The 144,179-nt window shown below is 43.1% G+C and overlaps 3 protein-coding genes across 8 annotated transcripts in view; 2 read left to right on the plus strand and 1 right to left on the minus strand.

Moving 5' to 3' along the window:
* The first annotated feature begins 5,671 nt into the window (after positions 1–5,671).
* Positions 5,672–67,962, plus strand: LOC124031854 (tyrosine-protein phosphatase non-receptor type 11-like). 4 transcript variants are annotated; one of them, XM_046343619.1, is made up of 16 exons: positions 5,672–5,823; positions 33,358–33,480; positions 48,160–48,354; positions 48,763–48,955; positions 53,583–53,702; positions 53,956–54,069; positions 54,701–54,797; positions 54,887–54,966; positions 55,883–56,038; positions 57,986–58,117; positions 58,562–58,716; positions 59,820–59,887; positions 60,273–60,424; positions 60,749–60,852; positions 61,071–61,199; positions 64,728–67,962. In XM_046343619.1, the coding sequence occupies exons 1-15, from the start codon at positions 5,810–5,812 to the stop codon at positions 61,159–61,161; spliced, it is 1,794 nt and encodes a 597-aa protein (XP_046199575.1). In that variant the 5' UTR covers positions 5,672–5,809; the 3' UTR covers positions 61,162–61,199; positions 64,728–67,962. The 4 variants fall into 4 exon arrangements, with proteins under 4 accessions (XP_046199575.1, XP_046199576.1, XP_046199573.1 ...); XM_046343620.1 differs by lacking the exon at positions 5,672–5,823 and adding an exon at positions 18,825–18,847; XM_046343617.1 differs by lacking the exon at positions 5,672–5,823 and adding an exon at positions 25,111–25,262.
* Positions 67,963–72,050: 4,088 nt separating this feature from the next.
* Positions 72,051–80,367, minus strand: LOC124031855 (RING finger protein 223-like). The gene is made up of 2 exons (XM_046343622.1): positions 80,003–80,367; positions 72,051–72,933 (listed from the first exon to the last, which is right to left on the minus strand). The coding sequence occupies exon 2, from the start codon at positions 72,849–72,851 to the stop codon at positions 72,141–72,143; it is 711 nt and encodes a 236-aa protein (XP_046199578.1). The 5' UTR covers positions 72,852–72,933; positions 80,003–80,367; the 3' UTR covers positions 72,051–72,140.
* A 44,613-nt stretch (positions 80,368–124,980) lies between these two features.
* Positions 124,981–144,179, plus strand: part of LOC124031856 (ral GTPase-activating protein subunit beta-like) — a 40,566-nt gene continuing 21,367 nt past the window's right edge. For 2 of the 3 annotated variants that reach the window (XM_046343623.1, XM_046343624.1), the window contains exons 1-10: positions 124,981–125,169; positions 125,912–126,118; positions 126,676–126,878; positions 129,894–130,060; positions 132,764–132,950; positions 137,636–137,767; positions 138,276–138,454; positions 140,084–140,232; positions 140,535–140,760; positions 142,716–142,917. In XM_046343623.1, the coding sequence (XP_046199579.1) occupies positions 125,942–126,118; positions 126,676–126,878; positions 129,894–130,060; positions 132,764–132,950; positions 137,636–137,767; positions 138,276–138,454; positions 140,084–140,232; positions 140,535–140,760; positions 142,716–142,917 (1,622 nt within the window). In that variant the 5' untranslated portion in view covers positions 124,981–125,169; positions 125,912–125,941. The remainder of the gene's footprint in view (positions 125,170–125,911; positions 126,119–126,675; positions 126,879–129,893; positions 130,061–132,763; positions 132,951–137,635; positions 137,768–138,275; positions 138,455–140,083; positions 140,233–140,534; positions 140,761–142,715; positions 142,918–144,179) is intronic. The other variant, XM_046343625.1, reaches the window with a different exon arrangement.

The raw sequence follows: 144,179 nt of genomic DNA on the forward strand, positions 1-144,179 counted from the left end.
CCCGGCAGATGAACTTCTGCTGATAACCACACAGCCTGATGACGTCACTACTGCAGAAATGGAAGCACCTCTGTTCTGACCCATCGACCTTGATAGTGATTTGCGCTTTTGAATGCGAATTGAATGCAGCATCTGTGGGACATACAGTATAGACAGGTGTGTGCCTTTCCAAATCATGTCCAATCAATTGAATTGCCCACAGGCGGACTCCAACCATGTTATAGAAACATCTCAAGAATGATCAATGGAAACAGGATGCACCTGAGCTCAATTTCCAATCACATAGCAAAGGGTCTGAATAAATAAATACGTTTTTTCTGTTTATTTTTATTTTTTAATACATTTGCAAAAATGTCTAAAATCCGGTTTTCGCTTTGTCATTTTGTGGTATTGTGTGTAGATTGCTGAGGAAATATGTATATATATATATATATATATATATATATATATATATATATATATATATATATATATATATATATATATATATATACAATTTTAGAATATAGCTGTAACGTAACAACATGTGAAAAAAAGTCAAGGGGTCTGAATACTTTCCGAAGGCACCGTACATAAACACACAAACGACTACATTTAATCTGCCCAGACCCACATGCTCAAACCCATCCCTAGTGGCTGCATTATTGTTTGACACGTGGCCTTCATTTGTAGCCTACCAATTCGTTTTTCTCGGTCGCCCATGCTATTTCAATGTTTCAATAATAAATCATTAGATTCTCACATTGTGTTAATGATGGCAGATTGCTTGATTTGCAGATTTTTACTATACGTTTTTCAAGGCTACTCTCTCTCTCTGCAACCTACAATTTGCGTGCATGGAAAAGATGACGTGAACGGAGGCAAGAATAAATAGATTTGCCATTATCCTCCTTTGCGAGACAATAGCGGAGCAAAACATTTCATAATGACGTCCATTAATTGCATTGCTGCTATAAATAACAGGGAGTTCGCGGATGACTATTTTCTAATCAAGACATGTGTAATCATGTAGACCTATTTTAATACGAAAATTGGCAGTAGCCTATGTAGCATACCGAACGTTCGTTCAGTTACCCTCTCATGCACTGCACTTATATGATGTGTGATGGAGTTGTGATCTAGAACTGGACTCAACTTGCATTGCCCTCCCTTTTGGTTTTAGAGGCTGTGTAATAAAATTGAATTAAATTATATAACCTACTAGCAAATGTTTGATAGGCCTACAAGCATGCTCCTTTCCAGTCTACTCGTCATGGTTGTCTGCGATTCCACCTGTAAGCAATCTGACATGAACCAAGTTGCTATGGACACCGTACTAAAGAATAAGCCATGGGTGCAACTTTCACTGGGGGGGGGGCATTTTTGTCCCCCCAATTTTATTATTGCACTGTGATAGAAAATACAGCTCCAGTGTGCTTTTGGACAATGTGAAGGACCACACAGACACCACAGAGCATGCAGACAAGCCGTGTGAAGGCAAAGCTTCTGAAAGGCTGGCGTACAGGACCAGCACAGGAGAGATGAACAGAGCTGCTGTCTGTGTTGCGCTTTTTCTCTGGGTTGTAAAAAGCAAGTAGAGCAGAAACTGGCTACTCTTTAGTTGACTGATCTAGCTGGCAAGGTAACTGCTGTTTGACAGAAGAAGAAAACTATTACTCCCAGCTAGTAGTGTAACTAGCTAATGATTCATCCCCTCTCAACTGAAGGATCTACTAGCAACTACAGTAGTTAACTAGCTGCCAGCTTTGCTAGCCTCTAGCTGTTTTCATTTTTCTAGGCAAGTCAGTTAAGAATACATTCTTATTTACAATGACAACCTAAGAATAGTGGGTTAACTGCCTTGTTCATAGGCAGAACAACATATTTTTACCCTGTCAGCTCGAGGATTTGATCCAGCAAACTTTCGGTTACTGTCACAACGCTCTAACCACTAGGCTACCTTTTCATTGCAATGTGAGTTTTTATTAGTCAGTATAGCAATGTATTTATCTGTCATTTTCCGTAGCTAATGCCCTACTTTTCACACTGACACGGTATAAACAGCTCTACAGGCTTCACTGTCATGGTGCACAGTTAGTACACAACACTATGCTCATCATGTCTTAGCAGGATCAGATGGTGACAGGTGTCCCTGCAGGATCAGACAGCCAGGGAAGACCAGTATATGGAGCTCAGGTGAAATGTCCAGTGTAGTATAACAATCAGTGAATGGATACAAAGTTCCGTATTGAATTGATGGGTAGGCTACAGTCTGGGATCTGGGGGTCATTTGATTCATTGATTCAAACGTCAAGGCGTCTGAATACTTTCCGAAGGAACACAGCACATACGCACACAAACGACTACATTTAATCTGCCCAGGCCCACATGCTCAAACCCATCCCTAGTGGCTGCATTATTGTTTGACACATGGCCTTCATTTGTAGCCTACCAATGAGTTTTTCTCAGTCGCCCATGCTATTTCAACATTTCAATAATAAATCATTCAATTTTCACATTGTGTTAATGATGGCGGATTGCTTGATTTCCAGGATTTTACTATACGTTTTTCAAGGCTACACTCTCCTTCTCTCTCTCTGCAATAATGGGAATAATGGTCATTTCAATTATTGATCCATTGATTGTATTCTTGGATAATATAATGTATAAATGTAGACCAAGGTATTTCTTTGTCATGCCTCATCTGAGCAGGATCAGATGGTGACAGGGGTCTCATCAGGATCAGGCAGCCAGGGAAGACCAGTCTGTGATGGAGCTGAGGTGAATTTTTGCAGAAACAACACCATATTTTCTCTGTGCTGCAAACACTGGACAAGCAACAAGCTTCAAAGATTCAAACTATTTTAAGGCAGTCTGACAAACCTCTAAAGTTGATTTCCAAACGGTATCAAGGGTTGACAGAGACTTTTCCCGATGTCACACACCATGTAAAACAAAAATATAAGGTAGACCTAGGAAATGATGGTGAATGGATACGGACATAAATTACTGCAGCTGAATTCCATAAAATGTACTGTACTATATGCCAGTGAAAGTGAATATCATGCACACAGAAATGGAATTCCCCTGCTGGAGGTGTAAAACTGTCACACCCTGACATTAGTGTTCTTTGTGTTCCTTTGTGTTCTTTGTCTCTGATTGGGAACCATATTTAGGCAGCCATGTTCTTTGGGTATTTTGTGGGTGGTTGTTTCCTGTGTCAGTGTTTGTGCCACACGGGACTGTTTCGTCGCCAGTTCGGTTTGTTGTTTTGTATTTGTGTTCATGTTGAGTTTTCATATTAAATACCATGGACACTTACCACGCCGCATATTGGTCCGATCCTTGTTTCACCACCTACCAAAACAGGACCAAGCAGCGTGGTGACAGGCAGCGGCAGGAGGAGCAGCGCAATCAGGACTATTGGACTTGGGAGGAGATACTGGATGGAGATGGACCCTGGACGCAGCCAGGGGAATATCGCCACCTCAAGGCAGAGCTGGAGGCAGCCAAAGCGGAGAGGCGGCAGTTTGAAGAGGCAGCACGGAAGCAGGGCTGGAAGCACGAGAGGCAGCCCCAAAAATGTATTGGAGGTGGCACACGGGGAGTGTGGCTAAGGCATGTAGGAGACCTGCACCAGCTTCCCGTGCTTACCGGAGTGAGAGAGGGCGTTGTACTGGTCAGACACCGTGTTATGCGGTGGAGCGCACGGTGTCCCGAGTACGCGTGCTTAGCCTGGTGCGGTCCATCCCAGCTCCTCGTATCGGCCGGGCTAGGTTGAGCATCGAGCCAGGTGCCATGAGGCCGGCTTTATGCATCTGGTCTCCAGTGCGTCTCCTCGGGCCGGCGTACATGGCACCAGCCTTACGCATGGTGTCCCCGGTCCCCGGTTCGCTTGCAGCCTATTCCACCTCACCGCACTGGTCATGCTACGGGGAGCATTCAACCAGGTAAGGTTGGGCAGGCTCGGTGCTCGAGACCTCCAGTACGCCTTCTCGGGCTGGTCTATCCGGTTCCATCTCCACGCACCAGCCCTCCGGTGGCAGCCCCCCCGCACCAGGCTTCCTGTGCGTGTCCAGAGCCCAGTACTCCCTGTTCCTCCTCCTCGCACTCGCCCTGAGGTGCGTGTCCTCGGCCCAGTACCACCAGTGACGGCACCACGCACCAGGCCTACAGTGCGCCTCGTCTGTCCAACACTGCCAGAGCCTTCCTCCTGTCCTGAGCCGCCAGAGTCTCCCGTCTGTCCTGAGCCGCCAGAGTCTCCCGTCTGTCCTGAGCCGCCAGAGTCTCCCGTCTGCAAGGAGTCGCCAGAGTCGCCAGTCTACTAGGAACCGCCAGAGTCGCCAGTCTGCCAGGATCCGCCAGAGTCGTCAGCCAGTGGACAATTACCACGCCGCACATTGATCCGATCCTTGTTTCACCTCTTCAGAGGAAGAAATCTACAGTGACAAAAACACAAAAGGGGACGTATTTGCATTTGTTATGGTCTTGTGAAGGCTAGCTGAATTCTGGCAAAGAGTATGTTCTTTTATCTCAGCATGTCTACAGATTCTCTCTTCTCCCTGTTTTTGTTTTTTGAAAATGTTGATAGTGGAGACAGAAGAGTGTTATCAGAAGAAACTGTGCAACCTAGCATTTATAAATGCATTGCCATTAATTGAAAGTTTGGCTATCCTCCCACAATGGATGGAAGAAATGTCAAATTATATATCAATAGATTAAGGGTATACTGTGCAACTTCCGTAAGGTCTGTCTGCATTATATGGAATACAGTATGACAAACAGAGTCTGTATTGAAAACATGCCCACATCAGGGGAGATACCTATTTAGGCAATCCCTAGCTGCTGGGCTGCTCAGTCCTGGCCCTGGGGCTCTGCCGTACTGTTGGTTGACACTCTGGGCTTAGCCTAACACACCTGAAACCAATAATACATGTTTCACTAAGATCCTAAAGCTGAGTGGGGTGTGTCTGGTTGGGGTGCTGCAGGGCCGTGGACCCCTAGGGGCAGGACTCGGTGACCCAGCTAGATTGTGTACAAGTAAAAAGAGCTCTGCAGTACTATTAGGCCTATGATATGAATAATATGGAGGGTGTACTGTTTCTGTGTGTTAATGTGTTGGTATGTATGTATGTGTGTTTTTATAAAACTTTTGTTTTCCAAACCTTTCCTTGATATATAAAAAGATAGAGTTGAGTTATTGACTAGACTGGTGGGGGTTGGGCGTGCAGGTGACTCAGGCTGGCTAGGCTGTCTGGTTGAAATATGATATAGGTAGCCTTAATAAAATCAATGAAAAGTGTTTGTACTTCATTTGTAAGAGTTGTTCATTTGTTAGGCTATTGATTAAAGGTGCAACACAAGATAATATTTATTATTGAATTATCAATGATCTAGTTCAGTCTTATCAATCACTTAAACATATTTAATAATGATCTCTTACCTAGCTTGATGACTGGCCATTTTTGCTGACTTTATGTTGCTCTAAATAGAGAAGGCTAGAAGGGCCATGGATGCCCCCAAAAATGGGAGGAACCCCAGACCCAACATCAAGTTACCCCCCCACTTCTAAAACTAGAGTTGCGCCCCTGGAATAGACTGAAAGTGTGTAGTTTATGTTTAAGCTGCAGGGACCGCGTGGTACAATGAATATGACTGTGGGTTTTGGAGGCGGGGTGTGCAGCGATAATTTGTCTTTGGAGTTGAACATTGTTCAATAAACGCCCTCCTGAGTGCACGCTGTCCAACAGCGACACGGCGAAGACGTAGAGGGAACGTTCACTTTATTTGACTTTCCCTTCTCATTCGAAGACAGCTTTCTAAGACTGCTATGACGTCTCGCAGGTAAGACGGGTTTTATCGAAAACCATGGAACGAACCGGGAATAGTCCTTTCACCCATCATAAACAGCGTTTCATGACTTATCACAGGACATGTTTGGGACCTTCCGCTTACGAGCAAAAGTACTATGCATTTTCTCCGACTCTTTAAAACGCACGAAGCCCACAATGGTTGCTTCAGTTAGGGGTATTTTTCGCTTTTGTCGGCATCTTGTAGCCTATTTGTGTGACAAAAGTTATTTAATGTGAGTTCATAGTTGAAATAAAACTGTCATTGGCAATTAGGTGGAATATGCTATTACTTTCGTCTGATCATTTCACGCTTGTAAACTATGGGACATCGCTAAACTAATGTGACGTTGAATAATAGATTGATATAAAGGCGACTGTTCATTGGGTGGATGGGTCTTCTTTAAACGAGGGTCTTATTTGCTCTAGCCCCAGTGCACTCGCTCTCTCTCTCTCTCTCTGCTGTGTAGGAAATGGGCAGAAGTTGGCCTTTGATATCAAGGTGCATGGTTTGGCTTTTGCAGAGTGCTCTGTATTTGTCGTTGGAATGCAACAAAGTTGTTCAATTATTAACTGAAATGTGTCCCCTCATATCTGATTCATGTCAGTAAATAAGACATTTTTAAATGTACCCAGTGGGCACGCACTGGTTGATCAACGTTGGAATAGATGTTTAGTTGATTTCTGTGTCCAGTAGGTAGTGTCAGTCGCCTCATAAGAAAATGCAAAAATAATCTGAATGTAGCCACCACATATGTGATTCTCAGACTTGCTTTCAATGAGAATGATAGATCTATAACTCACATTTCTATGTTAATTTGGTCAGGTCGCCAGAGATCTGTATGATGATGAGATGCTCATGTCTCATGCCTTAACAATGGGAGTTGTTATCCCAAAGGCAGGAGGGCAGGCGACAAGCTTAGGTCCAAAATGAACTCATAGAAACGCATTGGGCAATTTTTTTTATTTTTTTTTACAGATTCTGGCAAGAGTGAAACCTCTTCTCTTCCTCTCAGGGGTCGCCCCAAAAAGCTGCCCACTGGGCCTTTAACTGTAGTACAACCACTTAAGTACCACAACTGTAGGATGTATTTGAGTTCAGCAAAGGCTGTTCGTTGCAATATCAATCAAGACACTTTTGTTACATTCTCTGTACAAGGTCAAACCATCATAACATATGTATATTGTGCTTTTTGAGGGAAGTGTGTAACTTTACTCATAAATCTACTTCTGTGTGGTTATGTTACGCTAGAGAGAGCCAAACCGAGAGCCCCATCTCTACCCAAAATCTGTCCACCCTAAGCAGATCCTTCATTATTAAGCAGGTGAGAATGTGTTTGTATGTGGAGCAATGAGAATTTAGTCAAGATAAACATGAATTGCTATTTTGATATTTGAGGCTTATTCTAATAGAAGTGAAATTCGAGACTGTATATGCATATTCATGAGGCTAGAATATCATCTCACTCTGCATTGAATACCCCTCGTCAAATATTCCCCAAATGATTCAATTAACGAGGTGTATCCACCAATCCAAAGGAGGGGAATAGGCAGAAGCTTGAAAGCCCGCCGTTCTGCTCTGTGGACAACAAATCCCATTGTTAGGGCGGAGACATTATATCGTCATTATATGCGTATCTCTGGTAATGCCTTTGTTGACATCTAGTCTACAGGTGGGCAGTTGCATATATACCTGCAAGCCGAATTGGCCCACAGTACACTAAATAACATTCATAAACATCAAACATTTGACAAAATACAAAACAAACCATGAGGTTTGTGTTTCTAACCAGTTGTACCGTAATATAATAACTGTAAAAAAGTAGAGGGGGGTATAGGGCTATTTTGGATTGATACAGATGAAGGCATCGGGAAGTTGATTTGAGATTTACCCACAAATGTTGTCCTGGGCAGTATTTTCCAATGTTCTGCTGAGTCTGTGGACGAAGAGATGTTTATTATGAAGAGTATGGACTCAAAATGCACCATGTCAGCAATCCTACGGGTTGACAGTGTACATAGACACCCCTATAAGAGTACGCTCTGAGTGAGAGAGATGCATCACAAAGTTTCCAAAAGCGGGATTGCCACGGTATGGTAGAAGTAAAGCTGTGCAAACAATTTCATGGATGTTCGATAACAACAATGTCATTTAGCAATGCAGTCATTGTGAGAAAATGCAAAGGCTTATGTTTCTGTTCTTTGAGAACAAAGTGCATCATTAATACTGCCTGGATGTGGCGTTAGATTCTGTGCATTTATTCTGGCAGTTGATATAGGCCGAGGGGCTTCCATCATTTAAGTAATGGTAGGGGAAACACTAGTAGTAGTGAATTGGAGTTAGTTGGTTATAGGTTGTCACGATACAGTATCATATTATTTTGATACTGGTATTTCCCATGGCAAAAATAGGAACACATTAGGCAGACCAACCTTCATAGTCCTTTATAGCTTGGAAAATAAGCAATGAGACTGAGTAACATTAGGACAGTTTTTCTCAAGAAATGGAAGTCTGCTTCATGTTTCGTTTTCCTTTCATATTTCTGGAAAACATAATGCTGCTATCTTGATAACCTAGTTGGTTAGTGGGTGTTTTTCCATCCTTTGTCATCAGTTCTGTTTAGTGTGAGGCTCAGTACTTCCTGCTCCTGTGAGCCACAGGATAACAGTTTGACACAGTCATCTGAACAATAGCCTGGGCGCCATCTTGGAAAGACCGAACTTACCATTTAGCAGTCAAAACTTTTGAGTCTCAGTTTTCACTTCAGATCAACCAATAGTTATCGTGTTCCTCCTCTATTACGTGTTGTTATGAAATGCAAAGTAGCTCGTGACATTGAGTTCAATGAACGGTATCATTTTCAGTAAGGCACATCCCAAACGTTCTAAAACCGGTGCTGTATATTTTATTTAACTTTTATTTCAACAGTGAATCATACTGAGACCAATGTCTTTTTTAAAATTATTATTTTTATTTTTTACAGATGAGCCCTTATCTATAGGAAATATACACAGAGTGTACAGAACATTAGGAACACATTCCTAATATTGCATTGCACCCACTTTTGCCCTAAAAACAGCCTCAATTCGTCAGGGCATGGACTCTATAAAGGTGTCAAAAGCATTCCACAGGGATGCTGGCCCATATTGACTCCAATGCTTCCCACAATTGTGTCAAGTTGGCTGGGTGTCCTTTGGGTGGTGGACCATTCTTGATACACACAGGAAACTGTTGAGCATGAAAAACCCAGCAGCGTTTCAGTTCCTGGTACCTACCATACCCTGTTCAAATGCACTTAAATATTTAGTCTTGCTCATTCACCCTCTAAATGGCACACATGCAAAATCCTTGTCTTGATTGTCTCAAGGCTTAAACATCCTTCTTTAACATGTCTCTCGCGTTCATCTACACTGATTGGAGTGGATTTAACAGGTGACATCCAATAAGGAATCATAGCATTCACCTGTATTCACCTGGTCAGTCTGTGTCATGGAAAGAGCAGGTGTTCATAATGTTTTGTCACACAGTATAAATACTCAATGCAAGCAGAAAGAAAAACAAACACATTAATCAGTAAGCTCAATCAGCTTTCTGAATTGCCCTAGAAGCACCAGAACATCAAATGTAAGTACATTTTGAAGATCGTTTCACAAATAAGGTGCAAGAAAGGTAAATCAGCGTTTAGTTAACACAGTAGAGACCGAAGGAATTTCCAGAGCCACCCATGAGACTGATTGTGGTAACTCATAAATCTAAAGTTTAGTAATGATAGGTACTGTGGGAGTTTTTGTAAAAGTTTTTTGTTCTGTTATAAATGAAAAATAGCCATGTATTAACCTACGTGACTTCAAAGAGGGCCAACCAACTTTCTGGTAGATGATGCAGTGATGAGTACTAAAACTGTCGCCTGTAATAAAGCACAGTGCGCTATGATGAACCGCATCTAATGGCTTTATTGAAGTGGTAGCTGTTTTGAACTGCATGGATCACCATTGCGGTTGAATACATACTCGCTTTATGGTGCACTCCAATTGTATTGTCCTTGAGAAGTCAGCCTAGGCTACTGCTCAAATGTTGCTGTAATAGACCTACATATTTGTCCTCTGTATGGTGTTTTGTTGCAGGTTTAGTTTTTTGGCTTCTCATTGTCAATCTTTAAAAACTGAAGCCAGACTGCAACATTTTAGTGGTCTAGCTTGGACTGTGGCATGTGTGTGTACACTTTCCCTCTGCTGCGCGCTGTAAATGGGAGACACGAAAGCGGCGCAATTGAATTCACCGATACGAGCGCATCAGGCTGTAATTTCAGAAAGTAGATTACTCAACTATTGACTCATTTATTCTTGTTTGTGTGTCCTATTAAGCCCGCGGGTCTTGTGTTTGATATGTGTGCTGGCCTATTAGCCACGTTATGACTGGATTTTGATTTGGTTTATTAGGATCCCCATTAGCTGACGCCAGTGGCGACAGCGGGTATTACTGGGGTCTGACATATAACGAGAAATGAATTACAGACAAAATACTTTACCATTTACATACATTTAAAAACATTAACATGTAGCGGGTGTGTGCATCTATCAGTTATACATACATGTCAGCACACACACATGTACATGTACTAATAGTTGATTTTATTGACATTTCCAGCCTTAGTTAAAATTGTCCGTGTTTTTTTTTGTTCAAAATGATTGAAACTCAAAACCGTGCATCGTGAATGGGTGGAGGCAGCAAACAATGTACCAGGTCAGCTGTGATTTACAACCTGGTAGCAATGTGTTTTGGACTACCAAGAAATGTATTGGTGAATTATATTAATCATGCATTGAACTGTATCCATCTATTATACCAACAAATGCCTTACTGTACGTCATGTCATTTTGAGTCAAATAGAACCTATTTTTAAAACCTATAAAGTTGGTTTTGAAGCATTAACTGGGAATTAGATTTTTTTTTAAACTGATATTACGATTGTCCGTTTGTTAAATATCTGCAGAGTAGTTAAAACGCTGTCAGTCCCACTTTTAAGGAAGGCATCTAGCTCACCACAGGAAGTAAATTGTTGAAATAAAAACAAAGATTCACTAGAACGTGACGGGTTAACCGTCGAGTCAGCTCGAGGCTGGCAGAGGGAAGAGCAGCCTATTGACTGACCAGGGTCAATTAAACCACTGTTTCTCTCAAATAAAAAGCCTGCCGAGATAAAATGCAGATTGGCATAAGTGATACGTTCATTATTCTCAGTTATGATGCCAGAGTCAGTCAGAACTTTCTTAGCCAGGGTAGAAGAGGAGTTTGTACGCTTCAGTGCATTTACTGTTTTTTAAGGATCACCAGGAGAGTCAGAGATGGAGTTTAAAAATAGCTTGATTTTGCTTTCTTAATCGAGATCGTATGGCTGCACGATTTGGACAAAATATCTAATTGCGACTATTTTGCCAGATATTGCAATAGCTATTATGAATTGAGATTTTCAAGCACTTGGGGAAAAACCTGGTTATTCCATCAGACAAGTGTCAGGTTAGATAACGTCGCTGCTGAAATGATATCATATGAATGAAGACATACTGTGCTAACTGAATACAAAACCAATTGAAACAACATTGTTATACATATGCTAATAGATAGGATTATTACACCTGCAAATTAACAAAACAAACATACATTTTTAAATTAACATGATCATCAAAATATCGTATGCTATAAGAGCAGCACTTAAGTAATAACCTAAGTTAATTATTTAGTCGGGCACCATAGGCTGCAGATGGAATAGGAAGCGTATGATTGTGTAATTATGTATAAGTAGTCTCAATCATTTATTATAATTAAAATGTAAGTCAAAGTGCCTTAACATGTAATACGTAGCCTACCAATTGCAAAGGTGCAGCCTGTGTCCAAAACATTGGAGTCTGGTCCAGTCTGGCCCAGGTTTGCGGCGTTATCGTTAATCACACTTGCTGTTCCGCATTCAGGCCCCAGGCAGCTAAAGCGTCTCTCAACCCCAGACTGTTGTTTTCTCCCATGTGATCTCCAGTGAAGTAGCCTATGGTGTTTGCAAGCACCAACAATTCGGTTGAATCTTCTCATCAATAAAGTGTACTTTCAAACTAATGTAGGGATTGGTTGTTCTACTAGACCGAAGGTAATAATCAACGTGTGAGTTTCAACTTCTCCCTTCATTTTGTTATACAGTGTTGGGATGACAATTTGGGTGAAATACAGAGCCTTTAGAAAGTATTCTCACCCCTTGACTTTTTCCACATTTTGTTGTGTTACAGCCTGAATTTTAGATTGATTAAAATTGAGGTTGTGTGTCACTGACCTACACACAATACTCAATGTCAAAGTGGAATAATCTTTACTTTTTATTTTTATTTTTACTAATTAATAAAAAATGAAAATCTGAAATGTCTTGAGTCAATAAGTATTCAACCCCTCTGTTATGGCAAGCCTAAATATGTTCAGGAGTAGAAATGTGCTTAACAAGTCACATAACAAATTGCATGGACTCACTCTGTGTGCAATAATAGTGGTTAACATGATTTCGTAGCCCACAAATAAAATTCTTTAAGCCCCTCAGTTGAGCAGTGAATTTCAAACACAGAGTTAACCTCAAAGACCAGGGAGGTTTTCCAATGCCTCGCAAAGAAGGGCACTTACTAGTAGATGGGTAAATAAAAGCAGACATTGAATATCCCTTTGAGCATGGTGAAGTTATTAATTACACTTGGGATGTTACACCCAGTCACAACAAAGAGACAGGCGTCATCCCTAACTCAGTTGCCGGAGAGGAAGGAAACCGCTCAGGGATTTCAACATGAGGCCAATGGTGACTTTAAAACAGTTACATAGTTTAATGGCTGTGATAGGAGAAAACTGAGGATGGATCAACAACATTGTATTTACCCCACAATACTAACCTAATTGACGACAATACTAACCTAACTGACGGAGTGAAAGAAGGAAGCCTGCACAGAATATAAATACTCCAAAACATGCACCCTGCAGTAAAACTGCAAAAAATATGGGAAAGAAATTAACTTTATGTCCTGAATACAAAGCGTTGTTGGAGTTGACCAAAACATAACACATTACTGAGTACACTCTTCATATTTTTAAGCATGGTGGTTGCTGTATCGTGTATGCTTGTCATTGGCAAGGACTATGAAGTTTTTGGGGTAAACAGAATAGAGCCAAGCACGGGTACAATCCTAGAGGAAAACCTGGTTCAGTCTGCTTTCCAACAGATACTGGGAGACAAATTCACAAATCCTTTCAGCAGGACAATAACCTAAAACAAGGCCAAATCTACGCTGGAGTTGCTTACCAAGACGACATTGTATGTTCCTGAGTGGCCGAGTTACAGGTTTGACTTAAATTGGCTCGAACATCAATGGCAAGACTTGACAATGGCTACATAGCAATGATCAACAACCAACTTAACAGAGCTTGAAGAATTTAAAGAATAATGTGCAAATATTGTACAAAACAGGTGCAAAGCTCTTAGAGACTTACCCAGAAAGACTTAAAGCTGTAATTGTTGCCAAATGTGCTTTTAACATTGACTCAGGAGGTTGAATGCTCTTTCCATGACATAGCAGTGTTTCCCAAACTCAGTCCTGGAGACCCACAGGGGTTCACATTTTGGTTTTTGCACTAGTGCTACACAGCTGATTATCAGCTATGTAGTGCAAGGGCAAGAAACTAAACGTGCACACATTGGGGTCCACAGGACCGAGTTTGGGAAACACTGAATAGACTGTCCAGGTGAATCCAGTTGAAAGCTACGATCCCTTATTGATGTCACCTGTTAAATCCTCTTCAATCAGTGTAGATGAAGGGGGGAGACAGGTTAAAGAAGGATTTTTAAGCCTTGAGACAATTGAGACATGGATTTTGTGTGTGCGCCATTGAGGGTGAATGGGCAAGACGGGGTATGGTAGTAGGTGCCAGGCGCACCAGTTTGTGTCAAGAATCAAATCAAGTTTTATTAGTCACATGCGCCGAATACAACACCTTACCGTGAAATACTTACTTATGAGCCCCTAACCGACAGTGCAGTTTAAAAAAAATACTGCAACGCTACTGCGTTTCAAATCAAATGTGACAGTTTCCCGTGTGTATCAAGAATGGTCCACAACCTAAAGGACATCCAGCCAACTTGACACAACTGTGGGAAGCATTGGAGCCAACACGGGCTAGCATCCTTCTGGAACGCTTTCGACACCGTGTAGAGTCCATGCCCCGATGAATCGAGGCTGTTCTGAGGGCATTTCAATCGCACCTTGTAACGCAATCAGATGTGGAAGAAGTCAAGGGGTGTGAATACTTTCTGAAAGCACTGTATGTGTGAGATGGTATCTTTAATCTGCTATGGCTGAGGGTGTTTGCTGCTGTCTTTTTTCACCATGTAATTGTTGTAAAGTAAGGGCTGGTTCTTCTTCAAATGGTTCAATAAATGTGTCAAGTTGCCTCTTGCTGTTGCCACAACTCTGAAGCTCTTTTTGCATAACTCTCGCATTTGGTTGACATCAGTTCTGCTGTAGCCAAAATACTGCCATACCGCCTAATATGCACCCTTCAGTACTCATGTTTCCGACACTCTGTGAAGCCCTTTTCTCTCGTCACCAGGAATTCACGACAAGAGCTGCTATAATTACCAATGGAATCAAATCCTCTAATCTCCCCTCCTGCTGTGTTTGAGTTAGGTTATCACATTTTGATATCATTTCCAGCACCTGTTTGATGCATGAACACAGCACTCTCACATGTATGTGCCAGTTTGTCATTTCGTTGGTTGGTTTGGTTGGAAATGTGTTTCTTCTGTTATTTGTAGCTGTATGATTCAAAGTCTATGCAGTTTTTGTGTGTGGTGAAAAAAAGGCAACAGGTTTAGGTCAGAGAAAGGAAGTCACTGTTACTGGCTAATGACTACCTAATACCATTTAAAGGGGCAGCTCACAACTACCAGAGACAAAGTTTTTGAAATATGAAAAACTATCCCTTTTAAACATGTACATTTCTGACTTCATAATATTGCTCCAATTAGAATTACAATAACATACATTTTAACAACCAGGGGCTTAAGTTGCATTTTTAAGAGAGCAGTCTAGCTGTTCTATGGTTATTTTTAACTGTCAGTTTTTCTTTCTGCTTTCTTGTAAATTATGACTGATCAACCTGTTTGCTTCAACAAATGTGCAATGGTGGTTATCAAGGCATGGGCCATGACAATGTACACTCTCAGACAATGTATAACGGTGCACACAATCAGGAAGATGAGTTAGCCATCCCCTGAAAACAGATGGGGTTAGTCCATAATATCCCTCAAATGCTTATATGGCTATCATGCGCAACATCAAAGCGCTACGTTAACTGCTAGCTTCTAGACGCTAGCTGGCTACATAGTGATGTGAGGCATCTATCCACTGAGGGTGGGTTTGCACTGCATGTACTGTAAATAACCCAAGATCATCAGCTGTTCTAAAAATACCAGCAGCATGACCAAAATCCACACCCCAGGGCTTGTCTGTGACCGATATAGCCCTAACGGGGCTTTCATGCAGCATTCGGGGCACTAAGTATATCACCTTTTTGTCACCAGGCCTAGCCAGGACTTTAAATAGCCACGGCTGTATTGAACTTGAGACATTATGTAAGAGGATAGAGAGCCTGGCGTGCTGGATGCACGTGGGGCCTCTGTTTCCCCTGTCTGTCTGAGCAAGCTAGCGCTCTGCTATGTTTGTCCGCTGAGCCATGGCTCTGACTGTGTTGCTCTCCCTTCCTCTCTTTCCCTCCCTTCCTCTCTTTCCCTTCTTCTACCCTTCTCCCTCGCTCTACCTCATGCTCTGTATGTCGAATTTTATGCAAGTCTCTCAATGACAGTTTTATTTCCCTCTCCTCTCTCGCTCTCTTTCTCTCTCCCTCCCAGTGCTCAATGCATAATACAAGGAAGTGAAGCGCCTGGTAGTTGTCAAGGAAAACCTATTCTTGGAAAGCCCTGAGTCACTCCTGCAGTCATGTTCTGTGGAGATAACTATGATACTTGTAGCATGAGGACACCACAGAAAGGGCATACTTCATGTATTTTTATATTTCTAATTGTATTTTTAACTTGTGTAATTTATAGTACAGTAAGTCAAGTTGTCTAAATGGGTAAACAAAACAAGAAACAAGATTTTCCACTTTTTTCCTGAAAGCGAGATAGGACAAGCATGGATACTACCAGTTAATCATTCAACTCTGCATACAGAAAAAGTGAAAGGGCAAACACATTTGCCCCAGACTTACACAACAACCAACCAAATCATAGTTTGACAAAAAAATCCCATTCTGGTTTTCAGCGAAAAGGTACACGGAAGGGCTGTCCACTCATACCACATCACATTGGTTTATTGTATGAATACCATTGTAACATTTGACCTAAAGCATTCAGGTATAATGCTTTATAACTTGTTATATACATGTATTAGCCTTTATAATTTCTTAGAACAATGCGTATAATGTCTCTTTATGCACCAATGCCAATGAAAGGCAATAGAGGAGCCTGCAGACTCTTGAGGGTGAACTTGTTAACCATTAGCATCTTCATAGCAGACTGAATAGGACCCCTGGGACTGGATCAAGCTTAAGCACGGGGTTTAAAATGGGAAACTCTTAATAAACTGGCCTGGCCTCAAGGTGTCATGTCTGGGCACAGGCTGCTAGTGACGTGAGCTTTCTGGGAAAAGTCAACTGGTTTCTTGACTAAAGTGTGACCTATAATTATAATGTATATTCTTTATTTATTGGCAAAGTAGATGGCATGGCTGAGCATTGAATGCTGCTCAAAATTCAAATGTTTGCTTTTGTCCTTGTCAGCGTCATGTCTACCTTTATTCATCCACAATGTCTTGCTTGACATGCAGTAGCAATTCTCCATAGGGATTATTCCTCTCAAATGTAAGTAATCATATACAGTTGCCTTCGGAAAGTCTTCAGACCCTTAGATTTTTTCCCACATTTTGTTACGTTACAGCCTTAATAACCTAAAATGGATTAAAAATAAATACAAAAATCAGCAACTCTACGCACAATGCCCCAAAGTGACATAGCAAAAGCAGGTTTTTAGAATTTTTGAAAATGTATTAAAATAAAAACAGAAATAACTTATTTACATAAGTATTCAGGCCCTTTGCTATGAGACTCGAAATTGACCACAGGTGCATCCTGTTTACATTGATCATTCTTGAGATGTTTCTACAACTTGATTTGGAGTCCACCTGTGGTAAATTCAATTGATTGAACATGATTTGGAAAGGCACACACCTGTGTATATAAGGGCCAACAGTTGACAGTGCATGTCAGAGCAAAAACCAAGCCATGAGGTCAAAGGAATTGTCCGTAGAGCTCCGAGATACGATTGTGTCGAGGCACAGATCTGGGGAAGGGTACCAAAAAATGTCTGCAGAATTGAAGGTCCCCAAGAACACAGGAGCCTCCATCATTCTTAAATGGAAGAAGTTTGGAACCACCAAGACTCTTCCTAGAGCTGGCCGCCCGGGCCAAATAGAGCAATCGGGAGAAGGGTCTTCGTCAGGGAGGTGACCAAGAACCGATGGTCACTCTGACAGAGCTCTGGAGTTCCTCTGTGGAGATGGGAGAACCTTCCAGAAGGACAACCATCTCTGCAGCTCTCAGCCAATCAGGCCATTATGGTAGAGTGGCCAGACGGAAGCCACTCCTCAGTAAAAGGCACATGACAGCCCGCTTGGAGTTTGCCAAAAGGCACCTAAAGACTCTCAGGCCATGAGAAACTAGATTCTGCTTCGGGACAAGTCTCAATGTCCTTGGGTAGCCCAGCCAGAGCCCGGACTTGAAGCCGATCGAATATCTCTGAAGAGACCTGAAAATAGCTGTGCAGCAACGCTCCCATCCAACATGGTAGAGCTTGAGAGGATCTGCAGAAAAGAATGGGATAAACTCCCCAGATACAGCTGTGCCGAGCTTGTAGCGCCATACCCAAGAAGACACGAGGCTGTAATCCTTACCAAAGGTGCTTCAACAAAGTACTGAGTAAAGGGTCTGAATACTGAATATTTTTATAAATTAGCCAACATTTCTTAACCTGTTTTTGCTTTCACATTATGGGGTATTATGTGTATATTTATGAGGAGAGAAAAAAACAATTTAATAATTTCTAGAATAAGGCTGTAACCTAACAGAATGTGGAAAGTCAAGGGGTCTGAATACTTTCCGAAAGCACTGCATCTTGCCATTCTTAAGAGTGCAATCATTGGCATGTCTAATTTCAGTGCTTTCATCTTCTATCCGATTTGATCGATTTGTAGATAATTTCAAGATATTCTCCATTTGTTTCACTGTTCCATTTTTTTCCTGAATGTTTAATTTGTGTTGAAAATGCATTTAATATTGTGTTGCAATGTAATTTAAGCATTGCATCAGCATCATTTGAAAATGCCAGAACTAACTCATGTAGGCCAGCTACTGTATCCACCAGTACTACTGTATGTCCACCAGTACTGTATGTCCACCAGTATCTCCCACATAACAGCAACATAGACTCCAATATGCCAGTAGAGAGCATATAGACTTTACATAGTTTTCTATGTTATACATCCTTACTAGGCAACGAGGTCAGTAATGTCCTACTGTGCATGTAGACTAGACCTTTCAATGTGCCTTGCTTGGGAACTGGCAACCACAAGGAAGGAAGTCTGAATTAGGAGTAGGGGTCTTCAGTTGGAGTGGAGACGGTGCCGTGTCATGTAGGTCCCCAGAGGGACAGCCTGATAGCCGCTCCGATGAGCCTATCAAGGCCCTTTGCACTCATCCAAATCCCAGATTAAATGCCCCCGCCTCTCTTGCTTAAACCCGCAGAGGCAGCACTCCTACAAGTCCTTGCCCTCCCCCCTCGTTCCTCCCTCCCTTCCCCTCCTTGTGTAACCGTGCCGGGCTGGATTACTAAACTCTGAGGCAACTGAACCGGGGGGCTCTGACAAGCTCTGACCAGAATGGTTAGGTAGGGGGAGAAAACTCTCATTCACTTCCTGACATTCATTAACAGCCTCTTTTTTTTCCCACCCACATGCATTGGGTCTTACCAGTAGATTGCTGTTGTTACGTTGCTAGTGCAACGCACTTGGTCAAGTTGGTCTCAGGCTTCAATGGTTGACAGTTTATAACCTTGTGTGCATTTTGGAGGGTTTGGCTGGAGTGGACTGAGTGGGTGTGCTTATTTGTGGACATGTGGTTCGTGTTAGAGCTTTCTGAGGGAAGTGAGCCTGCTAACTGTTAAGTGTTTGGGGATAGACCTGGGCAGTGTGGTCCCTCTCAGAGTAGCTTAGGCCAGGGAGAGAGAGGGGGGGAGGATTAGTGCAGTAATTGGTGAGAAGTGCTCTTTGTTCTATTGAGGGGTCAGTGGTCAAACAAGGGGTGACCTCCTGCCTGATCCCCCATTAGCAGGCAGGCGAGTGTGTGTTTAAGTGCATTGGGGTGGGGGTTGCAGACTAGATGGACTAAAGCCCAAAACAGAAAAGGATACTGACCACTCTCTCGCACGTTGACTTGCAATGGACACAAAGCATCGGCCACTTTGTCGGGCATTTGTTTCAATATCAAAACAAAACAAAGCTCTCTGAACATTGTTGCATGTGTTTTGGAATGGGTGGCCAGTGATAAACTGGTCCTGAACAACTCTAAGCATTGTATTTGGTACAAATCATTCCATATGTTCTATGGAAATGAATGGTGTAGTTGAGGCGACTAAATTACTTGACGTTGCCTTAGATTGTAAACTGTCATGGTCAAAACATATAGATTCAATGGTTGTAAATATGGGGAGAGTTCTGTCTGTAATAAAGAGATGCTCTGCTTTTTAAATGATTTTTTTTCTCCCCAATTTCGTGGTATCCAATTGTTAGTAGTTACTATCTTGTCTCATCGCTACAACTCCCGTACGGGCTCGGGAGAGAAGAAGGTTGATACACAACCCAACCAAGCCGCACTGCTTCTTAACACAGCGCCATCCAACCCGGAAGCCAGCCACACCAATGTGTCGGAAGAAACACCATGCACCTGGCAACCTGGTTAGCATGCACTGCGCCCGGCCCGCCACAGGAGTCGCTAGTGCACGATGAGACAAGGATATCCCTGCAGGCCAAAACCTCCCAAACCCGGACAACGCTAGGCCAATTGTGCGTCGCCCCACGGACCTCCCGGTCGCGGCCGGCTGCGATAGAGCCTGGGCGCAAACCTAGAGTCTCTGGTGGCACAGCTAGCACTGCGTTGCAGTTCCCTAGACCACTGCGCCACCCGGGAGGCCATGCTCTGCTTTTCTGACAGCACGCTCCAAAAAGCAACTTCTGCAGGCTCTAGTTTTGTCTTAACTTGATTATTGTCCAGTCGTGTGGTCCAGTGCTGCAAGGAAAGACCTATTTGAGCTGCAGGCGGCCCAGAACAGAGCAGCACATCTTGCTCTTCATTGTATTCAAAGGGCTGATATACATTCTATGCAGTCTCTCTTGGCTAAGAGTTGAGGAGAGACTGACTGCATCACTTCTTTTTATAAGAAGCAATGTGTTGAAAATCCCAAATTGTTTGCATAGTCAATTTACACAACTCTGACACACACACATATCCCACCTGACATGCCACCACATTTTCACATTTTCCAAATCCAGAACAAATTCAAGAAGCATACGGTATTATATAGAGCCATTTTTGCATGGAATTCCGTTCCATCTCATATTGCTCAAATAAACAGCAAACCTGGTTTAAAAAACATATATATATATAGCAACACCTCATGGCACAACCCCTATTTGACCTCGATAGTTTGTATGTATTTATATGTAGGCTACGTGTGTCTTTAAAACATTTTTTTTATGTAGTTCTGTACTTCAGCTGTTCTTGTCTATTAATGTTCTGTATTATTTCATGTTTTGTGTGGACCCCAGGAAGAGTAGCTGCTGCTTTTGCAACAGCTAAGGGGGGATCCTAATAAAATACAAAAAATGTGATTCACTCCAAAAACTGTTGTATAAATTGCGCAGAAAAGATAACAGTAATGTTGGTTGTTACATTTACATTTACATTTAAGTCATTAATTGTTATTACAGAGCAATGGTGATTTTCGCAGGGTCAACAAGTGTGTATCTTTTATGCTTTAACGGGTTCAGAGACTACATGGTCTGAGTGGGCTGCCATTGTTTTATCAGTAGAAACGAGTGACCGCAATGCTGGGCTTGACTTAAAAAGCTGCTTGTCTGGGATTACTATAGTAACACATGGCATTTTTTTCTGATTGGTAGACTTTTTTTCTTCCCATGACCCAGTAAAAAATGTCAGATTAATAACAAAATCAAGTCTAGTCTGGACCCCAGTCAACACAATACAACCCAAGTGGTGTACTCTACGGGACTGTGTATTCAAGATGGCAGCACCCCAGAATACCACATACTGTATGTCCCAGTGGTGGTCGGTGCCGTTTTTTTTTTATGAGCATGGCCTTATTTCTATTACAGCATATTGGATGGCTGTCATTCATATTCCATTCACCCAGTTCAATGTAACATTGATAGGTTTAGGCTACTACATGAAGCTCAAATGTTCCCTATACCCATCATGAAGTTGCTACAACCTAGCCTATGAATGAAAGTTTACAACGTAGGTGCACACAGGTCGAGAGAGAAATTTGAGGTGACGTCCTTGCACATTCTTGCCTGCATCTAGCAGATCTAGGGTGAAATCATTAGGCCAACAGTTGCAAACGAGAGTTTCCATTGGACAAATTCAGGTATGTTTATCCCCGTTTCGTTCCATTTGCTTCCGTTTAAGAAGTGTTTTGCAACGAAATCGGCGGAATGAATACACCCCTGATCACCAGTAAACACAGTTCACTTTCACAGCAGCCACATTGCATTTCTTCTCGCATCAACTTATTTATAAAACCCTTTTAGGCCTCACTCCTCCCTATCTGAGATATCTACTGCAGCCCTCATCCTCCACATAAAACACCCGTTCTGCCAGCCACATTCTGTTAAAGGTCTAGAAAGCACACACATCCCTGGGTCGCTCGTCTTTTCAGTTCGCTGCAGCTAACGACTGGAACAAGCTGCAACAAACACTCAAACTCTCTTCATTCAAAGACTCAATCATGGACACTCTTACTGAGAGTTGTGGCTGCTTTGTGTGATGTATTGTTGGCTCTACCTTCTTGCCCTTTGTGCTGTTATCTGTGCCCAATAGTGTTTGTTTCATGTTTTGTGCTGCTACCATGTTGTTACTACCATATTGTTGTCATGTTGTGTTGCTACCTTGCTACGTTGTTGTTTTTTAGGTCTCTCTTTTATGTAGTGTTGTCTCTCTTTTCGTGATGTGTGTTTTTTTTGTCCTATATTTATTTTTATTTTCTTATTTTTAATCTCAGGTCCCATCCCCGCAGGAGGCCTTTTGCCTTTTGGTAGGTCGTCATTGTAAATAAGAATTTGTTCTCAACTGACTTGCCTAGTTAACCTTCACTTGTGGACTTCAATGCACAACAGATCAGCTGTATGTGACCAGGCAAAACAAAACAAAACTTTTCAAACCATATTATAAACGCTAAACACGGCCTACATCGTTGTCACAATATTAGCTAAAGTAACGTCATAATCAGCATAGCTAATAGAACTAATGCGTTAGTAAACTCGCTACAATCATGCAGTAATGTTAGTGTCCCGTCAGTAAGTTACAGTTACACCGGTGTGCCCCAGTGGCAATACATTTGTAAAAACCAAAAGCTTATCTTGACTTTGAAGAGTTCCAGTGTTGTGTTGGATAGTCATTGCCAGTTAGCTAACCTAGTATCCCTCTGCTTGAGCAAGGTGTTTGAGTAGGCTAAAGTAGCTAGCTCCATTTGCTAGCTAAGAAAGTGAAAAATAAATAATGAAACCTCTGTCTTTCTCTTGCTTCTCCTTCATTTTGGAAGAAATTAATTTGCTCAAAACAATTCAACTATTGTCTTTCCTTCTCTTTGAGTCAACTACTCACCACACGTTATGCACTGCAGTGCTACCTAGCTGCAGCTTATGCTTTCAGTACTAGATTCATTATCTGATCCCTTGATTGGGTGGACAACATATCAGTTCATGATTCAAGAGCTCTGATAGATTGGAGGATGTCCTCCAGAAGATGTCATAATTACTGTGTAAGTCTATGGAAAGGGCTGAGAACTATGACCCTCCTAGGTTTTGTATTGAAGTCAATGTACCCAGAAGAGTAGAGAAGCTAGCTGTCCTCCGGCTACACCATGGTGCTATCCTACAGAGTGCTGTTGAGGCTACTGTAGACCTTCATTGCAAAACCGTGTGTTTTAATCCATTATTTGGTGAACATATGACTAATTTAGTTTTATTTAAAAAGGATAACTTTTTCAATGTTTTGCCAAGAGTGTGCAATGGTTACTACATGATTCCATATGTGTTATTTCGTCATTTTGAGGTCTTCACTCTTGTTCTACAATGTAGAAAATAGTAAAAATGAAGAAAAACCCAAGAATGAGTAGGTGTGTTCAAACTTTTGACTGGTACTGTATATAGAATGTTGCACATACTCATAGTTCAAGTAACAACTGGTGGGCAGCAGTGTGATCAGGAGGATGTGGAGCTTGTTGTTTATTTAGACTTACCTTTTTTTTATTACCACATTATGTAATAGTGTAATTATAATACTATATATGATTATGAAATGACTGGTTGGACAGCAGAAATCGAATAGACATAAAAATGTGCGCTACAGTATTTCTCCTTTTTACATTTCGTTTATTTTCCTCTTCCTCTCCCTGTACTGAGCAATAGTTCCCTCTTCTGCACAGCTAAGCCACATAGCCGTGTGTAGAATAGTACACAACTGATTTGTTGAATGTTAAAGGTACTGTCATACAAAGTGGAGTATTATAGAAGACAACCGTTTCATGTAGCTCTGTCCAACCTCTGCCGTATGGTCTTCTCTGTAAAGTGCATAGTTAGGTTTTGCAAAGCCTGACGCCATACAATGAGAGTATCGTAGGATAATCTGGAAGACTGTCACGTAAGGCTATACTGCTTAGTAGAGATGAGCTTGATTCTTGTCCGCTGTGATTGAAACAAGGAACTGGAACAACCTTTTTATGTTACATTTTCACACATATCGGGCCGTATTCATTTGTGCACACTGTAGCAAAACATTTTAACGAAGGAAAACAAAAACAAGTGTATCTTTGACAAATCCATGTAGTCACTCCCTGTTTCAGTGTGTTTTCTTCCATTTGGTGCCTAGTAAATACGACCCTGCTATTTGGTTTGGTTTGTCTTGAGGTCATGGCAGTCATGGAACATTGAGGCCTGTGGTAATGCACAGGATGGAAAGTGTTTGGTGTGCCTCGCCATCCTTGACAGAAACATTGATTTTGGCTCCGAGAATGGGATTTGTAGTTATTATAGCTTGGTAGACAGAGCATGGTGCTGCTGAAATTTCAAACAGAGAAAAAGTTGACTGTTAGATGTCAAACGTGCTCCACAACTCACAAGATTGAATACCAAAAAAAGAATAAAACACTACATTGCTGTCATCTTGCTACTACAGCAATACAATGTATTGTACTGGTAACAGTCATGTACTTGTAATTCCTCTTATCTCCTACTGACTGCTTGTTTTTGAACCAGGTGGACCATAGTGATCCCTATTCTACAGTACATCAGGTCTGTTTCTGAGTCTCCACACGCAAAAACAATTGCTCTATATCCCAGTCCAATGTTAATGCCACAGCTTGGGCATTTGATGATATCAGAGAGAGCCTTGTTCATTCCCCCTGCCATGTATTTGTGTCTAATCCCTTGGTGAATGCCAGTGGTAATCGGTTCTGATTTGCTGCTGCTGTTTGAAAAGTTCCTCAGTAATCTCCTGGGCTTGGAATGAGAAAAAGCATGGTGCCTGGGTGGATGAAGGGGTCAGGTGCAATCTGGGCCAGTGTCAGTCCCCAGATGTCTGCAGCTTCCTGTGGCTTTGGCCCCGTCTGTTCCCTCTTCCATCAGCTCCACTACTGTCTACTGTTGACATCTCTCTCTCTCTCTCTCTCTCTCTCTCTCTCTCTAACTGTCTCTCCCTCTGTCTCTCTCTTTTTCTCTCATGTGAATCTGCTTTGTGAATGACAAGCTGTCAATAAAGCGTGATTCATCCTGATTTCCACCGGAGGTTCGGAGCGAAGGCACAGGACAGCGATCCGCCATTCCAAGGACTGGGTTTTACTCGTTTGACGTTGTAGGGACTTAATCGATATAGATGTTTGCCCAGCGGTTGAGCTCAAGCTCCCCACGAGTCCGGTTAAATTGGATCCATAGTTTTGCCATCAAACAGAAATATGAAAGGATGTGTGTTTCACGGCTACTTGAAGGCTGTACGAAAGTCTCACAAGGCTTGTAAGTAGATCTAGTGTTAACATGTCTGTCGGTGTCCTTATCTTACGAATACAGTCCCTTAAGAGAGGGGAGAAAAAAAAACATTTTTATTTTTTCATGACACTGGTCATGTTTTTTTGCTCTCCTAAATATGAACATGAAAATACCCAAATACTCACTACAGTGCCAGGGCATAGAAACTTGATCTGGTATAAAGATTGTATGTGGAGTTTAATTAAAGGATCTCTTGTTGCGCTCGCTGCATCTATCACTGTCCATACTTCTTTGGGAAGCGCGGGGGAAGGAAAGCAATCTTTTGCCGTGGAAATGAATGGGCTGTGTGACTCACTGTTTCTCTAAATGTTAGTGTCAAAATCTATTCTTTTCCCACTCGTGTTGAATCACTGGCATTTAACGAAACCCCCTCTTATCGCTGATATTTTGTATGAAGTCATCTTCAAAAGTCCCCTGCAGTGTTTTTCTTAACACATTGTAAACGGTGTTCTGAAAGTAGGACTGTATTTAAACCACCACTACATTCACTGTAGCTACGACCTGGTTCTTCACACTTCTCCTAAAGTGTGCACTTGCACACTCGCAGTCATGGATTTAATAATGTCGGAAACTACCCCCCCCCCCCCCACCCAAAGCTTATACAGCACCTATACAATGCCTGTAAATCCATGACGGGAAATGTGAAAATGCATACTTTAAGGAAGTATGCACACTTTATGCATACTTCAATGGAAACTCTGGTGTGCTGTTGCTCGCTAAATGGTTTGGATTCTGAAGCAACTGATGGAGATGCGAAGTAGCAAGCAGTTGTAGGAAAGGGTGGTATTGGTAAAGCAGTGGTAGGTCTTGAGGTTTGGCTGTTGCTGTTTTTATGGCGTAACAGACTATTGACAGTGTCACAACACCCAGTAGGTGTGTTTTTAATATTCATAGGCTATTGTTGTTTTGACAGCTCATCTTAGTTTGTTTCCTGTCATTTATTGACCTGGCAGGACCAAGGACGAAGGCCTTTGTGGATTCTGTGCACCGATTGGATTAAATTGAACAAAGTGTTTTTTTTTTGAGTGTATTAGTTTGTTGAAGCATCAACAGTGGGTGCAACCTGTCTCGTGGCCACAGCAGACAAAAAGGTGCAATCTGTAGCTTCTAAGTCTGATACCAGAACATTGCACTACATTCATCTAAGAACGTATCCAACCATATTCAACACAGTGTTTTGTGGAAATTCTCAACCCGCGCTTGTGCTCTCTTTTCCATTCACAACATCATTGCAACGGGCTCAATCAACGTTGGCTGTCGTTTTAATGTCATTATTCATTATGCTTCATGCAAATAGGTTCACAGTTCTGCACTTTCACAAGGCTTAAAAAGCCACAATAGTGAATTCATTGGCCATAGCAGCCACTCGTGGAAATGGGCCTTGCAACGCTAATAAGTAATAGGGTGGTGAAAGTGCAAGGTGATGAGGTTGATGCTCCTTTCCAATAAATATTGACGGTCTTATTCTGGTGACATGGTGATCGATTGTTGGCTGCCATTTGACAAATACAAATCCTCTCATTCTTTTGTCCGTTAGTCATATGTGTGCTCGAGCAAACAGTGCGCAGTGGGCAGACTCGCTATATAACATGTTTTTTTTTGTGAAAACCATCAGAGTTGAAAATGCCACGGTACATAGTGCACATAAAATACCATTTGTAGTTTAATTCCTATGTCATCACGCACAGCCTTTTATCCGCAACAAGTCAATTTGATGGAAACATCACTGGTGGGAAAATGCACAGATTGTTTTTATGCGATTTTCGAATATTCACCAATTGGATGGAAACCTAACCACTGACCGTAGGTCAGCCTAATAAAATATTAACTCCTGCAGAATTAAGTATTTCTTGCAGTAAAATTATACACCAAATGTCAATTTTTGGGGGGAACGGGAGAAGAGAAATGTTTTCTTTCAGCATCTTAAGAGATGATAGTATTTCAACCACATAAAATAGGCATCCGAGCCAAACTGAAATCTTAACAAAAACATGTTGTAACAGCTTTTAATGTCCTTCAAGCCGGTCTGATGCCATTTCCAAATGGCATCAGTTAGCATTTTCTCCTCGGTTCATAAACATCTTTGCTGCCAAATCAAATCAAATGTATTTATAAAGCCCTTCGTACATCAGCTGATATCTCAAGTGCTGTACAGAAACCCAGCCTAAAACCCCAAACAGCAAGCAATGCAGGTGTAGAAGCACCTGCACGGAGAGGAACCAGGCTTTGTGGGGTGGCCAGTCCTCTTCTGGCTGTGCCGGGTGGAGATTATAACAGAACATGGCCAAGATGTTCAAATATTCATAAATGACCAGCATGGTCCAATAATAATAAGGCAGAACAGTTGAAACTGGAGCAGCAGCACGGCCAGGTGGACTGGGGACAGCAAGGAGTCATCATGTCAGGTAGTCCTGAGGCATGGTCCTAGGGCTCAGGTCCTCTGAGAGAGAGAAAGAAAGAGAGAATTAGAGAGAGCACACTTAAATTCACACAGGACACTGAATAAGACAGGAGAAGTACTCCAGATATAACAAACTGACCCTAGCCCCCCGGCACATAAACTACTGCAGCATAAATACTGGAGGCTGAGACAGGAGGGGTCAGGAGACACTGTGGCCCCATCCGAGGACACCCCCGGACAGGGCCAAACAGGAAGGATATAATCCCACGCACTTTGCCAAAGCACAGCCCCCACACCACTAGTGGGATATCTTCAACCACCAACTTACCATCCTGAGACAAGGCGATTATAGCCCACAAAGATCTCCGCCACAACATTATTCTTTTTAGCAAGGGTCTATTTAGTCTTATAGGGCAACCAGTAATGACAGAAAAGAAGCTGTATGTATCTAATGATAGTCAAGTTGACTAACAAATAGCCTACCAAATTGCAGTGGTGGAAAAAGTACCCAGTTGTCATAAAGTCAAGATACCTTAATAGAAAATTACTCAAAAGTGAGTCACTCAGTAAAATACTAATTGAGAGTATTTTGGTTTTAATTATACTTAAGTATCAAAAGTAAATGTAATTTCTAAAATATACTTAAATATCAAAAGTAAAAGTATAAATAATTTCAAATTCCTTATATTAAGCAAACCAGACTGTGCCATTTTCTTGTTATTTAAATGTACGGATAGCCAGGGGCACTCTCCAACACTCAGACATAATTTACAAACGAAGCATGTGTGTTTAGTGAGCTCGCCAGATCATAGACAGTAGAGATGACCAGGGATGTTCTCTTGATAAGTGCCTTGAATTGGACCATTTTCTGTCCTGCTAAACATTCAAAATATAATGAGTACTTTTGGGTGTCAGGGAAAATGTAAAGAGTAAAAAGTACATTATTTTCTATAGGAATGCAGTGAAGTAAAAGTTGACAAAAATATAAATAGTAAAGTACAGATACCCCAAAAAACGACTTAATTAGTACATTTACATTTAAGTCATTTAGCAGACGCTCTTATCCAGAGCGACTTACAAATTGGTGCATTCACCTTATGACATCCAGTGGAACAACCACTTTACAATAGTGCATCTAAGTATTTTAAGGGGGGTGAGAAGGATTACTTTATCCTATCCTAGGTATTCCTTAAAGAGGTGGGGTTTCAGGTGTCTCCGGAAGGTGGTGATTGACTCCGCTGTCCTGGCGTCGTGAGGGAGTTTGTTCCACCATTGGGGAGCCAGAGCAGCGAACAGTTTTGACTGAGCTGAGCGGGAACTGTACTTCCTCAGTGGTAGGGAGGCGAGCAGGCCAGAGGTGGATGAACGCAGTGCCCTTATTTGGGTGTAGGGCCTGATCAGAGCCTGGAGGTACTGAGGTGCCGTTCCCCTCACAGCTCCGTAGGCAAGCACCATGGTCTTGTAGCGGATGCGAGCTTCAACTGGAAGCCAGTGGAGAGAGCGGAGGAGCGGGGTGACGTGAGAGAACTTGGGAAGGTTGAACACTAGATGGGCTGCGGCGTTCTGGATGAGTTGTAGGGGTTTAATGGCACAGGCAGGGAGCCCAGCCAACAGCGAGTTGCAGTAATCCAGACGGGAGATGACAAGTGCCTGGATTAGGACCTGCGCCGCTTCCTGTGTGAGGCAGGGTCGTACTCTGCGGATGTTGTAGAGCATGAACCTACAGGAACGGGCCACCGCCTTGATGTTAGTTGAGAACGACAGTTTGTTGTCCAGGATCACGCCAAGGTTCTTAGCGCTCTGGGAGGAGGACACAATGGAGTTGTCAACCGTGATGGCGAGATCATGGAACGGGCAGTCCTTCCCCGGGAGGAAGAGCAGCTCCGTCTTGCCGAAGTTCAGCTTGAGGTGGTGATCCGTCATCCACACTGATATGTCTGCCAGACATGCAGAGATGCGATTCGCCACCTGGTCATCAGAAGGGGGAAAGGAGAAGATTAATTGTGTGTCGTCTGCATAGCAATGATAGGAGAGACCATGTGAGGTTATGACAGAGCCAAGTGACTTGGTGTATAGCGAGAATAGGAGAGGGCCTAGAACAGAGCCCTGGGGGACACCAGTGGTGAGAGCGCGTGGTGAGGAGACAGATTCTCGCCACGCCACCTGGTAGGAGCGACCTGTCAGGTAGGACGCAATCCAAGCGTGGGCCGCGCCGGAGATGCCCAACTCGGAGAGGGTGGAGAGGAGGATCTGATGGTTCACAGTATCGAAGGCAGCCGATAGGTCTAGAAGGATGAGAGCAGAGGAGAGAGAGTTAGCTTTAGCGGTGCGGAGCGCCTCCGTGATACAGAGAAGAGCAGTCTCAGTTGAATGACTAGTCTTGAAACCTGACTGATTTGGATCAAGAAGGTCATTCTGAGAGAGATAGCGGGAGAGCTGACCAAGGACGGCACGTTCAAGAGTTTTGGAGAGAAAAGAAAGAAGGGATACTGGTCTGTAGTTGTTGACATCGGAGGGATCGAGTGTAGGTTTTTTCAGAAGGGGTGCAACTCTCGCTCTCTTGAAGACGGAAGGGACGTAGCCAGCGGTCAGGGATAAGTTGTTGAGCGAGGTGAGGTAAGGGAGAAGGTCTCCGGAAATGGTCTGGAGAAGAGAGGAGGGGATAGGGTCGAGCGGGCAGGTTGTTGGGCGGCCGGCCGTCACAAGACGCGAGATTTCATCTGGAGAGAGAGGGGAGAAAGAGGTCAGAGCACAGGGTAGGGCAGTGTGAGCAGAACCAGCGGTGTTGTTTGACTTAGCAAACGAGGATCGGATGTCGTCGATCTTCTTTTCAAAATGGTTGACGAAGTCATCTGCAGAGAGGGAGGAGGGGGAGGGGGAGGAGGATTCAGGAGGGAGGAGAATGTGGCAAAGAGCTTCCTAGGGTTAGAGGCAGATGCTTGGAATTTAGAGTGGTAGAAAGTGGCTTTAGCAGCAGAGACAGAGGAGGAAAATGTAGAGAGGAGGGAGTGAAAGGATGCCAGGTCCGCAGGGAGGCGAGTTTTCCTCCATTTCCGCTCGGCCTTCCGGAGCCCTGTTCTGTGAGCTCGCATTGAGTCGTCAAGCCACGGAGCGGGAGGGGAGGACCGAGCCGGCCTGGAAGATAGGGGACATAGAGAGTCAAAGGATGCAGAAAGGGAGGAGAGGAGGGTTGAGGAGGCAGAATCAGGAGATAGGTTGGAGAAGGTTTGAGCAGAGGGAAGAGATGATAGGATGGAAGAGGAGAGAGTAGCGGGGGAGAGAGAGCGAAGGTTGGGACGGCGCGATACCATCCGAGTAGGGGCAGTGTGGGAAGTGTTGGATGAGAGCGAGAGGGAAAAGGATACAAGGTAGTGGTCGGAGACTTGGAGGGGAGTTGCAATGAGGTTAGTGGAAGAACAGCATCTAGTAAAGATGAGGTCGAGCGTATTGCCTGCCTTGTGAGTAGGGGGAAGGTGAGAGGGTGAGGTCAAAAGAGGAGAGGAGTGGAAAGAAGGAGGCAGAGAGGAATGAGTCAAAGGTAGACGTGGGGAGATTAAAGTCGCCCAGAACTGTGAGAGGTGAGCCGTCCTCAGGAAAGGAGCTTATCAAGGCATCAAGCTCATTGATGAACTCTCCGAGGGGACCTGGAGGGCGATAAATGATAAGGATGTTAAGCTTGAAAGGGCTGGTAACTGTGACAGCATGAAATTCAAAGGAGGCGATAGACAGATGGGTAAGGGGAGAAAGAGAGAATGACCACATGGGAGAGATAAGGATCCCTATGCCACCACCCCGCTGACCAGAAGCTCTCGGGGTGTGAGAGAACACGTGGGCGGACGAAGAGAGAGCAGTAGGAGTAGCAGTGTTATCTGTGGTGATCCATGTTTCTGTCAGTGCCAAGAAGTCGAGGGACTGGAGGGAGGCATAGGCTGAGATGAACTCTGCCTTGTTGGCTGCAGATCGGCAGTTCCAGAGGCTACCGGAGACCTGGAACTCCACGTGGGTCATGCGCGCTGGGACCACCAGATTAGGGTGGCAGCGGCCACGCGGTGTGGAGCGTTTGTATGGTCTGTGCAGAGAGGAGAGAACAGGGATAGACAGACACATAGTTGTCAGGCTACAGAAGAGGCTACGCTAATGCAAGGAGATTGGAATGACAAGTGGACTACACGTCTCGAATGTTCAGAAAGTTAAGCTTACGTAGCAAGAATCTTATTGACTAAAATTATTAAAAATGATACAGTACTGCTGAAGTAGGCTAGCTGGCAGTGGCTGCGTTGTTGACTTTGTAGGCTAGCTGACAGTGGCTGCGTTGTTGACACTACACTAATCAAGTCGTTCCGTTGAGTGTAGTAGTTTCTACAGTGCTGCTATTCGGGGGCTAGCTGGCTAGCTAGCAGTGTTGATTACGTTACGTTGCGTTAAAAGAACGACAATAGTACTTTAGAGTAATTTTACTTAAGTACTTTACACCACCACCAAATGGCTGGAAATGATAAGCAGAAACAGGTTAATATCTAAAAGGCCTGTCAAAAATGAATTCCACTATCTCTGACTGTACAGTGCATTTTCTATATTTATGGGTTAGGATCGGGTGCGTGCTTAAGAATTTCACTTCATCACATATAGTCGTACGGTTGCAGATGGGTTATTAGCAAATGCGTCCGGGTGCAGGTGAACAAACACATTACACTAGCTCTCATGCTAGAAAAGGTTGGAGACTCCTGAGTTAGAGGTTTTAACCCTGTGAACTAACTGAACCATGAGCTGCAACTCCAAACAACTGACATGCTTTATTACTTTAGCATACTACCAATGATGAAAAACACACATTATGAAGAGGAAAAAACATTATTCCATGTTGCATTTCTAAGCATAACCACATAAATTGTATTTCTCAGACATCGATAGATCTTTTGCTATGAAGAGGAGTCACCATCCCCTTTAGTATTTTTTATTTATTTATGACAGAACAGTAGGGATATATGTAGGGGGAGATAGTGATAGGACACAGACCAGAGCCATACTTTTCAATTGCGCTAGTGTGTATTTCTCTATATTATTTTAGGTTGGTGGACAATGTAACATCCAAATTTGTAATGGTTAATAGTGGACGATCGGGTTTATCAAAATGTGAGCTGGATGGAGTAAATGTAGTAAATGTTATCTTTTACTCTCTACTTGGTTATATAACACAGGAAGTAAACATTTGCCAGTTATATTAAGCTCTGTAAATATTGGTGTTCTGCTTTCCAAAAGTTTATATCTCACTTTTTATGTGTATCTAACTACTGTCACCAAACTGACCCAGCTAGCACATTTGGTTCTATGGAAGTTGTGGGTTTCCAAATTGGTTTTGGGACCAAAGCCATACGTTTCCGGACCGGTAAAATGTTAAGTTACATTTTCTTTTTTTTGCCTGTTCTGGGAATGTAAATGTTTAGGTTGCAGGGAGGTTCTAACAGTTTTCCTGGGAGGTTTTATTAATGTTATGAGAATGGAAATGGTAGGTTATTTGAAGGTAATTAACTAACGTTCTGTATACGCCTGGAAGTCCCTTAGGGATGTACAGAGAAACACTGGTGACTCTGGATTTGGCTTTTGTGATCAAAACTATTCTTTTCTCTCTCTCTCTCTCTCTCTCTCTCTGTGTTCTTCAAGGTGGTTCCACCCCAACATCACCGGCATCGAGGCAGAGCAGCTCCTGTTGACGCGGGGGGTCCACGGCAGTTTCCTAGCCCGGCCGAGCAAGAGCAACCCAGGGGATTTTACTCTCTCTGTCAGGTAGCAGCGTCCATGTTACCAGCATGTCACATTTTGGTTCCCAAAATTTTGTGGGAAAGTTATTTGTCCAATAACCAAAGGAGAACAGCATTGTTATCTCCTAGCGGTTTAGCCTAACGCACCACAACATTGTCACTGATGTCAACTTCAGCATTCAGAGAGAACCAAACTCTGGTGTATTGTCTCCTGGGGCCGGCTGAGCAATTTTAATGAAGGCAGGAGTCAAGCCGCATGTCATCTGTGCACAGTTGGCCAAGCTGAAATGGGAAATAATCGCTCCTCAAATATACAGTACCTTGCGAAAGTATTCGGCCCCCTTGAACTTTGCGACCTTTTGCCACATTTCAGGCTTCAAACATAAAGATCTAAAACTGTATTTTTTTGTGAAGAATCAACAAGTGGGACACAATCATGAAGTGGAACGACATTTATTGGAAATCAAAAACGGAAAAATTGGGCGTGCAAAATTATTCAGCCCCCTTAAGTTAATACTTTGTAGGGCCACCTTTTGCTGTGATTACAGCTGTAAGTCGCTTGGGGTATTTCTCTATCAGTTTTGCACATCGAGAGACTGACATTTTTTCCCATTCCTCCTTGCAAAACAGCTCGAGCTCAGTGAGGTTGGATGGAGAGCATTTGTGAACAGCAGTTTTCAGTTCTTTCCACAGATTCTCGATTGGATTCAGGTCTGGACTTTGACTTGGCCATTCTAACACCTGGATATGTTTATTTTTGAACCATTCCATTGTAGATTTTGCTTTATGTTTTGGATCATTGTCTTGTTGGAAGACAAATCTCCATCCCAGTCTCAGGTCTTTTGCAGACTCCATCAGGTTTTCTTCTAGAATGGTCCTGTATTTGGCTCCATCCATCTTCCCATCAATTTTAACCATCTTCCCTGTCCCTGCTGAAGAAAAGCAGGCCCAAACCATGATGCTGCCACCACCATGTTCGACAGTGGGGATGGTGTGTTCAGGGTGATGAGCTGTGTTGCTTTTACGCCAAACATAACATTTTGTATTGTTGCCAAAAAGTTCAATTTTGGTTTCATCTAACCAGAGCACCTTCTTCCACATGTTTGGTGTGTCTCCCAGGTGGCTTGTGGCAAACTTTAAATGACACTTTTTATGGATATCTTTAAGAAATGGCTTTCTTCTTGCCACTCTTCCATAAAGGCCAGATTTGTGCAATATATGACTGCTTGTTGTCCTATGGACAGAGTCTCCCACCTCAGCTGTAGATCTCTGCAGTTCATCCAGAGTGATCATGGGCCTCTTGGCTGCATCTCTGATCAGTCTTCTCCTTGTATTAGCTGAAAGTTTAGCGGGATGGCCAGGTCTTGGTAGATTTGCAGTGGTCTGATACTCCTTCCATTTCAATAGCTCCTTGGGATGTTTAAAGCTTGGGAAATATTTTTGTATCCAGATCCGGCTTTAAACTTCTTCACAACAGTATCTCGGACCTGCCTGGTGTGTTCCTTGTTCTTCATGATGCTCTCTGCACTTTTAACGGACCTCTGAGACTATCACAGTGCAGGTGCATTTATACGGAGACTTGATTACACACAGGTGGATTGTATTTATCATCATTAGTCATTTAGGTCAACATTGGATCATTCAGAGATCCTCACTGAACTTCTGGAGAGAGTTTGCTGCACTGAAAGTAAAGGGGCTGAATAATTTTGCACGCCCAATTTTACAGTTTTTGTTTTGTTAAAAGTTTGAAATATCCAATAAATGTCGTTCCACTTCATGATTGTGTCCCACTTGTTGTTGATTCTTCACAAAAAAATACAGTTTTATATCTTTATGTTTGAAGCCTGAAATGTGGCAAAAGGTCGCAAAGTTCAAGGGGGCCGAATACTTTCGCAAGGCACTGTACCTTCTTTGTGGCTCTCCCGAGTTTCTAGGAAACGGAGAACGTTTGTTTCCCCCCTCGGTTGAAAAAGTATAACCTTTCACAAGAACTCACATATGATCTAAATCCCTTTTTGACTGTACCCCTTTCTAATTTGAACGAAACCTTACCATAAGGTAACCATAAGTGTTTGCCCAATGTAGAAGTGGTCAGAAGGTGACTTTTGGACCTGAAATCATAACCCTGGCAGACCTGTTGTAAGCTTTCAGATGATATCAAACTCAACCGTTTATCGTTTTCAGTGATTTAAGACATGGATGTATTTTGGTAGGGTTGGGTAAGCAAAATGGGTCAACTTTGAGCAGCTCTATCTCCTGATTCTGGTCCAAAATGTCACTTTCTGACCACTTCTTCCATGGGCAAACATGTATGGAAAGTTTTGTTTAAATTAAAAGGAATGCTGTCAAAAAGTGATTTGAATTCAAATGGATTTACATCACAGTCATACAAAGGCCCGTATCATATTGGAACTTTCCAGATCTCTGACAGCTCACTCGCTCTTCCCTGTCCCACTGATCCCTTTCACTGCGGACACTCATCCAGACCTCCAGATGGCCTCTCCAATCTGTCCCGAGATGTTATCTCCAGTGCCACATGTCACCTCTCAACGTGACACCACACCACCACGTCCCCACTACTATGTACTTCTTCCACTCAGACAAACGCACATTATAGAGTTGGCTTTGGGAAGTCTGTAATTGTTGTTCAGAAGGGTGCGTAGAGGTATAGGGAGTGTGTGTGTGTGTGTTTCTAAGCGTGTGCAGGATGGGAGTGTCCATAATTATGTGGCAGCAACGGCAAATTGACTTCAGAGCCAAGCGCTCATAAAAGGATATTTATCCCTTTCATACACAGACCAAAATCCCACTAATTTTACATGCTTGCATTTTATACCAGCTTTTTTGCATATCTGAAAAGGGTAGGGGGTAAAAGGCGTCAAATAAAAGCCACCTAAAGACCTAGTCATAATTACTGCATTTTCACAGACCCTGTAACCAAAATACAGGTATGGGTCTGTGTGAATGGTTCTCTGCTTTTCTGCAGGTAAATTCATGAACACGTCCCCAATTTGAACTGCAAACAGCTGCCATGGTTTAACAACAATCCCCACCCCTCCCAATTTGCCAGTTACCCACTGGTATGTATAAAAGGGTACCAGTAAATAAGGGGCTTTTTGGAAGGAGGTCATATAAACTTACCACTGCATCTGTCTGATATTTGGTATTTCTGAACACTTCTACCATGAGCACGCATGTATGGAAGGTTTCATTCAACTCAAAAGGAGTGCAGTCAGAAAGTGATTGAATTCATATAGAACGACCTTCACGCCACAACAGCCCTTTGAGGAATATGACCTCTTTTGACCTCCGTGTATGAAATCGTCAAGTCTAACCCTGTCCCATGACATTACATTTCACTGAATTATGAACAGTTATAGTGGAACAGTTGTAGAACAGTTCTGTATTTGGAGTGCTGACTACAAAAGAGAAGTGTGGAGTTCTGGTAAACAGCAGGCCTCTGACTTCCTGCAGTGCGAGGAGAGAGAGAGTGGCTCTGCTTTGGCAACGGAAGCTTTTAAGAGGCTCATGAGTTGGAAAAAGCTCCTGGAAAAGGTCCAGTGTCGGCCTTCAGCGCACCGCTCTTTAGCAGAGAGGGAGAGAGAGAGACCGGGAGAGAGCAGTTAGGCTGGCAGCAGCAGTGAGTGGTGAGTGTGGCAGGCCAGGCAGTAGCTCTTAATAACATTAAGGCCGGGGGTCCATGTTGAGGTCTGACCTGGCTGATGCCTGTGGCTATGTGGTGACTTTGGGCTGTGTGTGTGTGTGTGTGGTATAATTGAGAATTGGCAGCCTTATTTTGTGTCTGCACTGTTTTGCTATTGAAAGTAGGCTCTGCACCGACATCAATGGATAAGATTCCATTTTCGAACACATTTATTTGCTTGAGGTATTACACCAAAAATAAATGATATCAAAATATCCTGTTTTGATAGTGAAAAAAACCCAAAAGCCATACTTATTAAGTTATCATGAACAGATGAAAGTCCTTTTAAACGAACTGAGAGCCATGTCCTTTTAAGCACAGTTCTTTGCACTTGTATTTCTTTGTGACTATTCAGGGATGCCTTAACCTGTGACCAAGCTAACTGCTCTTACTTGTGTAATCGTATATATCACACACACACTCTCACACTCACATCACACACACTCGCACACTCTCATATCACACACTCTCACACACTTGCATATAACACTCTCTTTCAATCGTGTATATACTCACACACAATCAGACACTCTCCTCTCTCACAGACACACTCAATGAGAGAGTAATTAACAAGTAATTAGTAGAGTGTCTACTTACCCGTGTGTTATTTAACCTCCACGGGATGGGTGGTTGCTAACGTGCGCTAATGTGACTAGAATCACGTTGTATACAACAGCCGGGTCATTAGACGCAACTTATATGGGCAGAAAGCTTAAATTCTTGTTAATCTAACTGTGGTGTCTAATTAATAGTAGCTATTGCAGTGAAAAAGGACCATGCTATTGTTTGAGGAGAGTGCACAACAAAAATGTTTATCACGGCAACTGGTTTGATACATTCACCTCTGTAGGTAAATAATGTACTTCAGTCATTTTGCTCCGATTTGTCATCCTGAGGGTCCCAGAGATAAAATGTTGCATTTTTTTGTTTGATCAAATCTATTTTTATGTTCAAATGTGGGGACTGGGGTCTACATTTTGACCCCACTGCTGTCTTTGGCTCCACACCCACCCCGCCCGACCATGTAGATGTGTGAAAGTTAGTGAATAAGATAATGATCCATCATGTATGACATTCCTGGGGGGGTGTAAACATTTTTATTACCAAAGCATTTTTGTATGTTCTCTATAGTTACGTACAATGAAAATGTATCAATTGACCAATTCGGCAAAATTCTTCACTGGATCAGTCTGAAACTTTGCACACATACTGCTTACATTTCAAAGATGATGGGGGGAAAACCTCCAAAAAGAACGCATGGTTTTTTTTGTTTGTATTATCCTTTACCAGATCTATTGTGTTATATTCTCCTACATTAATTTTACATTTCCACAAACTTCAAAGTGTTTCCTTTCAAATCGTATCAAGAACATTCATATCCTTGTTTCAGGTCCTGAGCTACAGGCAGTTAGATTTAGGTATGTCATTTTAGGCAAAAATTTAAAAAAAAGGTTGTTAAGAGGTTTAAGCAATAAGACCCGAGGGGGTGTGGTATATGGCCAATATACCACGGCTAAAGGCTGTTCTTATGAATGACGCAACGCACAGCCCGTAGCCATGGTATATTGACCATATATCACAAACCCCCCGAGATGCCTTATTGCTACATAAACTGGTTACCAACAGAATTGGAGCAGTAAAAATACATGTTTTGTCATACCCGTGGTATACGATCTGATATACCACGGCTGTCAGCCAATCAGCATTCAGGGCTCAACCCACCCAGTTTATGTCTGCTAAATGACTTAAATGTAAATGTAAATGTTAGATGAGGGAAATCTAGCTCGTCTCTCTCTCGTTGTAATGGACGTCCTGGGACTCCACTGGGCTGTATTGTCTCATTCTCCCTGCTTTTCCCTTTGCTTATCTCTCCCTTCTTTCCTGGCCCGGGCTGGATGACAGGGGGAGGCCAGGAGGGGTAGTGGGGGATGGGGAAGGTTAAACATTGTGATGTTAACTGTTCCAGTAGGGTCTGGAGTCAGAGACCCTTCTAGAGTAATGTGTATTTAAGTAGGCTGGTTTCCATTGACCCAGTTTTATTTGACAAAAGTAATGTCACCCAAACAATCTTTGCGTTGTGTAATGTAAAAATGGCTGACATAGGAGACATTTTCTAAAGATCGACAAAAACATTATCTGTTCGACGGGTGGATTTTTATTTTGTCTAATTTTCTTTTATTGCGACAAATGAGGATGGAAACTGTTTTTCAAATAAATGATGAGTGCGGAATCATTTTGAAGGTACACGGGGCACGTGATACGCACCAGTCAAACGTTTGGACACAACTCATTTCAGGGTTTTTCTTTATTTTGACTATTTTCTACATTGTAGAATAATAGTGAAGACATCAAAACTATGAAATAACACATGGAATCATGTAGCAATCAAAAAAGTGTTCAACAAATTGAAAAATATATTTAAGATGCTTTAAAGTAGCGACCCTTTGCCAATCCATCATTACTTTAAGTCAATCCGGAAAATTTAAATAACTTTGAAAGTTTCTTCAAGTGTAGTCAGGGGGAAAAATCAACCGCTATGATGAAAGTGGCTCTCATGAGGACCGCCACAGGAAAGGACGACCCAGAGTTACATCTGCTGTAGAGGATAAGTTCATTAGAGTTAACTGCACCTCAGATTGCAGTCCAAATAAATGCTTCACAGAGTTCAAGTAACAGACACATCTCGACATCAACTGTTCAGAGGAGACTGTGTGAAACAGTCCTTCATGGTTGAATTGCTGCAAAGAAAGCACTACTAAGGGACACCAATAATACAAAGAGACTTGCTTGGTCCAAGAAACATGAGCAATGGACATTAGACCAGTGGAAATCTGTCCTTTGCTCTGATGAGTCCAAATTTGAGATTTTTGGTTCCAACCGCCGTGTCTTTTTGAGATGCAGAGTAGGTGAACGGATGTCCGCATGTGTGATTCCCACTGTGAAGCATGGAGGAGGAGGAGGTGTGATGGTGTGGGGGTGCTTTGCTGGTGACACTGTCAGTGATTTATTTATAATTCAAGGCACACTTAACCAGCATGGCTACCACAGCATTCTGCAGCGATAAGCCATCTCATCTGGTTTGTGCTTAGTCCCACTATCATTTGTTTTTCAACAGGACAATGACCCAACACACCTCCAGGCGGTGTCAGGTCTATTTGACCAAGAAGGGTGATGGACTGCTCCATCAGATGACCTGGCCTCCACAATCCCCCAACCTCAACCCAATTGAGATGTTTTGGGATGAGTTGGACTGCAGAGTGAAGGAAAAGCAGCCAACAAGTGCTCAGTATATGTGGGTACTCCTTCAAGACTGTTGGAAATGAATTCCAGATGAAGCTGATTGAGAGAATGCCAAGAGTGTGCAAAGCTGTCATCAAGGCAAAAGGTGGCTACTTTTTTGGTTAGTACATGATTTCATGTTATTTCACAGATTGTACAATAACAGTGAAGACATCCAATGTGGAAAATAGTAAAAATAAAGAAAAGCCTTTGAATGAGTAGGCGTGTCCAAACTTTTGACTGGTACTGCATGTCATCAGGCAACTAAAGCTACTATCTAAAGCTACTATCAACCATCTCTTTTTTGTATGGAAGTCCTATGAGAGAATGTCGAATTATGTGAGGCTTATTTGATCGAATAGAAGTTTAGTAATGTTTAGGCTGTTACAAATGTACTGATATAAGTTGACGCAATCAGCATTCTGGCAAATTTGGAGAAAAAAACGACTTAGTTGTGCGTGTTGTTCACATGCATATCTGCCCCATCGTTAGCTAGAATGGTCATACCTGAGCATGCCATCTTTGAGGACATGTACAGCGCCTTCAGAAAGTATTCATACTCCGTGATTTATTCATTTTGTTGTTACAGTCTGAATTCAAAATGGATTAGATTTTGTTTCTCACCCGTCTACACACAATACCCCATAATGACAAAGTGAAGTTTTTGCAAATGTATTGGAGATGAAGTATTCACACCCCTGAGTCAATACTTTGTAGAAGTGCTTCTGGTTCTTTCTGGGTAAGTCTCTAAGAGCTTTCCACACCTGGGTTGTACAACATTTGCCCATTATTCTTCAAGGTCTTTCAAATTGGTTGACAACCATTTTCAGGTCTTACCATAGATTTTCACGTAAATTTAAGTCAAAACTGTAACTCGGCCACACAGGAACATTCACTGTCTTCTTGGTAAGCAACTCCAGTGTAGATTTGGCCTTGTGTTTTAGGTTATTTTCCTGCTGAAAGGTGAAATCATCTCCCAGTGTCTGGTGGAAAACAGACAGAACCAGGTTTTGCTCTAAGATTTTGCCTGTGCTTAGCTCCAATCCATTTTTTAAAAATCCTGAAAACACCCCAGTCCTTAACGATTACAAGCATACCCATGATATGATACAGCCACCACTATTATTGAAAATATAGAGAGGTACTCCGTAATGTATTGGATTTTCCCTAAACTTTACACTATTCAGGATAAAAAGTTAATTGCTTTGCCACATTCTTTCCAGTATTTATTTAGTGCCTTGTTGCGAACAGGATGCATGTTTAGGAATATATTTTTTTCTGCAAAGTCTTCATTCTTTTCACTCTGTCAATGAGTTTATTATGGTGGAGTAACTACAATGTTGTTGATCCATTCTCAGTTTTCTCCTGTCACAGCCATTCAACTCTGTGACTGTTTTAAAGTCACCATTGGCCTCGTGGTGAAATTCCTGAGCGGTTTCCTGCTTCTCCGGCAACTGAGTTAGGAAGGACGCCTGTATCTTTGTAGTGACTGGGTGTATTGATAGACCATCCGAAGTGTAATTAATAACTTCTTCCATGCTCAAAGGAATATTCATTGTCTGCTTGTTAAAATTCTTACCCATCTACAATAGGTGCCCTTTGCGAGGCATTGCAAAACTTCCCAGGTCTTTGTTGTTGAATCTTTGTTTGAAATTCACTGCTCTACTGAGGGCCTTTACAGATAATTGAATGTGTGGGCATACAGAGATGAGGTAGTCATTCAAAAATCATGTTAAACACTATTATTGCACAAAGAGTGAGTCCATGCAACTTATTGTGTGTGACATTGTGTGTAGGTCAGTGACAAAAAAAATCTAAATTGAATCCACCATTACAAAATAATATTGGCACTTTAGAGTTATTAGATGACTTGCATTCTATCCAAACTGGCTTCTGCGGGCTACCTGAGACAGGAAACAGATCGGTGAGGGCATATGGATTGTTATTTATTAATGCACAGTTTGCCTAAATGGATAACGGAAACGCTTCAACTCCCATTGTTATTCGACACCCAGCTGTTACTTTTTTATAATATATTTTTTGTGATGTCATTACTTCCAGGCAGCGGTTTTTATCGACACCAAGACAATTAAATGGAAATACACTGTAGCAGTCATTTGTCACATCTATGGTCTATGCAAACTTTCTAATTGTCGACAGAAATATCACTGGACAAGTTAATTGAAACATAGCTAGTAATACCAGTTGTTATGGGTTAGACCTTTACAGCTCAGATATTACAACAGTTTGAGTTTTGTTACAACCTGAATTATTATTATATATATATTTGTACCTTTTATCTAACTAGGAAAGTCGGTTAAGAATGAATTCTTATTTTCAATGACAGCCTAGGAACAGTGGGTTAACTGCCTTGTTAAGAACAACAGATTTTTTTTTACCTTGTCAGCTCGGGGATTTGCTCTTGCAACTTTTCGGTTACTAGTTCAACACACTAACCACTAGGCTACCTGTCGCCCTGAATTCAAGATGGATTTTTTTTTCTCTCACCCACCTACAAGAAATACCCCATAGAATTGTTTTTAGAATTGTTTTTATTGAAATGAATATACAGAAATATCTTATTTGCATAAGTATTCACAGCCCTTAGTAACACCCCTTAGTTCGTAGAAGTACTGTCACGAGTCCGACCGAGGGTGTTTCCCCTTCCCGGGCGGGTGGAGCTCGGCGGTCGTCGTCACCGGCCTATTAGCTGCCACTGATTGTTTTTCCTCCCCCTCCTTGTATGTTTAGTGGTAGCACCTGTTCATGTTAATTAGTTTGTCTTATTAGACAGCCGGCCCGCCTGGTTGTTGTGCGGGATTATTTCAATGTAACCTTCGGCTCTGTTGTAGAGGTACGTCTTAGTGCCTGGTCGTGATTTTTTTCCATTGTATTTTTTGATTCCCTGTGTTTGGGAACGTAATTTTTGTGAGCACCCTGTGGTGCGTTGGTGCTATTAAAAGACGCACAGCATTGAACTCTGTCTCCTGCATTTGACTCTACACCCACGACACCCGGAGCATTACAAGTACCTTTACTTGATATGTAGATTTCTCACTTATGGGTGGCACAAATTAGGATATGGGGCAGGGAAATACGCATGGTTTAAGCAAATTAAATACTGTAGTATTAGTACTATAGTTAAACTGTAGTGTTTTTGCGGACTGTAGAGTGCACAATGAATGGAGCCAAATACAGCGTTTCTATAGCAACATATCTTACTCATCCATTATTGTTTAACTTTTTAAGCATTAAATGACCTGGTATAATGGTCTGTTGATCAGTTATACATTTGGCTATTAAACAAGCTAAGCGTCAGTACAGAGACAAAGTGGAATCTCAATTCAACGGCTCAGACACGAGGCATGTGGCAGGGTCTACAGTCAATCACGGACTACAAGAAGGAACCCAGCCCAGTCACGGACCAGGATGTCTTGCTCCCAGGCAGACTAAATAACTTTTTTGCCCGCTTTGAGGACAATACAGTGCCCCTGACACGGCCTGCAACGAAAACATGCGGTCTCTCCTTCACTGCAGCCGAGTTGAGTAAGACATTTAAACGTGTTAACCCTCGCAAGGCTGCAGGCCCAGACGGCATCCCCAGCCGCGCCCTCACAGCATGCGCAGACCAGCTGGCCGGTGTGTTTACGGACATATTCAATCAATCCCTATACCAGTCTGCTGTTCCCACATGCTTCAAGAGGGCCACCATTGTTCCTGTTCCCAAGAAAGCTAAGGTAACTGAGCTAAACGACTACCGCCCCGTAGCACTCACTTCCGTCATCATGAAGTGCTTTGAGAGACTAGTCAAGGACCATATCACCTCCACCCTACCTGACACCCTAGACCCACTCCAATTTGCTTACCGCCCAAATAGGTCCACAGACGATGCAATCTCAACCACACTGCACACTGCCCTAACCCATCTGGACAAAAGGAATACCTATGTGAGAATGCTGTTCATCGACTACAGCTCGGCATTCAACACCATAGTACCCTCCAAGCTCGTCATCAAGCTCGAGACCCTGGGCCTCGACCCCGCCCTGTGCAACTGGGTACTGGACTTCCTGACGGGCCGCCCCCAGGTGGTGAGGGTAGGCAACAACATCTCCTCCCCGCTGATCCTCAACACGGGGGCCCCACAAGGGTGCGTTCTGAGCCCTCTCCTGTACTCCCTGTTCACCCACGACTGCGTGGCCACACACGCCTCCAACTCAATCATCAAGTTTGCGGACGACACAACAGTAGTAGGCTTGATTACCAACAACGACGAGACGGCCTACAGGGAAGGAGGTGAGGGCCCTCAGAGTGTGGTGTCAGGAAAATAACCTCACACTCAATGTCAACAAAACTAAGGAGATGATTGTGGACTTCAGGAAACAGCAGAGGGAACTCCCCCCTATCCACATCGATGGAACAGTAGTGGAGAGGGTAGCTAGTTTTAAGTTCCTCGGCATACACATCACAGACGAACTGAATTGGTCCACTCACACTGACAGCGTCGTGAAGAAGGCGTAGCAGCGCCTATTCAACCTCAGGAGGCTGAAGAAATTCGGCTTGTCACCAAAAGCACTCACAAACTTCTACAGATGCACAATCGAGAGCATCCTGGCGGGCTGTATCACCGCCTGGTACGGCAACTGCTCCGCCCTCAACCGTAAGGCTCTCCAGAGGGTAGTGAGGACTGCACAACGACTGCACAACGCATCACCGGGGGCAAACTACCTGCCCTCCAGGACACCTACACCACCCGGTCCTTCTGTAGCTCAGTTGGTAGAGCATGGCGCTTGTAACGCCAGGGTAGTGGGTTCGATCCCCGGGACCACCCATACGTAGAATGTATGCACACATGACTGTAAGTCGCTTTGGATAAAAGCGTCTGCTAAATGGCATATATTATATATTATTATTATATATTACCCGTTGTTACAGGAAGGCCATAAAGATCATCAAGGACATCAACCACCCGAACCACTGCCTGTTCACCCCGCTATCATCCAGAAGGCGAGGTCAGTACAGGTGCATCAAAGCTGGGACCGAGAGAATGAAAAACAGCTTCTATCTCAAGGCCATCAGACTGTTAAACAGCCACCACTAACATTGAGTGGCTGCTGCCAACACACTGACACTGACACTGACTCAACTCCAGCCACTTTAATAATGGGAATTGATGGGAAATGATGTAAATATATCACTAGCCACTTTAAACAATGCTACCTTATATAATGTTACTTACCCTACATTATTCATCTCATATGCATATGTATATACTGTACTCTACATCATCGACTGCATCCTTATGTAATACATGTATCACTAGCCACTTTAACTATGCCACTTTGTTTACTTTGTCTACACACTCATCTCATATGTATATACTGTACTCGATACCATCTACTGTATGCTGCTCTGTACCATCACTCATTCATATATCCTTATGTACATATTCCTTATCCCCTTACACTGTGTATAAGAAAGTAGTTTTGGAATTGTTAGTTAGATTACTTGTTGGTTATCACTGCATTGTCGGAACTAGAAGCACAAGCATTTCGCTACACTCGCATTAACATCTGCTAACCATGTGTATGTGACAAATAAAATTTGATTTGATTTAACAGCCGTTATTTTTGCGCTTTTGCCCAAATTCGGCCTTTAATCATTTACACAGTAACAATTTTGTAAATAATACTTTGTAAATGTTGTTGTTAAAAGTAGTCCTTGTGCATAGAATTTTATGGTTTGTTACTTTGAAATCAATGGTTTTTGTTTGGTATACATTTTAAAGTAAAATATCGGAGTTGGTCTCACCCCAAAAAAAACACAACCCTGTCCAACAGTACTACTTGATATTGCAGTTGTCATAATCAGGTACAGGAGCTAGTATCTAGCAGATTCAAGGATGAAGTATGGCACATTGATAATGTGTGCTATGTCTCCAAGTCAGCAACGGACCAAGCCCAATCTGCAGAGTAAAATCTAGTTGGATGTTTTTGGCTCATTGAGATGTCATTAATCGTGTTAAATTCCCTCAAACAGCCTGCCACACACGCACGCGCGCACATTGCAGCCGTCGCTGGCCATTAGTAGCCACAGACAGGGAGGCGTACTACTCCACTCAAACATTCATAACACAATTACAGGGAAGGAGGGAGTGCAGGTTTATAGGCAAGATAGAGATGGATGGCGAGAGAAGTGGAGAGAGAGAGTGATGGGGAGCAGAGTGACAGAGAGGGAGGGAGATATGATTAGCTACACTTTTTATGACTGTTACTTGATCATCAATTTGCAGAGCGAAGGCTTGCTAATTACATTCAAACTAGATATCAGATAGCATAATGTGCAGTGTTGTCACTTTTCTAATTGCCTGTGTTAGATCGCTAGCTATGATCTTTTTTGTAAAAGTGCGTGGAGTGGGAGTTGTGGTTGGCTGCATGCTCAAAAACGGTCTTCTGAATGTGTAGGTGTACTTAGACAACAAAGCGTATGTTTTGAAGGTTGGTTTTGCTTGTTGCTGCAGAAAAATGGTGCTCTGATATTTTTACTGCAATGGAAAAAATTGAAGTCTGACTTGTTTCCATACTGATAAGAATGTTTCGGTTTAGAGTGTGTGTGTGTGTGTGTGTGTGTGTGTGTGTGTGTGTGTGTGTGTGTGTGTGTGTGTGTGTGTGTGTGTGTGTGTGTGTGTGTGTGTGTGTGTGTGTGTGTGTGTGTGTGTGTGTGTGTGTGTGTGTGTGTTTGAATGCATGTGTGTGACACTGTCTGTTTGTGGCTGTATCTTGTAAAATGGCAGTGACTGTTTTATGACCTCGTCTGAGCTGTGCTCTCTAGTCACCTGCATTTAATGAAAAGCACTTTCTTTCAAATACTCACCTCAAATAAAATCTATTTTAAGCCTTTAATATGAAATAAACATGGTATTATAGAGGGATAATATTGTGTGATAAGTTTTTTTCTAGAAGGGAAACAGTCTTATTTCTGTACAGATTTGAGTCAACGGTTTCCTATTGTTCAGAAATGATTGGGTATTCACTGTACCACTGATCAAATCAACCTGTTGTTTTCATGCAGGTTTTTGTGGTATTCTGTCTTGCTCTGTTCGCACACACACACACACACACACACACACACACACACACACACACACACACACACACACACACACACACACACACACACACACACACACACACACACACACACACACACACACACACACACACACACACACACACACACACAGAGAACAGTGGTAATCTAACCTCTATTAGCCAACCCTACAGGATTCTGCGATGGCCACATTTTTACCAAAATCAACAATGCCCCAAATATTATGCGAAGGCTTGCCAATTTGACCACTCACTGCATAATTACCTCATTGTCAAAGCATTGCAATATTATCGCATAAAACTGACCCATCACCGTAGTGCAGAAAGAGGGCTCGCAATTCCAACCAAATATTTACCACATAATATGGTTCAATCAAGCCACAAGTCAACAGACTTTTGTCCTCATTGGCGCATTTTCGCGACAAATGTTAGAAATTCATAGCATATTGCCCCGCAAAAACACAAATTCCCTGCGAAATCCTGGAGGGACTAATTAACCTAACCTCTACATACTGCAGGGTAAACCGGTTACCTAATAAAAAGTGACCTATTTGAACAATGTGCGCTGTGACTAACTCTCTTCCCTGACTCTCTTCCCTGTGTGTGTGCGTGTCAGACGGAGTGATGAGGTCACCCATATTAAGATCCAGAATTCAGGGGACTACTACGACCTTTATGGAGGGGAGAAGTTTGCCACGCTGGCAGAGCTGGTGCAGTACTACACAGAGCAGCACGACCTCCTCAGAGAGAGGAATGGAGACGTCATCGAGCTCAAGTACCCACTCAACTGCAAAGACCCCACCTCCGAGAGGTACGCACACACACACAAATGAACAACCACACATTGTGACGTACAATGTTTCTATTTCTAAGAACAATGTGTGATCTCTGTCAAGCATGGTTTCTGTGGCTTCTCCATGAAACACCTGCTGAGACCTCTTGTTGGAACCTCCTACACATTCACATATGCAAGCTCTCATACTGACACAGACATGCAGAGGCACACACTATTCAAGTTTCTTTGTAACACCATCACGTGTGCAAACTCAACTCAGAAACAAACACACTTTTTGATTTCTTAAGTTAACAATTTAATATATACTGCCAGGTTGGGGTGACTTTCATTTCAGTCCTCATTGCTTTTCAACGGTATTAGTATATTCAAATGTAATAGTCATGCCATAAATTGTCTGACTCTACATCTACCAATCTACCCTAGGTGGTACCACGGGCACCTCTCTGGGCGCGACGCTGAGAAGCTGCTTACGGACAAGGGCAAGCCTGGCAGTTTCCTGGTGCGTGAGAGCCAGAGTAAACCAGGTGACTTCGTGCTCTCTGTCCTCACCAACGAGGAGAAGCATGAAAATGTGGACCGCAAGACCAAGGTTACCCACGTCATGATCCGATACCAGGTAACACGTCATGATCCGATATCAGGTAAGACCAGCTAGGGCCTACACTGAGCCAGAGCTATGCATATAGTTTGGCAAGCAATGTTTGAGATGTAGACTTTTAATGGGTGCCAAGTTGGCACCAAACGTTTTAGGCGGGTCATAACACGGTTATTAACATTGTTTGATGCCAACATTGCAGACTGAACTAGTTCTGGTTTTATCAAAATACGATGAGTGTCATCACTGCCGGCTTACCTGACAGGTACACGCTACCCTGCACCTACTGTGAGCCAGATGGCACTGCAATCGCTACTCATTTTTCCTCCAAGGCACTCCACACGTAACTGGAGTGGGACTTCTCAAGTGTGGTACCCCCCTTGACTGGTGTTTCGGCGATAAGCACACGACACTTCGGAGGGCCTCAGCGGCAGAACAAGCATTCTGGAATTACCCCCTTGATCCCACCACTCAACTCAGCCTCCCTAATGCCTGCTTGGCTCTGCCACTGTTCATTCCTCTTCAGCCAGATCCAACGAGATGCCTCTTCTGCCTGCTTGCTGATATCAGTCACCAGCGTCTTCATTGCCACTCCTTCCATGCTGAGCAACCCCAGGGTTCTCCAGAGTGATTTGCCTGCGAAGGCCCTTCAGTCAACCTCAAGTGGTAGATTCCAGGCTCCATCCATTTTGCTGACTCTCAAGGATGAGGGACTGGTGTTTATTGTGCATTCATTCTCTCCTCCCAGGGCACTGTAAGCTCAACGAGGACCACCTGGTTTGTGCTTCTAGATCAGAGGACTATATCTGGTCTTAGGCTTGTGCTGGCTATCTCCTCTGGGAGAGCAGCTGCTTCTTGAGGTCTGCCTGCATCTCCCAGTTGTCTGCTGTGGCAAGTATCCCTTTGGTCCTTGTTCTCTTTGCTGCACTCTCTCCTGACCTGTGGAAGTACCTGGCAAACCATTTCATCCTTGCTGTCCCGAAGCATCAGGACTTGACATGCTTTTGTTGCCTTGAACTCCTCTACCACAGATGATATTGGCAGCTGCAGCTTGCTGCCTGTGCTGTACAGACCGATGGGGCAGAAGCTTGTTGGGACCGCTAGCCATTTCCTGAGGAAGTTAAGTTTTCTTCCTCGTGCCGCCACTTTTAAAAGAGGTACCTCATATTCAAGCAGTGGCCAAAGGAGTCTGGGAAGTACCCTGTGTTGGAAGCCCCATGCCTTACACTTGCCAGTTAGGCCACACTTATCCACAGATGTCATCTACGTGTTGGCCTGCACACGTAGATGTCATTGAGTGCACTCTCTTTGTCATTGCGCTCTGCCCCATACCACTTCCAAAGGCTCTTCGCAGGCTTCTCTCTGATGGTGGAGATGGTTTCCTCTCCGGTTATGAATTGGTACCGTTCCTGGACATATTTTTCAGGAATAGACTTCTTGATTTTTATCTCCATTCTGGCCAATTTGGTGAGCTCTTCCAGATCCTCCAAAATCGATATGCCTTCTGGGACTGACTTCGCTGTAATCGCCAGATCGTCCATGAACGCCGCTTGCCAGTATCGCACCCTGTCTCACAAGGAAGTTCTTCGCGGCAGAAAAAGCAATGACTGAGAGTGCACCCGGTCACGATGCCCATCTCATGCCTCTGCCATGTGGTGGTAATGTCTCCGCTTGAGGAGTGAGATTGTTCGGAATTGCTTGATGTTTGGAGTTTTCTTCATTTGGAATGAAACACCCCTCGGCAACTAGCCAGCTTTCTGCCAGATAGTTTTTCCTCCATGCCACTTTCAGCAGCCTCAGTCTCTCTTCCTGAGCCTCTTGCAGTATTTGTACACCTTGTATGGAATACCATTAGGCTCTGGCTTTGATCTTCCCCTGGCCTTTTTGAGAAAGTCATTCACCTCCACCAGCTGACTTCTGACATCTCACGTCTGAGGTCACTGTGCACTCCACGAAGGTGCTCCTCCACCTCTTCCTTCATTGCTTTTAGCTCTCCTGATATTTTGTCCCCCAGGAGTTTTGATAGATACTGGAAGGGGTTATTTGTAAAGTCTCTCCTCTCCTTCATCGGCCTCCTTCTGGCCTTCGATGGTACTCAGCTCACCACAAAGTCTGAATGCACTCTCTCAAGTTGTCACGGATGTTCTTCAATGCTAGTTTCTCTTCCACCCTTGGTTTTTGAAAAGCCTTCATAAGCCTGCGCAAGTCGCCTCTTAGTGTTATATCCTTCAGACGTCGGTTTTCTTTTGTCTTGATGTTTGCCTTGGATTTCCTCTCCTCCTTTCCAAAGCAGTCAGCCCCTATGATCCAGATGATAGTTGACATTGCTCAGATTTTCTTCCCTACATCTCCTGTGAGGGTTACCTCCAGCACTTGGTTTACATCTCAATCGAACATCTCCGATTCCTTCGTTACTGATGCAGCAGTCTATTCCACAGGTTGCTTCCTGGTCTCTCCTGTGTTGGTGTTCAATACAGATTGCCTTGTCTCTCCCGTTGGTCGTCTGTCTCCCCTGATGCTTCAGTGATGTTGCATATGGAGATTCTGGGGACTGTGGTTTGGCTCCTACCCCGGAATCTCCCCCGTCTCAACAGTGGTCTGTCCTGTAGGTCGATCATCCTACCCCACTCTCGTCCGACCTTGGGGGCCTTATTATATATCTTTCCATAGTGATTGATAGTGGGTATCTCCTTGTAAAGGTCGTGCTTCAGCCTGCCAAGCCTCCACTCCCGTCTCTGGTCTTTCCCAGATATCAGCAGTCTTTCCTAGTTGTCACTGTGTCTCCAGAAGGGAATATAAAAAAATACAATGAGTCATCGCTTCTGGCTCACCTGACAGGTACTCACTACCCTGCACCTTCTGTGAGCTGGATGGCACTGCAATTGTTACTCCTATAATATACCATCTTTGCATAACACACCTTGGTAAGCAATTTGTAGAGCACATACTTTGATAGACTTAATTTTTTAGACTAAGAGCTAGAGCAGCCTTGCTCAATAAGTCGTGGGCCCAACCAATATTCCATATATCCTAACACAAGCACACCTGATTCAAATTAACAGGGGCTTGATTAGTTGAAAACAGGCCTAGCTAGCAGTAGGATAACTCTTACAAGCTAGCTTTTATTATAGAAAGGCCTTTGGCTTAGGGTCTAGCAGGTTACCTGGCAGGGCTAGAAGACCAGTAGGGCAGCTAGGAATATAGGGACTAGCAGGCTTGTAGGTCTAGCAAGCTAGCTGGTAGGCTAGTAGGAACTAGCATGCTTGTAGCCCTTATCCTGCCAGCTAGATTGGCCTATCTGGCGGGGCTAGCAGGCTAGTAGGGGTAGCAAACAGCGCTAACAGAAGGCAAGAAACACATTTTCATGATTTCACCAATGACATTAAAATCAATCATAGCAGATTTTTTGGGCTCATTCAGTAGTTTTTACCTGATTTAAGCAGAATCCCATTGAAAAAATATTGTTAAAAGTAAAATTTCTACTTATAAATTGAAAATGATACTGTTTTCTGCTTCCTGTTGTCATCGTTTTTTAAATAAAAAGCCTAGTGTCAAAACACAGGTTTTAAATGTCCAACCTCATAATCAATATGCTGAAATATGTCATGATATTTGGTACACCAAAACATAAACATTTGTGTCTAAACATACGTGTCACAAATGACTTGTAATTTTGTTTAATTAGTACCTTAGAGGTGCACACGCACCTATATTTACCAAGCGGCCTTGTTCTACTGTAATCAATAGCGAGCAAAATGAATCACTGAAAGTGGGAAAATAACTGCGGCGACATGTCCCTTTTTAAACTCTTCTAAGAGATCAAACTCAAAGATATTGGGTATACTACATACACCAGTCGGTAGAGGAAAACCTGTAGTAGCCATTTCTCCACTTAAATCACTGTAAGAATTATTTTCCGGTAGATGGCTAATACGAAAAAGTAAACTTTTCTTGACTGGATAATTTCAACGAATCACCACCTCACATCGGTTCCTAAATAGCGACAGAGGTTGGCTTTCATTTGAGTGATAGCTAACCATAAAATCTGTGAATTTGTGTCAGGTCAGAGACATTTATAAGCAGCTGTGTCTTCTGTTCCACTACGGACTGGCACATTATGACAAACATATATACTAAACCAAAGATATTGATATGTTTTAAGCAATTGATGTTGTGAGATCGTGATGACTAAACTTTTACACTAAAATCACCAATCTGAGGTAAATAGGATGTGTATTTATTTTAATTATTTTGTGTTAAAAACTTTAGTCTGTGTAATGTAGTAAGATGTTCAGTCAACCATAGACGACATTTGCGTAAAATAAAATAATTACATTTGTCAAAATGATTCAATATTTCAATTTAGGATGATAGTTAATAAAGCACACTCATTGATTTTTCAAAAATTGCAACTAGTTCAACTATGGAGAGAGTTTAAAAAAGCTTCTTCTTTAGCCGGGCATTCCATTGTGTTAGGTCAGATCGCACGGCAATTCCGCCTGCACTGATTGAGGGACGAGTGTCACGAAGGAGTGATGCCATCTGACATAAGGCAATGCCAGGCACTGTAGACTAGAGCTTCCATATTGACTATGAAGCAGCCTGAATGTTCTCCATCCCGACTAACAGAGTTTCTGTGTGGCCCCAGCAGGATGGGAAGTATGACGTGGGCGGAGGAGAGAGGTTTGACACGCTAGCTGACCTGGTGGATCACTATAAGAAGAACCCCATGGTGGAGAAGAGTGGAATCGTTGTTCACCTCAAACAGGTGAGAGACTGAACCAGTGCGTTCAGACAGCCGCACATAAAACAATGATGTCCTTGTAAAATAAATGGAAGCCACATTGTTTCTAGAACATCTACTCTGAAAATCGAATGTGTTAAATATGGAGTTATGTGTAAGTCCAAGTATGGTTAAGCTGCACGTTCTATAACATCTACTTGAATGTGAATGGTGGATCATATGATAATCCATGGAATTCATTTATGAATGTATTTCTCTTCCCTTTTTCCAACGAAAGCCCTTCAATGCCACCAGAATAAATGCAGCCAACATTGAGAACAGGGTAAAGGAGCTCAACAAAGTGGCGGACAACTCCGAGAAGCCCAAACAAGGGTTCTGGGAAGAGTTTGAGGTACAAGGGGGGTGATGTCAACACCACCACCAGTGTGTTTCAATGATTCTAGATCACATATATCATCTCATATTCCAAAACATGAAAATCAAGACGAAGAGAATGGAAATCCAGTATGTTCTGAGGGACAACCCAAGAAACATTATTGTTAACTCTATGACAGACACCACTGGTTCCTGTCATGGTCTGGTTCATGGCCCTGGTCAAAGGTAGGACACTAGTGAATATGGTGGCATTTAGGACATAGCCTGGATCTAAGGGATTTGTCTCATTGTGACCTCTTGTGGTGAGAGATTTAACTTTCAGCCTCCTGTTTTTGAGCAGAGTTTTGATTTGATTTCATCTTCTCCATAGAGACCCCATACTGTATGTGTGGCCAAACACACACAAAGCGGTCCTAAAACAAACTGAACTAGCTTAGTTCAGTTAAGCATAAATATAGTTAAGCATAAATTGGGTTGTCTGTGGCTCACGTCAGGCTCTTCACAAGAGGGAGTCAAACAATAGCTCCCTAAGGCTCTGGTCAAAAGTTGTGCACTTGATAGAAGGAATGCCATTTCAGATGCTGCCTCTGTAATTTTTTTTCCTAATCTCTTTTTGTTCTTCTCTTCTTTCTCCTGTCTCCTTCCAGGTGCTACAGCAGCAGGAGTGTAAGCTCCTCTACCCCAGGAAAGAAGGACAGACCGCAGAGAACAAGAGTAAAAACAGATACAAGAACATCCTCCCTTGTGAGTGAAATACCGACCTGTACATCCTGTCTACAAAACTGTGCGTGTGCGAGACTAAAGGCCCTCGTCCCTGTATATCTATGTTCCAGTCGACACTACACGGGTGGAGATCAGGGAAGCAGATGCAGATGTGCCTGGCTCAGACTACATCAATGCCAACTACATCCGTGTGAGTTCTGGAGATGACTGATAGAATCAAGAATTTAGCGTTGCACTTTATAGATGGGTTATCTGACGAGGTCACAAGAACGATGCGCGCTCTTCAATGGGGCAGAAGTCCATGTGTTGTGATTCTGGATGGTCAGATGGCTAGCAACGGTGACAAGAAGCTGCCATGTGGGGAATCATAGTTTACTCGTTTTATCTTGTTCCTGGTACCATGTCTTGTTTTGAGGTGTTTTGATTGATGTCACGTCAATGCTAATTTAGCTCAAATTCGCTAGCTAGCTAACCAAGAACTGTAATGATGTATTTGAGAGACAACCAGGGCTATTTATGTTTTCAATAAACATTTGCGACGAAATATAGTTTACATGTTGTCGACAATGTAACCAACCCTGTCCGTTTTGCCCCATGCGGTTTTGTTGCTAAGCAACCCACATGTCTATTGCTGAGTGGAATAATTTACATGGCACTTAGGGGCGAATCCTAACTCCCACTTCATCAATGCACGACTAAGTAAAAATGTGGCTTGAATTTAATTCGCCCCTTACAATTAAATATTAAAGCACCATAATAAACAACTGTTAGAAATGCAGAATGAGATGCCTATCATGTTCATCGATGACAATATTCTGATGTGAAACACGTAACTTGAAACCGATCTGCGCACTGGGAACTCTGGAAGTTTCTCACAATGTCTCTAGTAACGGATCCGTACATATTGTCAGAGACGGGCCCTAAAGATTTGTCCCGGTCCTAAACTGTGGCAGCCAACTCTTCCATGTTTGGCATGAAAATGAATTAACGCAGTGAGGAGTTGGCTAAAGCACCAACAGACTGAACCACCACTAGGCTATCAACGTGTTATATGTTCCTCACCAATGAAGACATGGAATGAATGAAATATGTTTCTCTCCCCCCAGAGTATGCATGAAGAGGGCTGTCACGTGGAGGAGGGCAAGGTGTTCATCGCCACCCAGGGCTGCCTTCAGAACACTGTGGTGGACTTCTGGAAGATGGTCTACCAGGAGAACACGCATGTCATTGTCATGACCACCAAGGAGATGGAGAGAGGACGGGTGAGGTCATAGAAATAGAATTATGAACGGGCGATATCGGTCTCGTCTATGGAGTCACATATATCCCCCCCGTGGTGTGGATCCCAGTTTGCTCTTTTCAACCCAAAAATATGTTCAGAGAACGAAAGATAATTATTAGATCAGGCATTCATATTCAAGTCAATAATGTAATGCTACACTGAACAAAAACGCAACATGCAACAATTTTACTGAGTTACAGTTCATATAAGGAAATCAGTCAATTGAAATAAATACAGGAATACAGATATGCATCTGTTGGTCACAGATACCTTAAAAAAAACGTTAGGGGTGTGGATCAGAAAACCAGTCAGTATCTGATGTGACCACCATTTGCCTCATGCAGCGTGACACATCTCCTTCACGTAGAGTTGATCAGGCTGTTGATTGTGGCCTGTGGAATGTTGTCCCACTTCTCCTCATGTGAAGTTGCTGGATATGAATGGCATGAGAATGGGCCTTAGGATCTTGTCACAGTATCCCTGTGCACTGAAATTGCCGTTGATAAAATGCAATTGTGTTCGTTGTCTGTAGTTTATGCCTGTCCATACCATAACCCCACCACCACCATGGGGCACTCAAAATGTTGACATCAGCAAACTGCTCACCCATACAACACTGTACATGCTTTCAACCATCTGCCCGTTAAGCTGAAACCGGGATTCATCTATGAAGAGCACTATTCCAGCATGCCAGTGGCCATTGAAAGTGAGAATTCGCCCACTGAAGTCTGTTACGACACCAAATTGCTGTCAGGTCAAGATCCTGATGAGGATGACAAATTCTTCGGTTGTGCAAATCCACAGTTTTATCAACTTTCCGGGTGGCTGGTCTCAGACGATCCCGCAGGTGAATAAGCCCGGATGTGGAGGTCCTGGGCTGGCGTGGTTACACGTGATCTGCGGTTGTGATGCCGGTTGGATGTACTGCCAAATACTCTAAAATTATGTGGGAGGCAGCTTAAATGTTTATATTTTACATGCAATAATTTAAATTATTTTACTGAGTTACAGTTCATATAAGGAAATCTGTCATTTGAAATAAATAAATTAAGCCCTAATCTATGGATTTCACATGACTGGGCAGGCCCACCTACTTGGGAGCCCACCTACTTGGGAGCCAGGCCCACCTACTTGGGAGCCAGGCCCAGCCAATCCAAATGAAATTTTCCCCAGAAAAGGGCTTTATTACAGACAGAAATACTTCTAAGTTTAATCCGTTTTTGGGTGACTGGTCTCAGTCAATCCCACAGGTGAAGAAACCGGATGTTGAGGTCCTGGGCTGGCGTGGTTACACGTGGTCTGCGATTGTGAGGCCGGTTGGACGTACTGCCAAATTCTCCAAAATAACTTTGGAGGCGGCTTATGGCAAAGAAATTAACATGAAATTCTCTGGCAACAGCTCTGGGGGACATTCCTACAGTCACCATGCCAATTGCACGCTCCCTCAAAACTTGAGACATCTGTGGCATTGTGTTGTGTGACAAAACTGGCCTTTTTAGTGTCCTTTTATTGTCCCCAGCACAAGGTGCACCTGTATAATGATCATGTTGTTTAATCAGCTTCTTGATATGCCATAACTGTCAGGTGGATGGATTATCTTGGCAAAGGAAAAATGCTCACTAGCAGGGATGTAAACAAATTTGTGCACAAAATGTGAGCTGAATAAGCTTTTTTGTGTGCTTGAAAAATGTATGGGATCTTATATTTCAGTTCATGAAACATGGGTCCAACACTTTACGTTTATATTTTTGTTCAGTATGTATATTTTTTGTATTTTTTATTCTAGGAGTGGAGGTGAGCGACGGGGGGGTTTGGGGATGGGTCAGGATTACCAGGATAGTATGACAGCTAAGGTGATTGTTTAAGCTGCTTGAGAAGAAAAGTTGGGCCTGCTAGATTGTCTAATGTTCCACTTTGTCCTCATCAGAACAAGTGTGTGCGCTACTGGCCTGACCTCAACGCCACTAAGGAGTTTGGGAAAGTGTGTGTGAAGAATGTGGAGGAGCGTCCGGCTCAGGACTACATCCTGAGGGAACTGGAGGTGACTCGTTTGGACCGGGTAAGACAGTCCCTTGTCGTGACCACAAAAATCAAAGGAGGATCTTTATAAAAGTGGTCTGTTTTAGTATGGCACATTCTTTCACAATAAGTCCACTTCTGCTGGGGGCTTGATGTAGGTATAACGTTCTGGTTGTATGAAATGTAATTCCTAATGAACCTGTATCACATGGGCCATTTCTGATTGACTTGTTAAAATTGGAGTTTTGCATTATATTGCAGCGCACTTTACCTGATATTAACGTAGACATTTTAAGGTAGTATGTTGAATTTATTGTTACGTATCAATAACATAGTTAAATAATCATTTTTTAACGAATTGAAGTTAGAACCATAAAGCACCTGTTTTTATCATAGAGTGTCTTACCAAGACCTAGCAAATACCAGGTAAAACACATGCTGGAATAGGCCTGTAAACTGTAGCGCTAACTCTCCCGATCTGCAGAGGGAGCCGATGAGGTATATCTGGCACTACCAGTACCTGAGCTGGCCTGACCACGGTGTTCCCAACGAGCCTGGGGGCGTGCTCAGCTTCCTGGAGCAGGTCAACCGCACGCAGAGCACCATTCGAGACACCGGGCCCATTGTGGTCCACTGCAGGTAAAACACACAGGGTGCACACATTGTGACAGACAGCATGTATCAGACACAACACCTCTCCAAGCCCTACTGACATAACATCAGTCATAACAAATGCCTAAATGCCTGCACCACGTTGACCGGGCCTGTTTGAGTTGACCATTCTTATTTGTTATGTTTGGCAGAACATGAAGCTAGAATTATAGATCTAGTAGTCTAGGACAGTCTACAAACGTCCACGTGCGTCAGTTGGGTATGGCGGGGCAGTCACCGCCACTGTCGACTCCCATTTCTGAGTGTCAAGATTCAGTTCCACAAGGAATCGACTCCTAAGATTCTGTATTTTTGGAAAGGAGGAGATGGATTAGTTGCCGTACTTCTGAGAACATGAACGCTAGCATCTTTCATAGCGAGCTAGCGAGGGACAGAGAGAGAGGGTATGGGGCACAGCATAGGCAGGTTGGCCACCAGGCATACAGGAGTCAGAACTGTGCACGGGGCACATCTATCATCAATACAAAAAAGCTGTACCACCAAATGGAATATTGTATCTCGCAATTTCTTGGCTTGCAATGTCTCGCAACTTCAGTAAAGCAGGGCCAATCATCAATGAATTGGCTAGGATATTAAGATGTGCGAGATGCAACACTTTACTCTCACACAGTCACACCCACTATCTGCCCATGTGTAGGGCACCAAAACAGTGGATATTTACTTTCTGCTTCTTGTGGTTTTCGCTTTAATATACACAACTTTCCCCAGGCCTTCATAGCCTATTGTCTTGTTAGGCTATAACACGGAAAATAATATGTTTTTGTGTTGACTGCACTGTGATTTAAAATTTGTGGGCAAAAAAAAAACATTTTTTTTTGGATAGTGATTTGTCTTCATGTTAAGGATCCCAATTTTGTTGAAACATTTTAACGTTTAAGTTGTATATTTTATTTTCACAAGCACAAGCTGAACTGTCTTTTATATAGATTTGTTCATATTTACAAGTGTAATTTATTATTATTATTAGGAGTCCTCAGGAGCACATGCCCAAAATTCTACTTGGAACTTTAGCAGAATAGCAGTATGTCCGTGATGAAAATGACACCATATTGTCTCCTTTGTCTCTCCAGTGCAGGAATCGGGAGAACAGGCACCATCATTGTCATTGATATTCTCATTGACATCATCAACAGACAAGGTAAGAGAATGTTGAACTTTCAAACATGATGGTTCTGACATAAGTCCTATCCAAACATAACGGTTCTGACATCAGTCCCATCCAAACGTTACTGACCAATAAAATCAGTCCTATCCAAACATAACGGTTCTGACATCAGTCCCATCCAAACGTTACTGACCAATAAAATCAGTCCTATCCAAACATTACCGCACCAACATCAGTCCTATCCAAACGTTTCAGCTCTGAATACAGTCATATCCGAATGTTATAACTTGGATATCAGTCCTATCCAAACGTTACGGCTCTGAGATCCAGTCTTGGGAGGGATCTGCATGTATTGGGTATTAGTGTAACCGTGCTTAATATGCTGCCTTTTGACCTTTTGTGCTTGTGTGTGTTTCAGGATTAGACTGTGACATCGACATCCCGAAGACCATCCAGAGGGTTCGTCAGCAGCGGTCAGGCATGGTGCAGACAGAGGCCCAATATAAGTTCATCTACATGGCTGTCCAGCAGTACATTGACACGGCACAGAAGAGACTGGAGGAGGAGCAGGTAGTAGTTATACTATAATATTGCCACTACAGTAGTAGTTTAATTTGAAAGGTACCAGTAACTACCACACACACCAACAGTATTATCGCAGTACATGTTTTCAAAAGTGACTGCCTTACAGTTGGAGCCCCAAGCATTTCATGATAGCTTCATTCAAAGGAACAATCAAGATAAACCCGAGATACAGGTATTACATTTCATGGTGTCAACCAGCTAAGCAAGTTGGCCAGGTGCGTGCTATGTTATCTTGCCTCAATGTTTCAATGATTAATCTTATTTTTCAAGCTAAAAGAATATGGTTTAATGTGGCTGCTTTCATTGCAGAGGAATAAGACAAAGGAGAGGGAGTACTCCAATATCAAATACCCCCAGATGACCAACGCTCGGTCAAAACCAAACATGACCTGTGTGTCACGCTCCTCCTCTGTGTGAGTAGCCCTGCAAATACACACTGCTCATATAGTACACAGGCAAATAGTGTTTTGTTCTCTCTAAATACACACTACCGCTGTCATTTATATCATTCCATCCAAATTCAATGAACATTGTCTGAATGAACAGGAATCGGAATTTCATCTCACCATGTTTTGTCTGTTTGTGCCTGTGTGTGTGTGTGTGTGCGCGTGTCCATTTTTGTGTGATGCAGGGTGACGAACGACGACCCGTCCGCTGTGTATGAGAACCTGAACATCAAGAACCCAAGTACCTCTGGGAACAGCAGTAACACCAGGAAGTAAAAGTTCAGCCACAGACCTCTGCCTCTCTCAACCTCTCTGTGAGTGTTAAATTACTGTGGCTTGTTTAGTTATACATTATATAAGATATTATAAAGGATCATACCTGCTTATAACAAGTTACGAAGCATCATACCGGCATACCGAAGTAAAGTGTTATTGTTATTTTCTTAGCTAAATCATTGTTAACTTTTTGTTGAGGAACTGCTCCATATAATTGCTCTATTTGATTTACAGGGTTAGGGAATAATGGATTACATGTACACACAACAAAGAGGGTAATCCATTACTTTACCAGCAAATATATTGTAATCAGATTACAGATACTGTTGAAAAACTAGATGATTACTTCTAGGATTACTTTTGAATTCACTTTTACAGGTGGTTTGCGGGGGGAAAAACACCTTTTTGTTTTCTCAATTACATTCAAATCAGTTTTTGTTTGTTCCGCCTGAGCAAATGCGTTTGATGGATCGCCGGGAAATGAGCAGGAATAGACATTTATAGGCTACAGTCCAAGCTATGTCTTTCAATGGTGTGACTGCTGTCTGCATCCAAAGATTATCCAATTTGAATAAACGCTTGGAGGTAAGGGTGACAGCAGTGGTGTAGCCTACGGGCGATACGGGTATCACATATTAGTGAGATCTACATAGTGCATTGATGCGAATCACACTGCTGCTCTCTCGTTTAGCTATTTGCGCCTTGCGGATTGTGGTTGTTGTGGATGGCTCTTCACAAATGTAATTCTGTATTTTAACCCAATAATTGTTGAATTTAAGAAGTTTAAGCTGCCTATAAATCCTTGTTTTTGAGACCAGTGGACAGCCAGTGAATAATGTTCCTCCCAACACCTCCGTGGTATTGAGCGCCATACTAGTTTAATTTACAAAGACCACGAGTGGGGCTTTTATTGCTCAATGTAATTCATGCTGATAAATAAAATAATCCAAAGGCCTAATGGACGCATGCTTAAACTCGCACACTTTTGATAGACTGCAAATTATTGTGATATCAAAGTGTCACCAATAGAGATTGTATTAAATCCTTAGATCTTGGGCGGCAGGTAGCCTAGTGTTTAGAGTGTTGGGCCAGTAACCGAAAGGTCGCTGGTTCGAATAACCAAGCCGACAAGGTGAAAAATCTGTTGACGTGCCTTTGAGCAAGGCACTTAACCCACATTTGCTCCAGGGGTGCCCTACTTCTACGACTGACCCTGTAAAACAACACATTTCACTGCAGCTATCTATCTGGTGTATGTGACAATAAAAAATGTATTTAAAATAATAAAGTATTCTAATTCCTAATTCTATGGTGTCACCAACTAAAACATAAGCCTATAGCAAATGCAGCAAATGCCGTACCTTTTTCACATGCATATAGCACTTTTTGGTAGTGCTCAAAGCATGACATTCCATGAGAGCAGCCTTTATTTTTCAACGCAAAGCAATGAGCCCAATCAGTTCTCCATGACAACAAAATCATAAACAACATAGTAGGCTAATAAGTTAGGCTCAGGTAAAACAATTTGGCTAATCTATATTTCCATATTTCCATGTCGCATTCTTGAAGATTAAGGGGTATTAAATGAATTGGAATGACTGGAAATCTGACAATGTGATTTTTACATTAAAACGTCTATCGTATCTGTAGTAGAAAGAAATTGGTTAGAAAGAAGCCTAGTTTTGAAGTCGTAAGTTTACATACACCTTAGCCAAATACATTTAAACTCAGTTTTTCACAATTCCTGACATTTAATCCAAGTAATAATTCCCTGTTTTAGGTCCGTTAGGATCACCACTTTATTTTAAGAATGTGAAATGTCAGAATAATAGTAGAGAATTATTTATTTCAGCTTTTATTTCTTTCATCACATTCCCAGTGGGTCAGAAGTTTATGTACTTTCAATTAGTATTTGGTAACATTGCCTTTAAATTGCTTAACTTGGGTCAAACGTTTCAGGTAGCCTTCCACAAGCTTTCCACAGTAAGTTGGTTGAGTTCCTCGGGCCAAAAAAGTATGATGTTTGTCCCCATGTGCAGTTGCAAACTGTATTCTGTTTTTATGACTGTTTTGGAGCAGTGGCTTTTTCCTTGCTGAGCTGCCTTTCAGGTTATGTTGACATAGGACTCGTTTTACTGTGGATATAGATACTTTTGCACATGTTTCCTCCAGCATCTTCACAAGGTCCTTTGCTGATGTTCTGGGATTGATTTGCACTTTTCGCACCAAAGTACGTTCATATCTAGGAGGCAGAACGCATCTTCTTCCTGAACAGTATGATGGCAGCATGGTCCCATGGTGTTAATACTTACGTACTATTGTTTGTCCAGATGAACATGGTACCTTCAGGTATTTGGAATTTGCTCCCAAGGATGAACCAGACTTGTGGAGGTCTACACATTTTTTTCTGGGGTCTTGGCTGATTTCTTTTGATTTTCCCATGATGTCAAGCAAAGAGGCACGGAGTTTGTAGGTAAGCCTTGAAATACATCCACAGGTACACCTACAATTGACTCAAAAATGTCAATTAGCCAGAAGCTTCTGAAGCTATGACATAATTTTCTGGAATTTTCCGGAATTTTCCACGGTGTTTAAAGGCACAGTCAACTTAGTGTATGTAAACTTCTGACCCACTGGAATTGTGCTACAGTGAATTATGAGTGAAGTAATCGGTCTGTAAACAATTGTTGGAATAATGACTTGTCATGCACAAAGTAGATGTCCTAACCGACGTGTCAAAACTATAGGTCATTAACAAGAAATTTGTGGAGTGGTTGAAAAATTAGTTTTAATGACTCCAACCTAAGTGTATTTACCCATAAACTAAAATGCAACATCCATTTATGGCCAGCTATGTAAACTCTAATATTGATTTATCCTACAATAATGTCAGTCAATTGGTAATATTCCTACAAACTTCTTCTAATACCTCTTTAGGGGAACACCATTTTAAAAGTAACTGAAAGTAATCCGATTATATTAGAGTTTGGGTAATCCAAACGTTATATTACTGATTCTGAATTTGGCCAGGTAACTAGTAACTAACGGATTACATTTAGAAAGTAACCAACATTAAACAGTTTAATTAGTAATAGGAAAAATAATCATTATTGGCAAAGAAGATTTAAGAACGCGCTTTATTGTCTGTTTTGACAGAAATGTTCTTTGCGTCATAAAAACGGTTTGCATAACAAACTACAACAATGTACAGAAGATGTGGAGGTCAGGAGGATATATAAGTTTAACAGGGTGGATAAATAATCAAATCTCAACAGAATTCGACCCAGTAAACCTTCGAAAATACAGAACTCAGTGTCTACAGACAAGCAGTTGTTATTGTTTGTTCCAGCAACACAGGACAGAAATGTCAGTGTTTTCCAATGAATTGGTTCCAGACATATTCCAGATGAGGGAAGACGTCACAAAAACACATTTTGCTGTTGACCATCATAGTGATTCTAGTATTTATTAGGATGTCATGCGGACTACTGTGTTTGTTGTGTGCGTTTCTATGCAGAGTGGTTCTGTGTATGTCTAAAGCGGTGTGCTGTTTGTGTGTGCTTCAGTTTCGCCAGAGCACCATGGGGGACCTGTGGAGCTCTGGCCCCTGACCCCCTGGCAGTGGAACCCCTCCTGCTGCCCTGCTGGCTGTCTGGAGCCTCCCTCTCCAAGGATAGAGGGGTACAGCACAGTGCTCTTGTCCTTCTATCTCCACCCCCCCATCTCTCTCTCTCCTCTCTCTCTCTCTCTCGCTCTCTCTCGCTCTCTCGCTCTCTATTACTTCAAGTCTCTACAACCTCTCCTGTCTACGGACAAAGTGCCTCGTCTACAGACATGTCTGTAACCCCTGTATTTGGTCCCACAGTTGTTCCATCTCATCCCCTAACCCACCAACCCAACAAATGTCCTTTGCTTATTTCTGTCGACTCTCGAACTAAATCGACACGAGAAACAAACAATGGTGTACTCAATGTTCAAGTGATGTTTTGCTCCATCGTGTTCAACCATGAATGGGGTGGACGAGACAAGAAAGGGTAAAGCTATGCCGTTTCTCTTTGCGCTGTTGGAATCCCAATCTATTCTCTCTCGCTCTCGCTTCAAAGTGCTCACTCTCTGCTGGCTATCATCTACTTGAACCAAAGACTCTAGCGATGTTCTGTTTTCGCTAGCAGCAGTCATCACTGCAGCGTTGAGTAATGGCAGGGAAACAGTGAAGTGATCTGCTACCACTGAGGCATTGGCATGGACAAGCAAAGTCCTTACACGTCCCTTTCCCATGAAAGGCAAGAGGAAAGTCAGGATATTCTTAATGGGCCTTTGTCAGTGGGGAGCTGATTTGTTTATTTTATTGGTTCCACCGATGGTCTTTTGTGCCATGCTCATCTACTGTAGTGCTTTCACCATCACAGCTACTGAGAGCCTATTCAATCAAGGATAATGAGCTCCTCTCCGGACTCCATTTTGTTTCTTGTCCTGTGGTTGCTGGAAGGGGGGAGCTTGAAGCACCAATTTACTTGTGCAATTTTTCTATTTATTTAGTTTTAATCTGTGTCCTTTCAATTCATTCTTGTTTCTTTTATTGTTATTATTGGTGTGACTTTGTAATGTACAGGACATGGTTTTTAATGTTAGATCCAATTCCATTATTATCAGGTGACAAAAAGCACAATTCTCTGAATTTGCAGTTGCTTTGCAGATCCTGTTTTATATGTGAGAAATTGATAATTGTCAATTGATAAAATCGGTCGGATCTGCAGTCTTTCTCTCTCTGTGTAGGTTGTAACTCCCGTTGGTTTCAGCGACGGTTTTCCTCCTAATCGAATGGCATAATAAACTGGGTTAAACCTTTGCCAAGTGAGAGATCGACAAGGGGAGCAGAAAATGGGATAGGGGAGAAGAAATGTCAGGATGCCAGCCAGGCTGCCATCACTGAAGTCTTTATGAATATTACTGGGCCAGATGGCCTACAGCCCAAGATTAAAGAGTAGATTTGTCTCCAAAAAGTAATTTACAAGATGGTTATAATCCAGGCTTGACTTTGTTTGGGAGAGTAACATCAGTGATGATGTCATAGGAAGGGTGACACCACACAGCAAAGAGCCTTCAGTTATATATATATATACATATATATGGGCAGTGGCTTCTTTCTTAACTATTCTTAGCATTTTGCATAAAAATCTAATGTCTAAGGTGTTCACTGGATTTAGCCAGTGGCTCAATGATGTCATCCTTTGAGCGACCCTGCTGGTTGGCTACATAGAGGCTGTGCAGTGTCGTCTGCTGGTTGTGCAGAGCTGTTCTTGTACATAGTGTTCAGGCCTTTCAACTAGGGCTTGACTACGTCATCCCTTGCTCATCCTAACACCAGTGCAGTAACTTTCCGCAATACTGAAAGTCTGATGTTTCAGTATTTCCCTTCAAATTATGTTTCAGTAAGTCCATTCTAAGTGTTATAGGACACATATTTCGCTGCAGTATAGTTGTTGATATAATACTCATGCTATAAGTGGTATGCTATAAATGGTATGCTATCCTGGAAATGGAAATGTTTAGTTTCTATATTCTTAGGCCTAGATTCGATCAGATCAAGCGTTAACCGGTGATAGCCGACACTCGCATAGCTGATGTTTTGGCAGTGTCAGCAAGTGGAACTGCATTGGAGCTGTCAAATCGGTGAACAGCTGCTCTTGTGATCATTGTCACAAAGCCACACCTGTCCCACTCTCGTTAGTTCAGAAGGAGAAAGTTTAGCCTACATAGAAATAATGACGCTCAAATTGAAAATCAGTAAACAAAATAATGAGGATTTCTATCAGCCTAATCGAGGTGTAGATGACATCTCACATTCCAGTCTTCGAACTCTTAATGTGACTCCGTGCAGCCAATGGCAATGTCCGCTTTATGTATAACGATAGGAGAACACTTATGCATTTGACAGCTCTAACGCAGTTCCACCTACAGCACTGCCAAAATGACTACTGTGTGGATGTCGGCTAAATCGGATGTGATTGATTAGAGTCCTTTTAATTATGTTGCACTGTTGTTGATGATGATTTTTTAAACATTGTATTTCACTTTGCCTCTAAGGGTCAAAACGTCGTATGATGTGGTGAAACATTGAGGGGTGAATCCTACTTAGCTTAAAGATTAATTTTCATTGAGTTATGCATTGATGTCAGTGGGAGACTATGTGAAAATTTGACTAAAGTGGAAATGAGTGTTCGCTCTTAACACTTCAATACTTGAAATTCTATTCAAAATGGCTAAATCCTGTAGCTGCAGACTTGTGATCTGTGACTGTCAGGATGCCCATTGGCTGTTTTAAGAGTACAGTATGTTGACAGTCTGCTAGAAGTATGACATCGGTGTTGTAAATTTAATTTTCATTTACTGAGGTGTTTCGAATTTTACATTTCCTGTTGGTGCATTTTATATTGTGTAAGATTATTTGTTTGATTATTGTTATTATTTGAGTTTCTATTTGGTGTTATGACACCGTTGATGATAACATAATGATAACGAATTGTCAGTGAAGCAGGTGTTCTTGAAAGTATACAGAAATGATATGAGTTATTTTATTTCTGCTCCTTAATTTACTTGAATATGATGTTGACATAGTTGGTTGCGATATGCCTGATTTGAGTAGTGGTATACGGACTGTTCCTGTATTCAGATGAAGACTGTTTTTCCCTCTTGCACTGGCTCAGCCTTAACGCCTTCTGTCCAGGCTTATAGCGCTGATGCAATGACAATGTCTGAAATGACAACAAGATGATTCAAAATGTAATAGTTTAATAAAAATCTATGAATGAAATATGTCAAGTGCCTTCTTGTATGCTGATATAATGGGACTTCCTGTCGCTGATGTCCGTCGACAGATGGCACAGCCTTCCCTTTATATGCAGGGAGATGTGGACTGAATTTGTTCTGCAAGACATTAGTTATTTATTAGGTAAAAGGAAAATGCAAAAAAACATTCTATTTTACACCATTTTCCAAGTTTTATTAGTCGTAAGTACAGGATACACATGGTGTACACAGTCCAATGAAATGCTTACTTGCAGGTTCCTTCTCGACAATGCAAAAAGACAATAAGAAATAATACCACCCACTGGAGAGCCTTGCGGTCGTGGATGGAACAATTCCCTTACCAGGCTGTGAACAACTGGTCAGGACACTCTCGATGGCGCAGCGGTAGTATTTGGAGAGGACCCAGGGTGGCATGTCAAATTTCTTCAGCCGCCTTATGAATAATAGGCGCTGTTGTGCCCTCTTGACAAGAGTGGTGGTGTTGTTGGTCCATGTCAAGTCATCTGTGATAACATAAAATTCTTTAAAGGAGTCAGAACAGGTACATCAGAGCCGGGACCCAGAGAGTGAAAAACAGCTTCTATTACCAGACCATCAGACTGTTGAATAGCTTCTATTACCAGACCATCAGACTGTTGAATAGCTTCTATTACCAGACCATCAGACTGTTGAATAGCTTCTATTACCAGACCATCAGACTGTTGAATAGCTTCTATTACCAGACCATCAGACTGTTGAATAGCTTCTATTACCAGACCATCGGACTGTTGAATAGCTTCTATTACCAGACCATCGGACTGTTGAATAGCTTCTATTACCAGACCATCGGACTGTTGAATAGCTTCTATTACCCGACCATCAACCATCAGACTGTTGAATAGCTTCTACTACCAGACCATCAGACTGTTGAATAGCTTCTATTACCAGGGACCCAACTTTTGCACAGCTTCTATTACCAGACCACCAGACTGTTGAACAGCTTCTATTACCAGACCACCAGACTGTTGAACAGCTTCTAATACCAGACCATCAGACTGTTGAACGGCTTCTAATACCAGACCATCACTGTTGAACAACTTATATTACCATCAGACTGTTGAATAGCTTATATTACCATCAGACTGTTGAACAGCTTTTAATACCATCAGACTGTTGAACAGCTTTTAATACCATCAGACTGTTGAACAGCTTTTAATACCATCAGACTGTTGAACAGCTTTTAATACCATCAGACTGTTGAACAGCTTTTAATACCATCAGACTGTTGAACAGCTTTTAATACCATCGGACTGTTGAACAGCTTTTAATACCATCAGACTGTTGAACAGCTTTTAATACCATCAGACTGTTGAACAGCTTTTAATACCATCAGACTGTTGAACAGCTTCTAATACCAGACCATCAGACTGTTGAACAGCTACTAATACCAGACCATCAGACTGTTGAACAGCCATCACTTGCCGTCTATACCAGGTTATGTGCGCACACACAGTCTATCTCACACACACACTCAAACACATACACAGCAAACACTGCTGTCCCATGTTATAGAGACATTAAACCACCAGACACTTCCTGTTTTACACTGTGTATTTAAATATTATTCTCAACATTTCTACTACTGTGTTTTAGTTACGCTGTTTATACTGTACACACTACATATTTATGTATATACTGGATTATTGATATAGGTCACTCTATATCTACTGCTGTACATATCGTTCTTAGTGTATCTGGTGTAAGTTCATCTAGTGTATATAATGTACGTATAGATTGCATTTGAACTACTGTTACAGGGCCATTTATATGTAAATATATATATATATATTTATATATATATATATATATATATTTTGTACTTGTTTGGCATTTTACTGCATTGTTAGGAGCTAGTAAAATAAGCATTTCGCTGCACCCACTATGACATAAACTAAACTGTGTGTGACCAATATACTTTGATCAAAAGAGCACTAGTTCAACTTAATAAATAACACGTTACCATCGCAAGGTTAAATAAAATGTAAAATGAGGATAGTAAGTGCCTATTAAGTGCCGAATAATGTAACAGTGTTGACCATAACACAGTTGACGATTTCATCATAAATCAGCCATAAATCCCCAACTTTAACAATTGAATTTTATTGTTAAAACATTTTGAACCTGTCTATCTACGGGTAACATGGTTGGTGCGTGATACTCAGCCTGCTCAGTTTTCCACCAGAAAATGGCCCCAAAAAGTAGAACCAACTCACCTGCTTTTACACTAGGATTTGACTAGATGTTCAATGCTTCTTTTGAAAAAATATTTTATAAGGAATTGTTTCACCATATTAAAACGAGAGTTCAGTTCACTTATCAGGGTCGACCTGAGGGACAGGTCTTGTTTAACCTTCAAATGTTTCACCGGTCGCATGAAATACTGTCAATAATATTCTCCAGAAATGACTTTGTCAAAGCAACAAAATAACTAAGGATTTACAATGATGCGGGAAACTTTGAGGAATTTGTGGGTTAAGTGGATTAAAATCTTCCTAGAAGTCAGAAGGTGCACAAAGGGGCATGCCAAAATGCTGAATTTTGACAATTTAGCAAGTCTTTATTAATAGTAAAATAATCCATACTGGTGCAGTTTCTACTTAAAATATCAAAGGCACTCGTTTCGTGGAACGACCCAACACTTGTGACCTTGCATCACAAAGACTCTACAAAATAGAGTCTATACAATCACTATTTCAACCAATGGATTTTGAGAAGGAAACAAAGAGGACGCAAGGAATCAAGGAAATGCATTTGAGATTCTCCCCCAGACCTCACCTTTGGTCTCCTGTACACACCTATCCAGTAATTTCACACCAATACAGGAAATACCACTCCTTACTGATATGACCACTCCTTAATCTACGAGGAAGGGTTCATAATTTCATTGAAGCAGTTTACAACACCTTGTTGTTAGTAATAATCGTTGTGTATTTGGAAAATCCTTACAGGTTACTGGTGTGTGCCCAGATAAGATCCTAACAGCAAGTGGGGAATGGTAGTCCAGTAATCATTAGTTCCTACCACGGCCAACAACCCATGTCTACTGTACTTCATTTTGTTCAGACTATCATAAACAAAGCTACAGTGTCACGCCCTGGCCTTAGTTATCTTTGTTTTCTTTATTATTTTTGGTTTAGGCCAGGGTGTGACATGGGTGATTTATTGTGTTCGTCTTGTCTAGGGGATTATTAGATTAATGGGGTTGTGTTCAGTTTAGTTGTCTAGGTAAGTCTATGGTTGCCTAGAGTGGTTCTCAATCAGAGGCAGGTGTTTATCGTTGTCTCTGATTGGGAACCATATTTAGGCAGCCATATTCTTTGGGTATTTTGTGGGTTATTGTTTCCTGTCTTTGTGTTTTATGCACCAGTTAGGACTGTTTCGGTTTTCACGTTCATTGTTTTGTAGTTGTGTTCATGTTTGAGTTTTCCTATTAAAACCATGGACACTTACCACGCCGCATATTGGTCCTCCGATCCTTCTCGCCTCTCTTCTTCAGACGAAGAGGAAGAAAACCGTGACATACAGAATATTTTTCAGAACTAAAACCTTGACCATGCCTGTTTTTGTTTTTAATTTATTGTCATTTTGTAAACAAAATATATATCAAAATAGTTCAATCAACTATACATGTATATACACTTACAATTTCATGTTTTGGCATACCATTTTCTCAAAGCAGTAATAAGACCGCTAAACTTGCACATTTTTCTTAAAAATGGAACATTTTGAGTTGGGATTGCACTGTGGCCATCCGATCTGATAATGTAGATATGAATAAATTTCACCCAGATGGTCTGTGTCTGAATATTACAACACATTTCATCCACATATTATATTTGTACAGCAAAATAACGTTATAAAGAAAAAAGAAAGGAAAATCAGTTAATCAAAGTGCAAGAATTGGAATTCATGTATGAATTTCTAACTTCCTTGTCAGAATAATGATGCTGAGGATGCCAATATCAATTGCTAAAACAACTGGTGTGCAGAGTTTCTCACAGTTGTGTTCTCTATCCAGTCTATATCCGGGGGGGGGGGGGGGGGGGGGGGGGGCTGTGGCTGGATACCCTTTAGTGGAGCTGAAGGAGAATGTGGCAGCGGTGGAATCTGGCATACTACATACATGTATTTTAATGAAAGGCTCCCCTTGTGGAATGGTTTATGCTGGTGAATGGGGTAGCAGTGGTGGTGATGGAGCCTTGTATTGGGCCCACAGGGCGAGGCATGCAGTACATGTTGCCTGTGGTGACGATGCACTGCAGGGGCCACAGCACGATGACCACTAGCAGCACCATCAGCACCATGAAGAGCAGCAGCCGCCTACAGCTGGTCAGACGCCTCATAAAGGCCGTGTTGTGGGGGCGTGTCTGAGCCGGAACTTCGGCTGCTTTGCTGGCCCCTATGTTGATGCAGATGCAGAAGGTCGAGGTGGAGCTAGAGGCCTCGGGGCTGGCCTCCAAGGCCCGTTTGTAGCACAGCTTCTCTCCGTCTAGCCACACAGGCTCCTCGTGCTGCTGGTTGCTGGGCAGCTTACACAGTACCTCGCTGCTGGTGGCCAGGGCCGGGGGACCCTCCTTGGTCAGGAGGGTGGGATGGCGGCAGAAGGGACACAGGATCTTGCTGCTGCCTCCTCCTTCCTGCTCTCCCAGTGAAATGGCCATGAGACGTGACAGACACTCAAGGCAGAAGGTGTGGGCACAGTCCAGCAGCTTGGGCGTCTTGAAGACGTTGTCGTAGGTGTTGAAGCAGATGGAGCACTCGGGTTGGATGCCAACAGCCCCCATTATATCCAGGTCCACTTTCACTTCCTGGGTGTGCCACACCTGAGGGATCTGCGCCATTTTGAAGGGATGTTCTGTATCCTTTTCCCGCTTCCTTTAGTCGTTGTCCCCCTTTCTCTTCTTTGTACTTGGTGTGGATTATCTGAGAATGAATGGAAATGCAGATTATCTCTTAATAACGTGCTCAGATGGTGAGTAAAATCTATTTTTAAAATCATGCAGTGTGGACATAATCCCAAACTGTTCACAGGATTTTTGTGATTTTTGTGTCAAGTGCATATTATAAAATACAGTAGGTTTAAGGTTTATGACCCCAGGCAGGCGGAGTTGCAATACCATTATGTTATTCTCTTCAGAATACGATTACATTCTGAACTATTATAGAGGTTACACAGTAGTCACAAATAATTCAGCATTTGGTGGAATATAGATATGTCTATAATTTAAATGTATTTTTTTGCTTTTAATATCAGACCATGCCATCTACAATACATTTCTTGCTTACTCTACTTTATCCAGTATGGGGCTGATTGACATCCATTCACTAAACCCACTGAAGTCCCTGAGCAACCTCTTGCATTCCCTGGGCCACGTTCATCAGGGAAACGTTGTCATTAATGGCATTAATAGAACTGACACGATTCCTCATTCTACATGTCAGAGGCTTCTTTGTTCCACATAATATATTTCTATATTTTCTATCACTTTTGTTTAACCAGGAACGACCCTTGAATTAAGATACCTCTTTTACAAGGGGTGACCTGGAAACCTATATCAGAATTTTTTTCTTCAGGGTAGCCCAATGGAGACCACGGTCTGATTCCCAACGGTGCCCTGAGTACAAGTTTTTTTTCTCACAACAGGAAGAACAATTTACATTATAATTAAAACAAGAAGAATAAAAAAATAACCACAACCTCAACACCACAATTTCAACAATTAAAGCCCTACAATCTATCGAAACAACTGCAATCCTCAATGAATTCATTCAATACCAGAGTCTTAAACTGCCCTAGCGGCACCAGGGAATCCATTTTGTAGGTTATTCCAACAATGGGGGGGGGGCACTAAAACTAAAGGAGGATTTTAAATTGGTTGAGACCAGAGGGACCTCAAGAGTTAACCAATCCTGCGAGTGGGTTGGGTCGCTCATTCTTTTAGGTTTAGGTAAGTTGAAACTCGTGTAGTAGGGCTTTGTAAAGGAAAAATTGAGTAATCAATTGATCTACATGACTTTAATGAAGACCAGCCAAACTTTTGATACAGGATGCAGTGGTGAGTATTAAACCTGTCCCCAGGGATAAAACGAACGGCGCTGTGGTAGACGGCATCCAAAGGTTTAGGAGTAGTGGCTGCTGCAATCTGGTAAATGGTGTCACCATAATCAAGAACTGGCAGGAAAGTTGACTGTACAATCTGCTTCCTATTATTTAGGGAGAGGTAAGGTCTATTTCCAAAAAAGGCCACTTTAAATCATAGCTTTTTAACTAGCTCATCCATATGTTTAAAAAAAAAACATGGTCTTTGTCAATCCAAATTCCCAGATACTTGTAGGTGGGAACCTATCAATGGGAGAACCATCCAATGAATAAATATGTAGTCCATCTGAAACATTCTTGCGAGAACTAGAGAACAACATGCATTTAGTCTTGCCCACATTAAGTACAAGTTTTAAACCAACCAGGGCTCTCGGTAAAATAGTCAGATTGCAGCTCTAACAGCCTGATCAACACTTGGAGCAATGGCCAATAACCTTGTCATCTGCATACAGATTCATATTACAAATTTTAACAGATGGACCGAATATTATTTTCATTAATAGTAAAGAGAACAGGCCCCACGACTGACCACTGCGGTACAGTTTTTGTAATATCCAGGAAACTAGAGCTAAAACCATCAGAGATCACACATTGAGTCCTGTCTGACAGATCATTTTCAAACCACTCACAAGACGCCTGATCCAGGCCTATTTCAGTCCGCCTTTAAATGAGAATGTGGTGGTCAACGGTGTCGAAGGCCTTGGGAAGGTCTATAAATAAGGCGGCACAATGATTTTTATGATCCAAACAGTTTAACACATCTAAAACAAGCGCATCTGAGCGTTCCACAAACATTGTGCACCGGCTGAACGAGGCCCCAGCTGTTGAAAGCATCTTTCTAGTGACGGGGGAATGGTTATGTGGGACTCTCATCAGGCAGTACTAGGGACAGACACAGAGTGCTTTGTTACTCCCTGTTCTCACAGACGTCAGCATGAGCACCCATGACAGAAACCTCCCTCTGGCCAGAACCTCTAAGTCACCCAGCCAGCTGTCAGTCTCGGGGGGGGGGGGGGGGGGGGGGGGGGTTGTTATCATAGATACATGGGTATGGGATAAGTGTTAAAAAAACATGATTGGATTACTGTTGTATAGAAGCAGTCAGAATAGCTGTAACTATGTATGCCTGACAAATGGCATGTCTGGTATTGGTTTGAGTGTGATTGACACTTGTGTTCCTTTAGGATAGGTAGGTAGCTAGTAGGTACAGGACAGGTGAGAACTGTGATGAGGGGGCGGTGTGGGACATGGGGGGTGGTTGAGTTGCAGGTGTTCCCCTCGCCGTGCCCTGCGGGGGCAGCCCTACCCCTATCTCTCTCTGTCTGGCCCCAGCTCTGCCAGCCGGCTGACACAATGTGCCTGCTTGTTCTCCTTCTCCTCTCATCGCTCCATCTACCCTTGGCATTCCTGCAGGACCAGCCTCTGCCCAGGCCTCCTCTCTCTCTCGCTCTCTCTCTCTCTCACCACCATGTCACAGACCGTAACAATTTAAGGCCCTCAAATAGAGGTCTCGGTGGACCACCCCAACCTCCTCCGCAAACTACAATGTAGCAACTGCTCTGACATTGGGAAATATGGACAACAATCACTAAGTGGACCTAGTGAGAATATCTCCAGCTTGTCTGTGGTCTATGGATTTCATTCCAACCTTCACTTTAATGGAGCTGATAAAAATGTATTTCTTGTCAATTAAACTTGTTTAAACCACTTTTAACTGAGTCCTACCACGATCCCCAATCCACTGTTTGCAATTCAGGTATAGGTTACCAACAAAGCACAGAGCTAGGATCAGCTTACCCTCCCTAACACTTAACTGGAACAATCAGGTTTATTTAACAGTCAACAAACCACAACACTGACTATAGATCAGGTGCTTAGGGCCACATTTTAGTGTGCGGGACAAATGACAGTTAGTCATTAACCTAATTTCTGTCAGGCAAGTCGGAACCTTATTGTCTACCATAGGAGCATGAGGCAGAAGAGCCTTTGTTTTGCCTTGAACACTAGTGCTCCCTACTCTCCCTGTCACTATCTACATGACCCGCTTTAGCTATCAGCTATCGCCAGCTTAGCCGACTGACCTGGTTATGTCACTGCCTCCAAATCTATACATGCTGCTTGAGTTGAGATATTTTGAAATGAGTGTGTTTTAGAGTGGAATCTTAGCTTGTTTAAAGTTTTTGGGAACATTGTAAAATAACTTACATGAATAACCCATTATACAGTGCCATCAGAATGTATTCACACACCTTGACCTTTTTACACATTTTATTGTGTTACAAATTGGGATTCAAATGGATTTAGTCTTTTTTTACATAAAATACTCTAATGTTGTTTTTTAAAGATGAATGAAAAATAAAACATATCTTGATTAGATAAGTATTCAACCCCTTGAGTCAATACATGTTAGAATCCCCTTTGGCAGCGATTTAGCTGTGAGTCTTTCTGGGTAATGTTAAGTCTCTAAGAGCTTTGCACACCTGGATTGTACAATATCTGCCCATTTTATTATTTTCTAAATTATTTAAGCACAAATTGGTTGTTGATCATTGACAGACAGCCATTTTCAAGTCTCGCCATGGATTTTCAAGACGATTCAAAACTGTAACTCTGCCACTCAGGAACATTCAATGTCGTCTTGGTAAGCAACTCCATTGTATATTTGTTCTTGAATTTTAGGTTATTGTCCTGCTGAAAGGTGAATTCATCTGTTAGTGTCTGGCGGAAAGCAGACTGAACCAGGTTTTCCTCTGGGATCATGCCTGTGCTTAGCTCTATTCCAATTATTTTTATCCTAAAAAACACTCTCCAGTCCTTGCCGGTGACGAGCATATCCATAACATGAGATAGCCACAAAAGTGGTACTCAGTGTTGTGTAGGATTTTTCATAAGCATAATGCTGGTCCTGCCGTACATACCTATACGTACGCTACGGTCACAAGACGCAGGCCTCCTAATTGTCCCTAGAATTTCTAAGCAAACAGCTGGAGGCAGGGCTTTCTCCTATAGAGCTCCATTTTTATGGAACGGTCTGCCTACCCATGTCAGAGACGCAAACTCGGTCTCAACCTTTAAGTCTTTACTGAAGACTCATCTCTTCAGTGGGTCATATGATTGAGTGTAGTCTGGCCCAGGAGTGGGAAGGTGAACGGAAAGGCTCTGGAGCAACGAACCGCCCTTGCTGTCTCTGCCTGGCCGGTTCCCCTTTTTCCACTGGGATTCTCTGCCTCTAACCCTGTTACGGGGCTGAGTCACTGGCTTGCTGGGGCTCTCTCGTGCCGTCCCTGGGGGGATGCGTCACCTGGGGGGTAGATTCACTGTTGTGGTCGGCCTGTCTGGGTTCCCCCCTTGGGTTGTACCGTGTCGGAGATCTTTGTGGGCTATACTCGGCCTTGTCTCAGGATGGTAAGTTGGTGGTTGAAGATTTCCCTCTAGTGGTGTGGGGGCTGTGCTTTGGCAAAGTGGGTGGGGTTATATCCTTCCTGTTTGGCCCTGTCCGGGGTGTCCTCGGATGGGGCCACAGTGTCTCCTGACCCCTCCTGTCTCAGCCTCCAGTATTTATGCTGCAGTAGTTTATGTGTCGGGGGCTAGGGTCAGTTTGTTTATCTGGAGTACTTCTCCTGTCCTATTCGGTGTCCTGTGTAAATCTAAGTGTGCGTTCTCTAATTCTCTCCTTCTCTCTTTCTTTCTCTCTCTCGGAGGACCTGAGCCCTAGAACCATGCCCCAGGACTACCTGACATGATGACTCCTTGCTGTCCCCAGTCCACCTGGCCATGCTGCTGCTCCAGTTTCAACTGGCCTGGGCCCTAGGACCATGTCCCAGGACTACCTGACATGAGGACTCCTTGCTGTCCCCAGTCCACCTGGCCATGCTCCTGCTCCAGTTTCAACTGTTCTGCCTTACTATTATTCAACCATGCTGGTCATTTATGAACATTTGAACATCTTGGCCACGTTCTGTTATAATCTCCACCCGGCACAGCCAGAAGAGGACTGGCCACCCCACATATGCTCTCTCTAATTCTCTCTTTCTTTCTCTCTCTCGGAGGACCTGAGCCCTAGGACCGTGCCCCAGGACTACCTGACATGATGGCTCCTTGCTGTCCCCAGTCCACCTGACTGTGCTGCTGCTCCAGTTTCAACTGTTCTGCCTTATTATTATTTGACCATGCTGGTCATTTATGAACATTTGAACATCTTGGTCATGTTCTGTTATAATCTCTACCCGGCACAGCCAGAAGAGGACTGGCCACCCCACATAGCCCGGTTCCTCTCTAGGTTTCTTCCTAGGTTTTGGCCTTTCTAGGGAGTTTTTCCTAGCCACCGTGCTTTTACACCTGCATTGTTTGCTGTTTGGGGTTTTAGGCTGGGTTTCTGTACAGCACTTTGAGATATCAGCTGATGTACGAAGGGCTATATAAATAAATTTGATTTGATTTGTATTCAGGGCAAAAAGTTACATTTCTTAGCCAGTTTTTTTTCTGTAATACTTTAGTGCCTTACTGCAAACAGGATGCATTTTGGGGAATATTCTTATTCTGTACAGACGTCCTTCTTTTCACTCTGTCATTTAGGTTAGTATTGTGGAGCAACTACAATGTTCCATCCTCAGTTTTCTCCAATCACAGCCATTATACGATGTAACTGTTTTAAAATTGGCCTCATGGTGAAATCCTTGAGCGGTTTCCTTCCTCTCTGGCAACTGAGTTAGGAAGGACGCTGTATCTTTGTTACTGGGTGTACTGATACACAATCCAAAGTGTAATTAGTAACTTCACCATGCCCCAAGGGATATTCAATGTCTGTTTTAATGTTTACCCATGTACCAATAGGTGCCCTTCTTTGCGAGGCATTGGAAAATCTCCCTGGTCTTTTTGGTTGAATCTGTGCTTGAAAATCACTATTCGACTGAGGGACCTTACAATTATCTGTATGTGTGGGGTACAGAATTGAGGTAATCATTCAAAAATAATGTTAAACACTATTATTGCACACAGAGTGAGTCAATGCAACTTATTATGTGTCTTTTTAAACAAATTTGTACTCCTGAACTTATTTAGTCTTGCCATAACAAAGGGGTTGAATACTTATTGACTCAAGACATTTTGTCTTTTAATGTTTTATTAATTTCTAAAAACAAAATTCCACGTTGACATTTTGGGATATTGTGTGTAGATCAGTGGCACCAAATCTCAAGTTAGTACATTTTAAATTCAGGCAGTAACACAACAAAATGTGGAAAAAGTCAAGGGGTGTGAATACTTTCTGAAGGCATTGTATGTTAATGTTTACAAATAATTAAATACTTGTTTATTAACAGTATATAAATAGTTTCAGTGCTTATATATGATAGCTATTTTAAAGTGTTACCAGGTCTCTCTTTTTTAAATGGTAAGGTAAGAACATTATGTTACGATGATACTATGAAACAAAGCCAGTAGAGTTATGTTGACTTTTTAGGGCAGCAGACGGTGTTTTCAACTGACTAGCGTGGCCGTTGTGTTCTTCAGCCGGGTTTATTGTGACGTCATCTGTTGAAGCATATAGAGTAGACAGTTAAACTGCCTCTCTTCCATTGCTGCTCTACCTGTTCTCCAATTGTAAAGTACACGTAACTTGATCCTCAGAAACGTGAGGTGTGCAACGGCATACTGCTCTGCTTAATACTTGCACCGTCTAATATGAAGTTAATTGACCCACGTAAAAAAACACATCCTACAACTCTTATCGTGTCTTTATCCTGTTTTGATCCTGTATTTACCAGTTGTGACAATCTCACATGTTTATTTCATGGTACCACTTCCCAGTATTGCTGTTAAAATATCACCCATAGCATTGTTTGTACTATACTCAACAACAGTTATACAATTCCTGAAAAAGTTTGTTCTTACCGGTTTAATGATGATTCTGCCAGATTATCCCCTCTCTCTCTCTTTGTAGTGTATTACAGTGTATTTGGTCCAGCCTTCTGTAGACTAAAACACATCTTCATGAAAAGCTAGGGGGGGGGGGGTACCACGGAGGAGGTGTGAGCTATGGGGATCACTATACAGTGCTCCCTGGTCCTTGGATGCTACGCTAGATAGGCTAAACGAGTGGAAGTCAAGCTGCTGCAGGTGTGCTCACAAAGCCTTCAAAGTAACACAAGGGTTAGCGTTAGTATTAGCCTGGAGGTCCTTCTCTCACTGTGTCCATTGGTCGACTCACTTTCCCTGCTCTGCCGACTCCCTTTTCAAATCAATGTAATGACATTGATATGCAGGGAACAATAAGGTGGACTTGAGGGAGTGTCAGAGGAGGGGGGGCAGGTAGGGGAGGGGATAGGCTGAGGAGCCTCCATAAGGAGTGAAACTAACATTATTGGCGCGCTACCTTGCCTTCCCTTTCGTTACTCTCTCTCTCTCTCTCTCTCTCTCTCTCTCTCTCTCTCTCTCTCTCTCTCTCTCTCTCTCTCTCTCTCTCTCTCTCTCTCTCTCTCTCTCTCTCTCTCTCTCTCTCTCTCTCTCTCTCTCTCTCTCAATTCAATTCAATTCAATTCAAATCAATTCAAGAGGCTTTATTGGCATGGGAAACACACTGCCGTTCAAAAGTTTAGGGTCACTTAGAAATCTCCTTGTTTTTGAAAGAAAAGCATTTTTTCTGTCCATTAAAATAACATCAAATTGATCAGAAATACAGTGTAGACATTGTTAATGTTGTAAATGACTATTGTAGCTGGAAATGGCTGGTTGTTTTATGTACTGTACACCTACAGTTGAAGTCGGAAGTTAACATACACCTTAGACAAATACATCAGTTTTTCACAATTCCTGACATTTAATCCTAGTATGAATTCCCTGTCTTAGGTCAGTTAGGATCATGACTATTTTAAGAATGTGAAATGTCAGAATAATAGTAGAGAGAATGATTTATTTCAGCTTTTATTTCTTTCATCACATTCCCAGTGGGTCAGAAGTTTACATACACACAATTAGTATTTGGTAGCATTGCCTTTAAATTGTTTCACTTGGTTCAAACTCTTTGGGTAGCCTTCCACAAGCTTCCCACAATAAGTTGGGTCAATTTTGGCCCATTCCTCCTGACAGAGCTGGTGTAACTGAGTCAGGTTTGTGTGCCTCCTTGCTCGCACACACTTTTTCAGTTCTGCCCACAAATTTTCTATAGGATTGAGGTCAGGGCTTTGCGAAAGCCACTCCAATACCTTGACTTTGTTGTCCTTAGGCCATTTTGCCAACTTGCTTGGGGTGATTGTCCATTTTGAAGACCCATTTGCGACCAAGCTTTATATTCCAGGCTGGTCTTGAGATGTTGCTTCAATATATCCACATAATTTTCCTTTCACATGACGCCATTTATTTTGTGAAGTGCACCAGTCCTGCAGCAAAGCACCCCCACAACATGATGTTGCCACCCCTGTGCTTCACGGTTGGGATGGTGTTCTTTGGCTTGCAAGCCTCCCCCTTTTTCCTCCAAACATAACGATGGTCATTACGGCCAAATAGTTATATTTTTGTTTCAACAGACGAGAGGACATTTCCCCAAAAAGTACGATCTTTGTCCCCATGTGCAGTTGCAAACCGTAGTCTGGCTTTTTTATGGCGGTTTTGGAGCAGTGGCTTTTTCCTTGCTGAGCAGCCTTTCAGGTTATGTCGATATTGGACTCGTTTTACTGTGGATATAGATACTTTTGTGCCTGTTTCCTCCAGCATTTTCGCAAGGTCCTTTGCTGTTGTTCTGGGATTGATTTGCACTTTTCGCACCAAAGTACATTCATTGGGCGGCAGGGTAGCCTAGTGGTTAGAGCGTTGGACTAGTAACCGGAAGGTTGCGAGTTCAAATCCCCGAGCTGACAAGGTACAAATCTGTCGTTCTGCCCCTGAACAGGCAGTTAACCCACTGTTCCTAGGCAGTCATTGAAAATAAGAATTTGTTCTTAACTGACCTGCCTCGTAAAATAAAGGTAAAATAAAAAATATAAAAAATCTCTAGGAGACAGAATGTGTCTCCTTCCTGAGCGGTATGACGGCTGCGTGGTCCCATGGTGTTTATACTTGCCTACTCTTGTTTGTACAGATGAACGTGGTACCTTCAGGTGTTTGTAAATTGCTCCCACGGATGAACCAGACTCGTGGAAGTCTACAATGTTTTTCTGAGGTCTTGGCTGATTTCTATTGATTTTCCCATGATGTCAAGCAAAGAGGCACTGAGTTTGAAAGTAGGCCTTGAAATGCATCCACAGGTACACCTCCAATTGACTCAAATTATGTAAATGAGCCTATCCGAAGATTCTAAACCCATGACATCATTTTATGGAATTATCCAAGCTGTTTAAAGGCACAGTCAACTTAGTGTATGTAAACTTCTGACCCACTGGAATTGTGATACAGTGAATTATGAGTGAAATAATCTGTCTGTAAACAATTGTGGGAAAACTTATTTGTGTCATGAACAAACTAGATGTCTTAACCGAATTGACAGAACTGTAGTTTGTTAATGTCTCGCCCTGACCATATAAAGCCTTTTTATTTTCTATTTTGGTTAGGTCGGGGTGTGACTAGGGTGGGTAATCTAGGTTGTTTTATTTCTATGTTGGCCTGGTATGGTTCCCAATCAGAGGCAGCTGTTTAGCGTGGTCTCTGATTGGGGATCAAATTTAGGCAGCCATTTCCCCATTGTTTTTCTGTGGGATCTTGTTAATGTGTAGTTGCCTGTGAGCACTCCATAGCTTCATGTGTAATTTGCTCTTTATTGTTTTTTTTGCGTTTCACTAATAAAAATATGTGGAGCCCATATCCCGCTGCGCCTTGGTCCAAATGTTATTACGACGATCCTGACAGTTAACAAGAAATTCATGGAGTGGTTGAAAAATGAGTTTTAATGACTCCAACCTAAGTGTATGTAAACTTCCGACTTCAACTGTATGTAGATAGAGGCCCATTATCAGCAACCATCACTCCTGTGTTCCAATGGCACACTAATCCAAGTTTATCATTTTAAAGGGCTAATTGATCATTAGAAAACCCTTTTACAATTATGTTAGCACAGCTGAAAACTGTTGTCCTGATTAAAGAAGCAATAAAACTGTCCTTCGTTAGACTAGTTTAGTATCTGGGAGCATCAGCATTTGTGGGTTCGATTACTGACTCAAAATGGCCAGAAACAAAGACCTTTCTTCTGAAACTCGTCAGTCTATTCTTGTTCTGAGAAATGAAGGCTATTCCATGCGAGACATTGCCAAGCAACTGAAGATCTCAGACAACATTGTGAACTACTCCCTTCAAAGAACAGCGTAAACTGGCTCTAACCAGAATAAAAAGAAGAGTGGGAGGCCCCGGTGCACAACTGAGCAAGAGGACAAGTACATTCGTGTCTTGTTTGAGAAATAGAAGCCTCACAAGTCATCAACTGGCAGCTTCATTAAATAGTACTCGCAAAACACCAGTCTCAACGTCAACAGTGAAGAAGCGACTCTGGGATGTTGGCCTTCTAGGTAGAGTCGCAAAGAAAAAGACATATCTCAGACTGGCCAATGAAAATGAACACAGAAGAAGACAGACACTAGACAGAGGAACTCTGCCTAGAAGGCCAGCATCCTGGAGTCTCCTCTTCACTGTTGACGTTGAGACTGGGGTTTTGCAGGTACTCTTGAATACAGCTACCAGTTGAGGACTTGTAAGGCGTCTGTCAAATATACAGGTCAAATATACTGTTTAGATTTTCTACTGCCAAGTTTGCACCTTTACTATTACAGTGGAACATTTTGTCCAGTAAGTTGTCTAAAAGGAATTTGTTGTTGCCTAATTGTTTTTTGGTAGGATTCCACACTACATTCCTTCCATCTATAGCATTTCTTAATATTACTCAGTTCCTTTGGCTTTGATGCCTCAAGAGTGAGTATTGCTCTGTTCAAGTAGACTGTGATTTTGCTGTAATCTGATAGGGGTGTCAGTGGGCTGACTGTGAACGCTCTGAGAGACTCAGGGTTGAGGTCAGTGATAAAGTAGTCTACAGTACTACTGCCAAGAGATGAGCTATGGGTGTACCTACCATAAGAGTCTCCTCAAATTCTACCACTGACTATGTACATACGCAGCGTGCGACAGAACTGCAGGAGTTTTGACCCATTTTTGTTGGTTATGTTGTCATACTTGTGCCTAGGGGGGCATATGGGGGAGGGAATGCTGTCACCTCCAAGCAGGTGTTTGTCCCCCTGTGTGTTGAGGGGGTCAGGTTCTTGTCCGGTTCTGGCATTTAGGTCGCCACAGACTAGTACATGTCCTTGGGCCTGGAAATGATTGATTTCCCCCTCCAGGATGGAGAAGCTGTTTTCATTGAAGTGTGGGGGGATATAGGTAGCACACAGGAGGACATTTTTCTCTGTTAAGATAATTTCCTTTCGAATTTCTAGCCACATGTCAAATGTTCCTGTTTTGAATAATTTAATAGAGATAGTTAGGTCTGCTCTACATCAAATTAGCATACCCCTTGAGTCCCTTCCCTGTTTCACACCTGGTAGTTTGGGGGGGGGGGGGGTGTTGATTGATGGGGGTGTGGATGTGGCTGGTGTTTTGGTCTGGATGTAGGTCCAATCGCGGTGGGTCCTCTATGTGTAGGTCCGGGGGAGTCCCACAGGTGTCTCGCTGGTCTGGGCGTCTATTGATCTGTTGCTCCTGTGTGAAATGTTGGGGCTTCGGTTGAGGGCAATGTCCTTTTTGGTCCAGGCGAAGGTGGGCACTGCCTCCTTGTATAGCTGGACCTGGTCATAAAGTCCAGGGTGGAGTGGTGGGCCAGATAAACATTTGGTTTTGAGGCACAGTCATGGGAAATACTTGCATTTTACCTGCTGTATGGTAGCAGGGTGGAAGTCTTTTTCTGGTAGCAAGGTGAAGATAACCACTTGTTCATTGGGGAAAGTATAAGAAGCTTTTCAACCACTCCTTTGAGTGTTGTGGCCACCCTTTCCTGCTGTGCTCTCAGGTCGTTTGTGCCTGTGTGTATTATTATGTAGCTGGGTGAACCTAGTTGGTCCTCAGACAGAAGGTCTAGGGTGCGCTGAGTGTTTGGACACCAGAGTTTAGACACTGTGTTTGGGAAAAAGGTTTTCTGTTTGAGGCCAATCCAATCTGTGTCTTGTGTATGTCCTCAGTGGGTGTGGGGGGGGGGGGGGTTGTCAGGAGGGCTATCTGGGTGGCTAACAGGGGGGGTGCTCAGAGGGGGTGGGATCCCCTGGGCTTGGGGTTCTTCATTTGTCTGTCCCGCTGTGTTGTCGACGTGGTCAGGGTCTGGAGTGGACTGTTCTGCTGTGGTGTTGAGACTTTTGTCAGGAGCTCAGGTGGGCTGTTCTGCTGGATTCTCTGCGGGGGTGGCCACCTCTCTAATGGATGGTTTCTGTCACACACCATCCCCTTCACCCTCTCCTCCGGCATACTGATCCTCTCCTCTAGTGCTCTGTTCTTCTCCTGCTCCTGCTCTTTCTCCTGTAGATGTTGTCTCACTACAGTCCAGAGTTCAAGTATGTCTCTCTCTACCTCCAGCTCTCAAGGTTTAGTTAAGGGGGTGTTGTTGTGCTGGACTTTTGTCTGAGTCTGTGCTGACTGGAGGGTAATCACCTGCTGTTCTAGCTCTACCTGCCTTACCTCCAGCTGGGTGAATTTATCCTTAATTTCAATGAGGGAGTAGTACTCTGTGCTGGGAGGTTGACTTTCTGCTTGGGGTTGCTCATCTGTGGGGTTATGTAATGAAGAGGTCTGGTTTGACCTGCTCGGGGTGGGGGTATCTTTCTCAGGTGAGAGCTTCTCCTGCTGAGCTATTTCTTTGATTAGGTGAAAGTCCTGCTGAAACTGTTTGCGGTTGCCCTGTACCAATACTGTACCAGACTTATAGAGATGTATATTAGCCTCTTAACAGAGGGGTAGTGTGTTAGTATAGCACTGTGCCATGCCAGGGGATGGTATGTGTAGAAGATAAGGTTGCTAATGTTCCCATTTTTACTATAGGCAACAAAAGACGTCTCTTGATTTCCCATAAGGAGCTTTATTTTGTATTATCTTCTTGTCATATTATTCTTTACATACAGAGGGTATTGTATTTTAATTACCTCTGAACAGTGGGAGGGTGCTTCTAAGGCCTCTCCATTCGGTTGACTAAGCATTACTCACTTAGTTCCAGGTTGGATGGTGTTTTCAGGTTTCTGTTTGTTTGACAGAGCATTTGCTGTATAGCTTGGAAATAATAATCATTGGGTGTAGGAAGCATTCCAGGGAAACTCTGTCCAAAATCAGGTTGTAGGTTTGGAGTGAAGGTTGTTGTTTAGGGTAGCATCCTGTATATGTCCCTGTCCAAAAAAATACAAGTTTGTCTAACTCTATCCATTTTTTAAAAACATGCTGAAAAATGTGGGAGCTCATCTGCTCATGGCCTCTCTCTCTCTCTCTCCCACCAACACACACATGCACAAACACACTGAAACTCTCAAATCAAATAAGATGTTGCTTCTGCTCTGAGACCCTGCGATAGACAAACATCCTGTCCAGGGTGTGTGTGAGAGGGGGATAGGTTGTTACCACCCAGCCTAGCTTACTGTTCTCAGGGCCTTCCCATATACTGTGATCACACTTCAGGCCTATAGTATGAGCCATCTCTCAGGAAAGTCCAAATCAAGGGTTCTATAATGGTATGTTCTGTCAGATTCACAGTGCAGCATACCATATGAATGGGTATGTACTGTCACTACAATTCCCTCATTGAATGCATTAACAAGCTGATTGCAATACCCAGTCATTTGTGTATCTACATTGCGTCCCCTACTTTACACTGGCTCCAATTTGGAACAGTCACACAAAACACTAGATGACAAGTCGTTGTTCAAAGGCGCCATTTTTATTTTTATTTGGACCATTGGCTACAAACTTACATCACCACCTCACAGTAGCCCTTTCCTGCAGACGATGACCAAAAGCGGCCTCATGGGCGGAACGTTATTAATATTTTTCATATTTTCATAATTCATTTTTTAAAGTGTTTTAAACCATGAAAATCCAGTATTTCTGTCAAACAGTTTTGTTATTTTAGTCTTCTGTGATGTATATAAAGTGTAATATTGTGAAATTCAAAATGTAATACATTTCAAATCTATATCTGACATGATACAGGTGTCTACTTTTTTAAGCCCATAACCATGTGTGAGAGTTGTATACTTTTGTTTCAAAGTCGATGTATTTAAGACTACCAAGAATCACTCTGTGTGACCCTGATTTACCCCAATGCAGTAAAAGGTTTTAATGTTGCATTATGCATCATATTGCTTTATGTCAAACAGACAATCTAGACATCCATCCTAAATCAACGTTGTTTTATCACCAGGTGGTGCATGGAAAATGGTGTATCAGACATCCGCTTGCTTCATGGAAAAATATCTGTTTGATTACGCATGGCAGTTTACGGTAACATGGGTCTGGCCCATTAGCAAAACCTTGTCCCAGTGATAACAGCTATCATAGCCCGCATGTCATTTAGTAACTGGAATACAAATACTGCTGTATCACTGTCATTTATTGGTTGCTGAGGTGTGGGGGCTTGGAGGCGGGTGGAAGGGAGGGGTCAAGTACAGTAAGAGAGGTAAAATTCCTTTAATAAACGTCCTTATCTTACCTGGAATTTGTGTGTTTGCCCATAAATATGTTGCGAGGCAGGAAAATGTGTGACTGAAACTAAGATAAGCATCAACGCACACAGCCACCAATGAGAAAGAAGGCTGTTTTATCCATTGGTTGCTAGAGGTAGCTGGTGCCCCCATGTGAGTGGACAGTTATGGTTGATGGTTACTGAAACTCATCCAACCGTTTAAATACTTTAAAGCAATAGCCGTGTGTGGTCAACTATAATTTCAGCATAGTTCTGATTGGGACAGTGTTAACGCACTTCTTTGAGACAAGCGTGGGGACTCATGATAAATGATAAATCAATCAATGTCTGTTTTTTTCTCACATAATCTAGGTTTTGATATTTGGTTACAATTAGGCAGGGAAAATGTTAGCCAAATTGAGATGAGTGCTCATGGTGATAATCTTTAGTCTAGTTTGCTAATCTAACAGTGTTCTCAGAACATTTAGCTAGCATGTTAGCTAGCTATGTAGCCTATGCTAGCCTAGAAGAACAGGTGGGTTATTTTTCTCTTCCCTCGCGTAGTAGACTAAGCTATAACCAGACCTTGACTTGTCTGATGATCAATCAATGTGATTTTGTTTCACTGAATCTCCGTCTGTATATTTGGTTATTTGATCTCAGCCTGGGCAAATAAGTGGAGGGGGCAGCTCATCTATTTGTTTGCTAATATCTGATCAGACACATTTAGCATGCTATGTAGCATAAATCAAGTACATTATTTTGCAATCAAGCATAGGCAACTCGAAAAGCCTGTAGAGCTTATGAAACATGAACACTAGACTCACCATTTTGAAAATATGTATATTATTTTCTGTGCATGTCATGAAAGAACAATCCCATTTTAACACCTTACTACGTGTCATGTTTTGTCTTATATTGTCTTGTCATTTTGCTTTCCCTTCTGTTCGTTTTCCCCCTGCTGGTCTTTTTAGGTTCGTTCCTTTTTTTCTCTCTCCCTCCCTCTCTCTCTTCTCTCTATCGTTCCGTTCCTGCTCCCAGCTGTTCCTATTCCCCTAATCAATCATTTAGTCTTTCCACACCTGTTCCCTATCTTTTCCCCTGATTAGAGTCCCTATTTCTCCCCTTGTTTTTTCGGATCCTTGTATATTGTTCACCGTGCTGTGTCTTTGTCTCGCCCTGTCGTATCGTGTTTCCCTCAGATGCTGCGTGGTGAGCAGGTGTCTGAGTCTGCTACGGTCAGCAAACAATCTCCAGTCTGTTCATTACGAGTGGAATTGTTTTTATGCTTTGTTTACCGCTCCGATTTGTCTAGGAGTATTACATATTTCCTTTACTGGAATAAAGACTCTGTTTTGTAGGTCCTCATTTGCATAACACTACGCACAGGTGTAGGTCATTGAAGGTGCAACCAGCCCCTGGAGAGGGCAATAAAACAATATTATGTTTACTGTCTACATGGCCGTTTACTCTGGGCCTGTTGGAGAATTTGCTTAAAGCAAGATAGGAAGGAAGCGATTTGGTTTCAGTTATCACAAGTCACAAGTGTCTTGTAAAATATATATATATTTTTAAATTATTATTATTATTTTTTTAACCTTTATTTTACTAGAAGTACAAGAAGCATCACGGTAAGTCAATCAGTCATGACTATTTCTGTGTATATTATAGTTATCCAGGAATGCATGGGTCATTAATACTCAGTCAATGCAGCATGTGATTAAATTAGCCAGTGCTGTCAACCGAGGGATGTGATGGTCAATGTATTACTAAACTCTGAACTGCTCAACTCAAAAAGCACCCAGGCTACTATGTTTACCGAACAGCATTTCTATGAATTGATAGAGTCCAACAGATCAGAGGTGGAAAGAAAATCATACACTTTAAGGGCATTTCTTCTTCACCCTCCATTAACCAGCAGCTACCTGTCTTTGGCCCCCCACCCCTCTCAGTCCACAGTTCAGCACACACTGTGAATAGATTAAACCATTCCAGTAACAACTAAACTATAAAACCCTGGCACTGAATTATGGGCCACTGTCAAGGGAAACCACAGATACAATGCATCTCAATTCAAAGATGTTTATTTTTTTTACAGCACTTATCAGTCTAGTGGCCTTCCTGGGCCTGTGAATGGAGCTAACATATTATTTTAGTACAGTGAAGGCCAACGCAGTGGTCCTATTCTTCTATTCCATGTATCTCTGATGCAATGAACGAGACTCTCCGAGATGTAAGTGCCAATCCGAAGTTCCACTTGCTTATGTTGCATTTTTCCTCCAATGTAATGGACTGACGTCAATAGTAAGTTAGAATTCAACCCTTATTGAATAGCATATTAAAGATACTAATGAACTATTATTTAAAATATTCACAATTTTCTCCTGTAAGCCTATATTTTTGCACTCAAACATTTGGTAACACTTGACACACAGTGTTATAACACGGTCATAATCATGTCATAATATGTCATAACCCGCTGACATAACGTGTCATAACCTGTCATAATATGGTCTTAACACTGTCATGATCCATATATTTACACCTGTTGTAACATATGGCGAGACAGCTTACAGGGAGAAGGTGAGGGCCCTGGCAGAGTGGTGCCAGGAAAATAACCTCTCCTTCTACATCAACAAAGCAAAGGAGCTGATCGTGGACTTCAGGGGACAGCAGAGAGAGCCCCCCCATCCACATCGACGGAGCATCTGTGGAGGTGTAAAGCTTCAAGTTCCTCGGCGTACACATCACTGACAACCTGAAATGGTCCACCCACACAGACAGCGTAGTGAAGAAGACGCAACAGATCCTCTTCAACTTCAGGAGGCTGAAGATATTTGGCTTGGCACCAAAGACCCTAACAAACTTTTACAGATGAACCATTGAGAGTATCCTGTCGGGCTGTATCACCGACTGGTACGGCAACTGCACCATCCACAACCGCAGAGCTCTCCAGAGGGTGGTGCGGTCTGCCCAACACATCTCCGGCGGCACACTGCCTGCCCTCCAGGACATCTACAGCACCCGATGTCACAGGAAGGCCAAAAAGATCAACAAGGACATCAACCACCCGAGGCATGGCCTGTTCACCCTGCTAGGCGAGGTCAGTACAGGTGCATCAAACCTGGGACTGAGAGGCTGGCTTCCACCCTGCTACTCAACCCTGCACCTTAGAGGCTGCTGCCCTATGCACATAGACATGGAATCACTGTTCACTTTAATAATGTTTACAAACCGCTTTCCTCATTTCATATGTATATACTGTATCCTAGCCAATGCCATCCTATTCCGCTATTGTTGTGTATAGACTATTCTATACTACGTATTATACAGCTATACAAAATATTCTATCCACATACTGTCCATAATGTCTCTACATCCCATCACACACACATACATTGTGTGTGTGTGTGTGTGTGTGTGTATATGTGTGTGTATATATATATACAGTGCCTTGTGAAAGTATTCGGCCCCCTTAAACTTTGCGACCTTTTGCCACATTTCAGGCTTCAAACATAAAGATATAAAACTGTATTTTTTGTGAAGAATCAACAACAAGTGGGACACAATCATGAAGTGGAACGGCATTTATTGGATATTTCAAACTTTTTTAACAAATCAAAAACTGAAAAATTTGGCGTGCTAAATTATTCACATTATATACACACACACTGTCACTTGGGGTCACTTAGAATATGTCCTTGTTGTCGAAAGAAAAGCACTTTTTGTCCATTTAAATAACATCAAATTGATCAGAATACAGTGTAAACATTGTTAATGTGTAACGTCGTTCGTCACGTGGTTAGTCTGTTGAATGAAGAGAGTCAGACCAAAATGCAGCGTGTAGGTTACTCATGACTTTAATGAAGATAAATGCGGTACATGAAATAACTGAAGAAGCAACAACAAACGGAACGTGAACTAATTACAGCCTATCTGGTGACTAACACAGAGACAGGTACAATCACCCACAAAATACAACCGCATTCAGGCTACCTAAATACGGTTCCCAATCCGAGACAACGAGAATCACCTGACTCCAATTGGGAATCGCCTCAGGCAGCCAAGCCTAACTAGACACAACCCTAATCATACACAATCCCAATTAATACAAACCCCAATACGAAATACAACATATAAACCCATGTCACACCCTGGCCTACCCAAACATATAACAAAAACACAAGATACAATGACCAAGGCGTGACATAATGTTGTAAATGACTATTGTAGCTGGAAACAACAGATTTTTAATGGAATATCTACATCGGCGTACAGAGGCCCATTATCAGCAACCATCACTCCTGTGTTCCAATGGCACATTGTGTTAGCTAATCCAAGTTGATCATTTTAAAAGGCTAATTGATCATTGCTTGTCCTAATATTTATATATTTCTTAATTCCATTATTTTACTTTTGGATTTGTGTGCATTGTCAGATTTTACTGCACTTTTGGAACTTGGAACACAAGCATTTCGCTGCACCCGCAATAGCATGGTTATGCGACCAATAACATTTGATTTGATATATTTCATTATTTTATGGCTGGTTATGACACCTACATAAGAGTGTCAAAACCCACATTTATTAAAATTTGTTTTTTCCCTACCAAGAAGTTTCCTTCCAGTTAAAAGTTTGTTTCTTAAATCCTTGTTATTGTAATGGATTCTTCACATTCATGTGTTTTTCATCGTATTTCAAATACGTAGTAGAAAATACACTTTGATACTGTCATGAAGCATTATGACCATACTGTGTCACTTTACTTGGACTAACACAATACACTTTATAACACTGTCAAGAAGCTTCATGACCATCATAATCATATAAGCCAGACAGGCATATCACGGACATGCCCTTATATCAGTCATCAGTCAAAAAAGGGTGTATTGTGCTTCTCCTGAAATCTGCTCCTGCATTCATCCCAGTCATAAGCAACAGAGCATTGGGCTAGGTGCATGTCTGACATCAATTTGTACGCAATTACAATGATAATTTAATATGGTACATTTTAGAAAAAGTTATATAACATAAACATATTGTTGACAGTAGGCTATAGTGTAATGGAATGTTTTGCCTTGTGTGGAAGGTTTAGTATGTTTTGACACTCTTAGGTGTCATAATCAGACAGAAAGGTACGCAATATATGTCACAACAGGTCTAAATACACTGCTCAAAAAAATAAAGGGATGTAACTCCAAGTCAATCACACTTCTGTGAAATCAAACTGTCCACTTAGGAAGCAACACTGATTGACAATAAATTCCACATGCTGTTGTGCAAATGGAATAGACAACAGGTGGAAATTATAGGCAATTAGAAAGACACCCCCAATAAAGGAGTGGTTCTGCAGGTGGTGACCACAGACCACTTCTCAGTTCCTATGCTTCCTGGCTGATGTTTTGGTCACTTTTGAATGCTGGTGGTGCTTTCACTCTAGTGGTAGCATGAGACGGAGTCTACAACCCATACAAGTGGCTCAGGTAGTGCAGTTCATCCAGGATGGCACATCAATGCGAGCTGTGGCAAGAAGGTTTTCTGTGTCTGTCAGCGTAGTGTCCAGAGGCGCTACCAGGAGACAAGCCAGTACATCAGGAGACGTGGAGGAGGCCGTAGGAGGGCAACAACCCAGCAGCAGGACCGCTACCTCCGCCTTTGTGCAAGGAGGAGCAGGAGGAGCACTGACAGAGCCCTGCTCAAACGGTCAGAAACAGACTCCATGAGGGTGGTATGAGGGCCCGACGTCCACAGGTGGGGGTTGTGCTTACAGCCCAACACCGTGCAGGACGTTTTCCATTTGCCAGAGAACACCAAGATTTGCAAATTCGCCACTGGCGCCCTGTGCTCTTCACAGATGAAAGCAGGTTCACACTGAGCACATGTGACAGATGTGACAGAGTCTGGAGACGCCGTGGAGAACGTTCTGCTGCCTGCAACATCCTCCAGCATGACCAGTTTGGTGGTGGGTCAGTCATGGTGTGGGGTGGCATTTCTTTGGGGGGCCGCACAGCCCTCCATGTGCTCGCCAGAGGTAGCCTGACTGCCATTAGGTACCGAGATGAGATCCTCAGACCTCTTGTGAGACCATATGCTGGTGCGGTTGGCCCTGGATTCCTCCTAATGCAAGACAATGCTAGACCTCATGTGGCTGGAGTGTGTCAGCAGTTCCTGCAAGAGGAAGGCATTGATGCTATGGACTGACCCGCCCGTTCCCCAGACCTGAATCCAATTGAGCACATCTGGGACATCATGTCTCGCACCATCCACCAACGCCACATTGCACCATAGACTGTCCAGGAGTTGGTGGATGCTTTAGTCCAGGTCTGGGAGGAGATCCCTCAGGAGACCATCCACCACCTCATCAGGAGCATGCCCAGGCATTGTAGGGAGGTCATACAGGCACGTGGAGGCCACACACACTACTGAGCCTCATTTTGACTTGTTTTAAGGACATTACATCAAAGTTGGTTGTGTGGTTTTCCACTTTAATTTTGAGTGTGACTCCAAATCCAGACCTCCATGGGTTGATAAATTTGATTTCCATTGATAATTTTTGTGTGATTTTGTTGTCAGCACATTCAACTATGTAAAGAAAAGTATTTAATAAGAATATTTAATTAATTTCAGATCTAGGATGTGTTATTTTAGTGTTCCCTTTATTTATTTATTTTGTATATGTTTTATGACCATATATTAACAGTTATGTCAGCTGTTATGAAATCGTTATGACTGTGTTATGACACTGGGTATCAAGTAAAATGTGACCAAAAAGGTAAAGTTCTACTCCAGTCTCATTTTCAGCTCATCTGTCACCTGAGGTGGTCCAGATATCCTCATGACATGGTACAAATGGAGGGGTGGGGCCTTTTTCGTTCTCTATTGTTCCTCAAACAAGGGGGGGGGGGGCGATGACATCAGTTGGGCACCAGAACAGCTCCTTGAATGGCCTACTCCATGAAGTTTTCCCTTGTGTCTAAAAAACACTATTTTGCTCAAAACAAGTGTGTTTACATTACTGTATTTATATGTGGGATATTGTTTTTCAACAGGAAACATTCAAAAATAGCTGGAGTGCGTCTTTAAGTCAGAGGTCAAATGAAGCAACAACACTGACCAAGGTGTTTACTGACCACTGAGGCTATATGGGGCGTCGCTTGTCAGGTCAAACTGGTTCTTGTTTCAAAAGATAAACAATGACTCCGAAAGAAGATAGGTTTACTACCAACAATTACAACGTTTTCTCTAAACAGAATTTGATCAAACTCATATGGGTTGTTCTTGAATTACAGTGGCATTGGCGTCCCTTGGCTTTGCAACCATGAACACACTTTAAAATGACAAATAGTAATACATCATTTGTGTTTATATTGAACTATTTATCAATGATAAAACATAATGCAAGTAATTTAAACTGCAAAATTTATTTATTTTTGTACCCCCTTTTCTCCCCGATTTCGTGATATCTAATTGGAAGTTACAGTCTTGTCCCGTACAGACTGGGAGAGGTGAAGGTCTAGAGCCATGCATCCTCCGAAACACAACCCTGCCAAGCCGCACTGCTTCTTGACCCGGAAGCCTGTCTCACCAATGTGTCAGAGGAAACACCGTACAACTGGCTACTGTGTCAGCATGCATGCACCCGGCCTGCCACAGGAGTCGCTAGAGTTTGATGGGACAAGGGAATCCCGGCCGGCCAAACACTCCCCTATCCCGGACAACGGTGGGCCAATTGTGTGCTGCCTCGTGGGTCCAATGTCCAGCCCAGGATCGAACCCGAGTCTGTAGTGACGCCTCAAGCACTGCGATGAAGTGCCTTAGACTGCTCCGCCAATCGGGAGGCATACTGCAAAACTTTAACCTTTTTGTGATGTTACCACCTTGAAAATCACTCATTACGAAGATATACAAGGACCTTGAGCATTTCCTCCAATGGCAAACTGTTGTCGGGGGAGGGGTCTCTAGATATATTTTAAAATAGCTTGTAGTATGTCATACATTTGAGGATTCCATTGACCTTTAGTGTGTCTAAATACAAAGTGTCACTTGGTGTTACTCAATTTAAAGGAAGGTCAATTACATTGTGAGCTAAATTATTAAGCATAACTTGAGTGCATTTTTTTTGTGTTAATGGTCTTAAATTTAAACATATGTGAAAATACTCAATAACCTAAAATGTCTCAATGGTGTTACCATCATTGGTGTTATCCGAATGGTAAACCTTTTTTTAAAGTCATTAACCTGCAATAATATATTAGTTGACTTGGAATGGGATGATACCCAAAAACATTGAAATAAAACCAATCTAGAAAAACATGACTTTTTTCCCAAAATGCAACACAAGAACTATCTATATCTTTATTGCTGCCATCTGGTAAAATGGTCATTGCAAATAATCTTTGCCCACAGAAATGTGCTTGTCAAAATGGACGCCGCTTTAAGGGGCCTTCACATAGAAAAATGATCCTTTTTCATAGAGCCCTTTTTTGTTAACAAGCAAACGTCATTGAAACCATTGTTGCAGGATAGCTGTAAACCATTGTTGCAGGATAGCTGTAGTGGCTAAAATGTCTGATATAATTGTCCCAATACAATTTATATTCTAATCCTTTAGCCACAAAAGAGAGTGGTGAAATCTTCATCTTGACGCAAACTGTACATATCCAATGTCCAGAGTTTGATTCAAGTTGAAAAAGAATAATACATGTATTTTCTGGATACATCCATTGGCCTGTAGAGGGGGCATGCACACTTGACGCATTTAACACAGCAAATTTGAGGAAAACGCTACTGAAGTTCTATCAACACATTGACTGTAGTACTCGCGCTGCTAAAACACAACCACTGCTACTCCAACTTCCGGGATGCCTACAAGACCATCCCCAACCCTCCCTTCGGCAAATGTGATCACAACTCCATTTTGCTCCTCCCTTCCTATAGGCAGAAACTACCCGTTCTAAGGACTTCAAAGTTGGTCAATGTTCGTCTGACCAATCGGAATCCACGCTTCAAGATTGTTTTGACCATGTGGACTGGGATATGTTCCAGATAGCCTCTGAGAATAACATTGGCAAATACACTGATACGGTGACTGAGTTTATCAGGAAGTGTATAGAATATGTACCCACTGTGACTATTAAAACCTACCCCAACCAGGGATAGATCAAATCAAAGTTTATCACGTGCACCTAATACAACAGATGTAGACCTTACTTTGAAATGCTTACTAACCAATAGTGCAAAAAATGTATTAGGTGAACAATAGGTAAGTAAAGAAATAAAAACAACAGGGAAAAAACAGTAGCGAGGCTATATACAGTAGCAAGGCTTTAAAAGTAGCGAGGCTAAATACAGACACCGGTTAGTCAGGCTGATTGAGGTAGTATGTAGATATGGTTAAAGTGACTATGCATATATGATAAACAGAGAGTAGCGGCAGCGTAAAAGGGAGGTTGGGGGGGAGGCACACAATGCTGATAGTCCGGGTAGCCATTTCATTACCTGTTCAGGAGTCTTATGGCTTGGAGGTAAAAACAGTTTTAGAAGCCTTTATGTCCTAGACTTGGCACTCCGGTACCGCTTGCCATGTGGTAGTAGAGAGAACAGTCTATGACTGGGGTGGCTGGGGTCTTTGACAATTTTTAGGGCCTTCCTCTGACACCGACTGGTGTAGAGGTCCTGGATGGCAGGCAGCTTAGCCCCAGTGATGTACTGGGCCGTACGCACTACCCTCTGTAGTGCCTTGCGGTCTGAGGCTGAGCAATTGCCGTACCAGGCAGTGATGCAACCAGTCTCTCGATGTTGCAGCTGTAGAACCTTTTGAGGATCACAGGACCCATGACAAATAAATATTTTTAGTTTCCTGAGGGGGAATAGGCTTTGTTGTGCCCTCTTCACGACCGTCTTGGTGTGTTTGGACCATTCTAGTATGTTGTTGATGTGGACACCAAGGAACTTGAAGCTCTCAACCTGCTTCACGACAGCCCCGTCGATTAGAATTGGGGCGTGCTCGTTCCTCCTTTTCCTGTAGTCCACAATCATCTCCTTAGTCTTGGTTACGTTGAGGGATAGGTTGTTATTCTGGCACCACCCGGCCAGGTCTCTGACCTCCTCCCTATAGGCTGTCTCATCGTTGTCAGTGATCAGGCCTACCGCTGTTGTGTCGTCTGCAAACTTAATGATGGTGTTGGAGTCGTGCCTGGCCATGCAGTCGTGGGTGAACAGGGAGTACAGGAGGGGACTGAGCACGCACCCCTGGGGGGCTCCAGTGTTGAGGATCAGCATGGCAGATGTTTTGCTACCTACCCTCACCACCTGGGGGCGGCTCGTCAGGAAGTCCAGGATCCAGTTGCAGAGGGAGGTGTTTAGTCCCATGATCCTTAGATTAGTGATGAGCTTTGAGGGTAATATGGTGTTCTCACATAGGTGTTCCTTTTGTCCAGGTGGGAAAGGGCAACGTGGAGTGCAATAGAGATGGCATCATCTGTGTTGATGTGAGGCCTTTCCAGCCTTTCAAAGCACTTTATGGCTACGGAAGTGAGTGCTACAGGTCTGTAGTCATTTAGGCAGGTTGCCTTTGTGTTTTTGGGCACAGGGACTATGTTGGTCTGCTTGAAACATGTTGGTATTACAGACTCAATCAGGGACATGTTGAAAATGTCAGTGAAGATGCCTGCCAGTTGGTCAGCACATGCCCGGAGCACACGTCCTGGTAATCCGTCTGGCCCCGCAGCCTTGTGAATGTTGACCTGTTTAAAGGTCTTACGTCGGCTATGCAGAGCGCAATCACACAGTCGTCCGGAACAGCTGATGCTCTGATGCATGTCTCAATGTTGCTTGCCTCGAAGCGAGCATAGAAGTGATTTAGCTTGTCTGGTAGGCTCATGTCACTGGGCAGCTCTCGGCTGTGCTTCCCTTTGTAGTCTGTAATAGTTTGCAAGCCCTGCCACATAAGACGAGCGTCAGAGCCGGTGTAGGCTTCAATCTTAGCCCTCTATTGACGCTTTACCTGTTTGATGGTTTGTCACAGGGCATAGCAGGATTTCTTATAAGATTTCGGGTTAGAGTCCCGCAGCTTGAAAGCGGCAGCTCTACCCTTTAGCTGAATGCGAATGTTGCCTGTAATACATGGCTTCTGATTGGGGTATGTATTACAGGTCGACCGATTAATCGGAATGGCCGATTAATTAGGGCCGATTTCAAGTTTTCATAACAATCGGAAATCGGTATTTCTGGGCGCCAATTTTTAAAATGTTTTTATTTTTTATTTTTAAACATTTTTTAATACCTTTATTTAATTAGGCAAGTCAGTTAAGAACACATTCTTATTTTCAATGACGGCCTAGGAACGGTGTGTTAACTGCCTTGTTCAGGGGCAGAACGACAGATTTTCACCTTGTCAGCTCGGGGGATCCAATCGTGCAACATTACAGTTAACTAGTCCAACGCAATAACGATCTGCCTCTCTCTCGTTGCACTCCACAGGGAGACTGCCTGTTACGCGAATGCAGAAAGCCAAGGTAAGTTGCTAGCTAGCATTAAACTTCTTATAAAAAACAATCAATCATAATCACTAGTTAACTACACATGGTTGATGATATTACTAGATATTATCTAGCGTGTCCTGCGTTGCATATAATCTGACTGAGCATACAAGTATCTAAGTATCTGACTGAGCGGTGGTAGCCGAGTAAACATTCATTCAAACAGCACTTTCGTGTGTTTTACCAGCAGGTCTTCGTTGTGCGTCAAGCATTGCGCTGTTTATGACTTCAACCTATCAACTCCCGAGATGAGGCTGGTGTACGCGATAATAGCGTTTCAAACGTCACTCGCTCTGAGCCTTCTAGTAGTTGTTCCTCTTGCTCTGCATGGGTAACGCTGCTTCAATGGTGGCTGTTGTCGTTGTGTTCCTGGTTCGAGCCCAGGGAGGAGCGAGGAGAGGGACTGAAGCTATACTGTAACACTGGCAATACTAAAGTTCCTATAAGAACATCCAATAGTCAAAGGTTAATGAAATACAAATGGTATAGAGGGAAATAGTCCTATAATTCCTATAATAACTACAACCTAAAACGTATTACCTGGGAATATTGAAGACTCATGTTAAAAGGAACCACCAGCTTTCATATGTTCTCATGTTCTGAGGAAGGAACTGAAACATTAGCGTTCTTACATGGCACATATTGCACTTTCACTTTCTTCTCCAACACTGTTTTTGCATTATTTAAACCAAATTGAACATGTTTCATTATTTACTTGAGGCTAAATTGATTTTATTGATGCATTATATTATGTTAAAATAAGGATTCATTCAGTATTGTTGTGATTGTCATTATTACAAATACAATTAAATAAAATCGTCCGATTAATCGGTATAAGCTTTTTTGGTCCACCAATAATCGGTATCGGCGTTGAAAAATCATAATCGGTCGACCTCTAGTATGTATGTACAGTCACTGTGGGGACGACGTCCTAGATGCACTTATTGATAAAGCCAGTGACTGATGTGGTGTGCTCCTAAATGCTGACAGATAGATGGCAGCATTTGCGCAAAACTGAAATTGCGAACCTCCAACATGTAATTCAGGAAACAGCAGAAGGAGCACGGGGATAAGGGATTGGCTGTTGACCTGGGCACACACAGCTGTCGTCGCTGAACATCCAGGTATTTCTCGCACTACCCAATCCATCTCTGAGAAGTACTGGTAGCCCACCTTGGCGCAGGACTTCACTCGCTACGTCAACTCCTGATCAGTATGTGCCCAAACAAAATCCCCCCAGAAAGCTCCAGCAGGGAAACTCTTTCCCCTTCCCATGCATCAGCATCCCTGGTCCCATCTATCCATTGACTTTGTTACTGATCTCCCCTCCTCTGATGGCTTCACCACCATTTTGGTGGTTGTGGATAGATTTTCAAAATCCTGTCGTTTAATCCCTCTTTTTGGTCTCCCTACTGCTCTCCAGGTTGCTGAGGCACTGTTCCAGCAGGTCTTCCGGCATTATGGCCCCCAATCCACATCACAGGTATGGAGAGCCTTTATGGAGAAGCTCAGGGTCACGGTCAGCCTCACTTCTGGGTATAGGCCTCAGTCCAAAGGGCAGATGGAGAGGAGGAACCAGGCGCTGGGGAGGTTCCTGAGGAGTCACTTCAGGACCGGCAGGGAGAGTGGGCTCGATTCCTTCCATGGGCGGAGTACGTTCAGAACTTGCTACATCACTCCTCCACTGGGTTTACCCCCTTCCAGTGTGTTCTGGGTTTTCAGCCGGCCCTGGCTCCATGGACCCCAGGCCAGATCGAAGCTCTGGTTCAGGCATGCAGAAGAAGTCTGGAGTGATGCTCACGTGAGACACCAGCGCACCGTCCACTGTCAAAAGGGGCTGGCAGACCGCCACCACAGTGCGACTCCCGTGTACCACCCTACCACACTTCAATCAGTGCAGGGAAGGAGACTGGTTAAAGGATTTTTAAGCCATGAGACAATTGAGACATTGACTGTGTATGTGTGCCATTCAGAGGTTGAATTGGCAAGACCAAAGATTGAAGTGCCTTTGAACCGGGTATGATAGTAGATGCAGGACGGACTGGTTTTTGTCAAGAACTGCCACGCTGCTGGGGTTTTCATGTTCAACAGTTTCCTGTGTATATCCAGAATAGTTTACCACCCATAGTACATCCAGGCAACTTGACACAACTGTGGGAATCATTGGAGTCAACATGGGCCAGCATCCCTGTGGAACGCTTTCGACAACACCCCAAACGAATTGAGGCTGTTCTGAGGGCCAAAAGCGGTGGGTGGGATGGGGGGAGTACCCTGGACAATGCAATTTATTTTATGCTGCATGTGTAAACATAATCCCTAAAAACCATGGTTGGAATAAAGAAAGGTCTGAATGTGACAGATTGTTTCAACTAATTGGTTGGCATTTTTGATTGTTCAGCAGTTTAGCTAGTGTCCTTTGCAGCTGCTCTGGAAAGTTAAACTTTTCTTCTGCATTGAAAAAAACACATTGTTCAGAAATCACGTCCAGGGCCGGTTCTAGGTGGGTGCTGGATTGGGCTTTGCCCACCCTAAATGGAATTTTATTTAAATGTAAACCATAAAGCAGACGAGCAAGATGTTGGTAAAGATATTGTCCTTAATGTGACACATACTGTATTTCAGTATTTTACAACTTGAGGTTAGATGGTTCCTTACTGTAAAAGTAGTCTATGGGCCATGATGAGTTTTTTCTTAAAACAGCCATTAAAAACTTCAGCCTCCTTTTGCCATTGTTAGCAAAACATACAATGTAAAGTGCAATGTAAATAAACCATTTTTTTTAACGTTCTCTTCCCCCCCAGGCAAATAATTTAAAGTGAATGACAATATCAATCAATCAATTGTATTTATAAAGCCCTTCTTACATCAGCTGATGTCACAATGTGCTGTAAAGAAACCCAGCCTAAAACCCTAAACAGCAAGCAATGCAGATGTAGAAGCACGGTGGTTAGAAAAAAACTCCCTAGAAAGGCCAAAACCTAGGAAGAAACCTAAAAAGGAACCAGGCTATGAGGGGTGGCCAGTCCTCTTCTGGCTGGGCCGGGTGGTGATAACAGAATATGGCCAGGATGTTCAAATGTACAATGATGACCAGCAGGGTCAAATAATAGTAATCACAGTGGTTGTAGAGGGTGCAACAGGTCAACACCTCAGGAGTAAATGTCATTTGACGTTTCATATCCGATCATTCAGAGTATCTCTACCGGTCTTGCTGTCTCGTATACGTATGTAAGGCAGGACCAAATCGGAAAGATAAGTAGGAGCAAGCCCATGTAATACTTTGTAGTTTAGCAGTAAAACCTTGAAATGAGCCCTAACCTTAACAGGAAGCCAGTGTAGAGAGGCCAGCACTGGCGTAATACGATCACATTGGTTGGTTCTGATCAAGATTCTAGCAGCCGTGTTTAGCACTGACTGAAGTGCTTTATCTGGTTAGCCGGAAAGTAGAGCATTGCGGTAGTCTAACCTTGTGATAACATGCGCCTATGTGAGAGGTGTAGGAGTCAGACGCAGGAGAGCAGGGATGTCGGAGAAGCGTGTTTAATCAGACAGTCCACCAACACAAAAATGACAGTCGAAAATACAAAGTAGTTCTCGATACTGAGAACTCGTGCAAACGCACCGAAGAACAAACACAGTTCCGACACTCAAATACACGTGGGTAACCGTGAAAACAACAAACTGTAAATACAAATCTAATCCCGCACAAACGAAGGCAGGCAACAGGTTACCCTTATTCACACAGAAATTAACGCAAATGAAACCAGGTGTGAAAAAAATCTGACAAAACAAACAGAAAAGGAAAAAGGGATCAGTGGTGGCCAGTAAACCACCGACGCCGACCGCCGAGTGCCGCCCAAACGGAGAGGGGGAAGAATCGTGTCAAACCTAGAAGTGACAAAAGCATGAATACATTTTTCTGCATCATTACTGAGAGAACACTGAACTTCTCCTTAAAGGAGACAGGGCCTTCCATTATGTTGCTGCAGTACACTTACAAGAGGGATTCTTATCATAGGTCACTAGGACAGTAGTTATTGAACCTGACCCACATGTCTTGTGCTATAAAACCTCTTTTTTTTTCTTTTTTTTTACCCCAACCCAAATAATTGAAAGTGAATGAGAATACTGAGAGAATACTGAACTTCTCCTTTAAGGAGACAGGGCCTTCCATTAAGTTGCTGCAGGACACTTACAAGAGGGATTCTTATCATAAGTCAGTAGGACAGTAGTTATTGCACCCAACCCACATGTCCTGTGCTACAAAACCTCTTGTAGTTGTTAACGTTTGTGGTTTGGTATTTCTGGAAAAACATGAAATGCATCCTAAAGTGCCCCATTGTAAGCACGAACAGTCAATGAATTATCTTCTCAATATCCAACAGTATTTGGGGATAGATTGTGTCTTTTACCACTGTTTAATTCTGATAAATGATTGGTGTAGTTATTTGATTTGTTTAATAACATCGATAAAGATTCCGGAAATAATATCCAATCAATAATCATAGTAGAGTTTACAAAATCCCAATCAGTATGTTCTAGTGGATAAAGAGCTCCTCTACCAATCCTCTTACATCACCACACAACCTATGGTGACATCGCCCTCCCGTGGTCCACTATGCAACATACACATATGTGTATGACATCATGGTTTCGAGGCCCATTTATTCCCATTATCATTCCTTCTACAACAAGAACCAGTTCTGAGAAGAGACATTCATTGGAGCTGAACATCAGTTTGATACTTCAGTTCACCTCAGGCCCAACTTGAATACACGTTGATCGTCTTCTTATGTGGTTTAACCTCTGGCAAAAATGTTCGACAAAATCATTCCTTGTTAGGTTCTACTTTTAGCTGGTGTGTAACACTGGAAAAACGTTATACAATATGTTGCTGCTTTTAGGGTTGAGGCATTTTATTTTTATTAGCTTTTATATACAAATGCATAGTTCTATATAATACAGTATGTATGTTTTTCCAGTTGGTGCCTTTAGGGTTATAAATATTATAACCCTAAAAGCGCCAATTTGGGTAATATATTTAAAAGAAATCACACATTTTTTGTCGAAGTTCATGTTTAAAAACATATGTCTTTGTATGTTTTTCATGTTTGGTACAGTTATTTTGACCAATTTCATCCATAGCAATTTGTATAAAATTGTTGTTATTTTTATTACATCACAGAAACACAAGTGTTGTGTTTCTGTGATACTCAGAGGCTGTACTGTACTGTAGAATACTATACTACACACTGTAGTATCCCTCATTCATTTGCAGTACTTACTATATAATTTTGTAGCATAATGTAAAATACTATAGTAAATACTACAGTATACTACAGACTGCAAAACACTACAGTAAATATTTCTGTAATGTCCGCAAAAACACTACAGTCTGCAAAAACACTACATATTACTACATTATATACCAGGGGTACTCAACTCTTACCTTACAAGGTCCGGAGCCTGCTGATTTTCTGTTCTACCTAATAATTTATTGCACACACCTGGGAGGTGTAATTCAGTCTCTAATTAGAGGGGAACAATGAAAAAATGCAGTGGAAATGGCTTGAGGTCCAGAGTTGAGTTTGAGGGGTATATACTACAGTATTTAATTTGCATAAACCCTGCCCATTCCCCTCTCCCATATCCCAATTTGTGCCACTGTCATGACTCCCACCGAAGGTGGCTCCCCTGCCTGTTCGGGCGGCGCTCGGCAGTCGTCGTCGCCGGTCTACTAGCTGCCACCGATCCCCTTTTCCTGTTCTGTTTGTTTTGTCTTATTGGTTGCACCTGTCTCTTATTTTGTTTTTGATTCAGGACTATTTATTAAGCCTGTTAGGCCCGCCTGTTTTTCTGCGGGTTTGTTTTCTGTTAGTCATGGTTGTGCGTTTAGTGTTCCTGACTGTTTGCTCTGTGTTGGGTTGGACATTTTTGTGATTATTTCGCCTGTTGGTTTGGGCGTTAGCATTGGAAACCGAAATAAAGTCCAGTTTCCCCAGTATCCTCTGCTCTCTGCGTTTGACTCTGGACCCACCACTCCAGGCGTTGTGACACCCACCCATAAGTGAGAAACCTACATGTCATGTATAGACCACACAGTAACCCTGCAGTTTATAGAAAAGAGCAGAAGCTCTGAACTACTGTACCAGTTCAGACCTCAGTCCTTCCTTCCTACCTACAGGTTACATTTGCTCATTGAGTATTTTGTCCAGTAGGTTTCCTCAAGGAGAAAGCCCCCACTGCCCTTACAAAACAATAGTAGTCAGGGTGCAGTGTAACTGCAGCACACTGTAGTTAGAGTGCGTACAACTATTCTGTTATTGCAGTTATTCTGCAATTACTGTGTACAAAATACCATAGTTGACTTCAATTGCTGCACTTTTACTGCAGTTTCAAAACTGCAATCTTTTTTTGTAAGGGTGCTATGTCAAAGATAATAAAACAAAAACACTATAGTAAATACCACAGGAATGTCTGCAAAAACACTACAGTAAATACTACAGTATACTAGTCTGCAAAAACACTACAGTAATTATTATACTGTATGTATATTATAGTAAACGGTACTACAGGCATGTCCGCAAAAACACTACAGTTAATACTATTTATAACATAGTTATCATGGCTCAGGAGAAGACACAGATGCAGATAGTTCAAAGTAACACATTTTATGACAAAAACATGGGGCAGGCAAATGACAGGTCAATGGCAGGCAGAGGTCAGTAATCCAGAGCAGAGTTCAAAAGGTACAGAAAGGCTGTCAGGGTCAGGGCAGGAAGAATAGTCAAAATCGGGAAAACAGAGACTAGAGAAAAAACAGGACTAAGGGAAAAACGCTGGTAGGCTTGACGAGACAAGATGAACTGGCAACAGACAAACAGAGAGCACAGGTATAAATACACTGGGGATAATGGGGAAGATGGGCGACACCTAGAGGGGGTGGAGACAAGCCAAAAAGAGGTGAAACAGATCAGGGGATGACAATAGTATACTATAGTATTTTTTCATGTGGAGATCTGCTCAAACAGAGGGCATGATCACTCATTTGACTAATTGCACCCTTTTGAGTGAAATGTACATAATATATCATAATGAGGGCAGATTCAATGTCAAGTAATGGGCCACAAAGACCAGTAATTTCACCAAGCACGTTCTTAGGTGTACTGTATATCCTTTCTGTGTTGTTCTTGCTGTGTGCAAATAAAACTATTTTCGTCCAGCAATACATTCCATATTTTGAGTGTCCTATGAAAAAAAATTCAGGGTCCTGATAATTCAATCGGATTTCCAGATTCAAAATGTATGAGAGCATGAGAGTGACCATAGATTAAATAACGTGTAACTTTGTTACTGGCGTGAGTAGTCAGACATCTGTCAGACAAGATAGTAGTCAGATATCTGTCATTGGAGAGAAAGTTACAGTAATTCTCAACGGACACAGACAAAGTTGCCGTGACCTTCTCCTCACAAACGTTACTGGTAAGGGCAAGGAATGATGATTTACAACAAATACAAATCAGTATGTGCTATACGTTGGATAGAGAGAATACAATGTAAATGAACATACATGAAAACAATGTGCACCATTTTTCCAATCATGATATATATTTCTTTCAGAGAGCAAGAAGAATATGAACATTTACTGAATAACTTTCAGCTGAGAGCGAGAACATAGAGAACACTCATAGTGGCTGGCATTATAATTAATGACAAATGTATTTAAAAACACATTGAGAACATTTTACAATCACATGACAGATTATATCTCAATAAAATGATTCATAACCATTTTGTCTCCAATGAATTACATGCGGCGTAAAGCATCCATGTGCTGTACTTCCTGGAGGTAATCACGGATCTGTAAGTGGATGAGTGTAGACATGGTGTCCATGTCATTGCTCTCACCAATCTTACAACGGCAGATCAGTGATTTGTTTGACAAAAGAAAGAAGCAGGGGTCAATTTCTTAAGTACTCAAACTTAGTCCCCTTGGACTAAGTTAGTCTGTGTGATTGATAGGAGAAATGACCAATTCGGCTGTGTTTTTATCGGAACTATAAACACCAGGGCTGAAGTATGGATAGAGCTTCTCAGTGGCTGCGTTTCAAAGTCATAAAAGACACACCCTCGTCCACTTACCCTTTCCTTATGCCCTTGGGGGAATCCCATATTTGTTGTCGGTTCAAATGATTAGCCAAGCAAGTTTGTAACGAAAGCCCCTTAATTTTATAGCTATCATACCGTAGGCATATATTAATTTTACATTACATTTACATTTAAGTCATTTAGCAGACGCTCTTATCCAGAGCGACTTACAAATTGGTGCATTCACCTTATGACATCCAGTGGAACAGCCACTTTACAATAGTGCATCTAAATATTTTAAGGGGGGTGAGAAGGATTACTTTATCCTATGCTAGGTATTCCTTAAAGAGGTGGGGTTTCAGGTGTCTCCGGAAGGTGGTGATTGACTCCGCTGTCCTGGCGTCGTGAGGGAGTTTGTTCCACCAATGGGGAGCCAGAGCAGCGAACAGTTTTGACTGGGCTGAGCGGGAACTGAACTTCCTCAGTGGTAAGGAGGCGAGCAGGCCAGAGGTGGATGAACGCAGTGCCCTTATTTGGGTGTAGGGCCTGATCAGAGCCTGGAGGTACTGAGGTGCCGTTCCCCTCACAGCTCCGTAGGCAAGCACCATGGTCTTGTAGCGGATGCGAGCTTCAACTGGAAGCCAGTGGAGAGAGCGGAGGAGCGGGGTGACGTGAGAGAACTTGGGAAGGTTGAACACTAGACGGACTGCGGCGTTCTGGATGAGTTGTAGGGGTTTAATGGCACAGGCAGGGAGCCCAGCCAACAGCGAGTTGCAGTAATCCAGACGGGAGATGACAAGTGCCTGGATTAGGACCTGCGCCGCTTCCTGTGTGAGGCAGGGTCGTACTCTGCGGATGTTGTAGAGCATGAACCTACAGGAACGGGCCACCGCCTTGATGTTAGTTGAGAACGACAGGGTGTTGTCCAGGATCACGCCAAGGTTCTTAGCGCTCTGGGAGGAGGACACAATGGAGTTGTCAACCGTGATGGCGAGATCATGGAACGGGCAGTCCTTCCCCGGGAGGAAGAGCAGCTCCGTCTTGCCGAAGTTCAGCTTGAGGTGGTGATCCGTCATCCACACTGATATGTCTGCCAGACATGCAGAGATGCGATTCGCCACCTGGTCATCAGAAGGGGGAAAAGAGAAGATTAATTGTGTGTCGTCTGCATAGCAATGATAGGAGAGACCATGTGAGGTTATGACAGAGCCAAGTGACTTGGTGTATAGCGAGAATAGGAGAGGGCCTAGAACAGAGCCCTGGGGGACACCAGTGGTGAGAGCGCGTGGTGAGGAGACAGATTCTCGCCACGCCACCTGGTAGGAGCGACCTGTCAGGTAGGATGCAATCCAAGCGTGGGCCGCGCCGGAGATGCCCAACTCGGAGAGGGTGGAGAGGAGGATCTGATGGTTCACAGTATCGAATGCAGCCGATAGGTCTAGAAGGATGAGAGCAGAGGAGAGAGAGTTAGCTTTAGCGGTGCGGAGCGCCTCCGTGATACAGAGAAGAGCAGTCTCAGTTGAATGACTAGTCTTGAAACCTGACTGATTTGGATCAAGAAGGTCATTCTGAGAGAGATAGCGGGAGAGAGGACCAAGGACGGCACGTTCAAGAGTTTTGGAGAGAAAAGAAAGAAGGGATACTGGTCTGTAGTTGTTGACATCGGAGGGATCGAGTGTAGGTTTTTTCAGAAGGGGTGCAACTCTCGCTCTCTTGAAGACGGAAGGGACGTAGCCAGCGGTCAGGGATAAGTTGATGAGCGAGGTGAGGTAAGGGAGAAGGTCTCCGGAAATGGTCTGGAGAAGAGAGGAGGGGATAGGGTCAAGCGGGCAGGTTGTTGGGCGGCCGGCCGTCACAAGACGCGAGATTTCATCTGGAGAGAGAGGGGAGAAAGAGGTCAGAGCACAGGGTAGGGCAGTGTGAGCAGAACCAGCGGTGTCGTTTATTAATAATTATATACTTAATATAAGTAGACATGCAATCGTAATTGACTGTAGTGCATATAAAGCACCCATAAGCTACCGGTGGCTGAAAACACAATCATCACAGGATGAACAAGTGACAAGATTCCGGGCAAGGGCGGTCCATTCCTTCCTCCCTCGCCCCTTGCTCTGCAAGTGTATACTCGTCAGACGTATTGATACGTCATCAGAAGTGTCCACTTAATTTGAGGGCGGAGGGGATAGGGTGTGTCTGTTAAGTGTTTGGAATGCAGCCAATGAAGGCTTAGCCTGTGAAAGAGTAAATATGAGACCTGGCCTTCACATCATAAAAGGAGTTTCAAGTTTTATTGTCAAGTGCACAAGTACAGTGAAATGCCTTTCTCGCAAGCTCTTTCCAAGTAATGCAGTAATCAATATCAGTAGTACTATCAAATAAAGTAAAGTAGAACAAAAACACACAATAAATATAAATAAGACCATGAGAATATATGTAAGCTACACAGTGCCTTCAGAAAATATTCATACCCCTTGATTTATCCCAGATTTTGTTGTGTTACAGCCTGAATTTAAAATGGATTAAATATGATTTTTTTTCAAATGACAAAGTAAAAACATGTTTTTAGACATTTTTGCAATTGTATTGAAAATTAAATAAGAAATATCCAATTTACATAATGTAAGAATAATGTTTAAATAAATACACAATGCAGAGGACGAGAGGTCAATAGATTACTAATGATCAATGGAAATAGTGTTTTTTCGGTAATAGGGAAGTATTGATCAATGGGTCAGAGACATAGGAGGAATTTCAGTCCGGGACTCATAGCTACATGGCAAGTTCTCATTGGTCCAAATTGTTTATACATTGAACCTGAAATAGGATACTTGTTATTTGGCCATTGGCACAGTTTTATTGCAAGGAATTCTAATTGGTCAACCACAGGTTAGGGCTGGGTTATAAAACTACAATCTGTCCCATTGTTCTGTGGAGAGAATCACTGAGGACAGGGGAGCATGAACATCTACCATCTATGTCACGTGTGCTCCGTCTCCGGCCTCTAGGTCATCAGGCTGCTCATTATCCTGCACACCTGTCATCATTGTCACACACATTTAAATTTTAATAGTCAGAATAAAGACGTCATGTCTCTGCCGGATCGCCTGGCTTCCCTACCTCAGTCAGATCGCCAGGCTCCCATGCCAGATCGTTGGGCTTTCATGTCTCCGCCGGATCGCCTGGCTTCCCTACCTCAGCCAGATCGCCAGGCTCCCATGCCGGATCGTTGGGCTTTCATGTCTCAGCCAGATCGCCAGGCTCCCCTGCCGGATCGTTGGGCTTTCATGTCTCCGCCGGATCGCCTGGCTTCCCTACCTCAGCCAGATCGCCAGGCTCCCATGCCGGATCGTTGGGCTTTCATGTCTCTGCCGGATCGCCTGGCTTCCCTACCTCAGCCAGATCGCCAGGCTCCCCTGCAGGATCGTTGGGCTTTCATGTCTCCGCCGGATCGCCTGGCTTCCCTACCTCAGCCAGATCGCCAGGCTCCCATGCCGGATCGTTGGGCTTTCATGTCTCAGCCAGATCGCCAGGCTCCCCTGCCGGATCGTTGGGCTTTCATGTCTCCGCCGGATCGCCTGGCTTCCCTACCTCAGCCAGATCGCCAGGCTCCCATGCCGGATCGTTGGGCTTTCATGTCTCCGCCGGATCGCCTGGCTTCCCTACCTCAGCCAGATCGCCAGGCTCCCATGCCGGATCGTTGGGCTTTCATGTCTCAGCCAGATCGCCAGGCTCCCATGCCGGATCGTTGGGCTTTCATGTCTCCGCCGGATCGCCTGGCTTCCCTACCTCAGCCAGATCGCCAGGCTCCCATGCCGGATCGTTGGGCTTTCATGTCTCAGCCAGATCGCCAGGCTCCCCTGCCGGATCGTTGGGCTTTCATGTCTCCGCCGGATCGCCTGGCTTCCCTACCTCAGCCAGATCGCCAGGCTCCCCTGCAGGATCGTTGGGCTTTCATGTCTCCGCCGGATCGCCTGGCTTCCCTACCTCAGCCGACTCGTCGGGCTTTCATGTCTTTGCCGGGTGGTCAGGCTCCCCTGCTTCCACCAGCTCGTCAGGCTCTCATGCCTCAGCTGGACTGTCAGGTTCCATGGGTGACCGGTCCGCTCCTGATCCCCGGGATCACCCCTTGGGATGGCACCCTGCGGCTGGAGCCGAACACACCGGGGAGGGGGTACTGTCACGTATGCTCTCTCTCCGGCGCTCTAGGTCGTCAGCCGGATTGACAGATTCCGGCGTCTCAGCAGAGGTGACCGGTCCGCTCCTGATCCCGGGATCATCATCTTGGTCGGTGTCCTGCGGCCGGAGACGTCGGGGAGGGGTTACTGTCATGTCTGCTCCCTCTCCGGCCTCTAGGTCATCAGGCTGCTTATTATCCCGCACACCTGTCACCATTGTCACGTGCTCCAGCGCTTCATGACACTCACCTGGACTGCATCACCTCCTTGATTACCTTCCCTATAGATGTCACTCTCTTTGGTTCCTTCCTTCCGTTTCATGTCCGTTGTTCCAGGTTCTTGTTTTGTATTATGTTCTGTTTATTTATGAAAACATTCACTCCCTCTACTTGCTTCCCGACTCTCAGTGCACATCGTTACATAGTCACAATCTACCTCCACACATGATTTGTTCTCTTTGAATTCAACCTATTTCTCTCCCCCTGATCTGCTTTGGGGTCTGTGTTATTGAAGAGTAACATCAACTGCTAACATTTGGTGCCATGACCTGGATGAATAGGTCTGAACAACAACAAAAACTCAACTGTGTGTTGATCCAGAAGAAAGAGAGAAGGCTGAGCGCAACCTACTTTGAGGAGGCAACTTTTAATCTCCTGGTTTAACAGCATAATTGCTGGGTGAGTCTAGACCAATATCATTTTAAAAATCTCCAGATCCAGATGTGCAAAGCTGATACAGACATACCAAAGACGACTCAAAGCTGTAATCACCACCAAAGGTGCTTCTACAAAGTATTGACTCCGGGGTGTGAATACTTATGTAAATGACATGTTTCTGTATTTCCTTTTCAATACATTTGCAAAAATGTCTAAAAACACGTTTTCACTTTGTCATTATAGGGTATCGTGTGTAAATGGGTGAGAAATAAAAAATACAGTATTATCCATTTTGAATTCAGGCTGTAACGTAACAAAATGTGGAGTAGGTCAAGGGGTATGAATACTTTCTGAAGGCACGGTATTTACAAGATTAGTAACAGGGTCAGTGCCAATAGCATATTTACAATGTCCAGGGATACCTGAGTGGTAGGGGTAAGGTGACTAGGCATCAGGATATATGATAAACAGAGTAACAGCAGCATATATGATGATTGTATGTGAGTGTGAGAATGCGTGAGTGTGTGTAGAGTCAGTATGAATGTGTGTGCGTATTTTGTGTGTGTGTCAGTGCGAGTAAGTCTGCATAGTCAGTGCCATTTTGTTAGCTAATTATCAGTTTTATGGCTTGGGGATAGAAACTGTTCAGGAGCTTGTTGGTGCCAGACTTGTTGCTCCTGTACCGCTTACCGTGAGGAAGCAGAGAGAACAGTCTATGGCTTGGGTGGGTGGAGTCTTTAACAATTTTCCGGGCCTTCCTTTCACACCGCCTGAAATAGGATGGCAGGGAGCTCAGCCCCAGTGATATACTGGGCTGTCCGCAACACCCTCTAGCACCATGTGATTTAGGACTTTATCGCCTCTAGTGGCATGAGGAGACGTGTTGATGGAAGTTGGGCATTACGTGTCTTAGCGACTCTGGAATTAAATTCACCGGCAACAAGAAAAGCAGCCACCAGGTGCATGGTTTCCTGCTTGATTATAGCCTCGTACAATTTGTTAATGGCCAGATTGTTGTTTTTCGTCTCCTGAGATAGAATATAAACAGTAATTATGATAACAGCTGAAAACTCTCTCGGGAGATAGAAGGGTCGGCATTTGGCCATCATGTATTCCAAGATAGGTGAACAATGGATAGAGACTTACGCTGTGCTAGTTAGCACACCATTTGCTGTTGATGAAGAGGCATAACCCTCCCCTTCTCGATTTACCTGAATCCAATATCCTGTCCGCCCTGTTTTCCCTTGGCCCTAATCTTGCCAGGACCCCCCCTCTCCTGCCTCTTATTTGCAGGCTTTTCCTCTTGGGTAGCCCGGAAATTGGATGGGAATTACAGTAAGAGAAAGGAGAAAAGGAGACCATACCCTTCTCATAATCCACAAACACCCTCACCTTCACCACCGTCACCCTTTTCTTGACGAAGCCCCAGAAGTGTTGGCCTCACACGTATCCCCATCCAGCCGACTACAGAGTCATTTTCAGCCGGGTACCTTTTTAATTTTGTTTATCTATTCTACATTTTCAATTCGTTAGTCAGAAAAAAATCCTCTCCCACTAGAATGAACGATATGCATCTTCTAGCAATCTATTGATAGGACAGGCGCCTGTCAGTCACAAAGTGAGCAATGACAGGGAAACACTGCTGGGTTGACAGTCTGCTGTCTGTCCCGCCTCTCGGTAACTGGGTATTTGTGTTGTGTGCTACGGTTGTTGAGGAGTATTTTTCTCTTCTTTAATAATAAAGGTCTAGTCCACTATTTTTTTTGTCCAAGGAACTGCACCCTCAGGAACCCTACTTTCAATGGCTATGCTATTTTTCTTGGCTAGCCTAATGTAGCCATGTCATATCTCTTTTGGAAAGTTTGTCTTAAATGCACAGCATACTATTTTTGTTATGCAGGTGAATGAGGACCCAAAAGCGACTTGGCGAAAACAGAGTCTTTAATCCAGTAAAATAAAAATACAATCAAAAAACACAATTTCCACTCGTAATGACGAGAACCGACTGGAGACTCGCTCTTGAACTGCAGGTTGCCTCGGGAAGGCACTTGAACTCAGCAGACTCAGACACCTGCTCACCACGCAGCATCTGAGGGAAACACGACACGACACGACAGGGCGATACACAAACACAGCACGGTGAACAATAGACAAGGATCCGACAGGACAGGAACGGAAAACAAGGGAAGAAATAGGGACTCTAATCAGGGGAAAAGATAAGGAACAGGTGTGGGAAGACTAAATGATTGATTAGGGGAATAGGAACAGCTGGGAGCAGGAACGGAACGATAGAGAGAAGAGAGAGAGGAAGGGAGAGAGAAAAAGGGGAACGAACCTAAAAAGACCAGCAGGGGGAAAACGAACAGAAGGAAAAGCATAATGACAAGACAATATAAGACAAAACATGACAGTACCCCCCCACTCACCGAGCGCCTCCTGGCGCACTCAAGGAGGAATCCTGGCGGCAACGGAGGAAATCATCAATGAGTGAACGGTCCAGCACGTCCCGAGACGGAACCCAACTCCTCTCCTCAGGACCATAACCCTCCCAATCCACTAAGTATTGGTGACCCCGTCCCCGAGAACGCATGTCCATGATCCTACGTACCTTGTAAATAGGTGCGCTCTCGACAAGGACGGGAGGGGGAGGGAAGACGAACGGGGTGCGAAGAAAGGGCTTGACACAGGAGACATGGAAGACAGGATGGACGCGACGAAGATGTCGCGGAAGAAGCAGTCGCACAGCGACAGGATTGACGACCTGGGAGACACGGAACGGACCAATGAACCGCGGAGTCAACTTACGAGAAGCTGTCGTAAGAGGAAGGTTGCGAGTGGAAAGCCACACTCTCTGGCCGCAACAATACCTTGGACTCTTAATCCTACGTTTATTGGCGGCTCTCACAGTCTGTGCCCTGTAACGGCAAAGTGCAGACCTCACCCTCCTCCAGGTGCGCTCACAACGTTGGACAAACGCTTGAGCGGAGGGAACGCTGGACTCGGCAAGCTGGGATGAGAACAGAGGAGGCTGGTAACCCAGACTACTCTGAAACGGAGATAACCCGGTAGCAGACGAAGGAAGCGAGTTGTGAGCGTATTCTGCCCAGGGGAGCTGTTCTGCCCAAGACGCAGGGTTTCTGAAAGAAAGGCTGCGTAGTATGCGACCAATCGTCTGATTGGCCCTCTCTGCTTGACCGTTAGACTGGGGATGAAACCCGGAAGAGAGACTGACGGACGCACCAATCAAACGACAGAACTCCCTCCAAAACTGTGACGTGAATTGCGGGCCTCTGTCTGAAACGGCGTCTAACGGGAGGCCATGAATTCTGAACACATTCTCGATGATGATTATTATATTATTATTATTATTATATATTATGATTTGTGCCGTCTCCTTAGCGGAAGGAAGTTTAGCGAGGGGAATGAAATGTGCCGCCTTAGAGAACCTATCGACAACCGTAAGAATCACAGTCTTCCCCGCAGACAAAGGCAGACCGGTAATGAAGTCTAGGGCGATGTGAGACCATGGTCGAGAAGGAATGGGGAGCGGTCTGAGACGACCGGCAGGAGGAGAGTTACCCGACTTAGTCTGCGCGCAGTCCGAACAAGCAGCCACGAAACGGCGCGTGTCACGCTCCTGAGTCGGCCACCAAAAGCGCTGGCGAATAGACGCAAGAGTGCCTCGAACACCGGGATGACCAGCTAACTTGGCAGAGTGAGCCCACTGAAGAACAGCCAGACGAGTGGAAACAGGAACGAAAAGGAGGTTACTAGGACAAGCGCGCGGCGACGCAGTGTGCGTGAATGCTTGCTTAACCTGTCTTTCAATTCCCCAGACTGTCAACCCGACAACACGCCCATAAGGAAGAATCCCCTCGGGATCAGTAGAAGCCACAGAAGAACTAAACAGACGGGATAAGGCATCAGGCTTGGTGTTTTTGCTACCCGGACGGTAAGAAATCACAAACTCGAAACGAGCGAAAAACAACGCCCAACGAGCTTGACGGGCATTAAGTCGTTTGGCAGAACGGATGTACTCAAGGTTCTTATGGTCTGTCCAAACGACAAAAGGAACGGTCGCCCCCTCCAACCACTGTCGCCATTCGCCTAGGGCTAAGCGGATGGCGAGCAGTTCGCGGTTACCCACATCATAGTTGCGCTCAGATGGCGACAGGCGATGAGAAAAATAAGCGCAAGGATGAACCTTATCGTCAGACTGGAAGCGCTGGGATAGAATGGCTCCCACGCCTACCTCTGAAGCGTCAACCTCGACAATGAATTGTCTAGTGACGTCAGGAGTAACGAGGATAGGAGCGGACGTAAAACGTTCTTTTAGAAGATCAAAAGCTCCCTGGGCGGAACCGGACCACTTAAAACACGTCTTGACAGAAGTAAGAGCTGTGAGAGGGGCAGCAACTTGACCGAAATTACGAATGAAACGCCGATAGAAATTAGCGAAACCTAAAAAGCGCTGCAACTCGACACGTGACCTTGGAACGGGCCAATCACTGACAGCTTGGACCTTAGCGGAATCCATCTGAATGCCTTCAGCGGAAATAACGGAACCGAGAAAAGTAACGGAGGAGACATGAAAAGAGCACTTCTCAGCCTTCACGTAGAGACAATTCTCTAAAAGGCGCTGTAGAACACGTCGAACGTGCTGAACATGAATCTCGAGTGACGGTGAAAAAATCAGGATATCGTCAAGATAGACAAAAACAAAGATGTTCAGCATGTCTCTCAGAACATCATTAACTAATGCCTGAAAAACAGCTGGCGCATTGGCGAGACCAAACGGCAGAACCCGGTACTCAAAATGCCCTAACGGAGTGTTAAACGCCGTTTTCCACTCGTCCCCCTCTCTGATGCGCACGAGATGGTAAGCGTTACGAAGGTCCAACTTAGTAAAGCACCTGGCTCCCTGCAGAATCTCGAAGGCTGATGACATAAGGGGAAGCGGATAACGATTCTTAACCGTTATGTCATTCAGCCCTCGATAATCCACGCAGGGCGCAGAGTACCGTCCTTCTTCTTAACAAAAAAGAACCCCGCCCCGGCCGGAGAGGAAGAAGGCACTATGGTACCGGCGTCAAGAGACACAGATAAATAATCCTCGAGAGCCTTACGTTCGGGAGCCGACAGAGAGTATAGTCTACCCCGAGGGGGAGTGGTCCCCGGAAGGAGATCAATACTACAATCATACGACCGGTGAGGAGGAAGGGAGTTGGCTCGGGACCGACTGAAGACCGTGCGCAGATCATGATATTCCTCCGGCACTCCTGTCAAATCGCCAGGTTCCTCCTGAGAAGTGGGGACAGAAGAAATGGGATGGCAAACATTAAACACTTCACATGACAAGAAACGTTCCAGGATAGGATAGAATTACTAGACCAATTAATAGAAGGATTATGACATACTAGCCAGGGATGACCCAAAACAACAGGTGTAAAAGGTGAACGAAAAATCAAAAAAGAAATAGTCTCACTGTGGTTACCAGATACTGTGAGGGTTAAAGGTAGTGTCTCAAATCTGATACTGGGAAGATGACTACCATCTAAGGCGAACATGGGCGTAGGCTTTTCTAACTCTCTGAAAGGAATGTCATGTTTCCGAACCCATGCTTCGTCCATGAAACAACCCTCAGCCCCAGAGTCTATCAAGGCACTGCATGTAGCACCCGAACCGGTCCAGCGTAGATGGACCGACAATGTAGTACAGGATCTAGATGGAGAGACCTGAGTAGTAGCCCTCACCTGTAGCCCTCCGCTTACTGATGAGCTCTGGCTTTTACTGGACATGAATTAACAAAATGTCCAGCAAGTCCGCAATAGAGGCACAGGCGGTTGGTGATCCTCCGTTCCCTCTCCTTAGTCGAGATGCGAATACCTCCCAGCTAGCTGTGCCCCACTCTCGAGCCCGGCCAGTAAGGAGTGAAATGACGTAAGCAACCCGAGCTCTCTCTCTAGAGTATGTGTTGGGTTGGAGAGAGAACACAATATCACACTGGGTGAGAAAGGAGCGGCACTCAGTGGGCTGCCCGGAGTAGCAAGGTGGGTTATTAACCCTAGGTTCTGGAGGCTCGGCAGGCCAGGAAGTAACAGGTGGCACGAGACGAAGACTCTGGAACTGTCCAGAGAGGTCGGAAACCTGAGCGGCCAGGTTCTCCACGGCATGGCGAGCAGCAGACAATTCCTGCTCGTGTCTGCCGAGCATGGCTCCTTGGATCTCGACGGCAGTGTTACGAGCGTCTGTAGTCGCTGGGTCCATTCCTTGGTCGGATCCTTCTGTTATGCAGGTGAATGAGGACCCAAAAGCGACTTGGCGAAAACAGAGTCTTTAATCCAGTAAAATAAAAATACAATCAAAAAACACAATTTCCACTCGTAATGACGAGAACCGACTGGAGACTCGCTCTTGAACTGCAGGTTGCCTCGGGAAGGCACTTGAACTCAGCAGACTCAGACACCTGCTCACCACGCAGCATCTGAGGGAAACACGACACGACAGGGCGATACACAAACACAGCACGGTGAACAATAGACAAGGATCCGACAGGACAGGAACGGAAAACAAGGGAAGAAATAGGGACTCTAATCAGGGGAAAAGATAAGGAACAGGTGTGGGAAGACTAAATGATTGATTAGGGGAATAGGAACAGCTGGGAGCAGGAACGGAACGATAGAGAGAAGAGAGAGAGGAAGGGAGAGAGAAAAAGGGGAACGAACCTAAAAAGACCAGCAGGGGGAAAACGAACAGAAGGAAAAGCATAATGACAACACAATCTAAGACAAAACATGACAATTTTACAATATTCTCAAAATGACATACTTCAGAAACAAAAAATGTATGCAATTAATACAATGCTATTAATACAATAGAGTAATGACTTACATTGCTAAATTAATTATATTACACAGCTCTTTAATACATATCATAATAACCCAATGTAGCCTATTAATAGCTGAACATAGAGAGAAAGCATGCCAACCAATAGGCCTTATTATTATTATATATTAAACCCAATGCATTTAAGAACTACACCATGTCTGGGCCAGTAAAATTTTGTTCGGGCCAGTAAAATTTTGTTCGGACCAGTAGATTTTTGTCCAACTTGCCCGACCGGACCAGTGAGAAAAAAAGTTTACGTTGGACCCTGGAGATTTTCATATAATGTACTATTTACTGTGTTTTAATTTACGAAGAGCAAGCTTGATTATGTTATAAAAGGTGTCGAACTGACTGAATAAAGTCAAATCTCATATCTTTGACATTCTTAAATCATGCAACGTAATTAAATGTCCATAGATTCACATCGGGATAATTAAACTAAAGAGCTTGTTTGTATTTTTGATATGAAGTCCATTAGGACTGCCTCTCAGTGACATTAAAATGTGTGACTTGTCAGTAGCCTACCGAATCGCGTCGGTAAGGGAGCTGTTAATTTGTTTCCCTAATTTACATACTGTTAGGCTTTTTAGCCATTATCTGTAGATAAATTATGAAAACATTCAATCAAGATGGTGAATCATCCTCACTGCAGGGACAATAGGTAGGCTCGTGGAGTGATCGCCTCACTCTGGTCCAAAATATGATAAAATAAAACAGGTTGAATTGTTATATAAGATAATGATACTTACATGGTATTTTCAAAGATATTGATCTAGGTCTAGAGATTTAATCAAAGTGTTAACAATGGAGCAGTCAACTGCTGCTTTCTGTGTAGCAAAGCCCATGATTAACACCAGCTCCTTTAAAGGCCCAGTGCAGTGAAAATTACGTTTTTCCTGTGTTTTATATCAAACTGTACAACAGCTGTTGAAACTAACACTGTAAAAGTGTGAACATATTTGATAAGTGTTATTTCCTAATAGTTGCTGGTTAAAAATACAATCTAGCATTACAATGTACCAGAGGCCCAAAAAAATAATCACACCACCCAAGCCCGGGGGAGCCTGGCTGGCTACTTTTTCTTGTGCTTGTGGAAAGCACTGCCATCACTCAATCTTACAGTCCAGCATCACACACTCAGGGATCAGTAAAAAAAAACAAATCCGGTTGATTTTGGCCACTCCTAACCTCCATACACTTTCCCCGTCACCTGCACCTCATAGTAGTATCTCCCCCGAGGAGAACTTAAGCCCTCCTTTCCCAGGACAGACAGTTAGCATTTAATTATCTTTGGGTTGTCAGGGAATTCCTTCGGTGTGTTTCCATTTCTCACTTGTTTTCTGTCCTCAGACAGGATGAGATAATCATTTACTGTGTCAGGGTTCAGAGCCACATCCACTGACCACTGCTGAATCCACTTCAGCTCAGGATCATCACACAACTTCTCAACTTCTCTATATCTTTATGAAGAGTCTCCTCCAGCCGAGAAAGACCCTGCCTCACTCTCCTATCATTCAGACTTCCGTGAATCCTGATCTCAGACCAGTCCTCGTGCGTGGAAGGGTACAGGGGGATGGGGAACTCGGGAGGACGTGGAGGAGGTACTCAGTGTCTGTGAGCTGCTGTAGCTCAGTGTGCCTCCTCAATTTGTCAGTGATTTCCATCTCCAGCTCTTTGATGAGCCCTTTCAGACTGCCTCTAATGCTTTCTGCTTCTCCTCAACCATTTCAATGAATTCACTCTGAATTCTCTCAATGGGCCACAGCAGAGCAGTGAAGACCTGCACACTGTCTGCTAGCTTTCTCTCTGCGTCTTTCTTGCTGCTCTTTTCTGAGTGTTGGATCTCCTACACTTTCTGCAGTCACACCTGGATCATCTGCTGCGCTTGTGCCTTCCTATCTCGGCACTGTTCCTATAGTAGAGGGACATGGTGGTGAGTCCTGTGGTCCGTCACAGTGCAGAACTGACACACACACATCTGGTTTCGTCTCACAGAACAGCTCCACAAATATGTTGTGCTTCTTACACATCCGGTCTCCCAGTTTCTCCACAGGGTGTATCAGATATGTGTCTTTTCAGGACAGGGGCTATCTCATGAGGCTGCAGGTGAGTCTCAAAGTAAGAGGTGAGACATTGCAGGCAAGACTTTAGGGCCTTGAGCTTCCTCACTGTGCAGACTTCACAGACCACTTATCCGGGCTCGGTAAGGGACTGATCTCTATCTCTCATCTTCTTAAAATGATCTAAAAGATCTCTGAATGCTGTAATGAGTTTTAGCTCTGGTATTCTGTAGAATGCCTGCTTACACAGTGGACATTGACACAGGTCAGTGGTATCCCAGTATCTGCTGATACAGACCATACAAAAGTTGTGTCCACATGCAGTGGAGACTGGCTCATTGAACACATCCAGACAAAGGAACTGATCTACAGACAGAAGACTACTGGGGGGCTCCATTTCTGAAACACAATAAAATGGAATCCATGAAATGACTTCAGGAATGAGTCAGCTTTAATAAGACTCATGTCATGAGTCAGTATAATTAGAGAGAAAGAGGTGAAGCGAGAGGGTCCACTCCCATCAAAATCTGTCCACATGGGAATACAGCGATAAGCAGACCGCGTGCCTCCCAGCCTTTGGGAAAATGACTCCCATTGTTATTATTATATCTCGTTATTTATATACAGTATCTCTGTTATAATTCACTTTGAAAACCAAATGTATCATGATTTCTAGAGCCATTAAATGATTCCTCAAGAAACCTAGACAAAAAAAGAAAATGTAATCTACGAAATGTAATCTATAGAATAGTCCTTCGGAGGTAGGATTGTTGACATTGATATTTAACATTTGTATCTGATAGCATTACTGATAAATAATTGAGCAAAGTTAGCATATGTATTACATTTTGACCTTACCCAGGCCTCCTTTAACACTCCATAGTGTTTCATTTGTAGGTGCTACAAAGCAAACATTGGTGTCACATGAAGCTTTACCACTTGCTCTGGTAATATGAGTAGTATTTTGATTTCTCCCCAAAGAATTGACATTCATTTATGAATATTGAAAAATGGAAACATGAATATTCAAAATATAAATGTTTTAATTTAGGTAGTTTTTCAATAGATTGTTGAACATAATATACTCTAAGGTACATCAAAGTTCCACTGGGATCTCTGCTACTTTTAGAGTTATGATCCAATTTCCAAGCATTACCAACAGTGAATGTGTAATTGGATCCAAAATCGTCGCCCTCTGCTGGTGATTTGTAAGATGTGCAATGATACAAGTATTTTATTTATTTATTTTTTATTTAAACTTTATTTAACCAGGTAGACTAGTTGGGAACAAGTTCTCATTTGCAACTGCGACCTGGCCAAGATAAAACATAGCAGTGTGAACAGACAACACAGAGTTACACATAGAGTAAACGATTAACAAGTCAATAACACAGTAGAAAAAAAGGGGAGTCTATATACATTGTGTGCAAAAGGCATGAGGAGGTAGGCAAATAATTACAATTTTGCAGATTAACACTGGAGTGATAAATGATCAGATGGTCATGTACAGGTAGAGATATTGGTGTGCAAAAGAGCAGAAAAGTAAATAAATAAAAACAGTATGGGGATGAGGTAGGTGAAAATGGGTGGGCTATTTACCAATAGACTATGTACAGCTGCAGCGATCGGTTAGCTGCTCAGATAGCAGATGTTTGAAGTTGGTGAGGGAGATAAAAGTCTCCAACTTCAGCGATTTTTGCAATTCGTTCCAGTCAAAGGCAGCAGAGTACTGGGACGAAAGGCGGCCAAATGAGGTGTTGGCTTTAGGGATGATCAGTGAGATACACCTGCTGGAGCGCGTGCTACGGATGGGTGTTGCCATCGTGACCAGTGAACTGAGATAAGGCGGAGCTTTACCTAGCATGGACTTGTAGATGATCTGGAGCCAGTGGGTCTGGCGACGAATATGTAGCGAGGGCCAGCCGACTAGAGCATACAAGTCGCAGTAGTGGGTGGTATAAGGTGCTTTAGTGACAAAACGGATGGCACTGTGATAAACTGCATCCAGTTTGCTGAGTAGAGTGTTGGAGTGTTGGAAGCAATTTTGTAGATGACATCGCCGAAGTCGAGGATCGGTAGGATAGTCAGTAAAAGGAGAGTTGTGATTGGTTACATTGGTTACATTGCCTTCTATGCCAATTTCTCTGTATAGAATAGGCCATAACCTTAAAACTAGCAGAGATCCCACTCTGGAACTTTGATATGCCCGTAGATTATATTATGTTCAACAGTATATTGGAAGATTTGCCAAATAAAATATTCCATATCCTCCCATCACTCTACTCACCTGAGAGTAGTTACTCTGTCTTGGTGTGGTCTCGACACTCTGTAGATGTGTTGTTATCTTAACGAAGAGCGAGTTTGTTCTGCATGCAGTTCCAACTGCACTGAACAAAAATATATACAAAATATGCAACAGTTTCACAGATTTTACTGAGTTACATTTCAGAAATCACTCAACTGAAATAAATTAATGAGTCCCTAATCTATGGATTTCACATGACTGGGAATACAGATATGCATCTGTTGGTCACAGATACCTTAAAAAAAAGTAGGGGGGGGCGTGGATCAGAAAACCAGCAGTATCTGGTGTGACCACCATTTCCCTCATGCAGCGTAAGACAACTTCTTTGCATAGAGTTGATCAGGCTGATGATTTTGACCTGTAGAATGTTGTCCCACTCCTCTTCAATGGCTGTGCAAAGTTGCTGGATATTGGCGGGAACTGGGACACACTGTCGTACAAATCGATCCAGAGCATCCAAACAGGCTCAATGGGTGAGATGATCGAGGACTACAGGAAAAGGAGGGACGAGCACGCCTCCATTCTCATCGATGGGGCTGTAGTGGAGCAGGTTGAGAGCTTCAAGTTCCTTGGTGTCCACATCACCAATGAACTAGAATGGTCCAAACACACCAAGACAGTTGTGAAGAGGGCACGACAAAGCCTATTCCCCCTCAGGAAACTAAAAAGATTTGGCATGGGTCCTCAGATCCTCAAAAAGTTATACAGCTACACCATCGAGAGCATCCTGACTGGTTGCATCACTGCCTGGTATGGCAACTGCTCGGCCTCTGACCGCAAGGCACTACAGAGGATAGTGCGTTCGGCCCAGTAAATCCCTGGGGCCAAGCTTCCTGCAATCCAGGACCTCTATACCAGGCAGTGTCAGAGGAAGGCCCTAAAAATGGCCAAAGACTCCAGCCACCCTAGTCATAGACTGTTCTTTCTGCTACCGCACCGCAAGTGGTACCGGAGCGCCAAGTCTCAGTCCAAAAGGCTTATTAACAGCATCTACCCCCAAGCCATAAGACTCCTGAACAGCTAATCAAATGGCTACCCATTTTTATGCTGTTGCTACTCTCTGTTTGTTATCACTTTACCTCTACCTACATGTAAATATTACCTCAATTACCGGTACCCCCTGTATATAGCCTTGTTACTGTTATTTTATTGTTGCTCTTTAATTATTTTTTATTTTTTAACATTAACATCCAATTGACTGGTGGACATTCCTGCAGTCAGCTTACCAGGTAAATTGACTATTTCAGCTCATGAAACATGGGACCAACCCTTTTATGTTGCATTTATATTTTTGTCCAGTGTAGTTTAGGCCTATATATTTTATTCACCTGTGAAGTTCCTAAACAACACTATTATTTGTGGGGTGGGCATCTACCGTTATGTGTGTGTGCCGTCATCTGCGCCTATCTTGGATGAAAGCCATTTAACTTGGAAGTTGCTTAGACCACATTGTTCTCAGCGCAGGGAAAGTTCACAAGGAATGAAGCCACTCATTGTCCATGTGGACAACCTGTTTTCGACTTCCCCACATGGGGCGCTCATTCAACATCCTTCCGTTGCCAATGACAGCAGTCAGCTGAGGATTTTGCATTACTTGATTCAGTGTAGCCGAAGTAGCACCGTTGTCTTCTACCCTTGACATTGTTGGAGAATGCCTAAATTGGGATAGCTGGTGTTGTGAAGACAAGTCACCATATTATGAAAACCATTTTCCTTGGAGCAGGTAAATGCAAAATTCCCGTAGCTTGCTTCAATTGATCGAGCAATACGTAACTTAGCTAGCTTGCTACCGCTAACGTTAGCTAGCTATTAACAGTAGGTAACTGGTGCTCTTTCAGTAAATGCTAAATTAGCTTACCCTTTACGGGAATTAGTTACCTGGTAAACACGAATAAGCTGGTAAGATTTGATTCTTTGGTCACCGTCACAACGAATTGGTTTGCTAGGTAAATGACAGTGCTATCAGCTAGCCGTTAGCGGTTAGTATTATTATTATTGATGAGCGGAATAGAGAGGTAAGCTAGCTAGCGTTGCAGATGCTTCCTGGTTTGAGTAGCTATGGTGGGGTTAGCTCAGGTTAACCAGCTAGCTAGCATGCTGTGTTTCCATAACGTTTCAAGTATGAACCATAACGTTATCTAGCTATCTATGCGTATGCTAATATTTAGCTGGCTGGGTCTTAGTTGTGTAGGTAACGTTAGCTAGTAGCGTTACGGTTAATGCATGTATTTTCTCCATGATACAGATAGATACTTATCTCTAACGGGTGTTGACGTCCACTTTTCACTGTCTACCTTTTAGCTTGCTAGTTATGGCTGGAGTCAAATTATGAATAGTTTAAGGTCTTGTACTGTCTTGCACCTACCAATTCCTTCCCCTCACACAAAGGCAAAATGACAGTCATGCAACATCTTCACTATATTACTAGGAACCTAGCTAATGAGCTATGCTCATTGATTGTGCAGGTGGAAACAGTAGAGTGGAGCCGCTACACAATGTACTCAGACTGGCGCTCGCTGCACCTAATGGTGCAGAGTGACCAGGGCCACCTCAGTGTCCTTCACACGTACCCTGGAGGCGTGGGGTTGGAGGTGGCCAACGCAGTGGTCAAACCCCTGGGGACGGCCGCCATCCCCATGGCCACCGAGAACATCCTCAAGACGGACAAAGAGGTGAGGGATGGACAGGGAGTATTGTCATTGATGTGGGTTAGAGTTAATGGGGCCTTTCTGCATGAGGCTAGCCTGGGTGACGTCTGTCTGTTTCTGCCTTAGCCAAGTTGTTGTTGCCTTGCCAAGCATAGCATTGTTGGATGCAGAAACAGTTATTCGACCCCAATTTGTCACATTAGCAGTGTCAAGTGGATCAGAGGGGAGTAGATGCCTCATAATCGTTTTACACTACAGAGCTGAGCTGTACTGTGCTGGCCTGGGATACACTTCCTGAAACCGTTTTGCATTGGATACTGAAAATAAAATAGTTGAGCCATCACAGTACGGTTTGGGTTGGCTCACTAGTGTGAAGGGTAGCCTATAATGCCTGGTTCACACTTGGGCTGATCTGAACCGTACTCTGCTGGCTCAAATGTTTTCTTTACGCTGTCCATTGCAGCACAGTAAGCACAACTATGGTGGATACGTTACCAGGCCAGCCCAGTACACTTTGGTTTGGCTCGTTTTGGAGCTATAGTGTGAATCGGGCATAACTGTCTCTTTGACTCTGGTTCCAGGTGAAGTGGACCATGGAGGTACTGTGCTATGGCCTAACTCTTCCCCTGGAGGGGGACACGGTGAAGCTGTGTGTGGACGTATACACAGACTGGATGATGGCCCTGGTGATGCCCCGGGACTCCATTCCACAGCCGGTGGTGAAGGAGCCCAACCTGTACGTCCAGACCATCCTCAAACACCTCTACAACGTCTTCTTACCCAGGTACAGCCACAGTTGAGCTGAGCATGCACACAAAACACACACACATCAGGGTTTCCGTTATGAAAACGGTCATTTGACCGGCAGAATTTTAATTTAAGGGACATTTGAGAAATGTACCAGACCCATTTGCATTGGGTGCGTAATCTGATTAGGGCGTCCACCCACGGTGCTCAGAATGACTGAAATCACATTTCGATGATGGTAATTAATCTTAACAGAACATGCAAGTAGAGGATGTAATGACTTGTGTCCTTACCGTACACTTTGAAGATGTTAGAATAACTGTCCACATTAAATTTTTCTCAGCCAACAAGATGAGTAACGGAAAGCAAAATCACGGGGAAGCTATGTTTTTGGGAAGCACATTTTCACCATTAAAAACGCACCTTTATAATAAACCATTACATGCATCATCGCGATTTATGTAAAATAGCATACTATTCATAATGTGATGACTCGATTGGATCATCATTTAGGCGAATAATATAACTTAATCACTGGTCGCAAAAAAAGATGGCTGAGAGCGTGTTGTGTAGAGGCCTCGGCTGTATCAGATACGTTTCTGCTTTCTTTGTACTGGAAAAACACATTTTCATGCAATTCTACCACACTTTATATGACTGGCGATATTAGCAGAATCTTTTTTAATATTACAAATTACAGGGTAGCCTACTCTGCCAACACTGACATACAATCAATAAAAAATAAATTGTACATTTTATAGGCCTACGAGAAGGGGAGACACAAATAGAATATGATATCTATCTAAACTGGAGGAGGAAATTATTGTCCAAAAACAAACTTTTAAGTAGCACTGACCCAACATTGTTAAAGAGTGAATATGCAGAGTGTGCACTCACCTGGGATATGGCCGATGCTCTCCGCTGATGCCAATATGACAGGATATAGGTTTTCTGTTGTTCGCTCAATTAAGTTGAGAATTTTGTTAACTTAAAGACAGATGAGTCTTTTCATTGTCTTCTCTTTACAGCAATAGCCATTTGCTTTCCAAACTACACTACATAACCAAAAGTATGTGGACACCTGCTGGTCGAACATCTCATTCCAAAGTCATGGGTGTTAATATGGAGTTGGTCCCCCCCTTAGCTTCTATAACAGCACCCACGCTTCTGAGTAGGCTTTCCGTTAGATGTTGGAACATTGCTGCGGGGACTTGCTTTAGCTGCTTTAGTGAGGTCGGGCACTGATGTTGGGCAATTAGGCCTGGCTCGCAGTCGGTTTTTCAATACATTTCAAAGGTGTTTGATGGGGTTGCGGTCAGGGCTCTGTGCAGGCCTGTCAAGTTCTTCCACACCGATCTCGACAAACCATTTCTGTATGGATCTCGCTTTGTCACGGGGTCATTGTCATGCTGAAACAGGAAAAGACCTTCCCCAAACTGTTGCCACAAAGTTGGAAGCATATAATTGTCTAGAATGTCATTGTCATGCATGTCATTAAAATGTCCCTTCACTGCAACTAAGGGGCCTAGCCTGAACCATGAAAACATCCCCAGACCATTATTCCTCCTCCACCAAACTTTACAGTTGGCACTATGCATTTGGGCAGGTAGTGTTCTCCTGGCATCCGCTAAACTGAGATTCGTCTGTCGGACTGCCAGACATCACTCCAGAGAACGCATTTCCACTGCTCCAGAGGCCAATGCTGGCGAGCTTTACACCACTCCAGCTGACACTTGGCATTGCGTATGGTGATCTTAGGCTTGTGTGCGGCTGCTCGGCCATGGAAACCCATTTCATGAAGCTCCCAATTAACAATTATTGTTCTGACATTGCTTCCAAAGCTAGTTTGGAACTCGGTAGTGAGTGTTGCAACCAAGGACCGCTTTAGCACGCGGCAGCCCTTTTCTGTCTGTTCTGTGTGCTTGTGTGGCCTTCCACTTCATGGTTGAGCCGTTGTTGCTCCTAGACGTTTCCACTTCACAATAACAGCACTTACAGTTTGCCCGGAGCAGCTCAAGCAGGGCAGAAATTTGATGATCTGACTTGTTGGATCCAATGACGGTGCTACGTTGAAAGTCACTGAGCTCTTCAATAAAGCCATTCTACTGTCAATGTGTGCTCAATTTTAAACATCTTTCAGCAACGGGTGTGGCTGAAATATCCAAATCTACTCATTTGAAGTGGTGTCCACATACTTTTGTATAGTATATGCATGGCATTGGGGCCTCTACAGTCGCAACTGAACAATCATCTATTTTGTATTGGACAATGAATGAAAGTTAATAACCAATAGGACATGAGAGAAATAGGCTACTGGTTTCAATCGCATCTGGAAGTCTCTAAAACAATTGCGTCCGGATATGGTAGAATTTTTCCTGAGCTACTTTGAAGCCTAGGAAAAATATATGTAATAAAACGTTCAGGTTTCAAACAATTAAGTAGATATGTTTTCAAAATGCATACTGCCTCCATCTCATTGCAAAGTGGTGTGACGCACTGATGAAGCCTGTTCTTTCCTTGCCTCTGCATTTGACTGGCGAATGGGAAGTGCACTTCAATTACCAGTTGAGAAATACAAATATTAGCTATTTTTAATCGTGGCCAAAACTATTTTTAACATAAGATTACATTTAGAATTGTTGTGCAATGATTGGGCTTATAAAGAGCCTGTCTGACTGATTTTCTGCTAAATGCATTGTGTACATATATACATTTATTTCCACAAAAATTATTCAAATGAACCCCATAGATAAGCATGACCGGTTAAATGTTTTTCAACAAATGAATAGGATAAAAAGCATTATTTCGCCATGGAATGTCTTTTGGGTGACAATGGGCCAGTACCAATTTTATTTATCAGCTTTTTTAACAGATTAAAAAATATATATATATTTTTTACATCCAAAAGCCGACTATTACCGGTTAACTGAAACCCTGACACTCACACATGAAATGCGTACACACTCACTCCCTCAAACACTCTCCTCTTCTTTTTTTTCTGCCACATCCCCCTTCTCATACCTCCACACACCCTTTCTTCCCTCTCCCTCAGGCCGGAGCAGTACAGTCTGAGCCACATCCGGCTGTGCCAGCAGGTGCTGACGGCAGTACAGAAGCTGGCCAGGGAGTCCGTCTCCATGGTGAGAGAGACCTGGGAGGTACTGCTGCTCTTCCTGCTCCGGATCAACGACACGCTGCTGGCCCCGCCCACCATTGGAGGTCAGCCCCGTCTCCTCACCACACCACAACTCACTGGGTTTCCCAGGGTCATGTTCATTAGGGCACACAACGTTTTAAAACATTTTGTAACAGAAAATGAATGTTTCTTGTAGGACAAGTCCAGGTAGTCCCTCCCTGTTTCTGTTTGTTTTCTTACGTTTGGTACTTTTATCAGATTGTTCATATCTTAGCCCTTTTAGAACTTTGGAATAGATGGTCTAAACATGGCCGCAGTAAAGGCGTAGTATAGCAGGGGTTTGACTGACTCTAGAATTAGACATCTGTTCCACTGCATAACATTATTTATCTGTATACTGAAAGTCCCACATTACACTACTTTTCAGTTTAACCGCTGACTGCATCTGTTGAGCGAATTGATTAAGTGTATCCGATTTGAAATGGCTAGCTACAGAGCCTTCAGAAAGTATTCACACCCCTTGACTTATTCCACATCTTGTTCTGTTACAGTCAGAATTTAAAAATGGATAACATTTAGATTTTTATGTTCACTTGCCTACACACAATACCCATAATGTCAGTGGAATTATACAATTTTTACAAATGAATTAAAAATGAAAAGCTGAAATGTCTTGAGTCAATAGGTATTCAACCCCTTTGTTAATGGCAAGCCTAAAAAAGTTCAACAGTAAAAAAAATATGCTGAACAAGTCACACACAATAAGTTGCATGGACTCACTCTTTGTGCAATAATAGTGGTTAACATGACTACCTCATCTCTGTATCCCACACATAAAATTATCTGTAAGGTACCTCAGTCAAGCAGTGAATTTCAAACACAGATTCAACCACAGACCAGGGAGGTTTTCCAATGCCTCGCAAAGAAGGGCACCTATTGGTAGATGGGTAAATTAAAAAGCAGACAGATATCCCTTTGATCATGGGGAAGTTATGAATTAAGCTTTGGATGGTGATCAATACACCCAGTTACTAAAAAGATAGACGTCCTTCCTAACTTGCCAGAAAGGCAGGAAACCGCCTAGAACAGAACAGAATAGAACCGAATGAAAATATTCTAAAACATGCATCCGGTTTGCAACAAGGCACTAAAGTAATACTGTCTTGAATACAAAGTGTTATGTTTGTGGCAAATCCAATACAACACATTACTGAGTACCACGTTCCATATTTTCAAGCATAGTGGTGGCTGCATCATGTTATGGGTATGCTTTTATTCGTTAAGGACTGGGGAGTTTTTCAGGATAAAAAATAAATGAAATGGAGCTGAGCACGGGCAAAGTCCTAGAGGAAAACCTGGTTCAGTCTGCTTTCCACCAGACACTCAAAGATGAATTCACCTTTCAGCAATACAATAACATGAAACACAACGGCAAATCTACACTGCAGTTGCTAACCAAGAAGACAGTGAATGTTCCTGAGTGGCTGAGTTACAGTTTTGACTTAAATCAGCTTGAAATTCTATGGCGACTTAAAAAGGGTTGACTAGCAAAGATCAACATCCAATTTGACAGCCCTTGAAGAATTTAAAAAATAATAATGGGCAAATATTGTACAATCCAGGCGTGCAAATCTCTTAGACACCTAACCCAAAAAGACTCAGCTGTAATCGCTGCCAAAGGGGATTCTAACATGTACTGACTCGGGTGTGAATACTTATTTAAATTAGATTTTTGTATTTAATTTTCAATACATTTGCAAAACAAAATTACAAATGTTTTCACTTTGTTATTATGCAGTATTCTGTGTAGATGGGTGAGAAACAATCTGTTTTTAACCTATTTTGAATTCAGGCTGTAACAACAAAATGTGGAATAAGTCAATGGGTATGAATAATTTCTGAAAGCGCTGTAGTTACCTGTGCTAGTATTGTTCAATTGGTGACGTCACTCTCTGAGACCTAGAAGTAGCTCTGCAATTCAACGTCAGTAAGACCAAGGAGCTTATTGTGGACTACAGGAAACAGGGGGTGAGTACGCCTCCATTCACATCGACGGGGCTTTAGTGGAGCGGGTCGACAGCTTCAAATTCCTCTGTCCAAATCACTAAACTTAAATGGCCCACATGCGTACAGTCGTGAAGAAGGCATGTCAGCGCCCCCCGGAGGATGAAAAGGTTTGGCATGGGCTCTCAAATCCTCCAAAAGTTATACAGCTGTACCATTGAGAGATTTTGACTGGCTGTATCACTGCTTGTTATGGCAAAACCGCCCTCGATCGCATGGAGCTACAGAGTGTGGTGCAGACAGCCCAGTTCATGTATTTTATTCTTATTTTTGCACTGTTTCTATGCACATTCACAGGTCTCTACACACTACGCACGCTGATGCTCCAACACGCATACAAATGTGCCAGGCACTTAACCCTAATTATTCCAGTGTCGCATTTGATAATGGCTGACCCTCGCCATGATCCACACTTCAAGGGTGTCTCAGGGGGAGGGGGGGATAAGCAAACAATACATTTCCATTTCACACATGCGTATAATACACACTTATACATGTGTGAAACAGGACAAATATTAGTTATCGATGTGTTCAGAGAGTCCCTGGTTCGAGCCCAGTGTTGGGTAAGCCAATTGACAGAAGCAATACTTCTAGTATTCATTTTATTTATTTGAGTAACTAGAAATAGATGGCCTAGATATTCATTTTGAGTATTTAAACATAAATGACTCTCAGCATCCTGTTAACCTTTGACCCTCTCCCACTTTTGCCCCCATGTCTAGTGGGTGTGGCAGAGAAGCTGGCGGAGAAGCTGATGGCAGTGCTTTTTGAGGTGTGGCTGCTGGCGTGCGCCCGCTGCTTCCCCACGCCGCCCTACTGGAAGACTGCTCAGGAGATGCTAGCCAACTGGAGGCACCACCCACCCGTGGTGGAGCAGTGGAGCAGGGTGGCCTGCGCCCTCACCTCCAGGTGATTGGGGGAGGGATGTAACCTGCTCTTAGATCTGTTTGTGCTCTTGCAAACTCCATTGCTGTCATTGCAATGTTTGGCATGACAATTCCTTAAGGAGTTGGCTGGAGGGGAGAAACAGACTGGCACCCAAGCTTAGAGGCTTGAGGTTCACAAACCGAAGGGCCTGGTTGCGCCAGCATTGCTAAGGAAAACCAACGCTAGCAGGTGACTGATCACCCACTTTTGGGGGAAGGGGGGTGCATGGAACGTGGGGATTCTTTTCTTTCCCACTTTCTGAAGAAGAGCTTATGGTCAATGTGTTGTGTTCCTTTGTTGATATTTATTTAGACACTCAAAAAATACAAAACTTGAGTACCATTCTGTTCAATTAGTTTGGATTAAAGACAAAGACCGTTTTGTTCGGTGAGCACTATAGAGGTGGCGTTCGACGAAATGAGTCCCTTTTTGATTCCTTTTGATATTGTAAGAAGAAATTGTGCACCGATATAGAATTTTAGAAGGGCCTTTTTAAAATTTAGACCACATGGAATATTCAATACATCTGCAATAAAGACTTGCTGAAGTGCCGAGATTCAGCTTTTTGACATGTCCCTCTGACTTTTTTAGAAGGATTTGAACCCACTTAACCCCAACATTTCGAGTTTTCACCGTCAGTGTAAAGCCGTAGTAATTTTGTCTCTGACAGTCATTGCTGAAGATAATTTCTGAAGTCAAAAGCTTGCCCCTTCTTTTAAGGTCAACCCTGTTACGTGAACTGAACTCTCATTTTAATATGGTAAAAACATTCCAATTCAAAAGAAACATTCAACATTTTAATAGTCAAATCATAGTGTAAAAGCAGGTGACCTAGTTCTGCTTTTTTAGAAAATGTTCGGGTGGTTGAAAACTGAATGGGTCCAGCACACCCCAACCCTGTGTACAAAACATTAGGGACACCTTCCTAATATTGAGTTGCACCCACCCTTTTGCCCTCAACAGCCTCAATTCGTCAGGGCATGTCGAGTGTTCCACAGGGATGGTAGCCCATGTGGACTCCAATGCTTCCTTCAGTTGTGTCAAGTTGGCTGGATGTCCCTTGGGTGGTGGACCATTCTTAATACACGGGGGAAACCGTTGAGTGTGAAAAACCCTGCAATGTTGCAGTTCTTGACACAAACCGGTGCGCCTGGCACCTGCTAACATACCCTTTTCAAAGACATCCCCTGAATGGCACTTGTACACAATCTGTGTCTCAATTGTCTAAAGGCCTAAAAATCCTTCTTTAACCTGTCTCCTCCACTTGATCTACATTGATTGGAGTGGATTTAATAAGTGAGAACTGTAAGGGATCATATAGCTTTCACCTGGATTCACCTTGTCAGTCTGTCATGAAAAGAGCAGGTCTCCTTAATGTTTTGTACACTCAGCGTATAGGCAGGCTAGAAATGTTTTAACATTTTTGTGAAGTTTTGGGGGGGAATTTCCCTTCCATGTTGCACTTCCCCCTGTCACAAAGGGATTTATGGCTGATTTAAGATTATTTTCAATCCTGTTACTTTATTTGGCGCTTACAGATGCATTATACAGAAATTGCTTCACCATTTCCTGGTTGCTACAATTCTAATAGTTTGCCTAGTTTCAGTTTGTGACAAAACAAGCAAGTGTAGTGTAAATAATACTTTCACCATTTAAACTACAGTGTAAAATCTTTTCAATATCCAATAATATTGTATTTTCAGCTGTTTGAAGCTGGTATACAAAAGCAAAAGTAAAAGATGCTAAAATGAAACTTCAGAATGGGAAGCATAGAAATGGTGCACAAGAACAGATCTACCACTTATACTTGTTTTCTTATGAGAATGACAGATCTATGTCACATTTCTATGTGAATTTGGTTGGGTCGCCCAAAAAGTTAGATATTGCAGGTTGTATTTTTAATATTTTTTATTCACTTATACATTTATTTTATTTGAGATTGAAAAACAAGTTGAGCATGTGCTCTTCATGACAGAATGTAAAAATGTGTATGTATATACAGTACCAGTCAAAAGTTTGAACACACCTACTCATTCAAGGATTTGTATTTTTACTATTTTCTACATTGTAGATGTAGAATAATAGTGAAGACATCAAAACTATAAAACAACATATGGAATCATGTAGTAATCAAAAAAGTGTTAAACAAATCAAAATATATTTGAATGTCTTCAAAGTGGCCACCTTTTAACTTAATGACAGCTTTGTACACTTGCCTTTCTCTCAAGCAGCTTCATGAGATAGTCACTTGGACTGCATTTCAATTAACAGGTGTGCCTTGTTAAAAGTGAATTTGTGGAATGTCTTTCCTTAATGTGTTTGAGCCAATCAGTTGTGTTGTTTTAAACTAGGCAAGTTAGTTAAGAACAAGTTCTTAGTTACAATGATGGCCTACCCCGGGGCAAACCCGGACGATGCTGGGCCAATTGTGCGCAGCTCTATGGAACTCCTATCACGGCCGGTTGTGATAGTCTGAAATTGAACCAGTGTCTGTAGTCACGCCTCTAGCACTGAGAAGCAGTGTCTTAGACCGCTGCGCCACTCGGGAGCCCGGTAGGGGTGGTATACAGAAGATAGCCCTATTTGGTAAACGACCTAGTCCATATTATGGCAAAAACAGCTCAAATAAGCAGAGAGGAACGACAGTCCGTCATTACTTTAAGACATAGTCAGTCAATCCTGAAAATTTCAAGTACTTTGAAAGTTTCTTCAAGTGCAGTCGCAAAAACCATCAAGTGCTATGATGAAACTGGACTTCCACAAGAAAGGAAGACCCAGAGTTACCTCTGCTGCAGAGGATAAGTTCATTAGAGTTAATTGCACTTCAGATTGCAGCCCAAATAAATGCTTCACAGAGTTCAAGTAACAGACACGTCTCAACTTCAACTGTTCAGAGGAGACTGTGTGAATCAGGCCTTCATGGTTGAATTGCTGCAAAGAAAGCACTACTAAAGGACACCAATAAGAAGAGACTTTCTTGAGCCAAGAAACACAAGCAATGGACATAGACCAGTGGAAATCTGTCCTTTGGTCTGATGAGTCCAAATTTGAGATTTTTGGTTCCAACCGCCGTGTCTTTGTGAGACGCAGAGTAGGTGAACTGATGATCTCCGCATGTGTCATTCCCACCGTGAAGCATGGAGGAGGTGTAATGGTGTGGGGGTGCGTTGCTGGTGACACTGTCAGTGATTTATTTAGAATTCAAGGCACACTTAGCCAGCATGGCTACTGCAGCATTCTGCAGCGATACACCATCATGTCTGGTTTGTACTTAGTGGGACTATCAGTTGTTTTTCAACGGGACAGTGACCCAACACACCTCCAGGCTGTGTAAGTGCTATTTGACCAAGAAGGAGAGTGATGGAGTGCTGCATCAGATGACCTGGCCTCCACAATCACCTGACCTCAACCCAATTGAGATGGTTTGGGATGTGTTGGACCGCAGAATGAAGGAAAAGCAGCCAAGAGTATGCCAGGAGTGCAAAGCTGTCATCAAGGCAAAGGGTGGCTTTGAAGAATCTATCATTTGAATTTGTTTTACACATTTTTTGGTTATTACATCATTCCATATGTTTTATTAAATAGTTTTGATGTAGAAAATAGTAAAGATAAAGAAACCCTTCAATGAGTAAGTGTGTCCTAGCTTTAGACTGGTTCTGTATTATATTTTTACACTAGCCAAAAAGTTACACTACCCAAAAGGGACGGATTTCATGGAACGACCCATAGGGCGACTTAATTCAATTTAATTTTAGTCGCCCTCTTTGGTGGTATTATTTTAGCAGTTTTCCAATTCCACTCTCCTGGCTTATTGTGTGGGTGCTCTGGTGTTGACTTAGTAGTTGTTCTAAAAGCTACTATCTAGACATCTTGTCCCTTGATTTGCATATCTAGTGAGTCAATAGGACTTTTGGATTACTGTCTGGCATTGTACTTTTCCTGTAATGTAGCTAACCAGTGGTGTAAAAAGTACCCAATTGTCATACTTGAGTAAAAGTAAAGATACCTCAATAGACAATGACTCAAGTAAAATTGAAAGTCCCCTGATAAAATACTACTTGAGTAAAAGTCTAAGTATTTGGTTTTAAATATACTTAAGTATCAAAAGGAAATGTAGTTACAGAAATATACTTGGCATCAAAAGTATGAATAATTTGAAATTGCCTATATTAAGCAAAACTAAAGGCAATTAAATATATTTTTTATGGACAGACGGGCACATTCCAACACGCATTTGTGCTTAGTGAGTCCACGAGATCAGAGGTAGTAGGGATGACCAGGGAGGTTCTCTTCATAAGTGTGTGAATTGGACTATTTTCCTTTACTGTTAAAAATAAAACATGTGAAGAGTACTTTTGTGTGTCAGGATAAATGCATGTAAAAAGTACATAATTGTCTTTAGAAATGTACTGAAGTAAGAGTTTGAAATATAAATAGTAAAGTATTTTTACTTAAGTACTTTACACCACTGTAGCTAACCTCTGAAGTTTTCAGTTGGTTCAAAAAGAACTGTGAGAGCAGAGAAACAGTATCTGCTATTTCGTTTTGCAGGAAGTACCACTATCAATTTAAAACATAATGACAGAGAGGAGGAAATGGGCATACTAAATTGTGTGTGTATGTGTGTCTGCATGTGCGTCTTGTCTGTGTGTTGACTTTTCACCCAGGCTGTTGCGGTTCACCCATGGCCCCTCGTTCCCCCCGTTTAAAGTCCCTGATGAGGATGCCAACCTGATTCCAGTAGAGATGGACAACGACTGTGTTGCGCAGACCTGGTTCCGCTTCCTCCACATGCTGAGGTAGAGAAGTTCTGGGCCTATATCCACAAAGCATCTCAGAGTAGGAGTGCTGATCTAGGATCTTTCCACACAATCTTATTCATTGTGATCTAAAATTCAAAACTGATACTAAATCAGCACTCCACCTTTTGAGACGCTTTGTGCCCTGGTGATGTCCTTACATGCCCTCTTTTCCTCATCTACTTTATTTCTTGGCCACATAATATTGGGTCGTATTAATTATGCACCAAATGGAAGAAATCGAACTGAAACATTGAGGGAACTGGACCAATAAGAAATTATTTTTTATTTTTTAAATATATTTTTATTTAGCAAAAATGTTGTCTGTTGCCTAATGACTACGACCCCCTTTTTTTTGCTGTGGCTAATGCCATTCAATGTTCTAGACATATTGTCCCAGCACATTGTCAACCCCACCCACTAATACAGGTCTGTGTCAGTGGATGAGGCCCTCAGTGTGTGTCAATCCATCCTCACTTCTCTCTCCTGTCCCTTGTGGTTTCCGCAGCAACCCCGTGGATCTGAGCAACCCGACGTTGGTTAGCACCACGCCCAAGTTCCAGGAGCAGTTCCTCAACTCGAGCGGCATCCCCCATGAGGTAGTGCTGCACCCCTGCCTCAAGCAGCTTCCCCAGATCTTCTTCAGGGCCATGCGGGGGGTCAGCTGCCTGGTGGACGCCTTCCTGGGTGAGAAGACGACCTCCGTCACTCAGGGTCAAGTGGTGGTGCAACACAGTGCACCTCTAGTCTGAATCTGTGTTGGGGTCAATTCAGGAAGTTAACAAATTCTAATTACACTTTGTTTTCCTCATTGAAAGGAAATTAGGAAAGTTGTAATTGGAATTCAGATTACTCCCTGAAATGGATTTGACCCCAACCCTGGTCTGAATTTGTTTGCATACAGTATTTGTCAGCAGTTTGAACTGATAAAAGTGTCAATTTGTGCCTTAAAGGGATAGTTCACCCAAATTACAAAATTACATGTTGTTTTCCTTACATTATAAGAGGTCTATGGACAAGGTATGACATCAATCTATGCTTTGTTTTAATTTTGTCACTGTTTCCACATGCTAATGTGCACATTAGCGTTGTGGAACAAATCCCATTCAAGTCATGGGACTCATTTTAGTATTTTTCGTGCATGTTGAAAACACCTGCAAGTGATTTTGTTGAGCTTCACAATCGATTTTTGCTTGCTAATATCGGTACCATGACTTGAATGGGGTTTGCGCCAGAAATGCTAAAACGTTAGAATTTGGAAACCGTGCCAGGGAAACTAAACCAAAGCATGGATTGCATACTGTGTAAGCCCAGTAAACGGGATGTCCTGAGGACATTCAGCGACGTTCCTTAAGGGTTTCTGCGTGACTGTATCCCACTGACGTTCTAAGAACGTTGCTTGATGGTCCCATGGGAATGTTCTCTGGGGACCCTTTGTCTATTTACCTCTATTTACAAGACGACATTGAGGAACATGTAGGGCCTTTTTAGGACAATCTTAGGACTTTAATTTGACTGGGCCTTAGAATGTCGCATGATGGTCCCAAGGGAACTTTTTTATAGTTCCAGGGATGTTCTTGGGACGTTGTGTCATGGTCCCCTGAAGGTCACATTAATGTTCTTTGGACATAGAGTTTATTTTTCTAGTACCCGATTTGTCCCGAGGACGTTTTTAGGCCGTTCTGTCATGGTCCTCTGGAGGTTTTGGCAAGTCAAACTGGGCTGAAGGCCTCGCTATTACACCAAAATGGGCTGTTTCGGTTGATTTGATGGTTCAAATGGTTTATAAAGAGCTGCAAGATGTGACTTGTACTAGTTGAACTGGCTGTTATTGACAACTGATACCACAGTAGCATTGTTCTGTTGTTTGGGCATAAGTTAATTGATACCCCCTAATAGTCTTATGTTTTAAGTGTGTCAATGAGTCCTGAAAAAGCACAGGCACAAGTAATAGCTCTATGATCTGCCTATTAACACCTATTGGCTGTGTGGTTGGACAAACATGGGGTTAACACAATCCTGTTTACATGGGATGTTGCTTTCTTACCTCTTAAAACCTGTTGTGACTAGTGGGCAGTAATTTTATTTTTGGAAAAAAAACGTTCCCGTACTAAACGGGATATTTTGTCAGGACAAGATCAGTGATAACCTCAAGGAAGGAAGGGAGAATCAATGGCATTTCAAAGGTATTGGAACAGAGGCTTGTTTTTCCACTAATAGGAGACATTCTATCAGAGGCAGGACATGCCACAACCGCTGGTTATTCAGACTATTGGGTGTGTCTTGTTTTGGCACCTGCCCCCTTCTCCTTTGCAGGCATATCACGGCCCAGGGTCGACAGTGCCCCGCCCACACCGGTCAACAGACTGAGCATGTCCCCTCCCTCCTCCAACAACACCACGCCCCCACACAGCCGCAAGCAGCGACACACCGTGGTCACCAAAACCGCCAGCAAGAGTTTAACGGTAAGTCAACCCTATAGCCTACAAATCATGTGCCTACGTCATCTTGGCCTGTGTACTGTGCTTACATCAGCAGACCTTGTTTCAAACCAAATTTGTTTTCTTTCAAGTACTTTGAGTGTTCAATCTCGCTTGCCTGGTGTGCCGGACAGGGTGGGGTTTGCACTTTCGTCGACTACTCCATTGGTTCAATCTCACCAGATCAAGCTCAATACGGTGGCGCTAAAGTATTTGAAATAAAAAATTGTTAGTGGCCCGGATTTGAATGCCTGTGCTCTAACTCAGACTAAACCCTCCCCTTACAGGGCAGTGCAGCCCAGCCAGCCAAAGTGTCCGTGTCCCAGCAGCTGTCGTCATCACCCACCATGCTGGCCAGCCCCACCCAGAGCAGTTGGGAGATGCAGCCGCTGCCCGCCCCAGCCAGGCCTAAGGTCAACAGCATCCTCAACCTCTTCGGTCAGTGGCTGTTTGACGCGGCGCTAGTGCACTGCAAGCTCCACAGCGGCCTCAGCCGAGACCCCAGCATGACTGGTAAGCAATGACTGATCTGACTGACTGATTGCCTGCCTGACTGGATGGACAAGCTTCTACCATTTGTGTGTGTGGGGGAGGTTGGGTTGGATGCATGTTTTGTGTTGGGTTAAGGGTTGGACTTGTGTGTGTTTTGGGTGGAGTGGGCTGGGGTCAGGACTGTGTTTTTTATTTTTTCTCTCTCACTTCTTTTCACATCTGCTAAAGCACTGTGTGTAGACCACTCTGATATCAGTTAGCCTAATTGACATTCCACTCCACAGAACACTGTAGGATGGAGAATTCAATCTAGATGCACCTTTGCGCATTTCCCCAGTCAGTACACTCAATGTCTCCATCTGCAGTGTTTTATTGCAGTGGTCACAAGATTGAATTTATGCTGTGAGATAAACACAATGAACTTCTGCATGTGTCTGTGTAGTTCCGTCTTGTGCCTTATGATTGTAGGAGATGACGGCACTATTGTAGGGTTGATTGTCAATCCTGCTCCTGGAGAGCCATTAGCTTAGTAGTGATCTGCCCGATTCGGCTCACCAAGGGCAAGAAGAGATCAGTTGATTTAAGGGTGGTATTCATTAGGGCTCTCAGTCGCACAATGTTTTGCAACTAAAAATGGAAATGGGTGTTTCTTATTGGACAAGTTCAGGTAGTCAGTCCATGTTTCAGTCCATTTTCTTCAGTTTGGTGCCAAATAAATGCGACCCAGGTGTGATGGCACTAAGCTGGGAGAAAGTCCTGCAATACTACGGCGGTTCTTCAAGAACAGGATTGGGGAACACTGATTAAGCACATGTAAAAAGGTAGAAAAGGATCATTATGTCGGACTGTCTCTTATCTCGCGTTTTGGTGCTTGTGTCTGTCCTGCATGCTGACCCGTGTCTACCATGTCTGATGTTTAAACAGTTTCAGGATGAAAGGTCATCCATTGAGGAGGAAAAACACAATTCATGCATTTAGAATGAATTGAGAGAATATTGATATGCTTTGATTTCTCTCTCCACTATTTCTGTTATCTTGCAGCCTCTTTTATCCAAATTCTCCTTTCTTATAAATCTTGTAAGTAGGAGCTGCGGCTTTTCTCTTGACTCGCAGTCAGTTCTTTGAATCCTGCTTTGGTTTAATTTCTCCATGGTCATCATCGCCCATCATCGTTACCTTTTACCCCCACCACCGTCATTTGAGCGTTGCGCCAACGTTCTCTCAATGTTCTGCGGGTTGGAAATGGAATGGGAGTACACAGCCTCGCCACTGTCCCGACATAGCGTTGCCAGTTTGTGACCACACCACCATATTCCATTGACTTTATATCTATCGTGGCACTAACGCTTTTTGGTTTGCCCTGAATTCAGCGCATTGTTCTCATATTGTTTCCCCTTGTGTTGTCAGTTCACTTATACGTTTATAGAATTTTGGTTTGGTGCCTCAATGCATGAAGTAAATGTCTGTACCTTGAGTGACGTCATCATAATGCAAGTACAAGGTAGCTGACAGAGATTTTGTGCCGACGTCTTCTCACAACTTGTGTTGGGAAAAGATGTTCACGTAAAAGTTTCAAACCTTGAATTCCGTTCACTTAGCCCATGATAAAGACACCACTTTTTATGGCAAACTCTGTGTCAGACGTCCCTCTTTGTGCGCCTGCTGATTTACGTTCGTACGTGTAAATGTGTTTGTGTGTGTTTTGTAGCCATTTAAGTTTGTTTTCCTTGTCTCATTTTGTGTCTGCACAGTTTGTGTACAGTATTTACCTCAGTTTGTGTACTTTTAATGTGTATGTGTGTTTGGTCACTTTTCAATGTGTTGTACGTGTGTTTATGTCTTCGTTTCTATTTGTGTGTTTCTATCTGTTTTCACACGTTCACGTGTGAGGATGTCCCATTCCGGGCTCCTTTCACTCCTATTTATTATTATATTATTATTATTATATATTACTGTGTCTCCTGTCCCCTCCACAGCCATAGCCACTCAGGTGGGTCTGGAGCTGAGAAGGAAGGGATCCCAGATGTCCACCGACTCCATGGTGTCAAACCCCATGTTCGACACCAACGAGTTCCCCGAGAGCTACGAGGCGGGCCGTGCCGAGGCCTGCGGTACCCTGTGCCGCATCTTCTGCAGTAAGAAGACTGGAGAGGACATTCTCCCAGTCTACCTGTCCAGGTAAAACGGCAGTTTCATCCTAGCGTGCTGCGCTGCTGTACACTAGGGCAAAAAAGTATTTAGTCAGCCACCAATTGTGCAAGTTCTCCCACTTAACAAGGTGAGAGAGGCCTGTAATTTTCATCATAGGTACACTTCAACTATGACAGACAAAATGAGGGAAGAAAATCCAGAAAATCATGGTGTTTGTTTTATGGTGGAAAACAAGTATTTGGTCAATAACAAAAGTTTCTCAATACTTTGGTATATACCCTTTGTTGGCAATGACAGAGGTGAAATGTTTTCTGTAAGTCTTCACAAGGTTTTCACACACTGTTGCTGGTATTTTGGCCCATTCCTCCATGCAGATCTCCTCTAGAGCAGTGATGTTTTGGGGCTGTTGCTGGGCCACACGGACTTTCAACTCCCTCCAAAGATTTTCTATGGGGTTGAGATCTGGAGACTGGCTAGGCCACTCCAAGACCTTGAAATGCTTCTTACGAAGCCACTCCTTCGTTGCCCGGGCGGTGTGTTTGGGATCATTGTCATGTTGAAAGACCCAGCCACGTTTCATCTTCAATGCCCTTGCTGATGGAAGGAGGTTTTCACTCAAAATCTCACGATACATGGCCCCATTCATTCTTTCCTTTACACGGATCAGTCGTCCTGGTTCCTTTGTAGAAAAACAGCCCCAGAGCATGATGTTTCCACCCCATGCTTCACAGTAGGTATGGTGTTCTTTGGATGCAACTCAGCATTCTTTGTCCTCCGAACACGACGAGTTGAGTTTTTACCAAAAAGTTATATTTTGGTTTCACCTGACCATATGACATTCTCCCAATCTTCTTCTGGATCATCCAAATGCTCTCTAGCAAACTTCAGACGGGCCTGGACATGTACTGGCTTAAGCAGGGGGACACGTCTGGCACTGCAGGATTTGAGTCCCTGGCGGCGTAGTGTGTTACTGATGGTAGGCTTTGTTACTTTGGTCCCAGCTCTCTGCAGGTCATTCACTAGGTCCCCCCGTGTGGTTCTGGGATTTTTGCTCACCGTTCTTGTGATCATTTTGACCCCACGGGGTGAGATCTTGCGTGGAGCCCCAGATCGAGGGAGATTATCAGTGGTCTTGTATGTCTTCCATTTCCTAATAATTGCTCCCACAGTTGATTTATTCAAACCAAGCTGCTTACCTATTGCAGATTCAGTCTTCCCAGCCTGGTGCAGGTCTACAATTTTGTTTCCGGTGTCCTTTGACAGCTCTTTGGTCTTGGCCATAGTGGAGT

The sequence above is a fragment of the Oncorhynchus gorbuscha genome, linkage group LG03 (genome assembly GCF_021184085.1).
Source record: "Oncorhynchus gorbuscha isolate QuinsamMale2020 ecotype Even-year linkage group LG03, OgorEven_v1.0, whole genome shotgun sequence".
Taxonomy (NCBI): Eukaryota; Metazoa; Chordata; class Actinopteri; order Salmoniformes; family Salmonidae; genus Oncorhynchus; species Oncorhynchus gorbuscha.

Coding starts and splice junctions, on each gene's coding strand:
- LOC124031854 (XM_046343617.1), top strand. CDS start 25,126: ATGTTTGCCCAGCGGTTGAGCTCAAGCTCCCCACGAGTCCGGTTAAAT. Junction 53,703..53,955: donor TCGTTGTTCACCTCAAACAG/GTGAGAGACTGA, acceptor TTCCAACGAAAG/CCCTTCAATGCCACCAGAAT. Junction 60,853..61,070: donor GTGTCACGCTCCTCCTCTGT/GTGAGTAGCCCT, acceptor TGTGTGATGCAG/GGTGACGAACGACGACCCGT.
- LOC124031855 (XM_046343622.1), bottom strand. CDS start 72,851: ATGGCGCAGATCCCTCAGGTGTGGCACACCCAGGAAGTGAAAGTGGAC.